The 144179-nt window shown below is 39.4% G+C and overlaps 2 protein-coding genes and 1 long non-coding RNA gene across 3 annotated transcripts; 1 reads left to right on the forward strand and 2 right to left on the reverse strand.

Annotated features, from left to right (window-relative positions):
- The first annotated feature begins 5500 nt into the window (after nucleotides 1–5500).
- On the forward strand, nucleotides 5501–52338 carry LOC124282401 (cys-loop ligand-gated ion channel-like). The gene is given in 10 exon segments (XM_046718381.1): nucleotides 5501–5586; nucleotides 12179–13439; nucleotides 24717–24839; nucleotides 30664–30825; nucleotides 30827–30856; nucleotides 31434–31691; nucleotides 32974–33129; nucleotides 42888–43073; nucleotides 45247–45294; nucleotides 51115–52338. Coding segments are annotated over 9 exon segments (1278 nt in total). The 5' UTR covers nucleotides 5501–5586; nucleotides 12179–13235; the 3' UTR covers nucleotides 51226–52338.
- On the reverse strand, nucleotides 40679–44927 carry LOC124282403. Its single transcript, XR_006900146.1, has 3 exons — nucleotides 44917–44927; nucleotides 43752–43756; nucleotides 40679–40784 (listed from the first exon to the last, which is right to left on the reverse strand). It is a non-coding gene; the product is annotated as an uncharacterized LOC124282403 (long non-coding RNA).
- A 1518-nt stretch (nucleotides 52339–53856) lies between the features above and the next one.
- Nucleotides 53857–64676, reverse strand: LOC124282402 (ceroid-lipofuscinosis neuronal protein 6-like). Its single transcript, XM_046718382.1, has 7 exons — nucleotides 64513–64676; nucleotides 62581–62683; nucleotides 61528–61626; nucleotides 58060–58248; nucleotides 57358–57413; nucleotides 55850–55975; nucleotides 53857–54148 (listed from the first exon to the last, which is right to left on the reverse strand). The coding sequence occupies exons 1-7, from the start codon at nucleotides 64596–64598 to the stop codon at nucleotides 53878–53880; spliced, it is 930 nt and encodes a 309-aa protein (XP_046574338.1). The 5' UTR covers nucleotides 64599–64676; the 3' UTR covers nucleotides 53857–53877.
- Between the last annotated feature and the right edge of the window lie 79503 nt (nucleotides 64677–144179).

Below are 144179 nucleotides of genomic sequence, written 5' to 3' on the forward strand. Positions count from 1 at the left end.
TACGCCAAACTTACAGTGATTAATGAACGCTCATTGGTAGCAATTATATCTAGAACATGCAAGGCACAATGGTGTTTAACGCTCATGACAAGCAATACATCATGTTCATTCTTCTTCTCGACAAGCAAGAGCGTCTGTGTCATTGTCAACCATGGTTACTACAAGGTTAACGGGCAGATCGGAATATGTGTGTGGCGTGTTTACAGATAGATTACTGACCAGAGGTTTGATACGTGGGTTGTCACTGGTACATACAGGGACAAATTAAGCGAAAACAGTTTTATACCCGATGGAAATAATATGCAAGTGTTTAGACATTTACCGGACGATTTATACAGCAGTGGGGTATGAACAAAATGCACAACATACGCTCATGAATATTTTTAATTTACGAGAGAGAAGTTTTTGGTTTAAAGCCGATTTGAACGATATTAACACGTCACAATTAAATTTTCGAAACCATTTGTCCAAAACTCAAGGAAACATGCTATTTCCATGTTTATATACTAAGGATGACAAAATGAATTTTTGTCAAAAACTCAAATTTAATCCACTTCACCCTTGACGACCCTCTTCTCATAACACGGTGTTGCAACTAAATGAAATTTGCCTACAAATATTAGGACACATGCCTAATTCAGCTTACATTTACTTATTGCAGCGAAGATATTTTCAAAACATCTCATTCATATATTTAACGCGAAATTGTTTGCAGTTGACGTGTTTATTCCAGTTATATTGTGGCGTGTCAGTTTCATGCGGGAGAAAGGTATCGTACAGCATGGGTCCTTAGGCCAACATGTTCCCTCTGATGTTGAATAGGGCATTATGAAAACTTAAATAACAGGGGATTATGCATTCTGAAATTTGTATTTTCAGAAGCATATGTTGAGATGAACCTATTTAGATGAGATGAGTAATGTTTTCGTCACGTCAATATTCTACATGGCACGAAAAAGGTACCCACACGTGCAATCGAACTCTGGTCTTTGGCGCGTCGAGCACACACAGAATAACCCGCTGGATATGTTCTGATAAAAAGTACTGTAGTCTTAACGTTTGATACTCATTATGAAATTGGAAGACCATGAAGTCATGGATTTTCATGGATAACAGCTATACTATTGTAAGCACGTTTCAGCGCTACTTTTATTATGCAAAGGAAAAAGCATCCCTGAAAGGTCGTTGCAAAGGAAAGAAGTTGAAATGTTCAACATGTCTAAAATGTTCAAAATGTACCTACATCCCAAAGTGCCTCTTCCATCTTACACAATATACTATTCCGTCGTTGTCTGTCCATGCACTAGAAGGTTTGACACTTATTTTCAGAACGAAGATAAGTGGTGACGGCAACATCCCATGCAAGAACATTCAAGCCTATAAAGATGACCCCCACATAAACATAGTAAGTGAACCATTATTTATCTCAATTGTATTGATTCGGCTTATCATACAATTAAGATGTACGTGATTTCATCGGTTGTTTGTGGATGAACTTGCGATATGTCTTGCGACACAGTCTGTGATTACAAGACCTTGGAATATTACTAGAGCACTGAGATTGGTTCGAACAGTCTCTACCAAACGAGCTCACAGGGCGAATCAGGTTCGGTTGGGTAGCCGAGTGGTTAAAGCGAAGACCCAGGTTCGATACCCCACATGGGTATAATGTGAGAAGCCCATTGCTGGTGTCCCCAAGAGCGGCGTAGATACTCTCTCTCTCTCTCTCTCTCTCTCTCTCTCTCTCTCTCTCTCTCTCTCTCTCTCTCTCTCTCTCTCTCTCTCTCTCTCTCTCTCTCTCTCTCTCTCTCTCTCTCTCTCTCTCTCTCTCCTCCTCTCTCACATCCACCTCTCTCTTTACGTGGCATGTTGTTCCAGAAGACTCGTGGCATTAATTACTCAATTATTGCATGAGCGACTCTTTGTTTTATATCAGCCAAATGTATGTGTGTCAACGCTGAATCAACACTGATAACTCACCATCATCGAAACGGCAAATTCTACGCTTAGTCAGAGGACTTTGTTATTCAGTTCTGTTTTAACCAACAACTCTCCTAGCTGCTCCATAGCTGATATTCAATATCAGTGTATATTACCGGGTTAGCGACATTTGGAATTCAGTCTGGGATTGTTATCAGGAATATAGGTTTAGTGAAGTCCTGAACAGGATTTTATCTGGAAATCTCTTTTGGATATTGATCGGATATTCATTAATGTTTAATTGTAGGTTCACCGTGAGTGCTCTTTGCGAGTGAAGGTAAGCGAACGGGTGTAGTCCATCGGCATGAACTAATGTTTGGGCAAACATTTCGGAGCTAAACATGTCCTACTATCTGCTGTCGTGTGTATGTACGTTGTGTTGACGAACAATATGAAAATATTTTTATTGAACAATTACCCATTTAGACCAAATGAACACGGAGTACTTGCGTTGATTCGATCAATATGGTTAGAGTTCTGTTTGATTGAGCTATATTAAGTTAAGAGTTAAGGTTAATGCATGTTACGTGTTTATGTGAACTAATAGTAACTCGATCGTTTTACGACGGATAAATGGTAGAGAGAATGGACGCACTTTAGTCTTTGCGGCTCCGTTGACGTTGATTGCGGAACTTCAAACACCAGAAGGTGGAAAGGTTGGCTCATGTACATTATCGATGCGTTGCCGTGGTATGATGCAGTGCAAATATACCCAGGGATAACACGTCCAGACAGAGCGTACACATTGCTGCATTAAGTGTATAGAGTATATGAATTCACCACATTGATTCATTACTTTGGTATAATATATATTTTGTCATCGATGCTATACATGCATTACACTGTGACAACACAGAGCTTTCTCATATTGAAAACTGTAAGAGCACAATGGTATACACAGTGACAATACATCAGTGGAGTACGCTCTGACAATACATGGGTGTTGTACACAGTGACAATACATGGGTGGTGTACACATTGACAATACATGGGTGTCGTACACAGTGACAATACATGGGTGTTGTTCACAGTGACAATACACAGGTGGTGTTCACAGTGATAATATGTGGGTGGTGTACACAGTGACAATACATGGGTGTTGTACACAGTGACAATACATGGGTGGTGTACACAGAGACAATACATGGGTGTTGTACACAGTGACAATACATGGGTGTTGTACACAGTGATAATATGTGAGTGGCGTACACAGTGACAATACATGGGTGGTGTACACAGTGATAATATGTGGGTGGTGTATACAGTGACAATACATGGGTACAGTGACAATGATGGGTGGTGTTCACAGTGACACAATATATATGGAGTGGTGTACACGTGATATGGTGACAATACATGGGTGTGTACACAGTGGTGAATATATATATGGTGGGTGTGACAATATATGTACACAGTGACAATACATGGGTGGTGTACACGTGTGACATATGGGTGTGGTGTGTGTGGTGTACACGGTACAATATATGGATGTGTACACAGTGACAATACATGGGTGGTGTACACAGTGACAATATATGTGACAATATATGGGTGGTGTACAATACAATATGTGGTGTACACAGTGACAATATATGGGTGGTGTACACGGTGACAATATATGGGTGGTGTACACAGTGACAATACATGTGGTGTACAATATATGGGTGGTGTACACAGTGACAATATATGGGTGGTGTACACGGTGACAATATATGGGTGGTGTACACAGTGACAATGGATGGTGTACACAGTGACAATACATGGGTGGTGTACACAGTGACAATATATGGGTGATGTACACAGTGACAATACATGGGTGTTGTACACGGTGACAATACGTTACTTGACTACGCTCTAACAGTACATGGTGGCGTACACATTGACAATACATTAGTGGAGTACGCTCTGACAATACATGGGTGTTGTACATGGTGACAATACATTAGTGGAGTACGCTCTGACAATACATGGGTGTTCTGCACAGTGACAATACATTTGTGGAGTACGCTTTGACAATACATGGGTGTTGTACACAGTGACAATACATGGGTGTTGTACACAGTGAAAATACATTAATGGAGTACGCTCCGACAATACATAGTGGTTTACACAGTGACAATATATAGGTGTTCTGCACAGTGACAATTCAAACAAAGTCAAACTTCTTTTCAACGCACATCATGTGGTATGTTGTTATTGTCAAGTTCCTGTTTTCATTTAAACACAACTTCAAAGGTTTGTTTTTATAAAATGTTGTAATCTCACCGATGTGGAGGTATTACAGATACGTTTAAAGGTGACATAGAGACAGAAATATTTATATAATGAAACCCAAATAAGGCATGACCTCTATAAATACATAATGATATTTTAACTGAGGACTGATTGAACAAATTACTACTTATATTAAATAAATATATATTTATAGATATATGAATGTTTCATTTCGAGAAAAGAAAATCCTTGAGGATAATATTTTAATTTAGCCTAGCATCACAGAACTTGCACTGAATTTTTAAGAGAATTGTCCATGTTCATTTGATGTAGGGAAATATGAAACTTTTAATCTTAATAAAGCTTTCGTGGTGTCACACATGGTAAACACTAGCGCCGAACATGAAAACACTGCATTCGTTTGGCAAACTCTGTGGAACCGTAGGAAGGTGCTGCATTGAGTCAGGATACAGTTTCGGCACCAGGAAAGACTACAGTAATGAATGGTGAAGTACTATATTGTGGTAAACTGATAACCATGATCCATTAATGCCTTGATGTAAAATACTGTTGTCCGCACTGATAGGACTGGGTATGTTAATGCATATATGCAACACAAGTTTATAGTTCACTGGTTAAATAATTGAATGCATTCCTCTAGCGCAGTGGCTTGGATCACTGGTACAACGAAGTCCGTTTATGCATTTATGGGATACAGAACTGGTACCAGATTATGCGGTCAAGTAATACTTTGTTGTGATGAACTGACATTGTACTGTCAGTCACTACATCGTTATTCCGCTGATAGAGTAGTAGGAGGTTATGCATTGAAGTAGGCCATTATTGTAGTACATTGATAAAGTATTAGAAATGTCAAAATATAATACCAGATGATAATACCATCACGCATACTATCTCAGAATACAATACCACAAGCTATACAACTTGGTATATTGTTATACAACTATTGTCACACCATAATTCTCCACCATTCAGACCAATGCACTCCTCATGTTTACCACCATCATGCAATTTAGCTTCACGGTTACCCTGGCAAAACTCAATAGTTTAATCAAGCGGTATATGGATTCAGCGCCTCATTCGGCTGATGCCACAGCACGATGAATGCACACAGGTTCCGAGCAATTAGAAAAATGAACCAGTCCGCAGCGCCGGCGCTGGCTAGTACAACAGCAATATATTAAGTAAACCTCCATCGCAATGAAGGACCACCAATTCAAATAATATGATCAATGCTAATTATTGTTGTTCTAACAATGGGGTGTGTTAGATAATGGATTCAGTCAGGACATGCAACCTGTATGTTCAGGTATCAGGGTCCTGAAGTCACAGGGGCCATATCATGGTTACAGGGATGCTGCACCTTTTGATGTGAGTATTGATTCTGCTCGTAATTTTATCTTAAGGTAAACCATATGCACTCACAGTAGAATATATTGATCGAAATGTTACATTGTTGATATGTTAGTTCAGATATGATTGGAATTGTTATATTAGGACAAATCTGGTTGTGGTTTGACGATCGCCCGTGGTAAGTGATAGTCACCTGCCCTGTAGAAATCCAGCCCCTGAGGAACAGTGTGAACTGGATGGTGCCTTCTGTGTGCGGCTGCTGTCTGGAAAACTATACATGTTAGTTCCGTTTTGAAGAACGATTCGTTCTATTTTCATTGCATTTTCCGCACAGATCCTTGTGAATGTACTTTAGAGACACTGAGTATTCGAATGACTATGCTATGCTATCAACATAACTGTATGCAATGTAACGATTCATGGAGACAAGTCATTGCAGTTGTCGCATTCATACTCCAATTATTTGATGACGAAACATATTTTGTCCTGGAATTAATATCTACGTCACATTTTTATCTACAAGTCGAGATTCGTGTACGGTCAGGATTTAAGGTCGGATGACGGGGGATGGGGGGACTAAACTTATTGAAAGGTCATGTCACAAAGAGGACACATAATTTTCTACCTTTCAGGTATTCATGCTATAGTTCTCGTGGATTTCTAAAGAAGAAGTTCTCATGCACAAAAATCAAAGGTTTAATGTATCATTTAGAGTAAAGTAATGCCATGATGTTAAAAACATCACAAAACAAAGGATGATATGAATATTTAAATGTGTTTGACATGAAATGTTTGAACCTTTTAAAGCCCTGGTGTTATAAATCTGAGTTAATATGTTTCTAATGAAGATGTCATGATGGTGGATGCCCAAAGAAGATACAGAACCTGCCCCCGAGTCTCTAGTTAAAACCTTCACTTCAGGATTCAAAACATCTTTGGTAGCAAAGTTGAAGCTTTCCCGCTCATATTCCGTATGAACTTTCATTGTAATGTGTCTATTTTTGGCTTATTCAAATGTGGCTCATGGCATTGGCATATTATTCAATGTGGCATTCGATTAATTCGCGATCTGCCTCTTCTTAATTAATGACCTTCTGTCGCTCTTTTAACATCGGTACAATGAAAGCGCTTATTCATTTTGACGTCATGTATTTCATATAATGATATTCAACGTAGAATATCAATTCTCTTATCACCATACGATCTCACATCTTCTCAGAAATCTCGACATATTGATAAACGATTTCCCATATGGCAGCAATGCTACTGTTTAGATCAATGTTTAGATATTCGAAACATTTGATATAATAATTGAGTAAGGAAGTCTGAAAATATAATATGGAAAATATCGACGAAACAACATAACTTTGACACAGTGTTCGTGAAAGCTGTTTGGACAACCTGAAATGTTTCGATTCATTTTTGAAAATGACCTTGGTGATCGACCAATATGTTATGCAAATACATCTTGGGACAATTAGTCACGGATTTCTTATTTTGGAGGACGGTTTTGCGTTTCACACGGATGTGCTCGATAGCAGAACGAAGGTTCAGATACCTTCTACTGTGAATTTACTATGGGAATCCTTTGAGTGAGTGCAAGATTAGTATTCGCAATAACAACGACACAAGACCAATATGCTATGCAAATACATCACTGGTAAAATTAGTCGCGGATTTCTTTCATGGGAGGACGGCTTCACGCTGGTGTGTTGGATGGCAGAGCGAATGTTTATAGATATTCTACTGTGACTTTACTTTGGGAACTTCCTGGGGTGAGTGATGCTTTAGTTGTGACTGCAATAACAACAACAATATGTGTACGTGTTAGCATTGACATGTTTGATATTTACACTATACTGTTGATAAGAAGCTGAATGTATGCGCACAAAATAATATCATACTAAGCGGAATGTTTATTTATTTGATTCGGGATGAAACAGATGCTAAAAGAAGTGAGTGAATAAGCTGATGTAAAGGATCTCCCATTGTGTCATCGGCAGCAGGAATCTATAATTAATGCAAACAAATTTGTGTCCATCCAGATCGTCAATAAATGATAAAGACGAAGGACATTTCAACCCGTTGCCGTTTTTTTGTCAGTTTATGCACAAAACACATAGTTGTTTCTCTAAATCGAAATATCATTTATGTGGAGTTTTCATGAGGGGGTGACATCTTGCTTTAGCAAGGTGAGGAGTGGTGGCCTGAGGAAGGTGAAGTGAGGTGTGGTGTTATACCACGTTCAAATATGTTTCACATATGAAAGAGACTGTGTCTGCTCTTCTTGAGTCCCAGCGCACTGAGATACAACATGTAAAAAATGGATACCCCACTCAGACGCTAATGAGATATTAATTATAGTAGCAATGCAACATGTATGCTATTGGGATAAAGTATTTGGGGTTTTGTTTAAAACAACAATGTTACAAAAAGAATTATGAAATGGGATAAAAATTTCTAAGTGCTTGCACTGGTACATTTTCGTCATCCTTGAAGCTTGTAAGTCAATGAAACAATAAGGTCATGCGTATGTCCTTACTTTGTGTATACGGCGTGATCTGAATTATGGATATTCGCAATGGATGAGATGTGGTAAAACTCAAATTGAAAATGACGTTCCAGATTGTCCCTGATCGTGACTCTTGGGACGCGGGGTTTCACCAGCGTGATCTGTGAACTTAATACACGAACCCTGGGTTTCACCAGTGTGGTCTGTCATCTTAATACAAGCACCCTGCGTTTCACCAGTGTGGTCTGTCAACTTCATTCATTCAATTTGGGTGTCACCAGTGTGGTCTGTCAACTTCATTCACGCACCGTGGGTTTCACAAATATGATAAATATTTACTACTCGCATCACATTAGTTCCCAGTTCCACAGAGCCAAGATGCATGGTTGTTCTCGTAGTTTCCTTTGTGGACCAGGTCCCAGTCTGTTTTGGTTTGCGAATTACGTTAACACGTCTAAAACCAATAAAATTCAGAATTGGGTTACACCCACAAAAATAACTCTCTCGAGATGGGGAAAATGGCTAATGTGAACAGAAGTGTTTTCAGTTGCCCAAGAAAATATCCTCCTTAGGTGTCAATAAATGTCCTCGGGTTAGAACATGTTTCTACTAACCTGCGTAACGCTGAATATAATTGATTAACGACATATCAACACTTTTCATCATCAGAAGAAGAAACAGCATTCCTTCCAAACAGAACCATAAACTTTGTCATTCCATTCCTATAATAGCTTTCAAGGTAACGAGTTTTGGGATAACTCTTGTTCAAACTGTGTCGTTCTCTGTCACCTGTTTAACTTAACGCGAAAACGATGTGCAGAATATTTGCAACAGTTCATACATGTATAGGACCGTCTCCTATTCTCGCGGGTTTCCTATTCTCGCGGTAAACACTTTTTCTGCCGAAATCGCCGATGCGCGACACTAAGCGGTTGTTTACATCACCGACTGGTAACTAGGAAGTGGACCAAGTCTGTGAGTGATCAAATTCTTGCAGTGTCACGAATATTGGGGAGTTTATACCAACTTGGACATATCATTACTTTTTCCCGCCCTTTCCGGCAGGGTTGCTCTTACATACACTCAATAACGTTAATTCCTGGTAATACCGCGAGAATGGGAGAAGCCTCGTTTCGTCAATGGCGGATGGCATTGTTTATCACCGGGCTCACGAGTGGTAATTCTCCTGATGGATCTGGCAGCTGATAGATGTAGATGTTAGAGGAGAAGGCCTTTCATTTAAAAACAGCAAGCATTAATACGATAAGAATTGTTTGTGTTATTTTTTCAGCCGATATCCGTAAGTACCGCGAGAATAGGAAACGCCTTCCTAAATGCAGATATTTGAAAAGAACGGGTACGATGAAACAGGTCTTTTTGGCAAAGTATTCTATTAACCGGGTAATCAGATATGCCTTTCTACTTAAATTCATACGTTACATATTATAAGAATTAGTTTTGAAAAATGTTGCAATAAAAGAGGATGACAATAGTGCAAAATATATTATGCATGTCCGCAGACCCATATGGATATCTGATCTGTTTCACCAATATCACGTTTCACACATCAATTCTGTTGTTTCGTGTGAAAGTGTGGCAGATGTAAAACATAATATATGCATTATATATTTTAGTATAAACCAACTAGGAGATAATTTGGAAAACAGGTGGTACATATTTGTTGCAGAATGTGTTTACGCAAATGTTAAAAGGACACATTCGTGTAAATGTGGCTGTTCAGCATCATTGTATAGTGATCTTCGTGTAGTGACAATGGCATTAAGATTGGGAGAACATGCTTTTATGCTTATGTAACGCTGATCGGTGGCTATGTATATATTAATAAAACAACAACAACAAAGCTATAAATATAAACAATGGCCACACAAACAAAAGAAAAGTGATATAAGACTGCATTCTTATATATACACGTACAATACATATTAAGTAAGATCGATAAGGATATAAAATGGAACTGGAACTTAGGAAGTTCAAAAGGCGATGTTATGACAGTATATATAAAAGTAAGTATCACTTTACAATTCTTAAGTGATACTTTTTAAATATATATCACATTTTGTGTCAGATGTTATAAACGTCACAAAACAACACACACAAAACAGTTTATTGTGTGAGAATTAATGTATAATAAATTGATAACTTTTATGTCCGAACCTTAAAAATAGAATGATATATACAGATGAAAACGTGACGTTTTCCTTACTATTCAAACTTGAATTGTAGGTTTACAGCAAATATATAAAACGTACCGACGGGAGAGTTTACTTGATTACTGAAACAATCATGGACAGGTTGCACTCCGTAATAAACCATATCAAGTAACTACTCCTTGAAAATGTTTCCAGAAATATACCACGAAGGGGAGTTTGTGCATAGCAGATGAAGTATGCATGTATTATCAAAATACCGATTATTTATAGCGCAACACTGACTATTTACTTCAAGTGCTTTGAAACCTGAGTACAAGCATTAAAAATTCATTGAGGCAGCAGATGAGGGGTTGGCCTATGAAATAATGGTCACTACAAACATTTCTTATTGTATTTAGAAAAAACAAAGGAACAAGCTGCTTCAAATGTACGTTTTTGAAGTAAATGGCTTACATTTTTCATACACCTGTGTCTTCATGTTGAAATTTGTTGGTGTTGTTGACCGAGACTGATCGCCGAGTTTCTGTACAAATTGGTTTTCTGAATTTATATATATAGGATGCGCTCAGCTATATTTAATCGAATGCATATGCAGTCTAAAGGTTTTCATTTGATTCGTGACATTCGGCATGTTCAACGATAACACGTTAAGTGTCTGCTATTCAGTCTGGGAAATGAACCACTATTGCATAATGACACGTCTCTTGACAATAGCGGTATGATAATCATCACGATCAGGTGCATATGATAATTGTGTACTTGGAGGGCATGCAATGCAACATCGGTGTGGATCCGCTGAAGTGTCAAGTGTCAGTTTATAATCGTACAACAGATGGTAAATTTACAATAACCTTAAAAATGAAACTGCAGTGAAAGTTTTACGCACGAACACCAGAAACGTGAGTGAGTATAGTTTTACGCCACACTCAGCAATATTCCAGCTATATGGTAGTGGTCTGTAAATAATCGAGTCTGGACCAGACAATCCAGTGATCAACAGCATGAGCATCGATCTGTCCAATTGGGATTCGGTTTTGCATGTAAGGTTTAAATAAACTGAAGCATACAACATAATCAGCCAGAAACGTGTGTCAGGCATTGTGCTCATAAAGAGAATCTAACCTACCTACCCCCAACGACTTAAAGGTTCAGCTTAGCAATTCTTACTTTTATATTATGTTACCATGCAGGTAGAAATAGTTTCACCCAGATTGTATTGCCACACATGCTTTCGATATTGCCGTAAAGTGACTTGTCATTTTACTGTGAAATATTTTGCAATTTGGAGTTGTACATTTTATTATTGTCAAATCACTAACTACAGAGGAGTGAGTGAATGACGAAGTTTATACGCTGCTTTTATCAGTATTCAAGCGATATCACGCCGGGTGACACCAAAAATGGTCTTCACACATTGTGAGTACGTGGAGAATCAAACCCTGGTATTCTCCATAACAAGCAAATGCTTAACCACTGGGCTACCCCACCGGCCCTACAATGAATGAAAAAGAACGTTAGTATAAATGATAGCTTCTTCAGCGATGCAGTCGTCAGGTAGGAGTGGTTTTGAGTGAGTCGGTGTGTTTAGTTTTACGCCGCTTTTAGCAATATTCCAGCAATATCACAGTGGGGGACACCAGACATCGGTTTCATACTTTGTACCCATAGAGAGAATCCAACCCGGTCTTCGGCGTGACGAGCGAACGCTTTAACCACTAGGCTACCCCACCGTCCCAAAGGTGTTTCTGAGATTTGAAACCCCAGATTAACCAGGAAGACCTAAATTTCCCATATAACTCGGGAACACAATGCAGATAACCCTTTCAAAAACGTGACATCGTCTCTTCTTCAGTATTGTTTAAATTAGCATTGTATAGTGTGAAAAAGTCATGAAATGTTCAACTGTAAATCTTTCTTTAATCAACAGGAATGAACCTCCAGATCGCAAACCATCCATGAAGTCATTCTTTCTGCAGATGCATGAAAGAGATGCCGCTACTCATCGCTACCATTGATACGTTTCTATCAGCTGTTGCAACAGATAATAGATGTACATTTTGAATAACCTCACGGGAAGCCTTGATGTATTGTAGGGTCCATGTGATGCATAACAAAAGCAGGAACTGTGATGGATCATCTCTGTAAAGCGATGCTTTGAAATCACAATGATAAGATATGTTTGCACCGGATTTGGAGAGAACAATTGTGCCTTCAAGACGAAGATATCGTGAAGAAGAAGGTTGGATTTAATTCTGTGAACAATCTGTACAGGTCCTTTCAGTCATGTGTTGTTCTTTGAGATGTACAGTAACGTTGAATTTGCAAGATTCAAACAAAGAAGTGAGACAATAATTTTGCTTTGGAGTCTAAACTATCGCTATTGATGACCAAAGTGTTGACCATGAAGATTCTCAAAAAGAAGAAGAAAAACCAAAATGATAAGAAGAATGTAGACAATGGACCAATAGCTCCAAGGATACCTTATTCAATGGATTCTATCGGTGCGAGGTTCGTTTTACAATAAATAATACATTTTATTCTGATCAGATACAGTAAATCAGATTAAATATTTTGTGGCAACCGAGGGTATTATGCTACAGAGGAATTACTGTACTGAATTAACAACAACGTATATAGTATGTTGTTAGTAACCGTTGCATGAACCTTGAATAGGCAAAGAATTACAGCCACTTGTTCTGGATGCTCCACAAGCAGCCGCCAACTTAACAGTACATTGCCTCTTTTATCAGCCAGGAAACGGACAAAGCAATGACTCCGTGCTCATTTCGACACAAGAACTAACATGATAATACGTTCATATGAATCTGGTAGTAAATAACTGTCTTCATCATGCAAGATAATTGCCAGAAAAGGGCAATAACAGCCACAGCCCGAACAGGATATTCAATCCGTGTCCAGTGTAGCGGGATCTGATATAGAGACTGGGAAGAGTCGAAACCAGCACGTATTCCCCAGCGATCACTATGGAAATACCAGAACATAACGTTTACTATCCATCGCTGGCGAAGTCGCATTGTGACCAAGACGAGGAGGCTTCGCTTCCATATACAGCCTCCAATACCCTTATCGTGGATTCAAGCAAACGCTTTCAGAAGCCGCGAACTCCGGTGATACAGAAGAGAATTCAGTTCACGGAGATGGAGGACGATGAGGGCACAGTTGAGCAGGTGAGTCCTTATCGGTTTCAAATACCATTATACCCTTGCTCCCACAAACCAGTTGTTAATATTCAGAAATTGATAGATAATGCCGTACATGTTTTATTCATGTTATCATATCAACTGAAACCACTGTTGTATGCAATCTCATTACATCCTATAGAGAAAGTATATTTGAATCAGAGTAGCATTAACGAATCTACTTGAGGTAATTGCATGGATGTCGTTGGGTTAGGTGATCAAACTTAGATTTGTTTGTATTACTGACGAAGATGGTTTGGTTGAGATCTTCTCACTGTAGACATATTGCGCAATGCAAGCCACAGTTTAATATATTCTGAATATGGCTTGTGTAGGATGCTCGGGGATGATGGTGGCGATACAGATGTTGACAACGGTATTGATGAAAGTGACATTAAGTGGCAATCCCTTAAGTAAATGAATTAAACAATGAAGATCACTGATCTCTACAGCAATGACTTTTAACGCCGCCGTTTTATTGTTAACAGATCATGCCGTGAAATTCACGCCACGAGTCTATGAGAATTTAGGAAACATATTGATTAACACAAAACAGCGGCGTGTACAAATATTGTTTCGTGTCTAGATCGGAGTATATTTGGTGGCATTCTATGCTCCCTATTTGGTTGCACATTCGACCTACAATTATGTCAATATTGATAGCCACAGGCAGGCATAGGTACGGTGAGTCATGGAGCCAGAGGTCTGGTGTCACAATGTGTCATGCAGGCACATGTCTGGTGTCACAATGGACCATGCAGGGACAGGTTTAGTGACACAATGGGCCATGCAGACACAGGACTCGTGTCAGAAAGTGTCATGTAGTCACAGATCTATAGTCACAACAGGCTATGCAGGCACGGGTCTATAGTCACAATAGGCCGTGCAGAGACAGGTCTAGTGTAACAATAGGCCATGCAGAGACAGGCCTAGTGTCACAATGTGCCATGCAGAGACAGGCCTAGTGCCGCAATAGGCCACGCAGGCATAGGTCTAGTGTCACAATAGGCTATGCAGGCATAGGTCTAGTTTCGCAATAGGCCACACAGGCATAGGTCTAGTGTCACAACAGGCCACGCTGGCATAGGTCTAGTGGCACAATAAGCCACGCAGACATAGGTCTAGTGTCACAATAGGCCACGCAGGCATAGTTCTATTGTCACAATACAGACACAGGTCTAGTGTCGCAATACAGACACAGGTCTAGTGTCACAATAGGCCACGCAGGCATAGGTCTATTGTCACAATACAGACACAGGTCTAGTGTCACAATACAGACATAGGTCTAGTGTCACAACAGGCCACGCAGGCATAGGTCTATTGTCACAATACAGACACAGGTCTAGTGTCGCAATACAGACACAGGTCTAGTGTCGCAAAACAGGCACAGATCTATTGTCACAATGGGCCATGCAGGGACAGGTCTAGTGTCACAATGGGACAAGAAGGCACAGGTCTACTGTCACAATGGGAGAAGCAGGCACAGGTCTAGTGTCACAATGGGTCATGCAGGCACAGGTGTAGTTTTCCAATGTAGCACCCAGGCATAGGTCTAGTGTCACGATGGGTCATGAAGGCATAGGTCTAGTGTCACAATGTGTCATGCAAGCACAGGTCTACTGTCACAATGGGACAAGCAGGCACAGGTCTAGTGTCACAGTGGGTCATGCAGGCACAAGTCTAGTTTTACAATGCGTCATGCAGGCACAGGTCTGCTGTCACGATGGGACAAGCAGGCACAGGTCTAGTGTCATAATGGGTCATGCAGGCACAGGTCTACTGTCACAATGGGACAAGCAGGCACAGGTCTAGTGTCATAATGGGTCATGCAGGCATAGATCTAGTTTCACAATTGGTCATGAAGGCATAGGTCTAATGTCACAATGTGTCATGCAAGCACATGTCTACTGTCACAATGGGTCATGCAGAGACAGGTCTAGTGCCACAGAAGGCTATGCAGGTACAGGTCTATTTTCACAATGGACCATGCAGGCACAGGCCTAGTGTCAATGTGGCCCATGCAGGCACATGTCTAGATCTAGTGTCACAATGGACCACGCAGGCACAGATCTAGTGTCACAATGTGCTATGCAGGCGCAGGTCTATTTTCACAATGGACCATGCAGGCACAGGCCTAGTGTCAAAGTGGCCCATGTAGGCACAGGTCCAATGTCACAATGGACCTCGTAGGCACAGGTCTAGTGTCACAATGTGCCATGCAGGCGCAGGTCTATTTTCACAATGGACCATGTAGGCACAGGCCTAGTGTCACAATGTGCCATGCAGGCACAGGTCTAGTGTCACAATGTGCCATGCAGGCGCAGGTCAAATGTCACAATGGACCACGCAGGCATAGGTGTAGTTTTACAATGTGGCACGCAGGCATAGGTCTAGTGTCACAATGGGCCACGCAGGCACAGGTCTAGTGTCACAATGAGCCATGCAGGCACGGGCCTAGTGTAACAATGGGTTTTCGCAGGCACAGGTCTAGCGTCACAATGGGCCATACAGGAATAGGTCTAGTGTCACAATGTACCATGCAGGTACAGGTGTAGTTTTACAATGTAGCACCCAGGCATAGGTCTCGTGTCACAATGAGCCATGCAGGCACGGGTCTAGTGTAACAATGGGCCATGCAGGCACAGGTCTAGTGTCACAATGGACCACGCAGGCACAGGTCTAGTGTCACAATGTGCCATGCAGGCGCAGGTCTAATGTCACAATGGACCACGCAGGCATAGGTGTAGTTTTACAATGTGGCACCCTGACATAGGTCAAGCGTCACAGTGGGCCACGCAGGCACAGGTCTAGTGTAACAATGGGTTTCGCAGGCACAGGTCTAGTGTCACAATGGGCCATACGGGCACAGGTCTAGTGTCACAATGGGTCATGCAGGCACAGGTGTAGTTTACAATGTAGCACCCAGGCACAGGTGTAGAGTCACACTGGGTCATGCAGGCACAGGTCTAGTATCGCAATACAGGCACTGATCTGGATTCACAATGGGCCATGCAGGCACATGTCTAGTGTCACAATGGGCCATGCAGGCACAGATCTAGTGTCACAATGGGCCATGCAGGCATTGGTCTAGTGTCACAATGGACCATGCAGGCACAAGTCTAGAGTCACAATGAGTGATGCAGGCACAGGTCTCGCATCGCAATACATGCACAGGTCTAGTTTCACAATAAGCCATGCAGGCACAGGTTTAGTGTCACAATGGGCCACGCAGGCACAAGTCTAGTTTTACAATGTGGCACGCAGGCACAGGTCTAGTTTTACAATGTGACACGCAGGCATAGGTCTAGTGTCACAATACAGACACAGGTCTAGTGTCACAGTGGAACAAGCAGGCGCAGGTCTAGTGTCACAATGGGTCATGCAGGCACAGGTATAGTTTTACAATGTGGGACCCAGGCATAGGTGTAGTGTCACGATGGGGCATGCAGGCACAGGGCTATTGCCACAGAAGGCTATGCGGGTACAGGTCCATTTTCACAATGGACCATGCAGGCACAGGTCCAGTTTCACAATGTGCCGTGTAGGCACAGGTCTAGAGTCACAAAGGGACAAGCAGGCGCAGGTCTAGTCTCACAATGGGTCATGCAGGCACAGGTCTAGTGCCACAATGTGTCATGCAGGCATAGGTCTTGTTTCACAATGGGTACATGTAGGCATAGGTCTTGTTTCACAATGGGTGATGCAGGCACAGGCCTAGTGTCACAATGGACAATGCAGGCACAGGTATGGTGTCACAGATCCAATGCCACGATGGGTCATAATGACACATACCTTCTGTCTTGGTGAATCTACCACAGTCATTTTATCACGATGTGCTATGCTGCCGAGGACATATCACTGTGAGACATGCAGGCACATATATAGTGTCAAGGGAGGGCTGTATTTCACCATTTACACCCATACCTCCACGTTCAACTGGAACATGGAAGGGGGGCCACTGTTGTGTGTGTAAGATCACTGTATCCGTAATGCAGGCGGGTCAGATTACATGCAGGGACTCAGGCGGTTTATAGTGCTTCAAGAAAAAACATCAGCTTCTTAAATGAAATATGGTTAACTGAGATAGAGGTGTACAGTCCAAGCTCTCAGTTAATGTCTAACGGTGCTTTTTGCAGTCGTTTAGTTCCATAATGAACCAGGTATGTGCTCCTGACAGGTATGTATATGCCCCTGAGATCTCTGGCTGAAGTTTCGGTAATAAACCAATAAACCAATAAACCAACCATAAAGTTGCTCGGAATCAGTTTTAATAAGGCACAGACGCAGTTATTTACACACCACTATCGTATAGCTGTGAAAATGTTGTGTGTGCAGTTAAACAACACACAAATAACCCCAAGTTAGGATGCCAGGTTAAACAGGCCCTGACAGCGTGCATCGATGAATATGCTCTCATAGGTTTGTCTGAGCAAGACGTGATTTTTCACCATCAAGAATTGTTGGAAGTTGCGCAAAAAAAGTACAATTCCAAACCACTCAGCTGAATTTGGCGTCTTTTGGTTAATGACGATATATACGGCAGCTCGTTCACATCGACATTGCATAAAGAGCCGACATGCTAAATAATATCATTCACAAATGCTCACGATAATCGTCGGGCCGCTATTGTCAAGGGACGTGTTATAATACTAAAGTGGTTATTGAACATCAGATACAAAAAGTAATATCATAAAGCCTGCACTCATGTCACGACACGATATTTCATTTGCATATCATACCTATTATAATAACATTGGATATTCATTATTTGACATGCACCAGGTCATATGCATAATATTTTTAAATGTATAGTTTGCGTGAGTGCGTAATTGATGCCTGCATATGCACATACCCGACTCGAATTACGATCGATTCTTTAATACCGCACCACACGAATGTGTTTTACGCCGTTCAGCCGGCTGCGGCTGTTTCTAACATCGGGTACAATCAAGTTACCGAATATCCATTCATCATCTCACGGTAAATTGACTCCCACCAACCATCTCCTTGTTTCATCCCATCCTGGTGCCAAGCGCCAGTCAGTGTAACTACAACCAGTACCATTTTACCAGAGTATTCTACCTCCTGATGCCAACCATTTTACCAATTCTACCTCCTTGTGTAACTACAAGTACCATTTTACAAAAGCCTTCTACCTCCTTGCCAAGCGCCAGTCAGTGTGCCAAGCGCCAGTCAGTGTAACTACAAGTACCATTTGACCAAAGCCTTTTACCTCCTGGTGCCAAGCGCCAGTCAAGGTAAGTACAAGTATTTTACCAAAGTATTCTACCCCCTGGTGCCAAGCTCCAGTCAATGTAACTACAAGTACCATTTTACCAAAGTATTCTACCTCCTTGTGCCAAGCACCAGTCAAGGAAACTACAAGTATTTTACCAAAGTATTCTACCTCCTAGTGCCAAGGTCCAGTCAATGTAACTACAAGTACCATTTTACGAAAGTATTCTACCTCCTTGTGCCAAGCGCCAGTCAAGGTAAGTACAAGTATTTTACCAAAGTATTCTACCTCCTGGTGCCAAGCTCCAGTCAATGTAACTACAAGTACCATTTTACCAAAGTATTCTACCTCCTGTTGCCAAGCTCCAGTCAATGTAACTACAAGTATTTTACCAAAGTATTCTACCTCCTGGTGCCAAGCTCCAGTCAATGTAACTACAAGTACCATAAGTTTTTAACATTAGTCATTACCTTCCTTATTGCAGGCAGAAACCCTATCAATTAACCAGCGGGGGTTTCCCATATGTATGACAATCTACACAAACTCAGATTTCGTTACATACTGCCATCTAACATGTTCTCTGACTTTTCAAGAAGCGATTCACGTCACAAAACTTGATTATTGTTGCACATGACAGCGTCACGGCAGACGAAAGGATTACCTATCACCACCAATATCGGTAAATGTCAGATGGTGCTGTGTGAAATGACGTGCCAAATGGGAAATCGAAAAGAGAGTCGTATATTTGTTCTATTAATAGCATTCTTCTTGGTAAGATGACATGCAATGAAATGATATCTCATAAAGATCAGCACTAACGATATGTCATCTGTATCTTGCTATGCCATCTGCGATCGCCAGAGCAGCACGTATATATGCAGCTGTCGTTTCTCTGAGATGAACCGTTATCTTTGAGTATATTTAGTACTGTTTGCATTTTTAGCCTTTATGTGATCGGTATGACAAACTCTAAACCCAAGAATCCAAAGTTAGTGAAATTGAATGATCATAGCGCACCTTCCTGTATATAAATAGACAGTGAAATGCGAAGACCAGAAATTATTAACCTTATACGCATCCATTGTTATGATGACAAATCAAAGCAAATACGTTCTCAGAATGAGTTTGGCTTGCAGCCACAACAATTGAATATAATAAAACCCTTCATCAAATCATAGGGCATTCGCAAACAGCAGTGAACGGTGTACATATCCTACTATATCACGAAAATGTGATAACGAGTGACTATTGATGCAAAATATGAGAAGAGCGTATCCTGTCCCATTGGTGCACCCGTCATAAACACGCGCAAAGGCAAGTCAAGAGTTCACCTGAACATATGAGTGAGTGAGTTTAGTTTTACGCCGCTTTTAGTAATATTCCAGCAATATCACAGCGGGGACACCAGAAATGGGCTTCACACATTGTACCCATGTGGGGAATCGAACCCGGACTTTCGGCGTGAGGAGCGAACGCTCTAACCACTAGGCTACACCACCGCTCTACCTGAACACATGACCATATGATGCAAATGTTAAAAGGGAATAATATTCATATCATTTGGTCACTGATGTAACAACTGATGTTTCCTAATGTCCGGCCTTTACCTTTTGTCATTGAATGTTGTCACCCAGATGTTCGTGATTGTATTTTCATAATATTCAATCTAAGGAAGCTGACTTCTTATGTAAATAAGGAAATATCAATTTTACTCTCTTGATATACATACACCTCCAGCCGTGAAGGTTCGGGTTAGAATGTACCTTCAGTAACCCATGCTTGTGGTAAGAGGCGACTAACGGGATCGGGTGGTCAGGCTCGCTGACTTGGTTGACACATGTCATCGGTTCCCAAGTGCGCAGATCGATGCTCATGCTTTTGATCAATGGATTGTGTGGTCCAGACTCGATTATTTACAGACCGCCGCCATATAGCTGGAATATTGCTGAGTGCGGCGTAAAACTAAACTCACTCACTCACTCTCTACATACACCTCCAGTGACATGCGACGAAATATTGTATAACGCCCATACACTTATCAATGCAAAACTGGATCATATGGTATTACGTCCTTGTTTTCTGGACGAGTACACGTGGGAACGTTCATACACAAGTAAAGGAATGTTACGACGTATCAATGCTTAGTTTATCAGTAAATATCAAAGCAGGGCTATTCGGCAGGAAAGAGAACGAACCAAATTAGTGGGGTTCCGGGAATGAACATAAGTGTCCACAAGATCATTGCTATATGCCGGATGTCGGAAGCGTTTACGATCACCCTAGAAAGCACTGTGTGACGTAACCATCATTTTAAATGCACAATCACCGGTTGCATCTTAGAAACCGATCTGTCTTAGTGAACCTGCCGACCCAAACCTCAACGCGCGCGTTACCCGTGACGATCCGCGTTATAGAATTGGGTTTTAGCAACCCATGCTTGTCGTAAGAGGCGACTAACGGGATCGGGTGGTCAGGCTCGCTGACTTGGTTGACACATGTCATTGTATCTCAGTTGCGTAGATCGATGCTCATGTTATTGATCACTGGATAGTCTGGTCCAGACACGATTATTTACAGACAGGTAATTATTAACGGGTGGTGGTTCAGGGTACCTCATCTTATATCATCTTCCGCACTCTCTCGTCCATTATGACAGCAAGGGACACCAGAAATATCCTTGTACACATTCTACCCTCGTGGGGAACCGAACCTGGGCCTTCGTCATGATGCTTTAACCACTAGGCTACACCACCCCTCTTGAACTCACTCACTCACTCACTCACTCACTTGAACTCCACTCCACCTCTTAACAGTGGTATCAGCACGAGCATCAGCCCCTAACGTTGACACCATGCCCGCACGTCTTGACAGCACGGTAGCCTATCCTGGCCACTTTTATCAAGAAAACTTTGTGACTTGATGCCTACAAACATATGGCGCCTGGTTCTGTATTTGGTTCAAATGCAGCCTGTAAGAATAGATACATATGCACTTAATACATGTCAACTTTTAAGGTTGATTGGTTGGTTTGTTGTTTAAATGACACACTCAGTAATATTCCAGCTATATGGCGGTGGTCTGGACCAGACAATCCAGTGATCAACAGCACCAACATCAAACTACGATACGATGACATGTGTCAACAATGTCGGCGAACCTGACCACTCGATCCCGTTAGTCGCCTCTTACGACATGGGACATGGGTTGCTGAAGACCAATTCTAACCAGGATCTTCACGTGTCGTCAACTGTTAAGTGAGGTAGTGTGTGAGGATTGTGTTATGTCGCCTTTAGTAACATTCCCTCAATATCATGGTCTGATAACTCCAGGAATGAGCTTCACACATGCGGAATCAAACCCGGCCTACCGCGTCACGAGTGAACGCTTTACGCAACTGCCATTAAACTGTAAAACGTGTACTATACGTGGCGTCACGGTTGCCTCAGTCGTCTAAGGCACCGTTATTTGCTGTGGTGAGTTGGTCCTTTGGGCGGGAAAGCAATCTATGATGTGGGTACAAATCTAGATTCGCCTCGATAATGCTTATCGGGTAGCCTAGTGGGGTAGCCTAGTGGTTAAAGTGTTCGCTCGTCACGCCGAAGGTCCGGGTTCGATTCCCCATATGGTTACAATGTGTGAAGCCCAATTTCCTGTTCCCCGCCGTGATATTGCTGGAATATTGCTAAAAGTGGCGTAAACCTCTACTCATTCACTCACTCACTCACTTCCCAGATTATGTCGAGTAAAATACATTTTATACGTTAACGGATTTATCGATGCGAAGCGACATGCATTAAAAGTCAGTAATGTGAGTCAGTTTGTTGTCATCGAGTCTTATTATCACTCTTTCGAAAAGAAGATCACACAACAATTCCCATCTGGACCCTGGAATTGATGCTGAACGACAAGAAGTGCGAGATCTGCGTGTGATAATTTGGGCTATTTCACAAAAACTTCCGAAAGAAGACGTTTCTCCTCATCCGATCTCTTTCACAAAAATGTAATATTTATTTCCAAATTCAATAACATTTACAATTCGACCACCAACCAAATGTTTTCAACAAACATGAGCCCAGCTTCCCACGAATCCACTTCAATGGGAAGTTGACATTGAAATCCTCAAATTTTCATTCCCAAATACCCATTTCTGTTTCTTATATTCCCACAGTGCAATGATTAGCAACTCCTCAGTGAACTTTAACCTCTATTTGTACAAATTAGTTCAGTTGATATTGTTCAGTTGCAGTCCAAATAAAGTAAAATCGCCGAGTTTTTAATTAATTTTCTTAATTAACTTTCCAAATAAAGACATTTGTTTCAAGTCAGTATTTCATTCTGTGGGTATTTGGCATAGTGTGGCTATTAAATCACTCTTTTGATAAATGAAACGGTATTGGTTGCATGGGGAATCATACCACCATCTGATTCTGCGGTATGTTCTAATACCCTGAGCACAGACAGTTAATTGCTTTGTGAACGCTCTGAATCTATTTTCTGCATCTGGCCTGTTATATGCAGCTGGTGACATTTAAAACGTGGTTATAGAGTCTTGTTGCAGCAATGGTATCCCTCTGTTGATATCCCTCTGGTGTCTCTCAAACTGATGTTAATATTCTACTGTAAGGACAAACGAACTGAAATTGAATGGGACTGACTGAGTTTGGTTTTTCGCCGCTTTTAGCAATATTGCAGCAATATCACGGCGGGGGGACACCAGAAATGGGCTTCACTCATTGTACTCATGTGGGAATTCGAACCCGGGTCTTCGGCGTGACGAGCCAACGCTTTAACCAATAGACTACCCCACCGCCCTAAAATGAATGGGATATACGCAGCAGGATCTAAGTTCAGCATTTTTTGTTTTGTTTTGTTTTGGGGTTTTAGTTTTGGTGTTGTTGGGGATTTGTTTTTTGTTAATACCGCTCTGTTCCAGCTTTATGACATCGGTCTGTCAATAATTGAGTCACGTGACTGACATCATGAGTATCGATCTACGCAATTGGGATATGATGACTTGCAGCAACTAATTCAGCGAGTCTGTCCACCCGATGCCATCAGCCAGCTCTTACGACAAGCATGGTTTCCTGAAGACAAATTCTTACCGAGATCGTAACGATATAAAACAGACATGGGGTTATTTGATGAAATGATGATGTAAATTTCATGATAATAGAGATAATTCTTTAATTCTTGTAATTCCCTTTTCTTGGTTTTGAAAATTTGAATTAATCCTTTGTGAAAATGTAGATGCTCACAAAATTAACGAAGGTACTAAATAGGTTCCTCTGTAGCTGCAGATGATTCAAACAATCAACTGATTAATACCTATCTATGTAAAGAGCATGCCTATATAGAAACTCTCTTACAAACAGTGAGTGGGTGACTTTAGTTTTACGCCGCACTCAGCAATATCCCAGCTGTATGGCGGCGGTCTGTAAATAATCGAGTCTGGACCACACAATCCAGTGATCAATAACATGAGCATCGATCTGCGCAATTGGGAACCGATGACATGTATCAACCAAGTCAGCGAGCCTGACCACTCGATCCCGTTAGTCGTCTCTTACGATAAGCATGGGTTACTGAAGACCAATATTCTAACCCGGACCTTCACGGATATTACAAATAGTGATGATAAAAGGTGTTCATGAAAATGTATGCGTATCATGCCCTAAATAGCGGCACAGGTCACAAACACATGCACAGGTAAGTCAATTCTTCACCTGAAAAAGTCAAGAAAAAAACTGAAACAACATTGAGGCCATGAATTTTGTAACCTTGATCAAACAACTTGTAAACCACTAGTAAAGTGTAACTGATATTGCCAACCACCAAGACCAGTATGGGTGACAGAGCCTTGTCAGTTGCAGCCCCAATACTATGGAACAGCCTCCCAATCACTTTAAACAATGACCTACATCCCATCTGTTCACAATATCCCTCTCATAGTCTTTCTTCTTCAGCGCCATTGAGCAAATACTTTTTGGAAACAGGCGTTATATAAATTCATTATCATTATCATATTGCAGGTGAGGGTATACATTCGCGTGGTGTTCCTGAAGATCGGCGAGGTGAACACCTTGAAGGAGAAGTATGCCGCTGATGTGTTCCTGCAGGCCCGATGGGAACAGCCCAAACATTACAAACAGCTGGTAAGTCATACTCATATATGCACAGGATACGTCATGGGAGATACAAACTCTGGGGTTCGAATCATTGTTTGGACAGTAATTTTGAAAAATAACAAAATCTAGACTTTTGCAATCGTATATTGTTTTTATATGTTATGATTAACATACAGTTGAACGAAATCGGTGAAGAAATGAATATTTTAGAAAATTATACCGCTACACTCGTTTCATAAAATACACAAGGGGTGACACTCGCGATGCTGAAATCTTGATCAAAAACCGGATAGACCGAAGATTTTAACGTGCGGTTCAGTCAAACCTTACGTTTTTCACACGAAAAAAAGTTGTGTTGAGCTTGTAGGTCATTCTTTTACCTTTCTGCTCATAGTATTCAATTTGTCTAACTGCATTTCATATTTGACCACTGAATCTCGCATTAGCACTACCTCTGCTTTGAACAAACGTCTGGCCTCTCTTCGGTAAACATCGACAGTTTCCGTAAATCTTTTAGTGGCCCGAAACGTTATTTATGCAGCTTCGAGACACGAAAATCGTTATACGTGGGCATAATGTAAACAATAACACAGACCCCATTTTCATCACCGACATGTGCGTTGATATTTCGTGTCAGCTCGCTATTGTCTCGAAATCGTACACATAAAACATGGATCTGAACGACCACATTGATTGATTATAGAACTTAAGCATCTTTATTTTAGCAAATTTGATGACGTACAATTCGATGATTTGGTCCCATTTCTCCTGTTGCATGCTGGAAATAAACTGAACGCCCAGCTTTTTTAACTAGAAAATGGTTGTTTATCACATTATATAATTAATAATAAATAGATCTAATACATTTGAAACATATAACTGATCAATTCAACCATGTACCTTTAACAATATATGTGCTTTAAAAAATGTAATAATAATAATAAAGAATATATTTGGTATTTTTATTAATTTGGCATATATCATTTCAATATAACATCCATATCTATTCTTCCATTTTGCATGGGGTTGATCATGGTGATGCAATATAGGCACTGATCTTAGAAAGTATAACAATAGTCATGGTATGGCAACATCTGCGTGATGCTTCTGGGAGGTTGATTACATTTCGGACCCTCTGCGTGTTATCTACAGGATATGAAAATAATATGACTATGGTATATATAAAACTGAAAGCACCCCATTCCCCACCACACCACACCCCACCCCAGTAAGTTAAAGTAACGTGTTAAAAAGTAAAAAGAGTCCATTGCAGCATTTAATCAAACTTGTTAACTGCTATCTGGCTGAATAATTGCTGATAGCAAATCATATGACAATTGACACGTATCAGATCTCTTCTAATATCACCAGGGTTATCACGCTCAAATTGATCAATATATATCAAATGTATACTCTGATATATATATATATATATGTATATAAGCCAAACTACGGTACTCACGGCGGTTTTCATTAGTAAAAATCACAAATAGTGGAATGTACATCAGGCTAAAAAGTTCATCTTCAAAGAAATGAACTTTTAAGGCAATGTGTATTTTTGGGTACAGATCATTTGATTCACCATGTTTATTGTTATCATAAACATCTTCAAATATATGTACTTTTAAGGCAATGTATGTATTTTTATGGAAATGTATTAGCATACTGATCATACTGTGTACTTTTGTAATTTCACTTTAGATATATAATGTGTCAAATTCACTGCACTGAGCAGTATATTGGTGTGTATTTTTGGGTACAGATCATTTGATTCACCATGTTTATTGTTATCATAAACATTTCTGTATAATATTGGTATAACGTTTTCATGTTGTTTTGCAAACCGATTCAGACACTTAATGTGACAACATTCTGTGAAAAAAAGTATGTTCATGGATGGATCTGTTTAATTTTTTTTACAAATGATATGTGCCAAAGTAACTCAAGATAATGAATATATTTTTCTGTATTATGTCACTGAGAGTGGACAATTTTACAAGCACATCCACTGTAAAAAACATCGGATTGAACTTTATCATTATGCATTAGAAAAAAATAAAAATAATACGTGGCTTTTCATATTAATAACAAAAGTAGATCTACAGAAGCTAAATACGATGACATTAATAACATTCTATACGGATCTAAACGCTTTCCCTATATTTCACCAGGCGATCGAAACATATATCCGCTAAACCTACCCTGTAACGATGGAAGATATGGGGCATAAAAGGCGATATTTTCGTCATCAAATTTGCTAAAATATAGATGCGAACATTCAATCAGTGAGGTCGTTCAGATCCATGCGTCGAAGCGTTAGCGCAGCCGACCCTGGGAACCAGGTTGAGTCGTTTTCTGTATCCAAGTCACTAAAGAATCTATGGAAACTGTCGATGTGTACCAAAGAGAGGCCAGACGTTTGTTCAAAACAGAGGGTAGTGCTAATGCGAGGGTCAGTGGTCACATATGAAATGCAGTTACATAAATTGAATACGATGAGCAGAAAGGTAAAAGAATGACCTACAAGCTCAACACATTTTTTTCGAAAAAACGTAAGGTCTGATTGAACCGCAAGTTAAATTATTCGGTGTGTCCGGTTTTCGATCAAGATTTCAGCATCGCGAGTGTCACCCCTTGGGTATTATATTTAACGAGTGTAGCGGTATAATTTTCTAAAATATTCATTTCTTCACCGATTTCGTTCAAATTTGAAATATATGTTAATCCAGGGATAATCTACAACAGGTATAGGTCACTCGCTTGCTTTCTTTACCATTTGTACTAATAAGCGTGTGCCTCGTCATGCTACAAACGCACACAGTGACTTCGGCTGCGTTTAACAGTACTTCAGCCAGTTTATTGTATCAGTCGTAATTTTACAATCAATGAATGAATGAATGAAGAGCAAGAATTATATGTGAATGAATGAAAGAAATAAAGAAAAAGAACAAAAGAAAGAAATACATATGTGAATGAATGAAAGAATAAATGATCCACCATGGCCATCCCTCCCCAAACATCTTAAAGAACGAAAACTATCGCTATCGCTATCAGCTGTCCTTTTATGAACAAATCTACTTTGAGACATTTTTTACAATAGTAATTAATTCAGATATCTTATTGCATGTGTGGAATGGCATGAACATTGACAGAATGTTAACTGACACTGTCACACACCTCTCAAAAACAGAGAGTTTAGAACTACCACAGAGCGTTGTAAACGCCTTCCAGTTTTGTCAAATACTGAGATCAACAAGAAGTTTTAGAACTTTAACACTCAAGCATCACAAGCATCAATGGCGGATCAGAACAGATCGGCGATATGTCATCTTTCTCACACACCTCAAATACACCCTAACAATTTTTTTAAAATTATAAAACTATCATTATTACTTGCAAACACCTTTCACCTGATGGTATATTCCCCTCATAAAAATTAAAGGTGTATGTGAAAGATGTTTTAGAACAATAACTAGAAACACTCAAACAACGCCCTGTAGTATTTCAATGGCAAATCGGCGATATGTCATATTTTTCACACACCTCAAATACACCCTAACAATTTTTTTAGTTATAAAGCTATCACTATTACTTGCAAACACCTTTCAACTAAAGGTATATTTCCCTTCTAAAAATTAAACGCATATGTGAAAGAAGTTTTTAGCGATATAATTTAGTCTTTCTTCACTGTGTACCGAGAACTGAAGCCAGTGAGCTACAACATGCCGACTTGAAACTTTACTACAAATCTACTATACAAATACTGACACTAATAACAATTATTGGACTTATAATGAAGTGACAGAATAGGTAACTTATCTTCTACATGTAGGTTTTCAGTTGTCACAACTATCAGCGAATGTAATCAGCTGTTGAAAATAAACAGGGCTCTATCTTAAAAACTACGCTGCCGCCATATTGGCTACATTGGTCACGTGACGAGCCGAGGCACACGCTAGGGGCTTTTCGAGGAGTGACCACTCGCCGTTATATATACTCACACGCATAAGAAACGCAAGTTTTTTTTATCCAAACAGGAAACAAACTTGGAACCCTAGATTGATAGAAGTTTTGGGCATATAGTGAAGCCTGTTGGTGTTATCAATATTTTGTGTTGCGTTTTGGAAGGCCCGAGTAAAAACACAACAATAGAAGGAATCACCAAAACGCACAATACCAATGAACATGTGGGTATCATGCACACACTTCTCGTGAAATCGAACATGGACGAATTGTCACCACCATTGGTGCACAAAAGTTGGGTCTATCACTCCTTGTTCAACAATGTCACGTTTAACTCAAATTGAAAGAAACCAGGCTATCGGACGTTTGGAAGCTGGAGTGTCTGTCCAAAATGTTGCCCGTCATTCCAACGTAAACATAACCACGATTTACCGTCTCCAGCATCGATACAACGCTACACAGACAATAGATGACCTTCCTCGGAGCGGTCGTCAAAGGATCACCACCCCTCGACAAGATCGGTTTGAGAGATCGGTTTGTCAACCTCTTTACCTTTCAAAAACTTAATAATGTCATCAGTCTTGTAGCCAATGAAATGTCTTCACTCAATTTTTCGTCTATCAGACCTGTTTGTATTTCTTGTATTTAATATTGAAAATTACATACATGTAGTCTTTATACTTGGCTTGCGTTACTTTTGCGTGTGAGTATAGTCTCCCTGGTTAATCATAACATATAAGAACCATATACGATTGCAAAAGCCTAGATTTTGTTATTTTTAAAATATATTGTCCAAACAATGATTCGAACCCCTGTGGATACAAAACGACTTAAGGGCTCATCATATCGTTCGCCTGCTCAAAGACCACACACACACACACACACACACACACACACACACACACACACACACACACACACACACACACACACACACACACACACACACACACACACACACACACACACTACAGTCAGGTATGTAGCCTCGACGTTGTGATACTGCTAGTCACAATGTACACAGGTCAGCGACGGTCCCATCGCTTAATGCAACTCTATTTGCAATGATCGTGGGTAGAAATCACAGATTCAGAATGATCGTGTTTTTTGGTTTGTCAGCGTCGTATCAGTCCTCACTGGTTTTACTAATAGAGTGAAAGCAAAATATAACTGTGAACATGCTTTGGTTACTAACTTACATAGACGATATTGTATGAGTGCCCATGTCATACTATGTTTACCACACGAGTGCCTAAATGTTGGTATTTCCCGAGCGAGAGTGAGGGATATACCGATATTTAGGCACGAGTGTCGTAAACATAGTATGATATGGGCACGAATATAATATTCTGTTTATTGCCGAAGTCGTCAAATTGAGGAAAATAAACCCAAATCGTCTTTCAAATACAGGCTGGCTACCCGCCGTCGCCGCATGTAGAACGCAACATCACAGACGAAATGTGACGTCATAGCATTGTTCATGACGTAACGTCACCATGACAAAATTATATTTTGCCCTAGGGCATCGTATGAAAAGTATGAACCCCGATACTTTAGCCCTCGTAGGTAATAAAATTTAAACTGGATTGAACCCCTCACTCACGACCAATATTCACTGAGCGTCGAGCAGTTGGACTGGATGAGAACGCTCGTTGTATTGCTGACCAGTATGCCTGTTGCTTTGTGATATATTTTCCAATTTCATAAAAATATTTTTCTCTTAATTAAGCAACTTTTATTGCTTTTCAAATTGTTTTTTCCTTTTTGGCAAGTGACGATGTTTACTGCTCAACTGCTCACGATGACGTACATGGGGTATTCCATGACGTTGCCATACTGCTTTCGGTGGGTTTAAACAAAACCAGTCATATAGTCTCAATGTTGGCAGGACGAGAATGGGAAGGAAGAAGAATGGGACCCCCAGTTGCAGATCGAGAACGTTCTGGGGGATGCTAAGGAAGAGGAATGGCGGTATAAAGAGGCAATAAGTCCAGATCATTTCCGCGTCTTTGAATGTCGCCGTATAAAGGGAGTCTTTGTCGAAAACCTGGGAGCTCCAGCATTTCCCGTTTGACACACAGGTAATCAATTGAATGAAATCAACATTGCGGTTCAAATGTTCTCAGCTACAAGGAATCCGTTTCTATACGACTTTAATCTCTTCTCGGCATGCATATCGTACATTTGACAGTAACCGACGCCATGTCCTATTGCTGTTTTTTTATTAACCAAAGATACTACATGTACTTATTAATACAATATTGTTGGTACACTGCTTAAAATACATTGTCACATCTGATCCCAGAGATCTCATGAAAGTTTTGAAAATAATTTCGAAAACAAAAGACTACGAAAGCCTTTTAGGACCATTTGCTTTTGTTAAAAACGTTGAAGTTTCCAGGTACTATGTTGAAATTTCATTGTTCTTGCTTGTTTTAACCCCTTAATGTCGAACTCCAGGGAAGATAACAACATCTCGTTCAAGACGACTGAACAACTTGCGATAAATCCCTCAGATAATCCTGAAATTCGACTGACACGTTACCATGCTTATGTGACAACTTGGACCTGTACGAAACCATATGAAAAGCACCTGTAGGAAACCCTATAAATATCCCTACCCCTAGTAATCCAGAGTTCCGTGTCCATGTGCTTCAGGACCTTTCCCTGACGATCTCCTCTGAGTTGACCGAGTGTGAGGTGGATCTCCTGGAGGACAAGGAGGAGCTCAGCAGTGTCAACAAGCAAAGCTTTGTGGACGAGCAAGAGTGGGCACTGTTCGAACATGTGGAGATGTTTCCCAAGGTTTCTGTGAAGGAGTACACCAGCTCCAGGGAAAGGCATCCTACAATGATGGTCATGTGCCATGCTGCTAGACGACCTGGTTTCTTTGTGTGGAATATATTTCTGACAATGGTGAGATAGTATTGAACATGCTTCTGACAATGGTGAGATAGTATTGAACATGCTTCTGATAATCATGAGATAGTATAGAATATATTCCTGACAATTATGAGATGGACTACGTACTGTATTTCTAACAATGACGATATAGAATGGAATATGCTTCTAACAACCATGAAATAGTACACAATATATTCCTGACAATAAGGAGATAGTATGATATATATTCCCGTCAATTATTAAATGGTATACAATATATATTTTTTGCAATGATAATATATACATATTGAAACTAATTAAGCAACACCCTTTTTTCTCAGACAGAGCAACTTTAATGAACTGGTTTAATGAAAGGTTTCCATACCATATGAAGTTTGTAGTGAAAAGAAAGGATTAAGGAGAAACATAGCAAAGACTACTATGACATTTTCTGATTTATTTGAAGATTGTACCGATAAAAAAAGACATTTTCAAAAAGCATCACGAATTTCACTTTGTCTGCACAGACCTAACTGTCTGTTCCATACACACATCTGATTCTCCTGGATATTGCGGATGGAAACAGATCATGCTTTACAGCAAAATGCAAAACGTTCATGAATCATTCAGATAAAAATGCTGTTTCTTAATTCGCAGAATTATAGGTTTATGAATTAGGTGTTGCTTAATCAATTGATATGCACATTTCTAAAAATGATAATATGTCAATGACTAACAGATTGCTGTCCAATAAGGAAATATTATGCAGTATATATTTGACAATGATGAAATAGTATGCAATATATTTCGGCAATCGTGAGACAGTATGGACAATATTTCTGACAATGACGAGACAGTGTGGAATCGTGAACTAGTATCGTAAATGTTTCACAATTCATAGATAAAATATATTTCTTTGGATTGGGATGGGTAATCTGACCTTGGTTATTGGTTAGTTAGTCTTCGTCCAAGTTTATGGGCATTTTCACAGGTCCTTTTGGACAGGAACATGTATGCAAGAATTGTTAGATATGTGTTAAAACATGCTGTACGCCCTCCTTCACACGATAGTGAAAGATGAACGTGTTCTATTGTTCAAGTTTAATTTGATCAAACCCATAAAGATTTTAATTCCCTCCATTAAATTCAAAACCTCATTTCGCGTTCATGCATATTTCATGGTTGCCAGTCGTTTCATCATCTTAGGTTAGTGATTGCAATGTTCCTGAAACCAAATTGACACTTGACATGTCAGTGCGAGATGACTTCAGGTGAATACATGGATTACATTCTAACTACAATGGTTGTTTTTTAGATGTTGATAACGCTGTTGGCTTTCACGACATTTGCTATTGGTGTGACCCTGACCCAGAACCGCCTTCAGCTGTCTTTCACCCTGGTGTTGACTGGAGTGGCCTTTAAGTTTGTCGTCAACCAGTCGCTGCCAAGGATATCCTATTTAACATATATGGTAAGGCATGAACATTAGTGTTGATGTTGGCTTCGTTGACAATCTAACCAGAGAGGTTTGTTTTCAACTGTTGTTGTTTTGAGAAACAAATACGATATGTGAATATTGTTTTGCGTCGCCGTTAGCCATATTCTTCTGTATCATTGCACTTGTACCTGAAAAGTGACAGGCAAAACAGCAACGATCCATGCATCAAGATGACACTAAATTTCATTTTTATGTGTCGATAAAACACAGATTGGACACGACTTATAAGAATAAGTGGTATATTAACCTTTTTGTATTCACCAAAAATAAGAAAACGACATATTAACATAACTGAGTTATATCTCACCAGAGGGTAGCCCGGGACAGATGTGAAAACTTTCGCTCATCACGCCGATGTCCCTAGTTCGATTCCCACAATTGTTACTCCGTCTGAAGCCCATATAAAGTGTCCAACGTAATATTGACAAACGCGGAGTGAGATCATTTTGTACGAGGGTGAGAGGCCCAGTTTGATGTGGTTCATTGACATGTTTTGTCTTAGGTCTCTACAAGGGCTATACTCTTGAAGATCAGTGATAAAATGTTAATTCTGTTCAAAGCAGCAATAAACTCACAACTCACTCACTCACTTAACCTAAGTGACCTTTATTCTATTTCTCTAAACCTCAGTAATTATTGGGAACATACTGAGTGCTTTATAGAAGATGAACTGTTTGAGTGACTACTTTGCAACGAATGTTCCAAAGTCAGCGTACATGCATTTCCTGCAGCATGAAGTCAGTGCAAGAGTCTGTGCACATGTGCATGCATTACATTGATGTTTGATCGCGCGGTGCAACCAGTCTCCATACAGATGATCTGTCGTAATCTATTGATCGTAAAGGCCATGGATTCCGGGCACTGTATTTTCTTTATCTTTTCCTCTTTTATTTCTCATTAGATCGAATAACATACTCAGAATGAGAAAGGTTACTCGGATATAATATTTTACAGCCTTTGAAATTGGATACTGTCGCGCGGATACAACGTTTCTCGTTCGCTTTATCATGCGATACATTTCTCTGTGTGATAAGGTAACCCTGACGTTAATCACACCGATGTGCTCGTGAATCAGTTGTAACCCAAGCGAACAATCAGATCGTTTGCAGTGGGATAGCCTAGTGGTTAAAGCGCTCGCTCGTCAACCCGATAAGCCATGTTTGATTCCCCACAACGTGTGAAGCCAATATCTTGCGTCCCGTGTCGTGATATTGCTGGATTATTGTACATAAAAATCGGCGTAAAACCTTACTCAGACAGTCACATGGAAAGAAGCCAAAAGTGAAGCAAGTTGTAGACGTTTACCGTTTGGCAGGAATATGACGTTGACCCAAATGCAGAACCAGGACGTAAAGTATACGAACCACTATAACAGGCGTCTGGTATACCCAAGGGACGTAACTCACACCATTCTCCCTTTTGCTCCTAACTGAACATAAAAATAACAGTTTGTTAAGTGTTTGGGGCCCAAGGTCGCCCTAAAACCTTACCTACCTACCTACCTACCTACCTACCTACCTTCTCCTGTTTATTGTTCTATACAAAAACAATGTTTCATGGAACTCACTCAAATGAAACAATGCTAGGTATCATTTTCGCTTTTCTTTCCCGGAAACCAACTTTTGATTTATTTAGAATCATTGACAGACTATGCACAATGTCGTGGACGTATATTTATGAATTGCAGGTTCTGCCAGCTGATACATGTAGGTATTCTGCCCTACCGACAACTGTAACAAACACACGCAAAGGCTAGTCAATTGTTCATTCGAACAAACAAACACAGGAATATATGGTTCAAAACCAATATAGGGAACTAACATACATTGCATTATAAATGAACTTGTTCAAAGATAATAATGATAATAATGGCCATTTATAAAGGGTGTTTCCATACACTTGCGCACGCTCAAAGCGCTAACACATTATTACCCCGATAACCCAAGCTGCCTGTTACTCGCTTGAAGGTTATAGTCACATGAGTTATCCCACCGGGTACCCATTTTCTGCTGGGTAAACACAGGCAATTTTGAACAAATTCACTTGCATAAGGCGAGACCGCATGTGTCACATGGGCTTCGTTGTGGGGCAGCAGAAGAAGTCTTAGAAACTCTCAGCAGCCAAACACGATCACCCATTCAATACTCTCCACGCCCAATGTTGCTTAACTTCAACTGATTTGTGACCTGAGGACCACACACCACCCAAAGATTCGTTAAGTTGTAATTAATTATAATTAACTCACACTAAGTCACTCATATTTGCACATCTCAATCTATAACAGGGTGGTTAATTACTGCACTTGATGTTTGTATCACATTATCATATCTAGGTTGCGAACATTAAAAAGAATAAGGATTCTGTTTTGGTAAACTTTGACTCACTATGGAACGGTAGGTTAGCTAAGCATTCGCTCGTCATGCTGAGGGGCGGCGGGGTAGCCTAGTACAGTAGTAGTTAAAGTGTTTGCTCGTCACACTGAAGATCCGGGTTCGATTCCCCACATGGGCACAATGTGCCAAGCCCATTTCTGGTATCCCGCGCCATGATATTGCTGGAATATTGCTAAAAGCGGCGTAAAACTAAACCCACTCACTCACTCGTCATGCCGAAGATTAGAGTTCTATTTCCGTGCATGTATGGATTCCATTTCTGGAGTCCACTGCCGTGATATTGCTGAAATATTAGTAAAGACTGCGTAAAACCACACCCACACTGTCACCAGATCGGTATAGGTTGTATCTGAGTTAATCGTTTTCAAATTGGAAACAAAAATACATTAATCTGTCTAAAGCTATATTGAGCTCATTGCTATAAATTGAATGAATCATCAATCACTGTCGCTGTCAATCAAATCAGCCCTGTCTTTGTGACAAGTGACCCTTGTATACAATATGACTGGTAAACGCTTCATGATAAATGTCATACATTTGATATCAATATTGACATTAAAAGTACATGCACGGATTTACCAACGAAAAGTATCGGCAATATAAACAATTCAATTAAAAAAATATTAATGGTGTGTAGGCGAGGTCTCGCTGATGACGACGGTAGTGACAATGATGGCGTTGATGAATGGTCATTTGCGTCATTCATGACAATAGTCGGTCCCTCTTTTGCAGCTCAATATCTTCCAGAAACATATCAGTATTGTTTTCAACAAGCGTAAATCCGATGATCTTTCTTCGTGCGGCAATCTAACAATATATTTGACGTAAACCACCATGTGCGCATTATCTCCTTGTCGTTAATTGTAGGATATATTTGTCAGAAGCCAGAGACACAATGGTACTTATTAAGGGCGATTTCTGCAACACTCAACGCTAACCAATACTTCCTGAATGATCGGAGTTTCATGCTTTACATATGACGTCACGTTGCCAGGCAGCGTTCATAACACATAGGTGCGCAATACCAGCCGAATGATATTCTATTATATATCGTGAAATGTCCGTATGAGGAAATATCACTGAAGGAAATGTCATTTGGGAAAATTGGTTTCTGGAAACAGAAGAGAGTATTAATTATATCTAAGCCAGACTGCTTTCAACATACACTGAATATCCAGAGGGCATGTGGATCGTGATACAGCGAAGCTATAATGATAGTACTGAGATGGGCTTTTTTGTGCGTGTTTCGACATCAACAATCAACATCTATGCGTTGTTAAGAACGATATGTTAAAGTAACGGTTACATTTAAAACATCTTGGTGGGTCGAATATGCAGCATATCAGCCACATCCTGATTAGAAATACATGTATATCTAAGTGTGATATACGTATGAATTTATTATTATTTTAATTCAGTATTTGGTGAAAACGTTGAACTTGAAAAATACGGAAAACTGTGTTAAAAGTACATTGTATACAATACAGGATGCCTTTGTTGCCATCATGTAGACATAAGAATATCAGCTGGATATAACTTAGCTTAGTAAGGCAACCTGGGAACTGGTTGTCTCACAGGGGTTCGAATCACTGTTTTGACGATAATTTTGAACAATAAAATTTTGACTGTTGCAATAGTATATTTTTCTTAAATGTTATGATTTAACATATATTTCAAATTTGAACGAAATCGGTGAAGAAATGAATATTTTAGAAAATTATACCGATACACTCGTTACATAAAATACTCAAGGGGTGACACTCGCGATGCAGCCCGAATATTTTAACGTACGGACAGTCCGAATACTTTACTTTACTTTATAATAACAATAAACATACATAAATTGTACAGGTATTAAGTGAAAGTTAGAAATAGACCATGTCAAGACTTGTTTAAGATATTTGATGCTATGATCATTCCTATAGGGTGTTATGGTGCAGAAGTATAGGGGACCTCATAGTGTATAATTATTGAAGATGTACAGCATAAAATGTGTAAATGGTTCTCAAAACGTGTAAAGCAACAAACAATGTTATGGTTTGGGTATAATGTGCCAGAGCCCCTCTCCAACTTGTCAACACCACAAGGGCTATTAAGTATTAGTGCAGGCTACTGTATTTGGATGAACACAGTATGCCAATGCTACCTAATGGACGCCTCTGGCTGTATCACATGGGCTACTCATATTAAAAATATTATGTTTAGACTTGGATTTGAATATGTGTGGTTAACACAAGATGTTGGAAATGTGAAGATATTTATTCACTTTGTTTATCCAGCAACCTACAACGATCATGGTGTACTTCTATCAACAGTGTATCTGATTCCTTCTATTAATATTTCATTATGTGTCCGTTTTCCTATTACATACTCAACTGTAGCTGAATCTCGGGTTGGAGTGGAGTGGGGAATGGGGTACATTCAGTTTCATGTATATCATAGTCATGTGATTTTCCATATCCCGTAGATAACACGCAGATGGTCCGATGTGTAATCAACTTCTCGGTAGCATCACGCAGATGTTGCCATACCATGACTATTGTTATACTTTTTAAGATCAATGCCTATATTGCATCTAATGTGGTAAACAACCATTTTCTACGTACAATAGCTGGGCGTTCAGTTAATGTCCAGCATGCAACAGGAGAAATGGGACCAAATCATCGAAAAAATAAAGATGCTAACTATATTCAATCAATGTGGTCGCTCAGATCCATGTTTTATGTGTACGATTTCGAGACAATAGCGAGCTGACACGAAATATCAACGCACATGTCGGTGTTGAAAATGGGGTCTGTGTTATTGTGTGCATTACGCCCATGCATAACGATTTTCGTGTCTCGAAACTGCATAAATAACGTTTTCGTCTACTAAAAGATTTACTGAAACTGTCGATGTTTACCGAAGAGAGGCCAGACGTTTGTTAAAAGGAGAGGTAGTGCTAATGCGAGATTCAGTGGTCAAATATGAAATGCAGTTAGATAAATTGAATACCATGAGCCGAACGGTAAAAGAATGACCTACAAGCTCAACACATTTTTTGGGGTGGAAAACGACAGGTATGATTGCACAGCACGTTAAATTATTCGGTCTGTCCGGTTTTCGATCAGGATATCAGCATCGCGAGTGTCACCCCTTGTGTATTTTATGTAACGAGTGTAGCGGTATAATTTTCTAAAATATTCATTTCCTCACCGATTTCGTTCAAATGTGAAATATATGTTAATCACAACATATAAACACAATATACGATTGCAAAAGTCTAGATTTTGTTATTTTAAAAAATTATTGTCCAAACAATGATTCGAGCCCCTGTGGGTTGTATGATACCTTTAACATACTGAATTGTAAGTACGTACATGGGAATAGTTCTCGTTTAAGGAATCCGATATCTTCATAAACGTTTCACAATATATACTCATATGATATTAAATTGTGTATTCGTTTCAAAATATTAAATGGTTTATGAATATGTCGCACTATAATATTTGTTGAGTGGACTGTCAGAGATGAGGAATTGTCACATCTCGTTGGCCTGTGGTAACGAACTGAAGGGAAGTGGTATGAGTGGAACTTTGGACTTGAATATAAATAACAAACTCCAAAATGATGTAGTTAAAAAAGTATGGCACTATAGGTGGTGCGCCAAATAAACATGCGATGCGTTCTAAAATGAATCATACAACGTCTAACGATATAAGCTGTGACGTCATGCATTGTTCCTTAGGTATAGTACAGGGAGACAATAGCTGATAACTGACGTCTCTATGATGATGACATGTGCTGAAATTGGAAAAACGTGATCAAACCTGATCAAAGGTAAAGATGTATTTTATCATCTTCCTATATCAGACCTGTCAATCAATTGTCTGTGTTTATTGCAAAGAAGACGTAATTGAGCTGAATGTCGCCATTGATATCAAATCTCATCAGATTATCTCGCTGTAGCCTGACGTAAGTACCAATGCATAGGAACGCTGGTCAGTTGATGAGGATGTGTGGGGAAGTTTATACGTGTGATGAAAATAACAACCTGTGATCCCCTGCATGAGGTTCAGGCGAAGACAGGTGGGAAAGGAGGTTAAGATGAAGAGGTTAAGGTTAAGAAAGGAGTTAACCAGAGTGAAGAATGGGCTTGTATTTAAAAGGTCACATGCAACGTAAAACACAACTTTGCAGATTCTGATACCTTTCGGTATGGACTTACCGAAACAAATCGTAAAAAATGCAAATTCAACTTATAAAGTTGAAAAATAACGCGATGAAAAAAAACGCGCGAAATCGGAGTTCAAACGTTTCACTAATTTTCCCCCGACTTTTCTGGGGAAAACGGGTTTCAACAGCTGGGCTGCGCTTATAGCACGTGCGCAGTGAAGTAGGTTCGCGCAGCTTGGAAGCGGTTGTCCGGTGAATACTCGGTGAAGGCTTTGGTGTGAGCTATTTTTCTAATGTTTTGTTGATATCTCACAGGCGCGAGCTTTTTATATGTTATGACAGTAAATTAACTGTTTATATAATTTCATTTGTCTATTTCACCACACGTTCTTCTTACCGAGTCACTTTCTCAGTTCGATACTTAAAAGCAATGCCATTATTTAGCGTTGACAGAATTTCCAGCTGTGATATAGATATGTCGTTGTCACAGACTAAACTCAATGTCTTGTTTTATTGACACCTGTGTGTGTGTCTGCCTGCCTGTCTGCTAATGACAATATTCAATACACAGCTGCTATCACTGACCACATGCAATTTGAACTTAACACCAATCAGGCTGTACACCATAAACAAAATGCATTGATTTATGGCCCGAGTTCGGTCTCTGTCACATTATGTAATTACACAGATAGGCAGGTGTGATACTTGAACACATGACATGTTATGATGTCTGTTGATTGCAAAATGTTATACACAAAAAATGAGCATGTATTTACAAAACCCAACATCTCTATATATACACACACAATGACCCGTGAGGGCATCTGCAAATGAACCAGCCGTTACACTTGAGTGCACACCCACCCGCTCTGACTGGGTTCGGTATCCCGGCTGCTTTATTTCTAGGGAAGTAAACCGAAGTACACAATATTGAACTTTTGATTTGCGATTGTACGCTTATAATTTTGTTTATATGTTTTTTCATAACCAGCAATGTATATTATATGTCATGAATAAGTGATAATTGTGTTTTAATTATGTTTGATTTTTTGTTTGCCTGTGACCTTTAAGTTATACCAGCTTAATGGTGACGGAAAGCCAGAAGTGATACCGATCATAGACTTTTATTATTTCTATCATATCCATTTGCACGAGTGTGATGCTGATGAACCTTGAGTGAGTGAGTAAGTGATATCACGGCGGGGGACAGCAGAATTGGGCTTCACACTTTGTACCCATGTGGGGAATCGAACCCGGATCATCGACGTGACGAGCGAACGCGTTAACCGCTATCCTACTCTACCGCCCCTGATGAACCTTGAATATAAACGAGGACGATCATAGGTGTTAAAGGCACTGACCTCTGCACAGCGAATTGAATGTCGGTTTGCATACAGGTATAAAAGAGTAACGAGCGGCGTTCCATAAAATACTGGAAAGCAATTTGTCTAAGGTTTCAAACATAAAATATGCAGAATCAAGAATCTTGAGTTAATCTATGGATACCATGGCTTATGACGTCATGAGATTATTGCTCTCAGTGTGTTTTGTCAGGCCTCGTTGTATGATCAACATGTGAAAGATTCCCGAATCTGGCACGTCAGTAGTAAAAGTCTTATCACACAATTCCCTATTTTAACTGGTGCTATGTGTATCTTTGTTCGTTCAGTGAACAATTGACTGGCCTCTGCATGTGTCTGTGACGGATAGCACTGATTGGGCAGGATGAGCTCACGTTCTCGCCAACACCTTGACCATCACTGTTTGAAGCAATTTATAAACCCATGCTTAATGTGTTATCGAAATTGTACAACTGTACGATGGCCATTGTAAACGATGAGACTAAAGATGAGATTCTCACTGAGTGAAATGTAACTTTTACAAAGTCCGATTGATACTGAGATCATATAATTGTATAGTTGGCATTTATGTATTAATTGAAATAAGATATGACGTTTGGAAAGGGTGTTTGCAAAGCGAGACGTCATTTCACATTTTGTAGTTTATTGCATACAGTAAATTAATACTCTACATATTTCGTTGACTATTACCACGTACGCTAAAGAACAGAATGGCATGATGAGAATGTAGGAATGAAATTACGGGTCCGTGTTTGCAGCGTCACCTGGCTACGCGGTCAGAAAACAAAGGGACCACAATTCGCTGAGCAAAACTGCGTCCACTGGCTTGCCAGAAACCGATAATTATGAATTTACATCATAGCTTCGACCAGATTACTTTGCTATATTTATCCATACCTGCACACGTCGTGATAAACATGCATGACCGGCATTTCTAAGAGATTTCCTCCCTCGCCAAACTGATACTCCGAGATATACTTCGTTCACAGCGGTGATACCCTTTGTGTTGTCATTTCATTTTGTGTCTACATATATGTGTAATGTTGAAAGTGTAGCCATGATTTTTAAATCTTCCATGATTACCAAACATAGTCATAGATGCAAGCTTGAATAACATAATACATTTTTTGAGGGTGACCCGTGAAGAGACGGGTTAGAATTTGTCTTCAACAACCCATGCTTGTCATAAGAGGCGACTGACGGGATCGGGTGGCTGATTGACGCATGTCATTGTATCCCAATACGTAGATCGATGCTCATGCTGTTGATCATTGGATTGTCTGGTCGATTTTTTTACAGACTGGAATATTGCCGAGTGCGGCGTTAAACAAACAAACTAAACAAATCTTTGTGGGTAAAGAGTTCAAATTTATTAAATGACATCAACACGACAAAACAAGTCTTCCCTTGGGATAATGGGTGTGCATAAAACTAATGCAAGCACATTCAGTACTCTTCACAAATACAAATTTTAAACATGGCGGTTATCAACATGTGCCACCTACAACAAACATAAAAATACCCATCCGAAGTTATCTCCCCTTTTTAATGGTTACACTTCAATACCCAAAGTAGATATTAACATGATGCCACCTACAACAAACATAAAATGCCCATCCGAAGTTATCTCCCCTTATAAATGGTTACACTCCAATACCCAAAGTAGCCAGTATCTTCCTTGAAAATGTTTAAAAACCAATAATGGGATTAGTTTACGAAACATGTTTGAATAGTTGGAAAACCAGGTAAGCGAAAGTCGTAAATTGTTCAAGTGGTTTGAGATTCTTCTGTATGATCCATGTAATGCTTTATGTTCATTCAGGACAAATACATCCTCTCTTCCATGGTGTATCTGTGCCTGGTGTGTGTGTGGCACTCGGTGATTGGTCGGCTGCATGAGATTGGGCACGATGATTGGGCAATGGACTATGACTGGAAAGCTCTCCTGTGCTTCGTGTGCACCTACGTCTCATTTCATTTAGGATTCTCAGCATGGATATATAAATACGTAAGTATTAAGACGTGACATATAACTCTTGTGCTTACTTGTTTGAGGGTTTCCTGAGCTCATGGGTATGGGGTTGTTGTTGTTGTTGTTGTTGTTGTTGTTTTGGTACATCTAAGACTTTTGATTGCCACGCTAAGACATATAATTGACACGCAAGAAGGTTGCCAGATTTTGATTTTATTCGCAGTTGGTGAATTATAATGTGACGAAACGTGGAGGACTTTTGGGTGGTTGGCGTTAAGTCTATTTACGCCAAACGCAAATATGATTTATGCAGCAAAATTGAGATTCATGTAGATATGACGGTTCTTCAGTCTTATTCAAGTATTAATTTCTGGTTTAAAACCTTTGAAAACACACCGTAATTTCTGCAGTGACTAATCTTTCCATGGCGAAAGACACATTCCATGAACAATCAGACAAAAAACATAACATAACTACATAACATGTAGTTTAAAAGTCTGTGAATACATGAATGCTGACATCCTAGATGTTAAATGTGCGCGAATCAGACAACAACAAAAGTGTATCCCTTACTCAAGTGTATGCCTTACTCCCTGCTTCAAATATTTAGCCTGTTCACATAGTGGCATGGTAATTCGGTTAAATATTGTTTAAACGGTCGAGAATTGTTCTGGTGTTCCAGTAGCTTCATTTTCGGCAAAACGTAATGCAAACGGAGACTTTATGGATCATTCACTAATACCAAGTTGTCTTAGGAGGTGAGGTGAGGTGATATGGGGTTTAACGTCGTGCTTGAGAATATTTCGCTCATATGACGACGTGCATGCGTGTGTCTGTGTATGTGCAGCTGCTTGTACTAGCCCAGACTTAAGCTGGTTTTATAGTGCTAGCCCACTGAGATACCATGCCGCAGTGAAGCATGAATACCCCACTCAGACACATTATACTGACTCCGAGCCGACCAGTCTTTGTTGTACCCATTAATGCCGAATGCCAGGCAGGGACCAACAAGTACCAAATTTTAACGTCTTTTGGTATGACGCGGTCGGGGATCGAACCCGCGACCTTCCGCTCTCCAGGCGGACGCTCTAACCACTACACCACGGAGGCGGTCTGTCTTAGGAGACATTTAGAAGCTTGAAATACCTGAAGCTAAACTGTCGCCATGTTGCACGACATTGCACTTTAAAATGTTTGATGGATATTTTTCAGAGAAATTATTCTTTATCTGTGTGTGTCATGCTGTTAAAATATCATCCTTCTGTTCTTACTGTTTCACCATGTCACACCAATCCCTTCCATGTTTGATAATTGGCTTTACTGCTAATCCTAACTTACGATATATGATTTTGTACCATGTGAATCATCCAGTCTTGATTGACAACTGTGAGAGGGTCTATACCGAAACATTGTTATTAAAGTAAAGTACGATGAAGAAGTTGTTATCAATAAGCGCTTGTCTACTTTGTCAATGTTTAACTATTGAAACCAGGCATGAAACAAACTAATCGCAAGCTAATGGTAGAAGTGGGAAACAAGTTTGATTTTACGAATCTGTTGGGTTTTTAATATTATCGCTGGAATTGTATTCTGTTCAAGTTAGCATTTTTTCAACAATATTTAAATTCTTTAACCCTACCTAAGCACACATAGTGTTAATCGTATGCTTAAGAGCTGTATCTCCATTGTATTAGTATGATGTGTGATATGATTAGTATAGCACATGTTGGATCTTGTTAAATTGTATTTAAACATAGAACATGGCTTTTTTAAAGACAATGTCGACAAGAAACATCAGAACAATGTATCGATCTCAAATATATTTTTTATCAAATATAATTTCCATAACTGTGTGAATACACTAAACTCTGTCAATAACAAAATGTGTGTACACATTAACTGAGAAATGAAAATTAAAAGTAGTTTGTTTTGTAATATCATCCTTTACCAATCAACTAGTTGACTATTCTACATCATTGTTTGCTTATTGTAATCGTTGTCATTGTAAAGCGAAGAAGTTGATACGGGGAACGTATATTGTTTCTTTAAATTCAATATTTTTCTAAACATCCCACAAACAATATATATAACTAACTACTAAACTCAAATCTTAATAAAATGTTTTCGACCTGGGTATTGAAATTCCTCCATAAAACACGAAATATCCAAAGCAATACCTTACAGTACCAATGTGCCATGTTGATTTCAGGCCTGGCGCCGTCGACGCCTTATGGAGAAAAAGGACGAGGCTTACAGGGTAAGTCTATATCATAGGAGTGGGTAACTTTGTGTATTTCAAGCCGGGTCTGACCCTCAATGTTACGTACAATCTCGGGATAATACATCTAACGTTCAATATGTTTTCGCCTCCATGTATGCCTTTGTAACTGACTGGTACGGAATAGCTTACTTATCTGTATGTAGGCTACTACAATTTGGCGGTGGTACTGGTGTGTAGTATACACCTCAGAGAAAATTCCAAGTGTCGCAAAATGCCACATATGTGTTCCACACAGTTAATAATTATAGCAATCTCACTTGGCTCAATGTCACACCACACTTCTCTAAAAATAATAATAATGCACTCTACCGGCCGAATATTACTTCAATCGAACCCTATAGAGTTATGTCCCATGAAGCGCTCTTTACGAATATCATCTACACAAGTTGTTATTGAAACCAATTCGGCGAACACCAACAACATCGCGTGCGACAGTTTTCGGTGTACGGAGCAATTGTTTACATTCCATATATGGCAAGTGTTATCTGTTTGGAAGGTGTCCGCCTCGAAGTTTCAATTATCGATTTCAGGCAAGTCGTAACGGATAACAAGTCTTTTATTGCATCAATAGGAAGCTAAAGTGAGTGCATATGCCCCAATTTATATAAATTAAGTATAGACCACAATATTGACGACAATATGTGACATTGTGCCTTAAATGACAGTATCCTCCTCTGATTGGTTGAGCTCTAGGGGATATGACTTCTAGTCACAAGACTAGTCCGTTTGCGGGTCTACAAAAATGTATTCTGGTTCTGGATAAAGGAGCTATCTCTGAACTCTCAGTTTCAGACCGAACGTCTAGCTCTGGTAGTTCACAATTACATGTATGTACATGGAGTTAGCTAAACAGACATTCCTGACCCTATCCTAAAAGGATTGTAGCTGCTTGACTTGTGGTACCTCGTCTGCAATCCCTGTGTGTTGCGTAGGTGTTCACCAGGTAATATCCCTTTTCAGTTATGTGTTTATAAGAATATCGTTTTGCTTTCTAAGAATATACCCTGACTTTCCTCATTCCATTTTGGAGAAAGCTGTTTGTATAATTAGCCAGTCCAAAGTTATGTCTACTATCTTGGAATACCCGTTCCATTCCATGAGCGTTGATGTATTTTCAAAACGGAGAACCGTCTAAAATGCACAGAAAAGCTCGAAACCGGCTCTTAATGGCCATTGTAGTTGTTCATTCTTGGAATAGTTTGAACGCTGGGTTATTTACTTGTTACTTACAATGATAGTACCTCGCTTGATTATACAGATAGTTGACAATACTCGCGATATTATCATCAGAAACGTATGTTACAGTTTGTCTGCTGCGCTCCAGGTCATATCATCTGACAATAATCATAATAACATAATTATTTATATTCTCGTGAATAGTGTGCCATTACTGGTATCGCCCCAGCATGCAAATCTAAATCAGTGATATCAGCATCACCTATCTAAGGCGACGCATGGACATGATGCATGATGTCGTCGGAATAGGACATTACAGCGCTTTCGCGGATATTTTTTCTTGCGAGTACGGAAGGGTTGTTTTCGGTATTTACCAACTAAACTCGGGACTTCAGTGACAGGGAGACCAAAGAAAGAAGATCATGCATGACAGAGGCTTTGAACCGATTGTTTGAAAGGATCAAATAATTGCGGTGAGTAATTTTCTTGCAATGAGTAGAATAATTTGATAATGACTGTCATTTAATATCATGGTGGTATCGTTTGATATGTCAGCCTTTCCATATATATCTTTACATGCCGGTAAACTCTACATCGCACTCGTGGCCATATCTAAACCTTTAACTCTGATTTAATGTATCTACTTACTCAAGAATTTGAGGTTATCTCACTGCTTGTCCATAGGCTGTCATTATATCGTGGTACAGGAATACCCTGTATGACATGTTTGCACTCAACTGCTCCGGATATAGTATGCGTGTCTAATTCAGCATGTATAGATTTCATGTTTCAGGGTAGAGAAGCTGGGATGGTGATGAGCAGAAGACTGCCAGCATTCTAACAAGACGTAACAAGACGCAGACTGCTGTCAATATCTGGATACATCGCCCGATCTCAACTGCTGCTGAGGGACGAACCTTGTGAAGTTGTAGACTGTTTTGTCTTGATCTTGCCATCGTCTGAAGATTCGCGTTAGAATTGATCTTCAATAACCCATGCTTGTCATATGAGGCGACTAACGGGATCGGGTGGACGATCTTGCTGGCCCAGGTGACACATGTCATCGTATCCCAATTGCCTGGATCGATGCACATGCTGTTAATCACTGGATTGTCTGGTCCAGACTCGATCATATACACACCGCCGCCATATACCTGGAATATTGATATGTGCTATGTTAACCAACAAACCAGGAACCAACCAACCATCACAAATTCTTGGTCTTGTTTGACATTTCTTTCAAACGATCGTATGTTTCAAAATAAAAACACGTGATTCTCCTGTATCTGTTATATTTGACAATTACAATTAAACCCCCTATGTCGAACACCCCTTTGATGTGTCGAACTAATGGTTGTCTCGAAACATAAACTTGGTCCCCACCCGTGTCAAACACCCCTCTGCGCTCCTTCTAAGTAATCATTTGCGGCTGTGTCGAACATCGGATTACACGAAGTATATGCTTTTTTCGGCCCTTTTGTCTTTCGGCCCGAAGTATATACATAGGTCCCTCCAACTTCGACTCAACGATGTTTGACTCTCTCCCTCTATATGCAGAGAATTCATTTATCAAACTGCGGTTTTGCATTCTTTTGGCAAAAACGTCCTTAACAATAGTAGTGACGTGACCCAGTATGGGTCTAGATCTTCAGGCCATCTGCTCCTATGTGATGGATCTTTTGATATTCCAGGAAGAGGGGCCGGGGTTAAATATAACAACGAATATAGCTATATATTTATAATATAAATTGTTTGCTACACATTTGTGGCTCACAATTTGTAGTTCAGAAGCACATTGTCAATAATATTTATTGATATACGTAAAACATTTTAACATATCTCCAAATGCAATGTTTCTGAGACGTTTCATGGTTTTACTTTATAGAACGTTCGTCAAAATGCACCCGGTGTTTTGAGAGCAGGTCGCGTGAACGTACTACCAAATAAGTTTGATAACACGAGAAACGGGAGGACACGGTGAGAGTCTTACAGTGGCAAACAAGTAGTAGCGAGCACGGTCGTAGAAATAGATTACTAGTTGCACATAGTATTATACTAGTAGTTATTTGTGTCACAGTGTAGAAGTTGTAGTCACAATTTATCAAGTTTGATCATTCTTTTTCTTCTTCTCCTTCTTCTTAAGTGAGTATATTTATATTAAAATCAGGCTTAATCCTTGGAAATAGTCCACAGGTTTATACATTATAAACAGGTTTAGTTTGGTAGGTTTTGCGGTTTCTTGAGACCAACCTTGCAACTTATTAAATCCATTCCGCAACAGTACTATCACAAGCGTATGCGTTTTATGATTCATCATTAGCCTATATGAACTTCAGTTTGGCCGAAGAATGGTACAAAGAGCTCGCGAGGCACAGGAAGAAATAAGCTTAAACAATCCGCATACAAAATCCAAAAACGCCATGATCATGTTTGCCGCTCTTGACATCTGCATGGTGCCCTCTGGATGAAATACCAGTGACCCGTGGAACAGTGTGTCTCTTGTTGAAGAGCCAGAACAGCCTATTCAATGTATGCGGTTGGGTGGGACAAGACCTAATTCAGCGGCTAGCAACACCCCGATTCCTTTAAACGATTCCTCGCTACTTCTTTGATGGGTATTTTAGAAGCTGACGTCTTTATCATGTGAAAAGCGATGTGATAACAACGACATTAGAATCTATGTCGAAACGTCGCCTTTCACAGAATAAAGAAGTTGTATATCCATAAAATGACGTTCATTCTTGATTCCTCATTGTTTGGTCACTGTTTGTAGCAACTCTGAAATCACTGCTTATTTATTATGACAACTTAAATCTGCCTGGCTACGTACTGGATCTGTGCGTCATCACGCTGACTTGTTTAGGGACGTCTGCCCAAACCAGGTCATATCTTTAGGTCTCCGTCTGATGAGGTTCCGAGCTATTTGGAAAATGAAAATCCCTATCGTTACCTTTCCGATTGCTTATAATATCTACCTCATCGTCATCGCCCTTGTATTTGACTGATTTGCATATAACCCTGACGTTTTAGTTTCTGATTCGTTATTTCGGCGCCTGTGCTTTTGTTCCCACAATTCATGATTTGCACATGCTGCAGCTTTTGTAGAAATGTGTGGGCATGCATTCTTGCGTAGTGTCTATTCTGCATTTTCCGCCATTGTATTACAAGAGCTGTTGATGTGATACGACTACATCGAATACTAATACATTTGTGTAGATGATAAAACATCTGAAATATATCCGTGGTTCGATTCCCGATTCAAACGAAAATCATTTCGACATTGATCGTGATGTCACCACTAGATTCAATGTAAACATATTACATTTTGGTTTTGGTTTATATACGTTTTGATAGCATACGCCAGGTAGAATTTGACACCAACAATGGCACAATAAGCATCGTTGGCCTATTATAAGAAGATCTGCTAAATAATCCCTCCAAACGCAGTAGGAAAGCAGTAAGCTCGGTTACCAACATCTGGGCACCATCATTAGCCTCCAGACGCCAGAGGGATTCGAAGCTGATAAAATCTAATCAAGTACACCGGCTAAGAAATGCAGGGAGCAAACTCAGCCATGACGATTAACCGAGTGCCGATTAACGGTCAGATATAAGGTATATACAAGGACCAAAACACGTCTAAGATGCCAAAGCATCCAATCTTGCAATTAGAGGATATTTCAAGTTTGACGGGTTATTTCGTCTCGTAACACCGACACATTGAAAAAGGTCGTTTTATTGCCCTCTGTTGTGAATGGGATACAAGGTTTAACACAATTAGGAATGTTACAGCTACGGTTTGCAGCGTACGCTTAAATATGTAGCTCCGTTGGCTACCAGAGTCCTCCTTTCTAGTGGACATGGAAGTGGAAATCTGACAAATGCTCAAAGTGGAAATCTGACAAATGCTCCAGACAATATTTTGTACATTAAAGTACCCGCTAGCTATGAGTACACGTGGAGGTGGTAAGTGGTCTAGTGGTCCTAGGTGCTTCAAATGCCTCGATTCGATCTGCGTATTATGAATTCAAACATGTCATTTAGATAGTAGTCAGTTGTAACATATGTTATATTTAGGATTAAACATTATCAGTAAAGTGCAGATTTTAGTTATTTAATTTCTAGTTTGAGTCCCATCCGGGATTCGAACCCACACTCTCGGAGTCAAGCACCCAATCGCCATCACAGAAAGTGGGACAGCTGGTTATGATCCTTGTAATTGTTTTTTCCCGCACCATTCCAGTGATCACAGAAGCTAATGAGGTTATAAACGTTTACCAGGTGTGTCGTTTTAGGCTTTCCTCATATTAGGGCTGCCAATACCTCGAGGACATGGATCCCTTCCCATGACAAGCTGCTGTAATACCCTGGCATCCAAAGACATAGGCTATTTATAAACTGTACATATTGATAGGTTGATTCGAATCCAGAATCTTTGGTGCCTGGCATGACTAAAGGGCTCAACTCTTTCATATATCACAAAGACCTCAGGGCCTAAGTGCCATACATTAACATAACCTTACGACTATCTTAGCACTAAAAGAGCTTCGAAAATCTAGGCCCTGGTACTTAGTATGTTAGTATTTACGTAATCATATATCCCTTTTGTGTTTACCCTAGGACAAGGTGAAAATGATTTGCCGAGAGGAGTCAGCAACCCTCCTAAAGCGACGTAGAATGAGCGCCTGGAGCCCGGCCGTTACTATGAAGAACGTCCTACAGCCCACGTGACAAACCGCCATCTTGTATAGAAAGGGAGACAACCCAGGCTACAGTGACTACATTGAGACTAACATTGATGACATTGCCTAGAGTCAAGATGATTAATTATGCCCATTGACAAATGACAACAGCAAACTGTGATCCCTGATTATGCATTCCAGTAGGAACACATCCCGGCATTTTGTGTTGTTTGTAATCACCAACTGATCATTTCAAGCTGGCTTTTGGTGTATATGATGTGTTTGATATAGTACATCGTGAAAAAAACTCTACTTGACCAAATATGCCGCTGACATCATTGAGCAAAATGATATGTTGGAGTTTTTCCAACTCTCATTTGAATACTTCTTTCTTTCATGTTAACGACATATAAGTAGATATTCTTTCTTTCGAGTAGTGTTTAGAAATTAGGATGATACACATTGTGATGTTGTGTCTTGAAACAGGACATGTTCTTTACCAGACTGGGTTCAGGGCCTCGTTTCACAAAGCGATCGAAGTGCTGGGACCATCATAAGTCCTATGCTATAACGGTGACTTTGTAGAGCTACGATCGCTTCGTGAAACGTGCTCCAGGACCAGGTCCCTAGGGAGGTTACAGCTTTTGGTGAACGTTGCTTGGCTGTTTAAAAAAAATCAACGATTTCATTGGTTAAATCATGACTTGGAATGACAGATTATCTTTCCCTCGTTATATTTATCATGCAACAACGTAATTATTATTACTCGGGAAAGATAATCTGTCATTCCCCGTCACACGTTAGTTGTTGCCTAAATCTGCGTTATTCTCAGAACCAAAAATAATAATATGCTGATATCAAGATGAATGTTTATAAAAGAGTATGCCATTTTCAGGTATCAATATGCTAATATGACTTCTACAGTTAGAGAACTACGGTTATAACGAACTCAAATGGACCATTAATTTTAGGTCGTTATATCCTTCAGTTCGTTATCTGTCAGTTCGTTATAAACCTAGTTTACTGTACATATGAAACACATGTTCCAAATCCACCTTTTCTAAACTTAAGCTTTAAGTCATGTTCTTAGCATCATACTTTGTAATATATATGTTAGTCTGTTCTATTCGTGGCTGTTATGTTAAACATGGCTTGTGATACAGCCTTAGGTGTTGTTGTAAATATGTATGTTTGTCCTAAAGTTGAACCTATTACAAATATGAATTCACATCCCTTTGGGGTATAAATCTTGCACAAGATGCTACTGCTGAGCGGTTCATGCGTTTCAAAGTTGAATTTGAATGTGAATAAATGCATGCACGTATTTTTCAGTGTATGGTAATAGTGTATGATCACAGTGTACAAACAAACACTGTTGTATCGAAGATGACCTACGTAAATGCTTCGAGTTATCCGAGGTTCCCCACAACCGAAAAATGATAACAACAGAAGGAATGCGCAGGGACTATGAATTTGACTCGACACAACCGTAATTTCGACACAAGGGTGTTTAACTGAACATGCGCACGACCTTCTGCCTGACATTTGCTGAAGAACAATAGCCGATGCTTTGAGCATGAACCGATTACGTAGGATCGGGCAATGGCACTGACTGGCCGTCTGACGTATAGATGACAACCAGCAAAAGAGACCGCCTCCGTGGTGTAGTGGTTAGAGCGTCCGCCCGGAGAGCGGAAGGTCGCGGGTTCGATCCCCGACCGCGTCATACCAAAAGACGTTAAAATTTGGTACTTGTTGGTCACTGCCTGGCGCTCGGCATTAATGGGTACAACAAGGACTGGTCGGCTCGGAGTCAGTATAATGTGTCTGAGTGGGGTATTCATGCTTCACTGCGGCATGGTATCTCAGTGGGCTAGCACTATAAAACCAGCTTAAGTCTGGGCTAGTACAAGCAGCCGCACATACACAGACACACGCATGCACGTCGTCATATGAACGAAATATTCTCAAGCACGACGTTAAACTCAATTTCACCTCACCTCACCTCCAGCAAAAGAACTTGAAAAAGAAGACTGAAGGTGGTTTTCGTTTTTTCTAGATGTTTCTATCAAGACTGAAATCAGGCAGGGGTTGCAATAATCCATTTTTATATGGGTAAACCTCTGGAATAAATTACGTGTTAAAGTGATCAAGCACACAGCTCGACTACGCCTGTAGTTTGATTGTTTGTTGTTTAACGCCGCACTCAGCAATATTCCAGCTGTATGGCGGCGGTCTGTAAATAATAGAGTCTGGACCAGACATTCCAGTGATCAACACCATGAGCATCGATATACGCAATTATGATACGATGACATGTGTCAACCAAGTTCGAGCCTGACTCCCCGATCCCGTTAGTCGCCTCTTACGACAAGCATTGGTTACTAAAGACCAAGTCTAACCCGGATCTTCACGGGTAGTCATTCCTGTGGACGTGGCATAGAATGGTGACGTCATACTAGTCGACAGACTATCGACAAACGTCATTAAAGGAGACTTCAACATGCGTTGTTGATAGTCAAAGTATCAAGGACGGGGGCTACCGTAGTGGTTAAAGTATTCGCACGTCACAACAAATGCCCGGGTTAGATCCCACATTGCTATAATGTGTGAAGTCCAAGTCTGGTTGTTCCGGCGGGGTAGTGATGGAATACTCCTTAAAAACGGCGTAAAATTCCCCTCACTCACAACGTCTGTTTTATCATAACTTGTTAACAAAGTGCAGCGAGTAATACGACCAGGGCTCAGGAATGTACACTAGCCCCGGGTACTTTTGTCTGAGGACAGGATCGTTCCACAGATACACCACCCACATCACTATGAGTACAAAGGTCACGTTGAACGTGTGAATTAGGAACAAGCCGTTAACGTCAAGTCTCTCTCCTCGCCCAGCTTTGAATCCCCAGATCACCAGCATACAGCCCAGTGTTAAAATATAAACACTGAAGATTTGTCCCTCTGTTACCAAATACCTGAAATAAGATATCCACAATTACAATCTTTTTTTGTATGGGACAGTGAGTGAGTGAGTTAATATTTAACGTCACATCGGCAATAGCTCAGAGACTTGGGATTACATGTGTAAACAATAATTTGAAAAATCCATTTACTCGATAAAGTAAAACCTCGTTAATCCGGGCGATACCATTCGATTGATATGGTCCGATTTACCATGGTTGCTCAAAACAATCACTGATTTTCCTGTCTGTGGTTTGATTAATTGGTTCAATGCTATTTAGATTCATAGCTGTTGGTTAGTGTTCTAAATACACGATCGATCAACCAGAATCGGTCGATAAAACAAGCTAATCCACTGAAAGGCTGCTTGTAAGCAATATGCAATCGTTATTTGGTTCACAGAAATATATTAATCGATATCGATAATTTTTATCGATCATACAATCGATTTCATTTTAAAGAGGTATAACAGTCATAACATTATAAGCCAATGTATTGTACAAATTAATGAGCTATTGTGTCGGTTTATTTGCCACGAGCTGATGCGTGAACTTGCATATTTCAGTTACAGTCTGTTTCAAATATAACACATACACATTATACACATTATTGGGAACATCGTGACACTCAGCTGCGCAGGGATTTAATTTCCAATGCATTTTCATTATATTAACGCACATGAACTAACACGGAAAATTCGGATGAAAACATGTGACATGTGACAGCCTGCATCGTGTTTATTATTTTTAGGTCAATATATCTGAGGTCAGCTTGAGGTTGACCTTAGGAAACACGTGTTCTTCAATCTGCATAACTGCTCTCAATACTGGTATGTCCTATGTAAAACAGAATTCCGGTCTATTTACTCCAATGAATCGTTGTGTTCTTATTGTTATTTTATTATTATTTACATATTAAAATCAATTTGTACAGCAAAGAGGGTTCGGGTTGTTCTGACATAACCAGACTGGTTAAGCTTACATACGAGTATTATTAGCACAGCGCCCTGTGGGAAAAGACACGTTGAGTGTCAGAAGGGCTGTGTTTCAGGCAGTAAATCCAGGCACCCTCCAAATGTCAGGAAAGAGATTGGGAGGTACCACAACAAAGGCACCAAGAGCAGTGGGAGTCGGACAACAGGGAACTTGGGATGCATGCGTGACATTTTGGAAAGGAGGTCCGCAAGTTTTCTCCTGGATCTTGTCCATCTCAAATGGCCAAACGGACAGACTGATATAAATTCATTTTGAAAAAGAGACGAGATCAGGTCTGCTTGCTTACACATGACTGAGGTTGTATACGGGCCTGTTCCAAAACGGTTTTTATCTGTAATTCTAGTACCCCTATATATATTCTGGGTCGTATGATAGATCAACGTCTGAGTCATCATGTCACTTACAGTACTGCGGTCATATCAGCTAACACGCGGTGGAGTCTCATTACATTCATTAATATATAACAAAATTAGAAACGCACCACCCTAAATGCACCGACGATGCTCAGATATCATGGGTACATTTCAGTCTGACGGGGATATTTCGTATTATATGGGTGGTGCGTTTCTAATGCTGTTCAGTATATAATCTACATTTCACATTTTCATTTTGACGGTTACGAGCGTGACATGACTGGTCCCGAGAAACAAATGAAGCCTTCTGTTTCACTGTTCAGGCCAGCCGACTTCATCTATGCCAATGGCGGCAGTTTTTACTTACCAGTAGTATACGGAGCTTACAAACAGCAGCAACCACCATGACAACCCCAACTTTCGATCACTGGGGTTGTTTTTTCGGAAACAGCCAAGAAAGTAGAGGAAAAGCGTAATGAAAAACGGAATATACCTGAAATAAAATCATAGCGTTAACATAATAAAATCACACATAAACAAGTTAAGCCGAATATAATCCCAGTGTGGTAACATCACTGTTAGCATATTGAAATCATATTCAAGAAGCATGTCCACTTTCGTGTCTTATATATTAATCATTTATACAATAAATATAGTGTAAGCATCATGAAATAGCACAGCGTTCGCTCACATACTTAAATCGTTTTTCTTAGAAAAAAATAGAGTCGAAACTTTATAATGTAACAGAGTGAAAGGGAAATGAAATGTTCCTGTATAAGCAATGAAGCCATATTGTTCGAGCACGCCTGACGCCTAAATGTAATTTAGCACGGACATGGCAGAAACGGGTTATTGCCAACTCAGTGGAAGTCTTGCACCCTGCTTGTAGTGTTTGTTGCTTGACGCTGCTCTGGCAATATTCCAGCTATGTGACATGTACATCGGTCGGTAAGTAATCGAACCAGGATCAGACAATCCAGTGATTTACATCAAAGCAGTGTGCGAAATAGCCACTGGTCCGTTAGCCCGTGGCTAGTAAAAATCCAGTCGGGCCAGTAAACCTCCACAATCACTGGCCAGACTGGCTGGTGAAGTTTCATGTTGTCATTTTGTAAATATATCACTCTCTCTTGCTTGTTAAGTTATAATATACTAAAAGTCTTTTAAATCATGCAAGATTGTGGCCTGATAAAAATGTTCATCATATTAGCAGCTTAATGATGAAATCCGTGTATATAGTCAAATTTCGGGCTAGTGAGTTATTTTGTGGGCTAGTAACTTTCGGGCATAGCTAGCCCGACTGGCTAGCAAAATTTGGAAACTATTTACGCTCGCTGCATGATCAAAGGCATCGTTCTAAGAAACTGGGATACAATGACCTGCATTAACCAAGTCAACTTGCATTGATTTCGTATTGTGTTTAACTCCCATTCAGCAATATGACTTATAGGTCTGTTAATATACAAGTGTGAACCAAATAATCCAGTGATGGCATCGATCTATGCAATTGGGATACGATGACATGTGTCAACAAAGTCAGTGAGCCTGACCACCCGATCCCGTTAGTCGCCTCTTTCGACAAGCAATAGTTACTGAAGACCACCTTTTACCCGTGTCTTAACGGATTTGTGGTACTAAGTGACATCATCATTCCCTAAATGTAGAAACAATATCATTGTTTTTTTAAACGAATACAATATTAAAGAGAATCTTACCAGGCTGTTGCCAATTTGAAACACAAAGGCAGTACATCTATATTGTCCTCGATCGAGTTTATTCAATAGATGATATTCTTCCCAGTGTGCAATGAAAACTTTTATATTGCATGATAGTTATATGCGGTCGTACAAACTAAATGTGGGTTATTATTCTTACCACATCAGATGGCCTATTTCTTCATCGTACGTGTAGAGGAGTTCAAACAAGCTAACCTGTGTGAAAGAATAATAAATTAATGGAATATAGGTTTTACATTAGGCGTTATAAGAACGTTCATTACAATGAAGACTACTGCAACAAGGAACGTTAAAATATGTAACCCAAAGTGATTAGATAAGTGACTGTTTAGTTGTCGTTTGAGGCTGATAGCTTTCATATTACAGGTATACCACGATGAAATTTGGTCACACAAAACACCTGTTGATAGTAAAATAGTTTGCTAGTACGAGTAACAGTCGAGAACGAGGCTACAATCATCCAGGGTCGTAACTCTATAGTTTACCATAGGCTTAGGAATGTCGTAGCGCCACGAATGCTTTGTGGTGGATCGGGACCCTGATCAGACATTTATTCCACACGATACACATTCATGCATACTGAGTAACTATTGTGACCCGAAATGAAGGGGATACGGTTTTTACAACTAGAACGGGATGAACGTAAGGCGTTAATAGAAATTGGAAAATTACAATATTTAAAGAAATAGAACAATGTCATGCGTATGGTGAGTACGTGATTACACAAGTGGTATATTTAACAAAATATATTTTAACACACAACACAGATAACACACAATAATTTTCAAGAGAATGTGGGCAGGGTATGTTGACCATAAAAGGTAGGCTTAGCCCTTCTTACAAGTTTCTGTGGTTTGAGCTGTTGCATGATGGGATTGTCTCTGACCGATAGGTGGAGCTCATACCCAACGTGTGGAAGTCTGTGGTTGACGGAGTCTCCGACGAGATGGATGCTGGCCCCCATCACAAAGGTAATGACGGAGATGTAGGATACACTTGGGGAGAGTTTCTGGGGGCTCCGCTCCTGGAGCTGGGGATGAAAAAACATGTACCTTTTACAGGCACTCCAATACATCTTTTGTTTGTTTGTTTGTTTGTTTAACGCCGCACTCATCAATATGCCATCTATATGGCGGCGGTGTGTAAATAACCGAGTCTGGATCAGACAATCTAGTGATCAACAACATGAGCATCGATCTACGCAACTGAGATACATGTTTGTACGATGGCATGTGTCAACCAAGTCAGCGATCCTGACCACCCGATCCCGTTAGTCTCCTATTACGAAAAGCATGGGTTGCTAAAGACCAATTCTAACCCGGATCTTCACGGGTCATTCCAATACAATGTCAAGGTATGGTCTCTATGTTATACACTGAGGGAAATGTATTGGAGAACACATCCTTATATGTTTTCAACATTTTTTCGCAAGCTGTCTTTCACTGTGGGTGAAAATTCGTGAATTCACAAAGGAACACTAAGTTGAAGTGGTGTTCCGTTACTTGTTTCCGTCAGTATATTTATCTATTCTCTGTCAACTTTAACTTCAAGTCGTCAGTAGTGGTAATTTGTTAGCGGTTTGTGTCAATATTAAGCGTGAGCTGGTCTGTCACTCATGATTTCGAAAATAATAAACACAACATTGAATGATATTTTTTAATATAATTAATATAAGAGATTACAATCATAAGTCGGGATATACTAGTACGTGTAATAACCTGATTAAACAAACATTGCGATCACATGATACCCGCCCCTTTCATGTTGGCTCAGGGGTGATGAACTGCAAACAGACGTCGTCACGCGTGGTCGCGGTGGGAGTGGGACACAATACTGTGTATTTCCAATAAGGCGAGACTTTAACAAAACATCTGTCCTGTCCTATGTTGGTAATTGAAATTCACTGTTCGAATTTGGTGACCGTATGTCCGGATAATTGAAGCATTTAATGTAGTACAGGTTTCGTTTCACGATACTATCGTTCAGCAAGCGGGGGCGGTGGGGTAGCCTAGTGGTTAAAGCGTTGGCTCGTCACGCCGAAGACCCGGGTTCGGTTCCCCACATGGGCATAATGTGTGAAGCCCGGTCAGTCGTTCAGCAAGCGAGGTTTCCGGTTAAGCGGGGTGCCACTGTAAGTACCATATTACAGGGCATGACGGGTTAAGTGCGGCGCCATACAGATTTGTTCTCGTAGCAACGCACTATAACGCTATTTGGTCAAAAAAATATACGCCAAATCACCCTATACCCCTGTATCAAACAATGACATAGCTGGAATCCATGCAGCGTATGAAAGAAAGTGGTTAAGCTACTGCTTGTGCAATCACTGTCTGTATGTGGTTGCTCCATCAGTGGATCGTCTTGTTTCCTCCAGTCAGATGAATATAGTGAAGGGCCACTTCGAGAATGTACAGGTCCGCCACTGTGGAGTAGGCTGATACTAATTTAGTTATGTGCTCAGAATGAATGGTGTAATGGTATTTTTGGGTGTGTGCGAGGATGTCTGACAACTGTATATGTGGTCACACGGGCTTTGGGTCATTTGTTGGACCCACTGGAATGTCAAATTGAAAAATTGTGCAAATGTGATATTTTGAATATTTTGAACTACGTTCGGGACGGTGAGTTGGCATGGTTTTAAGACGTTTTCGCCACAATTCAGGAATATCACGGTCACCAAACACGGGCTTCACAAATAATGACCATTATGTGGTACTCAAACCCAACCCTCGACTTCACGACTGAACGCTTTAACCTTATCCACAGCCCCTGGTCACTGCCCACCCCCACAAACATTCAGTATGTTTTCATTTCTATTACGAGGACCTTCATTTGAAACATGACCACGTATGGAAGTATGGCAAGAATTAGTGACAAACTTCTACAGAACACGGAACAGATCTGTGACAAAAGATGTCACTATAGTACGTCTTTTCCTGCATAACGAAATACGTCAGATCAGGTCATAGAATAGACTAACGCTTAGTGCCTGAATATATGTAGGCTAACGCTTAGTGCCTGAATATATGTAGACTAACGCTAAGTCTCTGAATATATATAATTTGAATGTAACAAATAAATCCATTTAAACTGAAAAGGAGCCCCAGGGAGACCAGAGATTCTGACCTTAACCTGGGGAAATCTAGACTTGCTTCATTTAGGGCTTTGCACATTGCAGGGGTTGGCCTTGGCTGTAGGGAAAATAACACAGTTCAGGGACTGTGAGACAGTCTAGAATATATGTAATTTTGATAGTAAAAACAAATAGATGACATTAAGTTGAAAAGGAGCCCCAGGGACTGGCAGATAACTGTTCATATTCAAATAGAAAATGGTTTCCTGACAACCTCTAAAATACACCTCAGTTCATATTTCGGTCGCACCTGGCTATTGCCAACACGTCTCGGGAATGATTATATTTCATTTCTATAAATACGTTACATGAAAACGTTTTCCCAACTCACTTATTTTGTTTTGCTCTTTTAGTAAATGAGGTAGATTTTAATGTACAACATTTTAATCCTTGCACTTTTAGATAGACAATATTCGTCCATAGAGCCATTGTGGGCAATATTAATTATTTCTGAAACAGAAGTTCATATTTCTTTTGATTACAGTTACTGTATTAATTATTCGGACATGGTGTTTCTTGTACACAGATACCTTAGGATACTGTTACTGAAGTCATCATCATTTAGCCTTCTAAGTATCAATCGTAAGACATATAATTCTCATTGCTAACAGTGACAAACGGACAGATATCATCAATATCAAACAAAGGATTCTAAATAAATCAATTTCTAACATAGGCATGTCAAGATGTGTATACACACACACAGAGAGATCATTTATTATATATAATGCCGGCGAACATAGGCATACATAATGTAAATTTCGAACTCGAATTCGAGAATTGCGACATATTAAACCAATAAAGTTCTCGGTTTCGATGCCCCACATGGATACAATGGGTGCACAGGGACAGGTAACGATAAAAACTGCCATCAAGGTATATACTGTCACTGACGGAGTCTTAGTACTATATAAGAGGAGGTCATTTTATATAGTGATAAGACCCCGTTAGTGACACTACATACCTTGATGGCAGGTTTTAGCGTTACAAGCCCCTGTGAATGGGTGAAGCCCATTTCTGGTGTCCCTGTCGTGTTACTGCTGGAATATTGCTAAAATTGGCGTAAAACTTAACTCACTCACTCACTCACTCACTATACACGGGTCTAAACATACCTACTTACATTCAATTATATTGACAAAGGAAGAATATGTGCAGAATTAATATTCATTTTACCTTCAGTAAGCAGAATGGCGTGATGACGTTGTACGCCATGTGGAAGTAGTCGCCGATGCTGGGCCTATTCAGGGGAGACCACTCCAATGGAACATACCACTGAAAAGCAACAACAGTCATACTTATGGGGCTTGCTACACAACCTTGTTCCTACCATTAGTATAGCATTGCTGGCGTTGCCTACTTCTGCTGCATCTGTTCACACCATTGACAAATACCTTTGTACGTATCAACATTCTATTGCTGAGAAACTGATCTTCTGAAACACAATTTCATTCAAATTAAATCATTTATGCCCACGCGATACCATTTTCAAAATGACCATGTGAGACCACCTCCATGGAAGGAAATGTCTCATCAACGTCCAAACGTCTAAACCCTCGGTACATGCATATCTGATTTCTGTATCTCGAAAATAATTTTAACGACATTTCCCGAATGTGCGTAACGAAGTGAAGGAGACGCCATTATAATGTGGTCACACTTTATACACCCTGTCATATTTCAGTTCCTTCCATCTACACGCAGCAGGGATGCCATCGAGGCATATTTGTCCTGTGTCAGTTCCCTGTTAAAATATATATTTTCGAAAAGAGGTGGCACACAGAGAACGCTAATAAAAGCTGATGGGCCAAAGAGCCAACGTTTGTCATCAGATTTGGCGTTCAAAATTCAACTGAGGCCAAACTTGATTTCTGAAACCCCACATATAGCTTGATTTACGAAACTATATTTTTCAAACAATAACCATAAACTGATTTTTGTTTTGTTTGCTGAACCAAACTATTAAATGATTGCAGTCTAGACCAGTGATTGACATTATGAATACCGGGGAAGGATGATCCGGGTAAAGACTATCTCTGTTCAACCCGATCACCGAGTATCTACCATGACAATGGCCTCTTACGACAAGCATGGACTGATGGGGACCTTTTGCCTTACTCACAGATCTACTATGTTTGTTTCACACAGAGAGTGAAAGAACAGTTGGCATCTGTTTTTAAAGGTTTAACGATTGACTGCCACATGTCCATTGGTTTAACGACCACTCACGCCAGCAATCGGTCGCCCGAAGTCGAAGATCCAGTTTACGATCGCCAGAGTCAGCCATATGTCCAGGTGGAAGGTGTCACTGGGCGCCTGTCTCTCCCGGCGTCTGAAACCACATAAATATCCAGTTGACAAGTTTTGTACATATACCTAGAACAAAATGTAATAAATATTCATCTTATTCCATGTCTGGATGAAGGTTTTCAGGTATATGCAATCTGATACTGTGTAAGGTGCAATGTCAATGTTTTAGACGTTTAGTTATATCCCCATTTTAATATTTCAGTCAAGTGACGATATATGCGACAATGAATATCTCCATAATCATAAGCCAATGGACAACAGTTTGAGAAATAACAATAGCCATGCATTTTAATGATCTGTCAAGAAATGATTTATTGAATCTGTTCACAGATTAAGTGCATGAATACAGTTTACATGTATAAGTTCATAGTTCCATAGCAATTGCTCTTTATGGGCAGTTTCTATTATCCATTAAAACAACAAAGCATTACATCAGAAATATCGGAGCCACTTAATCTTAAACATTTTGAAAGAAGTAAATACATATGCCGAATTTCATTTGACTCAAAAATATTTTGAAGCTGATAGAATTTGAGAATAATGCATCACGCACGTCTATTGATTGCATGAGTTTAGTTTTACGCCGCGCTCAGCAATATTCCAGCTATATGGCGGCTCAGGCACCTCTAAGTAAGGCGACGAGGTAACATGCATTTATGTTGAAGAAGATATGATACACACACGACAGTGTGTATGTACAATATATTTTACGTGTGTTTAATGTACAATATATTTTACGTGTGTGTTCACATTTACTTCGATAAAAACATTTTAGATTTCTTTATGAATTCATATACGTGATGAAATATTTGCAGTTATTTTCCATCATATTTCTGTCTTCTTTGAGAGTAGTTTTTACAAAGGTAATTCCTTTTACAAAGATATTTCTACACATCATGCCCAGAATGTTCACTCCACAGTAACATCAGTAGCAATATGACGAACATATCTGCATCTCTCGCTGTGCAACATCCACAAGGTGTGACAGTGAAGTATAATTATGGATCGATGTGCTTTGCTCTGCGGTCACTCACGTTGAGCGCGTCAGCAGAAAATGTAATTATCTAATTTCCACTTGAGAGAATACCTGTATAACCGTAAATAATTGATAACTGTACACCTGTACAATGTTTACTGTTATACGTACCGTTAGCGCAGCAGGTATAAGTTAATAATGCCTGTACAACGACAGGCCGAATAACGCTTAGTCTCTGAATATGCATTGTATAAAATATCGATCGAAACAATAAACTCCATTTCCTGTACCTGTGGTAAATCTAGACTTGCTTCATGTACAGCTATATCATCACAGTGAGTCAGCGCTGACGGGTAAATGATATGGTTCGAGATATGTGTGACAGACTAATTGACAGCTTGAAATGTCCATTGGACACTCTACTCTAGACTTGCACAAATCTCTAGAGTAATAATTAATAGTTTGAATCATAATTTCTACAAATGAAATATCCCTCTAACAGACTGGCGTGCTTGCAGAAGTCTCTAAGGTAATAATTAATAGTTTAAATGATAATTTCTAAAAAAATATAAATAACCCCCCTAACAGACCGGTGTACTGTCCCCTTATCTAGACTTGCCTCTTCAAAGGATAGAATTACTACACATCCATGTGCTTAGCCTTCAGTACAGCCTTGGAGCAAGGCTAACGCTACACATTAGTAACCATCAGCGGGGACAGAACAGAACATTTATTACTTTTAGGCCACTATCCGTGACGATTAGTAATGACACGGACAAGAACACTCTCCTATTCAGTAAACATCAGCCTGGACGAACAGTAACAACACGACATCGACCCGCCATTACATTAAATGCACTTTTAAGTATAACTACCTTTGGCCTTGTTTGTCAACAGAATCCTTTTCATCTCTGTTTGATGTTGCGGTGATTCTATTTCTAACAGTACTCTTTTTCGTCATGGCGGCTGTATTGATTTGTCACGCGCACTACGCTGAGTCACGCGGGGGAGGAGATTACACTTCTCCTTCACACAGCTATCAGAGATAAATAGTAGTTCATTCGGTCAGGTCACACAGAGTTCAAGGTCAACTTAAACCGCCAACAGTGACACACCCAACCAGGCGTTGTTTATGGCGGGAAGGTAGACTAACATCTAGTCACTGAAATGAATATATTTGACTGAAACAGTTGATAAATAATAATTATAAAATGTAAATTATTAAAAGGAGCCCTGAAACTTTCATTTTCAGAAAGCTGTGGAAATCTAGACTTAAGCTTGCCACATATTCTAGACTTGCATGGGCTATATTTGTTTGAAACAATTTCTGTCCCCGACATAAATTTAATTAATAATATCTATATTGGCAATGTATATGAGCGAATTTGATATTTTGAAGTTCTTTCGGCATGTATAGATTTTTGAATGCAGTAATGTATCTCAAAGACGAATAGTCGCCAACAGTGAAGCAGGGATGCAATAAGCATAGCGGGACTTTTACGAGAGCATCTGTTAACCTATACGAAATACCACCAATATCCTTCTTCAACATATCGTAGAGTGATTAAGATGGGGTCAACGTACTTTAACTCTATTATGGTGTGTTAAACCGTTACGACATAATGGCAATTCTTATACCTTAGAAACGTAAGTAAAAGTGACGAGTGAATTATTCGTTTGATCAGACTCGGTGACTTTGATCCCAACTGCGTGGATCAATACTTATGATGTTAATCACTGAACAAGAAATTTCCCAAGTTACCAAGTTATTAACTCGTTGATTGGATTAGTGAGTAATAGTCCGCTTATATGGCACTCATATTCAGGCACATTGCCTGCTCACGGCGCTACGTACATTACTATCCTCGGTCATAGAACACTGTCGTACTTCAACTCCCTGGGGATAATACAGCCATGCTGCCTGTTAGGCGCAATGAACTAAACTCTCACATTGCCAGCACTTCCTCACGGGTACCCATTTTACAGCTGGGTGAACTGCGACAAATGTGCCCACCTCGGACCCGAACCTAGGTGACTCCACCTGGGATCGAACTCGGGCCTTCAGCTTGATAGGCAGACGCCTTACCACTGCACTATTGCGCTCCATAGTGTTTTAGTGGGGCCGGGTTAATTGCGGGCCGTCATTGTAAGGTTGGGGTGTTTTGAATGATGAAACACTTGCTGCTTTAAAGTAAATTGGCATTAATTTGTAAAATGAAATTACGCTGGAAGATGAAATCACCTAGTTCATATAATAATTTTGATAAACATCTTTCGTCACCTTAAAAGTAAAAACAGTTAACACCAAACTAAGAAATAATGCAATCAACACATTTAAGTGAATGAAATACAAATGTAATTGTCATTTTTATTTTATTTTATGGATATATATATTTTTTTTAAATGCGATCAAACACGAAATCCAATCGTGATAGCATTCTGATTATGAATGTCGATGTCTTACAGTATGAAAAATAATTATTGTGTTTATACTTATATATGTCATATATATCAATATCATTACTGTAAATATTGCAGAAAGACATCCATGTACGTGTTCATACTTCTAACTTCATGTTCATACTTCATACCCTAAACATTTTGGACGTGACGTTATTACAACCGGAGTGATTTTGTTTATTTAATTTTACTTCCTTAAAATGTCAAACATTGACTTACGTAGTAGATGTGACACCCATTAAACATTATTCCTGGTACCATTTCTCGCTAGTAAAATAAACCCGCCCCCCGATCATGTTACCTATTTGACACCTATCTGGACACATTAATTTTCTATAACAATTATTGTCTGAAAGATGCAATAAAGTCAGAACAGGTAAATTGTATTTATGTCATGTTGGAATATGGGGATAAGCCATCAAATCAATCATATTGTTTAAATATTTGTCATCATTAATCCTACACAAATATAGTTTCAACTAAACACGCCACACAAGCACATAAACCACAAAGTTAACGGTACTTATTATAACGGCAGTTTTGATATGTGATGTTTCCGGATTTAACCAACTTAACACCCCCCTGGGATTTATTGTGGTCTGACGGTTACAAGAATTTCGACGGTTACGAAGGGGTCCGGTCAAAAGCGCTAGGGTAGGGGATTATGTTGACGTGTGGGTTGTTCCTTGACAGCCCCCTGGGGAATACACCTACATAAGGACCCCGAATGGTAGAACAGGTCAGTACTGTTATCGCCTACCGGAGCGTTAACCCACACGGAAACAAGAAAGATAACTCTTGACAGCTTCCTAGTAACGAGACAAGGTTTTGTTGTGAATTTCCCAGCCACAATGATGTATAAGCTTATATGCATCATCGTCTTCTCTGCCGCCTCCAATGCTATCTACTACGACGATGCTCAAGACGACGTCAGAGATCCCAATGCTACGTTTATCCTCTACGACATCACTGCACATAAAGGCGTCGGAGTGGACCTCAAATCTGCGTTTAATCAACTGAAAAATGTGGAATATGCTTTTAAGGTAATGTAGCCTTAATATAATTATAAGTAATGTATAAATGATAATTATAATTCTTTTTTAAACTTTCCGGCGTCCAAATACTTAATTATGAAACTATATCACAAACATACAAAACTATTAATCTTTACATTTGTATCGATTTTTTTTTTCTGTCTAAAAGGGGAAACGAACGATTTAATTTTTTTATTAAGACGCATCTATCGTGCCAACTGTGTAATTCATCTCTGACTGCAATGCCTGTGACAACGTATTTTTCCAATATGTCTATAAATGTTTGTTGTTTTTACTGACTCATACTTGGTCAAACATTACATTCTTTGTTTCTGCCAGGTTCTAGGAGAAGACAGAGCTTTTTTCGGTAAGTTAAATACAAATTTATCGTATTCCTAAGATGTTTATAACATTTAAATTCCATGTTTAACATTTGTAAACAGCTGCAACCTCCGTACTCACATCCTCGTCAGATATTTGATTTGGTTTGGTAGTTGTTTAAGCTGCCCTGAGCAATATACCAGCTATGTGACCGCGGTCTGTAAATAATCGGGTCTGGACCAGACAATCCCGTGATTGACACCATGGGCATCGATCTACGCAATTTGGATACGATTTCATGTGTCAACCAAGTCTGACCACCCGATCCCGTTAGTCGCCTCTTACGACAAGCATGGGTTGCTGAAGACCTATTCTACCCCGGATGTTCACAGCTGTCAGATAGTTGATGTATTGCCGACTATACATGCAACATGAAGAAAATTACGTTGCTCATCAGAATTGTAATGAAAGAGCTCTTACAATACGTTACGTATGTCGTAATTCCGTGTTTCATTTCTACTAAACGACCGAACACCATTACGCTGTTCCATTAATAAGGTAATATTTTATACGTATAGTACATCAGCCTCGAGACGTACTTTTATAGACCAACGGATTACATCCTATTGTGCACATAATTGATGACTGTACAAATAGTCCGTTCTTTAATTCAAGCTGATATAAGGTATTCAATTAATCGAGATGTCTAGACTGAGCGTAATTACTACCTTCGCGGGGTAGCGTCCTTCTCTGGATCTGATGAGGTGAACCATGTCCTTTAGAAAGATGATTGTGCATATAAGGTACTTTGGTACATTGGGTCTGTTGTTCCTTCATGGGAAGTAGGGTAGCCGAGTAGTTTCACGTCCGCTGGTCACGCTAAAGGTTCAGGTTTGATTCCGCTCATCGGCACAATGTCTAAACCACATTTGTGGTGTGCCCAGCCGTTATAGTGCTGGAAGTTTGCTAAATCCGGTGTTAAACGCAACTCACTCACCATAGGTCTTGTAACGTAGTATCGTATATATACATGAAGGAAATTTATCATAACATAATCATTTGGGACAGTAACTGTGAGGTTCATATCTGTCATATTGTCGTTTTAAGAAGGAGAGCGGAAGGTCGCGGGTTCGATCCTGACCACGTCATACCAAAAGACGTTAGAATTTGGTACTTGTTGGTCCCTGCCTGGCGCTCGGCATTAATGGGTACATCAAGGACTGGTGGGCTCGGAGTCAGTATAATGTGTCTGAGTGGGGTATTCATGCCTCACTGCGGCATGGTATCTCAGTGGGCTAGCACTATAAAACCAGCTTCAGTCTGGGCTAATACTAGCAGCCGCACATACATATACACACGCATGCACGTCGTCATATGAGCGAAAGCACGACGTTAAACCCAATTTCACCTCACCTCGCCTCGTTTTAAGAAACACCACAACTTAAGGTTTTCTGGAACTTGGTAATATACTTAAAGTTCAAAATTTCAATTTTGAATTTTCACCAAACATTTGTTCGGTGATTGTGAAATTGATGGTTATATTGATTTCCCATTTCTGGACAGAGACAGACTTGTCCTTTAAGGCACCAACATTCTGTGCGGAGTACATTTTCGATTTTAACCGACCATCGGCGGATTCTGACACGACAAGGTACGCAACTGTGCATTGCGAATTCCTTGTTCGGAAAAATGTACTGTTAACACATACGTCTGTCATATCCTATCAAAAACCCATCCAACATAAGTTCATCAAATAAACGTAAAACTCACAAGGCTCGATTATCCTCGGAAACATACATCTTATTCAAATTCAATGTTTATTTTATGAAAGGTCAGGTCATGGGCCCATATACATGAAGTGAAAATGGCACAGTGTAGGATTACTCTACAGTTTATACTCCTGAAGGTGCGATGGGTGTAGTTAATGATTGAAGCATTCGCTCGTCACGCCGAAGACCCGGGTTCGATTTCCCAAATGGTACAATGTGTGAAGCCCATTTCTGATGTTCCCTCGCCGTGATATTGCTGGAATATTGCTAAAAGCGGCGTAAAACTAAACTTACTCACTCACTCATACTCCTGACAATGTTCTGTTCCTTCCTTTCAGTGGTTCCCGATGATAACAGATGTGAAACTTTCACCGCTGATTTTTCGGGATTCAAAGTGGATGCCCAGCCAGTCAGAGGACTGAACACCAGTGATGTCCCAGTTTCCTTCAACGACACCGGTCTCTTCATCATCACCATCCAAACGACAGGTTAGTTTATTGAATTGATCACTGAGATGCTCCAGCATCAAAGGTTCCACGGATGGCCAAATCGTATAAAGCGTTCAAATCACTGTTCAGTGTTGCTTCCCTTGGGCGAATCAGAAACCTATGATCTTGGGTTTGTCATCCCCATACCCGTGTAACCAGCTTCTCCTCAAACTCCAACTTGTTGCATTATGGCATTAACAATATTTTAGTGTTCAGGGCCCCGATCAACAAAGCGTTCGTAACATTACGACCTGTCGTAACTCTATAGTTTATCGTAGGCTTACGAATGACGTAGCGCTACGAATGCTTTGTGGATCGGGGCCATGGTATTTAGTAATGGTCTTTATTCATGTGACCCTGTTCCATTAAATTAAAGGCCGTTTGCCATTTGTGTCTTATAAGGGCGTTTTACTGGGAACGGCACAGTCCGGTTTAATTGTATGTGGCAGGACCTGGAAGTTCTCCAAGTAGTTACAGACACTTAATTATAGTCCGCGGTAGTTCTTGAATGTTTCCCGACCTTTCTTAACTGGACCTTTGGTTAGTGTACGGACTCAGGTGGTTTCAACTCAGGTTCTGTGTGACATCATAACGAACACAAAAGGGTTACATACAATGTAAATAGTTTACTGCGTAACATGAAGGCACAAAAGGAACCCCTGAAGGTCCGGATTAGAAGTGAGTAACCCATGCTTGTCATAACAGTCGACTAACGACCTATTTGACACATGTCATCGTATCCCAATTGCGTAGATCGATGCTCATGCTGTTGTTCGCTGGATTGTCAGACCGCCGCCATATGGCTGGACTATTGCTGAGTGCGGCGTAAAACTAAGCTCACTCACTCACTCACAAAGAATCAGTGAGTGAGTTGGGTTTTCCGCCGCACTAGTCTGGACCAGACAATCCAGTAATCAACAGCATGAGCATCGATCTGCGCAATTGGGAACCGATGACATGTGTCAACCAAGTCAGCGAGCCTGACCACCCGATCCTGTTAGTCGTCTCTTACGACAACCATGTGTTACTGAAGGCCAATATTCTAACCCGGACTTTCACGGGTCCACTCCCAAGGAAGGACACTTAGACGTTCTTGAAAACTTTCTTGAAAAAAACTCAATTCAAATTATCTACATAGCAAAGGATTTAAAGGAAAGTAGCGATTTGGGTAAATTACTACGGAAATGTATTAGTTCATACGCACGCATTATCAAATAAGTGATGTTTTTTAAAGATAATCCCAAAATGAGACACATTTCAAACAAATATTTTCTAAATTATTGTTTTCATTTTTAGAGGAGAACAGCAAAAATCTATAATTTTGAGAACACACGTATCTTGTGACATCTTCTTTACTACGTTTGTATATTTAGAATATCTTCGTTAAAAATTGTTTGGAATAATGCGAACTCACGTCAGTTAAGGAGCTCTACATATATGTCTCTCCAAGATATAGATCGCTGTGTGTACAACCTTGTATGTCGTCACGATATATCATGTGTAACATCTTTGGTTGGTTCCAACTCTTATCTTGAAACCAATATATTTGGACGTGTACGTTCTAGTCTCTTCCCAAATATTCAACCGTACAATAGTGTATGATATTCCATCTGTATGTAGCCTTCTACTTGATTCCTTGTGACAGAGCCAATCAGAAAGGAAGTCGAGCTAAATGCCACTGGGTCTGGGATCTGGATGTGTCATTAGTCTGGAGATTCAGTTTGGGAGAAATATCAGTTATCTACGGAACGCTGGGCTATCTGGACTCCCTAAGCCAGACGTTTCAGAACACTATCTGTCATCTCATGCATGTGACCTAACTGATTTATATCTCAGTTGGACAACGTAAGGATAGCTGTCTGTATCACTGACAATGTAAGCAGTCGTTCTCTTTGACGATATTGGGAATTACACAAACGGTGATGAGATGAAATGTCACTGATGGTATCTGATATTATATTCGTCCTAAGGACTGTCATGTCTACGGCATTCCAGTGAGTAGGTGTATGGCATATCGGGGAACATTCCTGGATGCAGACAGAGCAATATAATCGATACATGCTTGTTTAATAAAAAGAATGACTTTGTAATAGAGTTTATTCCAGTCATTCTGTGTTCAGGTTTTCATTAGAGGCAGTTGAATGCTCTTTGTAAAATGTATATATGAAAACATTGGATATATGACTTTTCTCTAGCCATTGTTTATGTTCTTTTACGTGGATATGAAATTACACCAAAACCTATACCGACTGAAACGAATAACAGAACTCACGAATGTACAAATGTTCCGTTAGTTATTTCCAGATTTTTACGCTCAATGCAATACAAAGCATAGGAAGAAGCCTGGAAATGAATGAAGGGGGTTTGTACTTATATGTGCTCCCTTGTATATTCATTCAGTTAACGTAAATAGTGTATTATTGATTTTATGCCAGTTTCGCCAACGCCATGATAATGATGAATGTTGCAAACTTACTTCTTCTGTTACCATTTTCAGGATTCATTTCACACTGTGTTAGATTCTGTATTCTGTGTGAGAAATGTGGCATATGTAAATGGAAACATGGGATATTATACGTAGTTTTGTATTTACGTTTGTGCGTTAACTTGGAACAATTTGTGTATTGATTAGATTCTATTTGTTAGACTAGATACAAAGGGTAAAGTTATTTGTGTAATTTTGTAGAAAAACAAATGAGAAAGTCGAGGTCAGGCTATTTTGTTACCGTTCACTCTCAAGATGTAATATACATTCATGTAGAGATGTCCTTTCCTTATCCAAAGATTGGAAACGTTTGGTCAAGGATAGAAATTACACAAATACCGAACCATATTTATTCTGTTATTTAAGTTTCGAGTGTTACGTTGCGTGGGCCCAATGAGGTCATTGTATTAATGGATATTACTTTATGCGAACATTATCATTTTTGTGTATTGTCAGTCTATGGGCGGTGTTCTTGGTTTTTCAAGCTGATGTCAATGAACTCCTGAGTTCTACCCAGCAAAACTGTAGCAACTGTGTCAGAGCCTTTGAGGTCCTAGGTTCGAAGCCAAAGAAGGTAATACAAGACGATACCCCTGTTAGGTACTTCATAATCAAAACATGGAAAGTCATATTTGTGTGTTATTATTATGTTTTAGTCACATTCATGGCATGGGGAAAACCGATTAGTTAACCTTACACTAATTTAGGAGTTTATATAAATGCATATTGTCTTATGATTTAAATTCGAAGTGTCTGATATAAATTGCATGATATTTTCTTGGCCATTACAGTATTTTGTTTCATATGAATATTGTTTGATGTTGTGTCGTGCAGTACGTCCTCGTCGGTAACATTCCCTTGGACCAACTTGATGACATCGTCACTTCTTTCACACCCGGTCAGGAAGATACTGCGACAACCAAACGTGTCATCGACTTTGACACCTTCGCCAAGGAACATTCCACCGCCTGCATCGACGTCCACAAAGACCATAATGTCCACAAACCTGTACATGTCGATTATAAGCCTGTCCATGTCCACTACAACCCCGTCCACGTCGAGCACAAACCCGTAAAAATCGACTATCAGCCAGTAAATGCAGAGTATAAGCCAGCTCCTGCTCCAGCTCCTGCCAATGGTCCTGCCAAGTCTGACTCTCTTCGTCAGAGCTACGTCCCAAAGACCCCGATTAACTACGTCCCTGAGGCTCCGGAATCCCCAAAGATTCATTTCCCAAAGATCGAACACAACTTCTACGGCCAGACAGAACAAGACAAGATTCAGGACGCTAACTTCAAGAACATGAACTTCCCTAGTCCAAGCAAAGGTCACACCGGTTATGTTCAGCCTAACTTCAGTGGGTTTGGAGTCCAGCCAAAGAGCCATGGATTTGATACAAAACATCCAGGGTTTGGTCTTAGTCTACATGATAATCCAAGCGCTCGCTATGTTTTCTAATCACACAGCGAGACTTGTTATTGTCATACTTCCAGTCATGTGTAATCATTGAGAATTGTGGGCAGGGTTTTGTACTATTTCATGCTATTTATTGTAATCATTATTGGTCAACGATAACACGTGAATAAATTTGTACAACACAAAAATTATTTCTATTATGCTATGATGCTATGATACACAATAGATAACCGAATATATGGCTGATTGGCGCATATTTCCATGCCAAAATTAATTCGGTGTAACTCGCTCTCTTGAACGCTTGTTTATCCAAACTAATGTCTAAATATAACTTTTACAATTATTTTGCCTATTACGCCAAATGGAGTCTTGTTTCTGAGGATAGTCAAGACTAGGTATTGTTTTCCACTGGCTTTTTATGTCAATTTGGAAACTGAAACTGATTAGCAATGTCCTAGTCATTAATATCTAGCCCTGAACGGAAATCATCAGAATAATTCCAGCTTTTTCTTTCCCAAATTGTTACACTATCCTAAATGAGGAAACCGTATGAGGTCAGCGAACGGTGGTTAATTCCCAGACAGAGAACATGGATCTAGGTTAAACAATCCCTGTGGATGTTTTACATAACCAAACCAGGCATCAGTTGCCAATACTCTATTTGATTACAACATCTGGTTCCTGTCTAGTGATGAAGAAGACTCTTAAGTTGATGAGGTACAGAATTTTGGCTCGGAAAACCAATATACCGGCAAAGTGCGCTTCGCTTTGCTAACTTAGATATTTATATAATATTATTATTTACTTCTCTACGTGCGAATATGACCTTTGGAGATGATAATTCGTAACAGTCGCCTGGGTATGCTGTTGGATGTACTCAACCACACAAGTAGGATTTCGTGTTCCAAATCGGCGATACCATTTATCCCAAAAATATTTAAGCCTGGAGACTGTGCAGGCCAGTTAGGGTTGTTTTTATCATTGAGACGGTGGTTACTAGTGGTAGTGCAACAATATACAAGTAAATGATCAACACCAAAGATGTGGAGTACCCATATAGATTTATATCTGTCACAGAAAGGTGGTTTTAAGAGCAGTCACGAATACCTGGTAGGTGGTTGACACAAGTGAGCATATGAGCTGAGGCCACTTTGAGGTACAGCAACAAAGTAGTCTGGAGTTTGAGAAAGAAACGGATCCCATTGGGAGTAAAAGGCAAAGTAGTGATGAAAATTCAAAACAAATGAATTTAACATCAGTATTGACACCATGTGAAGCATAAATACTGGATGAATCTTGGACCATGGAAGGAGACATGGAACCTTGCCAGTTGTTAATATGAATTGAACGACAATCGACAATGTGGCTGCATGATGGGGAATAAGGATCAAGATCGCATTATCACCTTCCCGGTGCATTTCAAAGATGAACCCTCACGTCCGACTGTTACCATATTAATACGTTTAGCCATGGAGATAAGATAGCAGTTCTCACAATGTTGTCCCAGCGGGTATGTTTGTCTAGGTGAGGTCTATCATTCGATATCGTCTGGAGTATGGTATTTGTATTGCCTTCCCGAGCAATTATTCTCACAGTATTCAGGCTTGCATATATTTATACAAGGGCATAGTTGTCTCGCCAGCACGGGATTCGCAAAGTAAAACTTGGCTCTGCCATTCTCTTTTTGGCCACAGTGCTGTCTGAACCATTACTGTGTAAAACGTCTATGACTACTTAAAGCTCACCCCCTGTATATTTTATGTACCGTATACACTTTAAGTACTAAAGAAATAGCGTTTGGGGAGGATTGGCCGATGTGGGTTTGAATGTACGTTTATTTGTACTTATTTCATTCCGGGTATTTACATTCTTCTCAACTGGAATGAATGAATAAAATACGTGTATATTGTTTTTCGTATAGCTATTCACGATTTTGTTTATCATGAACGGATTCAGATGAGATACCTGATCATTATTGTTAAAAAACGGATTCAGATGATTTAGATATTCTGAGTTTGATGAATATGACTTTTCAAAAGTGTCTTTTTGATTTCCCACGGTAACTGACATTAGCGTGTGTTTATTGATTCTTTCTTGTTATCAATTGTACTAGTACATACACGTACAATGTACCGATGTGTGCAAGGTTTTACATATATATATAAGCTCCACAAGTAGCAATATATATCCTGAAGTCAAGTCTCCTTTAAGAATTCAACAATAACAACGTTATCTTAAAACTAATAACAGAACAAATAATTTAATAGAGAACGAAATCGGAATCAAACTAATCCGAGACATCGACCCCATCCATTCTATTGTCATCCAGTCTGAAAACTGTAGTTTGGTAGTAGAATCGGGCAAATATTTTGTTGGCTTTAGGATGCAAGAACTCCACTCAAATGCCATGGGTTCATTTGTAATATATTTATTGTGTGCTATAGGCAGCTTTAACCTTCACTCACTCCCTACAAGGTTCAATTTGTAAAACAGAATATCTTGTTCATGTAAATGTTTTTAGGATAAACTTAAGAGCAAGGATGAATGAGGTTCTTGAGAAGCATATAGAAGTTGGGATTTAAGTATAAGACAAAATATGATTATTATTGATGTCAACTTCTTTTTTATTGTATACACATCGTTTCTGGACCTTTCCTTGCTCATTCGCTAGGATGAATGTTTTGCAGCAGAACCAAAATGGAAAAACAGCATACACGAATACATGTATTCAAATGAGGGAAAATCATTTTTGCATTCTTTTAACAGATGTTTCCTCCAGATCAACCAGTCGTTCAAATCACTGAAATATATGGAACTATTCAACAAGGCATGTGCTGCGAGCTCCAGGGTCTCCAAAGGTGTTCCATCGGTAACCTGTCTTGTCATTGTATGGCTAGGACAATGTTTTTACACCTTGACATCAGAGCTCTGTAAGGGCTTGTATTGCCATAATCAGCCTCAATGGTCTGACCTACCCACTGGAAAATTATAAAAATAAAAGAACGAATATGGTCCACATAACATGACCTGTCATGTTCCCCTGCACAACCATCTGATCCGTCCTGTGATGTTAGCCAAGGCCATGATACTGCCAGCACCCTACCTATCGCGTCTAGGATGGTGCCGGAAACTGTCTCTATCCCTGTCATCCCCACTTGTAAAAGGATAAAGAGAGCATCGATTCATTAGAGAATATGGTGTATTCCAAAGTTGTTGCTGGCCGCCTTCAAACTACAGTGCCCTCTGTTGCCTAAGGTGACTGTGTGCAACTGGCAAACGCAATCCTCTGAAATGACGTCTATTTCAGAACCGCAGATGTCAGAAAGGTAGGATTCCTTTTGTAACTTTGAAGCTGTATATTAAAGCAAAAGAACGCGTGTTCCCCAGGGCAATGGTACGTACATATCAATGAGGCGTAGGAATTGTCTTTCTTGGCCTTCCTCACCCTAATCTTAACCCGTTTTCCCATATTGTCCGAGGAGTCAGGATACTTTTACATTTACCAAAGCGCCTGGCAACTGCATTCCGTGATAGGTCAGTTTTCTGCCATGTACACATTTGGGGCATTTTCCTTCGTTGTTCCCGATCAATAAACAATGTTGCTGTGACGTGTATTCGGGACATATAGTAACCAGGAAGTGTCATCGCAGACGGCCAAAGTGACGCAAAATAGCCAAGATCTAGTAGGTACCTTGCATTCTGGCAGGACTGATATTGCACATAGATCATGAACAAGATCGTGGCAAGAACTTGACTCATGGCAGGATGTCGGGACAAAGTCAGTCACTGAAGTGACAGATTCTGGCCTTGTTGTTAACGTGTTAGTCAAATTGTATGTTAGTTGGCAGTATCTGAAAAAATGAATAACAGAGTGATATTTTGTATTAATGAGTCATTTTCGGACCATTTTCTGTTTCGTTCACAATATTTTTTGTTTTGTACTTGGATGTGGCTGTTCCGTGACACTATTAATGAAAATCAAACTATCGTTAAATTAATTGCCCTCAACAATCTCTCAGTATGTTTGCTATCATTGAAGACTCTTCCATAGGGTGGAATCTTTTCACAAAAAACAAAATAAAGTGTAGCAGAAATTGTTTGAAATGCGCCGATATTTTGTACAAATACATTATTTAGGTTCATACTTGTCATTAATAAATTATCTGCTTTTGAAAAAACTGAAAGCTGAGAAAATTAGCACTTCCCATACAGGTTCCCATTCTTTGCTGAAAATCTGTTCTGAAACAATTTTATTTACTGCATACATATCCATGTATTACGTTCTTAACAGGTTATTAAGACATATGTTGCATAGGTAATGGCGATAAATAAGATTGACTGCATCACATATATGTACATCTACACGTATATACAAATATGTAGCAGCTTTGGTGAAACACATTAAAGTTTCAGATTAGGAACTGTTTTCAAGCGTTGATTCGATCAAAGTTTCGAATCAACAATAGCCGTCAGTTTTGCAGTGAAGGGAGGGTGAAACTATGTGACTATACATGTTGACACAGAACTCTTTTCATACAATTGCACACGTTACCGGACTGTTACTGATGTAGACGGTGATCAAAAGTCTGGATTCGTAACAAAGCAGATGTATACAGAAGTAATCATCATATCTGTAAAACATAAATTACAAACAGTTGGCATCCTTACTGGGAAAGGAACATTTTTAAATGGAATTCTCCTCTGGCCTTATTGGACCTCAGATATTAACAATGTTATTTTTCGAATGACATCGTATGTTCTGGCACCATATACCCTGATTCATCGATAGGAAAAACGTGTCATATTATCCATTACTGTATTCTCTGTTACCTTGGGAGCAGTTACTGAAGTCATCACATTTGACAATGGCAGGATCAACTGGAGCAGTTGTACATGCATCCTCCATAATCTCCAGGGTGTACGTTACGATCACTCTACGCTATACCCTGGATTCATCCACGGCTTTGCCCGATAATTATAGTACCTCCCTTTGCTGGCTTTTTATCCAATCAGGTGTCTACACTGGGAAGTTGAGCGAACCAATCACAACTCACTTTCGCTTCTTAAATTATCTAACCCTTTAAACCTGGCAACACAATTGATGCACAAGTACTCTGAAAGAGGTAGAAGGAGTTATTTCATATATTTTTTCAACTTTCACGTCTGTCAATTTGTCTGTATTATTTCCCAAAAAATCTGAGTGGCACTGCGAACAAACCTTCGCGACTGCGACCGCTATCTTTGTTGACACTGGCAAGCTCGGATGTAACGGCGGCTTTGCTGATTGGCTACTGTGAGAATGCGGAGCCAGCAAAGGAAGGTAATATAACTATCGGGCCAAGCCGTGGATGCATCTAGGGTATAGTGGAGAGTGATCGTAACGTATACCCAGGAGATTATCGAGGATGCTGTACATGAAGACGTGGTATCATCACTCGTGGTTCATAAACACATGCTCATGGCATCGTACTCGTGCTCTTGAGAGATGGTTTTTTGATAAATATGGAAATGTTTTTTACGCTTTTGTAAGACATAATCTCCATAAAATTGCCCGTTTCCTCACGTCGGAACAGCTATAATTGTACCCAAGGATGAAGTAACACGTGTCACCAGAATTATATGTACATGCCTTCCACGTCGCTTCAGTGGAGACAACGGGAACATAAAACGTCAGCGGCAGAGAATAATCTGTCTTGGGATCAATATCTGCCAGAAAAGATTTCATTTGACGACACGACAAAATAGTGGTGACAACTATATGAATGAATCACGGAAAATCAGTGACATAATTGTTCGCGAAAAGGGTAAGCATGTCCGACTCCACCGGTAGAACCCGACACTCACGCAATTTCATAAATAACAAGTGTTTGGTGCCTGATGCCGCACAGGAGTATTCCAGCCGAAGGACCTCATCCCGTAAAGGGTCTTGACAGGATAGTCCAGTAAAGTAACAGCGCTTTTACCGCATTTGTTGAAACGATAAACGACATGACGTTCAGGGGGAAGCATGTATTACCGACAATTAGCGGTTTTGAAACCACGAACGAAATAGCCATTAGACATCATTACATCTGGAAACGTAACGATCCGATCGGCTTGAATGTTGGATTGTTTTGTTGTTTGACGGACAATAGTACAGGTATATTAGGCAGTCTGTAAATAATAATCACCCAATGACCATCAATCTACTCATTTGGGATACGAATTCCGAATCAATCAAGTTTGCGAGTCTAGCTCTTAGAGCACAAGTTGCTGAAGACTAAATCTAACCCGGATGTTCATAGGACTCACTCAAAACGGAGAGTCCAGTTGAACAGGGTTTCACGGAATACAATTTGCCTTGGTGGTTGGTTGGTTAGTTGTTTAACACTGCACTCAGCAATATTCCAGCTATATGGCGGCGGTCTATAAATAATCGAATCTGGACAAGACAATCCAGTGATAAACAGCATGAGCATCGATCTACGCAATTGGGATACGATGACGTGTGTCAACCAAGTCAGCTGGCCTGACCCACCCGATCCCGTTAGTTGCTTCTTACGACAAGCATGGGGTGCTGAAGGCCAATTCTAACCCGGATCTTCACGAGACAAGTATTCTGGGATGCTGGTTTGCAGTAGGTCTGTTTCTTCCAAGAGTCGTGTTCATCAAAACGGATTGAAGGCACAGGAAGTACAACACTTCACATTTGTGACGACGAGCTGGTATCTGCACCAAACACACCAGTTGTCCGGATCCCGCCTAATCCACGATTACCAATTAGTGAGTGAGTTTAGTTTTACTCCGCATTCAGCAATATTTCAGCTATATGGCGGCAGTATGTAAATAATCAAGTCTGGACCAGACAAACCGGTGATCAACAGCATGAGCACCGATCTGTGCATTTGGGAACTGATGACATGTGTCAACCAAGCCAGCGAGCCTGACCACCCGATCCCGTTGGTCGCTTTTCACGACAAGCATGGGTAACTGATGATTCATTCTAACCTGGATCTTCACGGGTCGATCACCAATTAGTATCCACCATTCACAAGGTATTTGTTGTTAAAACCACATAATATGTTATGTTGTTGTTGTTGTTGATTGTTTAACACCACATTCAGCAATATTGTGTAAATTATCGAGTCTGGGCTAGATGATCCAGTGATTGACGTCATGAGTATGGATCTACGCAATTGTTATACGATGACATGTGCCAAGTCAGCAAGCCTGGGTCCCATTCCACAAAGCGTTTGTAACGTTACGACCTGTCAGAGGTGAGGTGAGGTGAGGTGAGGTGAAATTGGGTTTGACGTCGTGCTTGAGAATATTTCGCTCATATGACGACGACCTGTCAGAACCCTATATTTTATCATAGACTTACGAATTGCGTATCGCTACGAACGTTTTGTGGATTGGGACCCTGATCACTTGATTCCGTGAGTAGCCTCTTATGACAAGCATGGTTGGTGAAAATCACGTCTAGCCCGAATATTCACGGTTACGACGATCACTAGGCAGTAGAATGTAACTGTTTTCAGTCTCATGCCTTCATTTTCGAAGGCGTTGTTTATCGACTCATGTTTATTGACCAAGCAATTTGTCTTTGAAGCATCATGGGGGTTCCAATTCGATTATGATTCAGTAATTGGGTAGTCTACATTCGGTTGTAACATAAGATGAATTAACTGACAACTGCAGTTCAGATGTAATACTGCACTCCTACATCACCAAGGTAATTTCCTGTTTTTGTCCAGCACTTGTCAACAGACCTAGTTTCCTGACAAGCACAATCACAGCTCATTGAGTTGCACCAGGAGGTTTTATCGGAGTCTTGAACAGGTCATGTGGTCACAAGGAGCAGTTTACAAACCTGCGGAACCTTGGTTTCAGGACCGCCTCTAAAATGTGGTAGTACTGCCTTTGGAGAATCGATGCTAGGATCACCTTGCAGAAAGTCATGGTATGATCTACCAATATGTCTTTTTTTTCTTTTCCTTTTCGTTTTAACACCAGACTCAGTACTACTATAGTATGACCAGAAAATATTGAGAATTTTAGGAATATGTTTAATTGGATTTCTAGTATAAACAACCTTGACCAGCTATCAAGTGCTTGGTTTCATTCAAGAGAGACAACTCCGTTAATCCTTTTTCATTAGTTTGTGAAGAGTTATCCCCCTTTGTTTACTTGCTAGCAGACGACATTTTCAATGATCATCAGTATGGATGATTTAGAGAAGAGGAAGTTGATTTTAGAGTATTATAACAAGGACGTCAGATCAGCTAAAGTGATTTCAAGTAGAACAGGCATCCCTTTGTCCAATGTTTATCGTGTTTTGAAAAATATTGCAAATGGATATGGCATTGAGCACCAGGGAGGCGCAGGAAGGCCCAGAAAATTGACTGTCGGTGACAGGAGGCGGCTTGGTATTCTTGTTTCTAAAAACAAACGAAGGAGTTTAGAAAACTTAAGGCTGGATATGATTGATAGAGGAACTGTGGCTGTCTGTAAGGAGACAATTAGAACTGAGCTGCATGCAATGGGTTGGCAAAAAAGTCGAGGAATTCTATCACCGATCATGAAACCTGAACAAAAGGAGCGAAGGTTGAACTGGTGCTTACAGCATAGAAAGTTTAACTAGGACAATGTGATTTTCTCAGATGAAAGTTCTGTGTGGCTGTTTCCTAATACACTGAAATTCTGGACCAAACAAACTGAAAAACCTTTGTATCAGCGCCCAAAGTACAGTCCGAATCTTAACGTGTGGGGTGGCATATATGTGTTAGGGGCAACGCCCCTCTGTGTATTTGAAGGGAATATGAACATTGAGCGGTACACAGGTATTCTCAAGGGACATTTACTTCCATCTGCTCACGTGCTCTATGGAAATTGTTGGATTTTCCAGTAGGACAACGACCCAAAACATCGTTCAAAGCATTCACAGGCCTGGTTTTGGACCCAAAATATGACATTATTAGATTGGCCAAGCTATGGCCCTGACCTAAATCCAATAAAAAATGTTTAGGGACTTATGAAGGAAAGTGTCAATAAGAAAAATCTGACAAATATTGCTGACATGAAAGAAGAGTTGGTCCGATATTGGGACAGCATGGACCACAACTTTCTAACTTCTTTGATCAGTAGTATGCCCCGCCACATTGAAGCCTGCATTGCTGCCCATTGTGACTTGACAAAATACTAACTGTTCACCTGTCTTTGAATCTGGAGTTATGTTCTGCTAATATTCACATTTAATACGTGAGTAATGAGTGAACAAAATATAAAAAATTACAATCTTAAAATCTCAATAATGTCTGGTTTTACTGTATGTACAGCTATATGACGGCGGTCTGTAAAAAGTTGAATCTGGACCAAACATTCCAATAATTGACATCATAAGCATCGATCTACGTATTTGGATACGATGACATGCATCAACAAAGTGACAACCTGATTCAGTTAAATCGCCTCTTACGACAAACACGGGTTGCTGAAGACCAATTCTAACCAGGATCTTCTCGGGCACCTTACTGTGACATATCCTCTTTCTCTGCATTGTCTGTATCATGGAGATTCGGGCTACCAATATACTAGTTGGTCCAGAGCAACCTTAGCTTGACGTAAGAGGCGACTAAATGGATAAAGTGGTTAGGAGTGGTGATTTGGTTGATAGTGTTTTAATGTACCCAAACGGAGTTGATTGCTACTCCTAATATCAATCACTGAATGTTCTGGTATTATTTACAGATTGACGTCATAAAGCTGGACTATTGCTGGAGAGGGTTGAAAGGGAAAACAAATGCAATTTCTCAAAACTCACTCACGAGTGTGGCCACATCATACATGTCAGTTCATCAAACGATGAGAGGCAACTGGTCAGAGATCAAGATTGAGGAAAGCAGAAGCTGCATAAGCAACCGTTCTGTTACATCATGTGTCGCACGGGTCATTTCACGTTCACTTGAACAAAACAATTTGGCACTGGTCATTTCACGTTCACTTGAATGAAAATGTTTGATGCAGGCGGACTGTCAAGTGCCTGACTTGTATACCACTCATCAAATGTTTAGACTCACCAGTGCAGATGTAGCCACTAACTTCAGTCAACTGTTGTATACTAGATTTTGCTAAATATTTCATAATGTTTAAAGGTACAGTTTACACATGAACTGATGTATTGTAAAACAAATTCGTAACGTTGAAAACATTATTTTCATGAGTTCAGTAAATCATGAAACTCAGTGACAATTGGCGAATTCTTAACAAAACTTTGCACCAAAACGCAGCTGTACGCATGCTCGATATTTGCACATGCTTTTTCAGAAAATTGATGCATGATCCTCGTGCAATTCATCTGCATAAGGTTTGCAGATGGTTCCCCTAAGTTAGTGGAGAAATTCATCTTCGATGTAACAGTATATATATACATACCATATAGTGAGTGCTTCAAGTGAGTCTTGGGGCGGTGGGGTAGCCTAGTGGTTAAAGCGTTGGCTCGTCACGCCGAAGACCCGGGTTCGAATCCCCACATTGGTACAATGTGTGAAGCCCATTTCTGGTGTCCCCCGCCGTGATGTTGCTGGAATATTGCTAAAAGCGGCGTTAAACCAAACTCAGTCAGTCAGTCAGTCAAGTGAGTCTAAACTTTTGATGGGTAGTATATATGACGCTGATAATCTTTCTGTTAATTTTGGCTTCTTTCCTATTGACAACAAGCGGATCATTATGTTGAAATGCAGCTGTTTTCATTTCACATCCTGTATTCCTACGCCCTAACAACGCTCTTGATCGGACATTGCACATTAAATGATATGTGACTACCCCTCGTTCCAAGCATTATATGAATTTGTTCTTAATTTTCAGTTCGTTGGTATTAAATATTTTTGAGAATTTCTCTTTTCTATAGTAATGGAACTATCCCGTCTCATGTATGCGAGCCATCTCTGGAGTCCCCCGCCGTGATGTTGCTGGAATATTGCGAAAAGCGGCGTAAAACCAAACTCAGTCAGTCAGTCAGTGTATGCGAACGTTGATGGAAATGATTTTGTCGCAACGGTGCTCCGGATACAGAACATTGTCATGAGAAGCAGCATCATACAAACTAATATCATTACTTAGTAATAACTAGAATATGAAACTTTCATTGGGTCACATATAAAGATTGATATTTTCAAATTAGAAGATGAAGAGCTTATTTGTAACCCTGCAAATATTGTCCATTGTACCTCTTCACATTTGAACTAATCTGCATTAAAGCTGAAGGGCTTGTCTCAACTGCCGGTATGATACATTGGCAACTTGCATTCTGGAACATCTTCCGCAGTTGTCAAGCCGCCTTCGCATTGCGGACTACTGATGTGCAGAGTCAGGCAACAAACGAACACTGATTTTTATCGAAATTGTGTGGGTGTCGGGTGCTTAATGTAAGGCTGGACATTTTAAAACTTTTCAAATGCCAGGTGTAATCGATGTTTGTCAGTGATACACTCATGAACTTTTAATCGTGTTTTGACTCTAATTGGCAGAGGAATCTGTTTCAATCTGTTGATAATCAAATCTGGTTGATCTGTGAACTACATTATCTTCATGTACATACAATTTCTCAGGATCTTTATCGTAGTATTAAAAGATTTGAAAGGCAGTCCTGTCTCGATTGCCATTTTGCTGGATAACTGCTGTATGTAACGTAAATCAAACAAAGTGAGTGAGTCAGTTTATTTTACGCCGCACTCAGCAATATTCCAGCTATATGGCGGCGGTTTGTAAATAATCGGATCTGGACCAGACAATCCAGGGATCAACAGCATGAACATCAATCTACGCATTTGGGAACCGATGACATGTTTCAACACAGTCAGCGAGCCTGACCACTCGATCCCGCTAGTCGCCTCTTACGACAAGCATGGGTTACTGAAGATCAAGTCTAACCCGGATCTTCAAGGGTATTAAACTAAGAAACAAAGAAGCTTACCATCATGTCAAGAAGCATCCATATACTGAATACAACCAGCTAGGAATCTTGAATATTGATGAGGATATTTTGTAATGGTGAAGACCGATCACACATTTTTCTTTTCAATTTTTTTTATCAGTTTAGTTTATGACTTCATGGTTGTGCCTTTATGCACACTGTTACACAAACTGGCGACACAGTTCCAGGATTTATTTCAATAAAAATAGTGTTAATTTAAATGCACTTTGAACTCACTTCGCGATCCTTAAATTGGAGGGATCTAGATCTTTGTTTCAATAATCTGCGAATCTTCGTTTGTTTCACAAAAATGTGTCCTTCATGATCAGTTAACACCAGTCAATGCATTTGTATCCACGAGAACATCTCATTTTCAGATCCAATACACATGTGGAGTGTTACATGTAACATATAACGACGCACTGTGATAATGAGATCTTGTTGACATTTAACGTTTTCATACATGTATAGCTGAAAATACTGAATAAGATCCTATCTTAAAACCGAAATCACGCGTATTTTTCTAGAAATATTTCGTGAAAGATGTCAAAGGATTGAGTTCTTCATTTCTTATTCCTAAAAAAAGGAGCTTTCTGGGAATTTAAATTAACAGTTGACACGTGTTTGGGATTTTGCAACTGATTGCAACACATGTTGACACAGTTGTTATCATCGAAATTATTTTGCCCTGCTACAGACAGGGAGCAATTATAAAACTGGAATTTGTTCCTGAAACGTGGATAGAAGGGACTTGTTATCTGGCGTGGATGTTAATGACTTGTGAAACATACCGAAGGAACATATTTTACGCATCGTGGGTAAAGTGTTCGCCACCATATAATCAAACAGCAAGGATAGGTTTTATATTATGACAGTGGTGACTTTGTGGTGAGTGTTGTTCGTTATCTTTCTTGCATCCCAGTAAAACCCACGCAGGGAAACGGTGTATCGGAGGGAGTGAGTTATTATTTAACGTCACATCGGCAATATTTCAACCATATCGTGACGAGAACATATGTGACATTGAAATGGAAGATATGTATATTATAAAAACCTGTCGACGAAGGACAGTAAAACAACTAGAATATCACAATTACAACTAAAACTAGTGTGGAAAATTAAAACTAATAGCGCTATTTGGACCATACAATATAAAAACTGGCTCTAGATCGCCAACAACTGAAGGTAGATCACCAAACTAGGGACCATGGGGACTTGGTACCTGCATGGACCCTAGTTGGATTTATATCACCCTTTCAGCCGCTGGCGATTGAAGTCAAATTTAGCCAAAATTAAAATGACAAGAATACTACATCTAAAACAGCTGGTAATATTTAAATTTCCTTTGAATGTTTCGGGACTTACGTACCACGGAGTATCGGAAGTGCATATGAACAGATAGTTTGCGAGGGGTGTTTGGTACAAAATCCGAGGTGCACAGAAACGTCGTATTCAGTGAGTGAGAGAGTGGGTGAATGTAGTTTCACGCCGATTTTAGCAATATTCCAGCAATATCACGGCTGGGGACACCAGAAATGGGCTTCACACATTGTACTCACGCGTGTTTGTTAATGGCCAATAAAACCATTGGACGTTTAGACTGATGTATTTGCTGATTTTTTTTTGTCAATACGTCATTGATCTTGCGGTGACGTATTTCAGTGTCCGTGACATAGGAGCAAACGATATGGTACTAGAAGACCACAGTCAACAATCTCAGGTGGCTGGAGGAAAGACTTGATTGATTGATGTGCGTAGGAGTGGTGTCAAATCCGACATCATCCAGAAGACCATGGGTGCGTTGCAAACAACCAATCGCTTGCAAGCGATGTACAGCGATTGGCCTGACAATGGTGGGCTAACTTTCAGCCGCTTGCAATCGCACCAATCGCTGGATGAGGTCGCTTCGTTCTCAAACCAAAATGGCGGCATAGGGAAATTTGAATTCGACGGCTGAACGAGAATTGTTTGACTTAATCAGCTGGGAAATTGGCAAAGACAGCTTACATCCCAGCATCCTAAGTTTGTCCCACATCTTCAATGTAGTCATCAACAATAATAAATTCATCACTCGTCATCGAGACTGTTCTAATACGTTCTTCATTAGGGCCAGGCCAGCAAACGCTCCGCCATTTTGGAAGAGTGAGAAGCGCTTCGAGCTGTTGCAAGCCCGGGTTAAGTGATTCATTTGCTTACTCTACGCGATTCCCGGCTTGCAACGCACCCCATTGCTTGCTAAAGATAAATTGAAATGTTACATTAGTTCATTTAGAAAGAAAACAGAGATTTCAAATGAAATATCTTGAGAGTCTCCATCAGCGTTATGGGATCGAACAAATTGATAGACCCAACACGAAACGTGAAGTACTGGTATTTCGACCAGTTTCACGATTGATGATATGCATTTAATAACACATCATTATGGAAAAACGTAGAACACAATCCCTCTATGAAATCTGATCAAACACAAACACAAGCCTATCAGTTGATTTCAAAAGACAACTATTTTACTCTTGGAGGGTCAGCAAGAGTGTAATGGAAAGGTGTCAAGTATTACACTCAACGGGGAGTATAACAATGATTTATTCACGCTTGCGTGATTACACATGTGAGCACATGGTCGCCATGCTGCTAGCTCTCTGCACATGCGTGCTCAGGGAGTCCTCCTTAATACCTTCACAGGGACCATTAATTTTGCTATTCTGCTATTGCTGTCACGATACAGCACGAAAGATAAAATGTCAGCCGAAGTTAAGCAAAGCTTGGAGAAACCACCATGCTCTGCAAACTCAAGCATGATTTTCTCATGATAGGCCCCTATCCAGTACTGAAATGATTGTTGCATAACCCTACTCTCCTCGGGACCGAGAATCCTCTAAAGTGTTGGCCAGAGTACATGTCATGTACTTTGATCAAAGTAAGAAAATGTATTGGAACGCATGTACATGTATTGTTCCCATAGGCGGGTCGCACTCTCGATGATCGCCTCTATTAACTAAACGTCTGTTGACTGTCTGTGATGTTAGGGTCGTCAGTCACCATGACTGTCTGTGATGTTAGGGTCGTCAGTCACCATGACTGTCTGTGATGTTAGGGTCGTCAGTCGCCATGACTGTCTGTGATGTTAGGGTCGTCAGTCGCCATGACTGTCTGTCATGTTAGGGTCGTCAGTCACCATGACTGTCTGTGATGTTAGGGTCGTCAGTCACCATGACTGTCTGTGATGTTAGGGTCGTCCGTCACCATGACTGTCTGTGATGTTAGGGTCGTCAGTCACGATGACTGTCTGTGATGTTAGGGTCGTCAGTCACCATGACTGTCTGTGATGTTAGGGTCGTCAGTCACCATGACTGTCTGTGATGTTAGGGTCGTCAGTCAGTATGACTGTCTGTGATGTTAGGGTCGTCCGTCACCATGACTGTCTGTGATGTTAGGGTCGTCAGTCACCATGACTGTCTGTGATGTTAGGGTCGTCCGTCACCATGACTGTCTGTGATGTTAGGGTCGTCAGTCACCATCCAGCTGGAGAGTGAGTGAATGGGTTAATATTTATCGTCACATCGGCAATATGGCAGCCATATCGTGACAAGATTAATTCATTATTATATTATGGATCAATACAATTAGAAATTAAAAGTCTCTTGTCGAAGAGCAGTAAAACTACTAGTATATTACATGTATTAAAGTAAAACTAGCATGCAATCATAAAACGATATTATTAAATAGAACAATACAGTACAAAAATGGGCTATAGGTTGCCAACAACTGAAGGTAGATCACCATGCTAGAGACCATGGGAACTTGCAGTACTTTTGTTACCTGCATGGACCCTAACGGTACGCTCTTACCACCAGTACGTATTGCGGTACAAGGCCTTCGGTTTGGTATATGAGATATGATAAGAGATAAGATAATGCACCCGTGAAGGCCCGGGTTAGAATGAACCTTCAGTAACCCATGCTTGTCGTAAGAGGCGATCGGGTGGTCAGGCTCGCTGGCTTGGTTGGCACATGTCATCGGTTCCCGGATCTTCTTCACCTGTCTACTTTGAACAGTTCAATAACCACAGACAACTGTTTGGTTGGTACCAACCCTACTGCCCCATCTTGAAGCGCATATGACCGGACGTACAAGTTCTTAACTTGTATAATGTACCGCCTGTATGAAGTGTTTCATATATTTCTTGATGCTTGAAAGGAAATGAAGCTGAATTCCGCTGTGTCTGAGACTCTCATAACATAGGTGATCCAGTTGAGGAGAAATATCGGCCATCTTGATGGAAGTCTTTCCGTTATTAGTTGCGCGAATCAGAATCTGCTTCAGAAACATATTCATTAGTTAGACAGTACAAGCATCCGATTGACATCACTGATACTATAAGTAAACGTGTTTATCTTTGATGGTTTTATGAATTACTCAGTCTCAATTATATGATATGTCACTGACATGAGTTGATGTTAAATTCGTCCTGAGGCCACATATCTTTTAAAACTTTGCCAAGAAAACCACCGACTCCAAATATTCGAAATGTGGAAAGATGAAATAAAAGATGGTTGTTTTTATTCCACCAAACAGAAACCAGTAAAATTAAAAATTAGAAAAACTCATTTTAAGTAACAAACGCTATTAATATACGGAAAATATTTATGATGCTATAATTGGAACGTGCCAAGTTATATTTCACTGCATGTCCTCGCAACACCATCACGGGAGAGATTGGTGACGTTGTAGGATTTTTAGCTCTACGGATATATTCCATATTTTATGTTTTAACCCATAGCTTATATGAGTGACTTCAGATTGTCTTTAGCATTTTCAACATAGCGCTGGTCTTGAGAACCGATTTTACCGTTGTCTTCATCAAATAATATGAGGAAAACTCATCTTTGGAGTTGGTCCATAAGTTCCCTAATTTCAAGCTCCAAAGCTTTCAATTTTCTATACAGAGTTGTAGATATTATTATAAATACTGATAGGTTTGAATATTTAAACTGTGGTTCTTCCCATTATCATACAGGTGTGGGAGGAATCAAACGAAATTATTAACCATTATCTCTTTTGGAGTCACAAATTTAAAATTCAAATCAATTCGTGTAAAATTAGAATGATCTATGTATTGATGTCAGTATTCCCAGGAAAATCTTCAGATCAGCTTCACAACATATTAACGTAGATTCCCCATTTTACTTTGCTCTTGGAAGCATGGCATAATAAGCTTGAGCCTGCGCATAAACCTCTTTCAAGTAATATAACATTCACTAATACCTGATCTGGTAATAAAAATCCTCATGAGTTTGATCCCTTTGAAGTAATATCCGAAGCATCAGAGCATAATATTTTATCGATCCGGTAAGACTTACAACAGAAGAACACTTACTTAGTTTCAGGCTATTCTACGATGGATATGTGTTCAAATTTGGTTATTGAATAGGGTTTTGAAAGAAAATAATCAGTTCCATCATTTTTGCTTACATTGATGTTATAAAAGGCCTTCAACAGAGTGTCATGTATATATGTAAGAACTTCACTTGAATGGGAATAGTAAAGGTGACCCTTCGACATGTGTATGCTAAATGAACATTGTTATAATGTTGGCAATGCCCAACACACTTGGTTCAACAAATCCGTACTGAGTGATCTCCTGCTTTTGAGTCGATACAATAAACATCTATTTATCAGTTATTGTCTCTGAAAAACTACACACGAAAGTGATGGATGAAAAGCCAATCAGAAATCGTTTGTGTTTCTAGAGTGTTGATAGAAGGATCTTGTTGTCTTGCATGGATGCCGCCGATGTTAAAGAAAAGTATTTGACGCCTTGTGTGACAATTGTTCACTCATAAATCATTAAGCAACAGGGGCTTATTGTAAGACGTGACAGTTGTATCCCTAGAGGTTAGATTGGTTGATGTGTGAGCTACACATATCGGATCATTTCACCACTGAGATTCAGCGCGAGAGAGCTACAATATCCTTGTGACTTTGCTGAGCTGAGAATATTTGTCAACGTCCTTTACAACGATTGAAAGCTGGCGTACAGATTGTTTTTAATGTTGGCTCACACCGCACACACCTATAAGCACGTACTTGTTCGCACGCACATACGCACACATACACACAGGCACACACATATAATACACGTTATAAAAGCTGCATATAAAACCTAAACAAACCTGTGTAAAACGTACAGTTTTATCCCATTTTGATACAATCACACGGGAAAGAGAGTTATATCGTTATGATATTAAATAAAAGCAATTTACATCGTTTATTTCAACAATAACTAGGAGGTACATCTTTCCACGAATGCATGACAATTGTGTTCAGCACAGAACTGCAAATGGAAAGCCCAAAGTGGATATATAATCTAAGCTAAATGGTGCATTGTGAAACAGATTTTGTATCGTCTGTACTTAGAGATCAAGAAGAATATTCATGCACTTATGAGATGCATAATTTTTTTTTTTTATGTATTCGGTAATGATTGTTGCAGATCATTGTTTCTCGCCTTACTTTGATGATAACCAAGAATAAGGATGAACTGTCTGCAGATATCTCACAGTGAATCTTGACGTTTATGAAGACGCATTTGTGTGACCTTGACGTAATGTCGGCCGGAGGAAATTCAGAGCGATGCACTTATGATCGGCGATAACAGTGGCGGGTTATTGATGATGTATATACGTGCGTAACTTTGAATGTCTGTGATCATCCTCGACGACGAGTCAGGAAATGACTAATTGAATATTTCTTCTTTGAATCATACAAAAACATCTGTGAGGAAGCATAAACAAAAATTCAGAATGAAATGTCTCCATTTGACCCAGACACATTACTTGTACATTAAGGGACGACAATTCGGGCAAATTGATCGACCAAGACAAATACGTCAGTGAAACAACACTAAAGCTGTAAGATGTATGCCAATTACGCATATGGATCAAAGGTCGTCTATTCAAACACACTCAAGAGGAAGTACAAACCTCAAGTATTCCGTTCACCTGAACGTAAACTGTCGAGCAAAATCAAAACAAAATGTACCCCAAAGTATGATGACGGTCACAAATTACACAAGCAAGAAATAAATAGTACATGGTGGTGTATTTGAAACATATATCTTGGTTGTTATTTAACCGTAGATGTTAAGTACAGTAAACTAAGTTTACAACATATAAAGCTTACGGATAACTAACTATTCTGGGGCAACCGGTCACTAGCTCTATATTTTAGTCGAACTAAAAAGGTTTAGTTCTTCACATCCGTAGTGTGCTGTATTTCGGAGACAGTTTTCAGACAAGTATCAACTTGATAACAGTTGTGAGTGTGAGGTCAGATACAATTTCAGTTTAATTTGAAGCAGATACTTATATGGTCGATATACATGCTTAGAGATGGATTCTTGTGATCAAAATTTGATATATTCAAAGTCGAAGTTCATCTCAACAATTCGATGGCAACATCCAACAATCATGCAAGAATCAGAATGTACTTACCAACAATCATGAAGAATCAAGTATGTGATGAAAATATACATCAGGAAACAGAGCTCTGTATGCTTGACTCAAGCCATTGGCTCCGGTCTGTCCATTGTGAGGTTTGTCTGCTTGGTGTTTGGTCGATACCTACGCAATGTACGCAGTGACTGGTGTCCGTGAGGACAATACTAGGAATGCGTGTATAACATACATGCACATTCGGCTGAAACAAGAATGTTGTCTAAGGGGTTAATACTTACACGTAACCGCAGGATACTGTTACTTCTGATGGAATTGTACATTGACCTTTACTTCCAGAAACAAGATGCGTCATTAAAAAATTATCATCAGAAAATATAAAAAATATAATCGAAACTGAGATTAAGGCATAATTTCAGCCTAGAGCTTCGGCAGTCTTGACTTATCAGATCATTCTGTATTTTAGTTTTCTTACTCTATGATCCTGGCGCCTGACTGTTGAAATAAAATCCACAGTAGGGCTTATTTTTTAAGTTTTTTTAAACATTCTCCAAAATTCATGTGAAAGGAGCCTCGTAATGGGAGCAATCGGATCGCCGAAGACAAACTAATCATAAATTCAGTACATTTCACAAATCAGATCATTTTCAGTTATGAATGATACTGTTGAAAATTGGACATGATGCATATCAATTCATGGGAAGATAATCACTCAATAGAAAATCTTCCGACATATAATTTATTCAAGAAGAAAAGCAATGCTGTTCGTATCTAACGATGACTAAACTTTTCAGTATCAACGTAGCTGTGCAGATCCTTATCATGAAGAGGACTTCCATTACTCAATAGCTTGTCAGCGAAGGTTTCCCATGCAGAAGGCAACAGTGTTCCTTTTGCTAAGTTAACTATGAATGTGTGAATCTGGGCAAGGCACCAATGGTTGATAGGAGCAACAATCCGCCCTGTGATAATAAGACATTATGGCGATTAGTCAGAATATCAGGATTCTCTTTATTCAGATTTGACTTTGACTGCTAACCAAAGACAACTGAATTCATTTAGTGTTCTGCAGATTTTGACCTGAAGCGTGTGAGCTGTCATATGGTAAAAATGGAAGATGCATCTTCACTGACATTAGCAACGTTTGAGAGATCAACTCGCCACAATACCGTCCTACCTTCAAAGTTGACACTGTAACGTGGTTGCTATGGCTACATGGCTACAAGTGACATTTTCGGGACAGACAACCACAAACAAGAATATCATGATGCCCTATGCGTATTACTCTGAAATGGTTAGGTGGCAAATGGACCAATGACAGTTCTTTGAAGATGGCACGCTATTGCGTGAATGCAGATTATTCGTTTAAACAACGGTATTTGTTTAAACATAGATACAATGTGAGACCCTCTCACACATGATTATATATCAATATTTGCAATTTGACGGGAGACACTCAGAAATGGATAAGAATCTGCACAGACTGATAGTTAGTAGGCATTTATGGTAAGACCTCTTGGTGATTAAGATGTAAGTGGCGGCTGTTACGCCACTGATGCTGACCGTTGACCGATTGTTGTTCAGGGGCGATCTGTTTTCACACTAACACAGACATATTCTTTGGAATGTCGATCTCATACGTCTAGTAACCAAACTATACACTCAAAGCAGTTACAGTGCTTTCCTGAAGTAAAGCAGTGGGACCAAACATCGGTAGGCTCTTTCGTCGACATCACTCTTGCCATCCTCATCATCCATCTCAGACAACAGAGTAGAACATTTTTACAAATAACACTGCAAAACTATATATGTAAATATACTTCGAAACTGACCACAGTTAGATCCCCCATAATGATTGTCATAAATTTAAATCTTTAAACAGTGGTGTCAAATATCTAACTGACACTTTCTCTCTAATTAATTCAGACAAATATCCAATGTATCAATTTGAAAGGCGTCTTCATCCTCACCTAGGAATGATCGTTGACATCACTCTTGTCTGCCTCATCATCCATCCCAGAAAACAGAGTAGATCTGAGACCACTGCAGAAGTTTATATGTAAATAAACTTCGTAAATTGTCCACAGTCAGAACCCCTATTAATTGTTGTCATAAAGTTAAGCTGTAAACCCCGGTGTCAAATATCTAATTGACACTTAATGCATAATTAACTCACATATCCGGTCTATCAATCTAAATGGTGTATTTAACCTCTCTGATCTATTTCTTGCTTTGATGCCCTGTGATAAAACTCGTCCACAGTCCGGTAGGTGGTACATAACAGTGTGCAACTGCACTTTACGCTAGTGAAATGAAGTTCATGATGAACGTAGCATCTGATGTGGGTCTTGTAAACAAACATTGTTAGTCTAAACATTGTGTTGAGAGAAAATAGCAACGAAGTGCGTTGTGGAAGTAGACACAATTCACAACAGCACATTGATAACCTATTATTTACGTGTTGAAATCATATTAACCACAAAAAGCACAGGTCACATATAATGTGAAAAAATTATCTGGCAATTTTATATCAAAAGCAATGCATTGGATCTCAACCAACGCCAACGCCAGACACTCATCCACTCTGCCCATCCTTTGAGCGACACACTACTTGGCCGAAAAGGTCAATTGATTGTGAAAACCACATGAAGAAATCGCTGAAAATTAGGATAGTTGCTGTTCGTCTATTAACACCTGTGAAACATGCTTTAAATATTATTCTCCAATCTAGGTTTAATGTAGTGACACCAATGACGTAAATGTATTGAGCTTTAATGCATCATGTTTACGCTTGTAAAGCAAACAGCGTCGGTTACTGATGTTGCCCGTACAATGGAAGGGTGATTTATTCATATAAAAATGATCTTATTGATTGCATATGCATAGAATCATGTATCAACGTGGATAATCTGATTCCGTAGAAATCACTGTTTCTCTGAGAAGGTTGTTCTAATCTGTAATCAGAAACATCCAACGTCACAAGAAAAGCTACTTAGACCCAGCGAAATTCTACAGAATTGTTTAACAAGAGGATATCACGACATCATGCAATCGGATCAGAATCGTGATTAATACGGATTCGGCCTTATTACCATTCAAGCTGATAAACCACAATTTTATATCAACAGGCATATTTGTCCGGCATTTTCTCAAGTGGCCACGATTGTCCGCAAATCATAGATGACTTTCATATTCTACACAGAAACACTGACATAAAAAAGAAAGCAACTAACTGGTGTTTACAGATTATATTTAAAGAAAAAGGTAAAAGTGGTTTGAATTTGTTACATTGTAAATGTTTTGTCAAAAAACAGAGATACAATGCATCGTCCACAATTGCGACTTTGCCAGCGCCTCACCTTCCTCGCCCAATCTGGACGCCTCAGTCGATGTTATAGGATTAATGGCATACCCCGAGATGGTCGACAGGAAACTTATCCCAAGGCACCATGTGTATAGCTTCTTTTGTACATCAGCTTAGTTCCTACTCCACATAACTACAAAAACCCATAATGCTGGCCAGATAAATATCATCTAATGTCCATTTTGTGGTTGGACACATTAAGCAGAACTGCACAGCCATATATCTCCTCTTTTACTGCCAATGAAACTGAACACAAGTTTACAAACTGTATCTGCCCGATTCACATTGCATATTGCATTGACTCTGTTCTCAATGTATATACCTCAATCTTCGACTGTTCATTTAAACAATCTCAAACAACTCTTGTGATCAACTTTTTACATTTTTCATCATTTCTGTTTAGCCAAAAATATTTCTGTGGGTGATTGTAACGTAGTCCGTTTGGGGGTGGTTTACAATCAATAATAAAAGTAACACGCTGGGAGGCCTCCTCCCTTTCAGATGCTAAATAATGATGGCACCAGTACCTACTTGTATCCTGCTTCAGGAACGTAGTCATGTGGATCTTCCTATTACTCTTGTGGCTATCTTTCATGTGTTGGACTGTCCAAAACACTTTATATGGTAGTGATCACATCCCAGCAAATCTAAGGGAACCACTCCCTTCTTAGGTGGAACTGTACCAAAGATAATTGGAACAGTACCAAAGATAGTCACGTTCTCTGGTAATGAAAATGTTATTACTAGGTTCTAGTTTGTACATGACTGCCTTTATGCAATAGCTATCTAGTGAGTTCAATTGCTTCAAAAACTATCCCTACGACCTAGTCAGATCGTTGCGTTCATGAGCCATGCTGAAATGAATGTTTAAAAAAACCAGGACGCAAAAGTAAATGGTTAAACCTTCAAAAGCCAACCACACTCACATTGGAATATCAGATGCAAAAAACTCGACATAAACTTCAAACTTCACATACCTATTCAGGATGGAACATGATCCGCGGTATAAAGAAAAACAGATAGAAGAACTCGATTCACAATATTCATGTCGTGATGGAAATGAGCATCAAATGAGACAAAAGTAATGACTTGCAGACACATTAGCTAAACACTCTTAATGTCCAACGCGCTCTAGACTTATCAGCGTTATGAGAAACATATCAATACGTTTTGATACAAATTAGGACTATAATGATTTTTTATGTGCTTAATGTCATTTTATGACAGATGAGATACAGTTACGGGCCATTCCTGTATTCACTATCAGCTAGTGAAAAATGTCCCAGAACCCTGTCAGCTTGCTGATCTCAACATTTTCTATTCGTGTTCGGAAAGTGTTTGTTTGCCCATACGTTATTGAAATGTCTTTTCTCAAAACCATGTAATTATCGGCCAGTGGCATTAACTGGCTTTGTATGTTAGACCACAGAATGAATGATAAAAAAGTCAGCGTGTGTGGTATGTTGAAACGATAGCAACTTTTACTTAATATTCAACGTTGTTTCACAGTAATGTTACAGATCACATTGTCAGATTGGCATCATTCGTAAAAAAGCTTCATCAAAATACTGTTGTATCGATATTCTTCGACTTGGGGAAGGTTCATGACACAACTTTGAAATATAGATGGATATTTGTAATGTCTACATTGTGCAGTCCTAAAAGGTCGATTACTTTCCTGTCTCAATTATTGCATACGACAGAAGTTTAATGTACCAATGTGGACTATACAGTCGGATGTTTCTAAGCACGAATCTAAGAAAGAAATGGGGGTAACTCAAGGAGGTGTACTATCGGTTACCTTTTTAGCATAAACATGAAAAAGCTAATGACAAACAAGTACTTGACATCTATTATTGTTGATTGTAGGTGCCTGAATAGCACAGGGAAAAGGTCTGTTTGGTTTCTGATCTGTTGTTTCCATTTTCCTAACGAAAGAAAGGTTCGACCTGGTCCTCGTTTGTTTCAAAATGGACTTCCTCTAAATGTGGTAGAGGAAACAAATTTTCCTTGTATCACCATTGAAAATCTATTTCAAGCAGTTGACAATGTAGTGTTGTAAAGGTTGCATCCAATACTGAAAGAGTTGGACCTCAACTTTTCTTGTGGCTGTGGAAAGGCATGTTATTTTCAAATTCTGAAATTGACCAAATTCACCAGTCGTCGTATTGTTTACGACCGGATGCCGATTTAGATACTGCATTTTTATTGACCTACGCATGGACTCGTTAGGCCAGCACAATACGGAAAGGATGGAAACGTCCTTTGTCTCCGCCATACACAAATTGCATGTATGCCATAGTCTCATCGAATGAGAAAAGTTGTTAGATCAAATTGTTCCGATGTCTGCCAGGCATATGGTTAGAGTTGTTTATTGATATAATTTGACCTGGCGACCACATCACGGAGGTTTTTACTAGTATTGATCCAGTCATATGATTGTATCTCTTTTTGGTTGTGACTCAAGGAATTTGTTTTGTCTGATAATCAAGTTTTTGCGGAATTAACGTTTTGCATGTTGATCTTTAATCGTTTGGGAAATTCTTTACTTTTCGCACCACATTTAAGTTCCCGATTAATATTGCTCCGCAACAACCTATGCTGGTCGCATAACGCATGGCCCTCAATAACAAATTAAGCAATCTTTACATTAAAAAACATGTAAACTACTTCATACGTCGCAGAAGAGTAGAGCGCAGTTAGGTATCATCTGACAGAATTCTCTCTCTAATAGGTGCCAGAATGAAAATAATGCAGTTCGCTAGCTTGTATTTGACATGGCAGTCAAGCGCTGTGCCCTTTGCATTCTGGAACGCTAGTCACCATTTATAATTAACTACTTCCATTTTGTGTTTTAAGCATCATTTAGCTTCAAAAGCTTACAATTGTCCGAATTTTGGTATGATACCATCAGTCATTAAATGAGATAATTTAAGAGGTAAATCCCTCTTTCTTCTCCTTTTGCCTTCAGACCTAGTTTCCTGACAAGCACAAGCACAGCTCACTGAGTTTCACCATCAGGATTTATCCGAGTCTTGAATAGGTCATGTGGTCACAAGAGTCAGTTTCCAAATCATCGATTCCATCCTTAGACAACCCATTTGCATCATACTTATAAGAAGCATATAGACTCTGAAGCCCCAGAGGAGTTCTTTATACATCTTACCATACAGAAAACGACAAAAGTATGAAGGCCTCAAGATGGCCGTAGAGCTGTGGTCCGAAGCTCTCACAGTGTTGCATTGACGTACAATAGTCTCACTATTAGTGGTTCTCACAGTGAAGCAAAACTTTGAAATACTAATTTCGTCGTTATCGTTGTTCACTTTTGACAAAACAAAAACCTTTCAATATTATATGACATTTCCGTTGAACGATTCTGAGTGTATCATAAACATGTGTTTGTTAATCACTACAAAAAAGATGTTAACATATGTTCGAGACAGAGGCATGGCCTGCCATAGGGGCCACTCCCGTCACAAACACATGCAATGTAAGTCAGTATACAACCTAAAACAAAACTTCAAATAAGGAATTACTTCAGACATGTTTGTCACTGATGTGTCCATCCTTTTGAAAGCTTTGCTGAGACCTTGAATGCTGTAACTCTGTCCGTGATCAAACAACCTTTAGACAAGAGTCGTATGACGTTGTTGCTTAAAACCTTCGGTAAAAAGCAGGGTTGAGCATTGATTTACTTCTCTAATCATTGTTATGGCATTGTGAGATGTGTGGTGTGTTAGCTGCTTTGTTATGTACTGATTAACTCTGTGCGAAGGAACAAGAAACTGATTGTGAACATTCACCTATTCATGATATCATTCACTGATTGACATTACCTAAATATTATTACACCGAATTCTGTAATTAATTACTGTAAAGGGTATTTCTACTCCTACAATCAAGGTGTATGTAGATAAGTGGTATGAAAAACATTTTTATGAATTATAGTTTCGGATTTTTTAGCAAAACCAAGATGTTGAGATGTTGATCTAATCAGTGAAAATCGAGTGTAAAACTGTTTGCAAATAGTTGATGTGTCTGTTAATGTTGAACATTCATATTAATCATAAATGTAGCACTGGACAAAGATGTTCAAAGTAGAATGAAACTTTAGTACCCCAGATTCCATATTGTGTCCTGTCGAAATTTTTTATGTGTCCCAATGGCTTGGTCCCTACTCTTTCCTTGATTATTCATTACACTTCGGTTGTGTCAAAAGTTGGTCATGTCGAATTATTTACTTAGGTGCCTTAACTTAGATGTTTGACTGTATTCATATCGTGTTCTCCTTGAGGACAACACAATCGGATGTGCATGCCAGTTTTGCGTAGATATTCACAATCGGGTACTATGTAAAAAGCGACAAACCGTTTCCATTTTCATAAAACAGCACTTCTGGGGTCATTGTACCGTAATAAGCAGTTGTTAATGTGTCACCATAGCATTCGAAAACGACATGCCTATCCAGATCCATCAGTAACTGGCAATACAGTATCTGGACACTAGAACTGACCCTTCTAGGACTGTCCATTTGCCTGAACATCACATCCCTTTAAATAATTACATACAATGTACATAATGTCTTTGGATCTTATGGAGTTCTTCTCGTTGTGTCCTTCATATATTTATCATGCATCAATTCAAACTAATTGCATTAATCAACACCTGACAAGGGGTCGAGTAACCACGCTTACACAAATATCACCCATCAATTCCCACCTCTCACTTGTCATTGACTGAGTCTCTCAACTGCCTTTAGTCATCGATCAGTATCATCCGTCCTGGACACAGAAGCTGTTTGTCATCACAAGCTTGAAGATTCGCCAAGAGTAATGAGCAAACAGTTCGTGGTAGTATTAATTTGGAATGATCGCATCATTCTGCAAAGTAATGACTTTCAATTTCTATTAACACAGAGAGACATGTCTCAAAACGCCGTATGACATTACTCCTGTTCTTTAAGCAGGACAAAAAGACAAAATGCACGTTTATTTCAAAATATTCAATGCATTAGCCTTGATGACAATTGTATTAGTTGCTTTGTGTTTTCTTGCATCGGAATTAAACCATCAATGTGTGCTATTACACATAATCAGTGTTACAGAATAAAGTCTCGTGTACATGTACAAGAATTGTCCATCTTTGTGATTTCAATATGCAGAAACATGTTGAGAAAAGAGAATTTTAGTTACCCCTTCGTGTTTGAGTGTTTGGGATAAAACATTATACAACATTATAATTGTCCTTGTTAAATTAATTTCCCTTGAATGTACATTTGCATACTTCTATCTAAATACTGAATTCGCTGTATTAAAACCACTCACTTTGCTGTCTTCTATACAAAATGTCTCACTTCCCTGCAACATGGCCATACACTAATGACTCTACACAGTCAGTAAGGGTGTTATATTCATCTGGGCTCCTTTGCAGAAGACGATGACAATATGGTCGGCTTTCCGAACAGTTCTCATAATTCTTATTTATTCTACAAACAGAGGCGTTAATAAAGAATAATAAAGACAAGACGATAGAGCAATTATAACAGTCTGTATTAAAGGTTTAGAGCTGACAAGAGGACCGTGACAGCTTGCATGTCTGATTGGTATCAGAAGATCAAGTTATCGGAGTACATTTGACATCCCACTTGTCTCTTATATGTTGATAAATCATCAAATAATAGCGAGTTACGGGTTAAGTAGATTTTAAGTGTCAGTGTGTCCTTCATATACCTTGATTATAGTTAAACAAGGGAACTTTAAGGATGGGGAAACGAGGAAACTGTGTATTTACACACCTTATATGTATTCATATTATGTCAATCCTTCTTGGGAACAGTGATGTTTGCTCAGTTTCTGAATGTCCCCATGATTTCTGGTATGGTGGCCAAACCTTGGTTGATGGTCATGTGTTGCTGACCCGTGATTGAAGATCCGGCTTAGAACCCATGTTTGTCGTAAGAGGCGACTAACGGGATCGCATGGTCAGGCTCGCTGAACTAGGTTGACACATATCATCTTATCCCAATTGCGTAGATCGATGCCAATGCTGTTGATCACTGGATTGTCTGGTCCAGACTCGATTATTTACAGACCGCCGCCATATAGCTGCGGTGAAAACCTAAACTCACTCACTCACTCATGTGTAGCTCCATGTTTTCTTGTGTTGTTTATTTTTTATAATAGGTCCTCCTTTGACTGTTGACAAACTGTTAAATCTAAAATGTAACATATTGCCAGTTATCATTCTTCCTTTGCAGAATTGTTATGTTATTATCAGTGTATAATTGGATCTGAACGCGATGTGGCTGCAATACTGACCACATGATTTCAAATCTCCTCATTCACTCACTCACTCACTCACACTCTCATTCGTGTTCTATTATGCTTTAACAGCATAGCGCATGTACTTTACAATGACCAGTATCAGTATGAACAATCCCATATCTATAAGAAGAAACATCATAACGTCATACCTGAAAGGAATTTTCATTTTGAAAAAAAAAACGTGCTCAAGAAATAGCACCCGAGGGCATGGAATACTTCGAATCAAATATGTCTTTTTCATTTTCTTATCAGAGCTACCAACAAATGAGTTCCAAAGTGTCTGTGGTGGAGATGTCTGTGGGCACTCTTTTCTAATCAGTATTCGCTTCAAAGGAATCATTAGTAAGAACAAGCAGGAACTGTGTTTAATTGATTTAATGAATGTCGAAGCCATACAGACGCACTTGATGCTGAAGGAGGTATAGGGTCATCAGAGATTTGATGTCAGAGACATGGGGAAAGCAGGTGAGAGTGGACTGGTGAAAGTAAAATTAAACCATCATTAATATCTTCTGAAGGATATCAAGCAGGGGATAGGAGTAGAAATTAATAGATGCAGCATAACAATGAACATACGATATTGGTGAAGTCTTGTAAGGTGCAACAATCAGGAAAGACAATAGTGGTGTGAAAATTAATGTTTGGGATGGATTGTTCAATAAGAGGTCAAGATTGGTCAAAATATTCATTTACACGGCTTGGCATGATCTGAATCAGTTTCCCAATGATAATTCGAGATTGTTGTCCACACCTCATGCAAGAGATGGACCAGTAAGGCTGACGTAGGGGTTGGCCATTGATGTCGGTGTAAAGGTCTCTTGATGATCCAAATTATGCAGTGGTGTTCTGTCCTCACAGATATACCATTGGCGGCTGGCTAGAATGTGTCTGATATAAAAGTGGAACAGCTCGTGGCTGACGAGCTTGCAGACGACTTGCAATCGTTTCGTTACTGACGTGAACAGTGCGATGATTGGCGCGAATTTTGTTAAACTGATTCTGAACTTGTGTCGCTTTCTAAGGTCATCTTCCTCGGGGCCAGTCATCAGCGTTTTGCGCCTGCTGGAACCTGTTGCAACGTTTGCGATTCAAAGACTGAGACCCACTAAAACAGTTTGGCAACCATCATTTTAGAGCATGTTCATCACGTTCTGGATGACACATTCCCAATCTGCTCACATATACTGCATTAAAGCACGAGTAGAGAGCACACGTGTTATGGATATCAATATAACTTATGAATCAGACGGATCTGTGACGACCATTGACTGAAGTCTCAAATCATCAATGGGGCAGATATTGCATGTTCTACATGAAATGTCCCCACTAGGCTTTAGTTCCGAAAACGTGCTGTCTCTGCCAGTAATTTTTCAAATGAACCTTTTTTGCGACTGATCATACCATCTATATTTCATGATCCCCTAACTCTGTAGATAGCAGAGTGTATGCAAAACTAATTGACATAACGGCAGCGTAAAACTGTATTTCTACTGAGAGACAATCGAGGGAAACATATATATCCGCGAAATGTTTCTGTTGTTCAAACTATAGATAAATCTAATCACACATTCAATGCAAATTAACATCAACTATGGCAAACGCACAAGGGTACATTCTATTCACTTACTAAAATGCCTGCACTAACGTAGGAATTGAGAGCAACTAGAGGAGCAAGCTGAACTCATTTGAGACGACAATGTATGGATTATCATGAGCAAGGAAGGGTATGAGGGACTCGGATGGCAAAAGAGGTTTTGATCAAAGACGGATTGAAGGAGATTATGTGCCTAACGCGAAATTAGATCAAAATATCGGTGAAGTGAAAACTCGTTGATCAATACAGAAGTCCATCTTTCATGAAATTGTCCGAATAACGAAAAAAGAATTTTTCGAATGCCACTTTAAAACGTGACTATGTATTGACACTTCCAGTGTGATTTCAGGTAATCTAAACCCATTTTTACTGACTGACTGACTGAGTTTGGTTTTACGCCGCTTTTAGCAATATTCCAGCAACATCACGGCGGGGGACACCAGAAATGGAAACCCATTTTTATTGGTCTTTTACGACAACGTTATGATGTACGTGTATATCAATCTAGCACTGTCGACTAACATAAATCGGTACGTCGACCAAAACCTTCATCGTCAGAATCTCCCAGAGGGAGTTGTTTCAAATGACAACGCCACAACAGGCACAGTTTGCGTCACTGTTGACGTCCTTCGCCCCTTGATTCCACAGTGACACATATATGTCCCTCCTCTTCAACCCTCACTTTGCCTTCGAATACAACTCAACATACACTCACACAAATACGCTTAACTGTGTTGAATTCCGCAGGAATGTCATTTCGTGTTCATTCACTTTACTACTCAAAGGAACCACCAACGGTGGTACATGAGTTATATAGAAATTACGACAAGATGTCATACACAAGATTCAGAAATCTGGACAGTTTTTTCAGGATTTTATTATTCCCAATAAGTAGCTTATCTTTTGACTGGTTAGGCCATTTATAGAAATAATCACTGATAAGGAAAGAACTTTCACTCGCCAGTGCTTTACTTCTAAATAACTAAAGGAACTCGTCGCCAATTTGTTGAAAATTACACACTGTACAAAATCTCTCTTCGCGAGGAATGTTCGACCAGCGACCCTTTTCTATTGGCAATTTGTGATAACTTGTTCTAAAATACAGTAAAGGTTTATAAATGTTATCTGTGAGAAATATATTCTTTTCAAAACATGGTGAATCTTTAATAATGGAATAGTAGAGACCTATCGGGGAGTCCCGAATATCACCTCTCCAGTACTGCTAAAATTGCTCCGTTTAAGTTAGTTCCTTTTGCAGTTAACCATTCTTTTGAAAAAAAGATGTGGATATTCAAAACAATGCGGGATACCACAAGTTCTTAAAATATCTTTGATGTAATTCAACCAAGCATAAGAATAGCCATGTGTACGTTTACTAATCATGTAATTTAGCATAAATGAGGTAATTTTATTGGTAGGATGAGGACATGATAACTTGCACCAGTATGCTATAGCACGTGTATCTATTTGTATACGTAACGGTTGTCTCCAAAATTCACCGTAAACCATCAAGTTGTCTGTTGACATCCTCAGACCTGCTGCAAGCTTTAGGAATTTCAAGTGTACACGTTCGATTAAATTATGTTCTCAAAACCCCAGATTTCACAACCGTAAAGTAAGACCGGAAGAACAACTTTATCGAAGGAAGAAATAAGATAATCCAGAGGTAAATGTAAATTTCTCGCTCGTTTTAATAAAGACATTGAGGCTTTATTGTCCATATCTGCAGCATGTTTGATAGCGGTAATCATTCTTCCGTTTCTGTGAAATGTTATTCCGAGGTTCTTAAAGGTATCAACAATTTCCAGGTGGCGATGATTATAGAGGAATTTGTTTATGTTTTGGCCCGCTGAACCCGATCAAGATATAAGTATTTTAGTTTTATGTGATGAGAAATCACAATAACGTGAAAACCAATCAAGTGCTGTCTGCAGATGGTAGTTACTTTCGGCTAAAGTACAGTGTCATCAGCATTTAGCAACACTTAAGGTTTTAAGGTAGATGGTCACGTGATCATTGTCGGATTCTAGTTTCAGACCATCACACCAATTACAAATGAGATATTCTTCAAGGTCATTAAAGTATAATGAGAATAGGAGAGGAGATAGACATGGGAAGAAGCTTGCTTTCATCTTATTTATCATAACACATGTTTTAATATCATTATACATATTTCGAATAAGATTAAATATTTTTCCAGCCCGCCACACCCTGTCAAAGGCCTTAGAGAAATCGGTGAACGCACACTATAACTTCTTGTGTCTATTTTGCAACGAATTAATAAGACTTTGTATTATAAGAACATTATCTGCTGTTCAAACTCCTTTGCGAAAACCCGATTGCGAATGGGAAATGATTTCAAAGTTTTCACAGAATTTGGTCAGTCGTCCATTGAGAATGGAAGTAAATAGTTTGCCGAAACAGCTAAGTAGCGAAATTGGACGGTATGAATTTGGATCATCGGCGTTTCCCTTTTTTTTATAAATTGGCTTAATAATACCTGTAAACCATGCCTCGGGTAAAATACCAGTATTTAATATCAAATGATGCAATCAGGTATTCATTTCGTATCAGATCTAAGCCAGGTGGTTTGTTTTGTCTTAAGCTTGTATAAAGCAGACACAACTTCATTCTCTATAATAACTCCATTCAAAATCAAATCATCACATTCTAGGATATCATCAATATCAAATTCACCATTATCATTTCCACTTATTTCTGTTTGATTTATACTACCCATCAAAACTTTAGACTCACCAAAGCACTCACTATATGTTATGTATATATGTATGGTTACATCGAAGATGAGTTTCTTCACAAACTTGGGGGAACCAACTGCAAACCTTATGCGGACGAATATGCACGAGGATCAAGCATCAAACTGCTGAAAGACATGTTCAAATATCGTGCATGTGAACAGCTGCGTTTTCGTGTAAAGTTTTGTTAAGAATTCGCCAATTTTTACTGGGTTTCATCATTTATTGAACTCATGACAATAATCTTTTCAACGTTACGAATTTCTTTTACAATTCATCAGTTCATGTGTACACAGTACCTTTAAACAGCATCGAATATTTTGCAAAATCTAATTTATAACAGTTGACTTAGGTAAGTGGCTACATTTATGAATTGGTCGTAAATTTTCAGTTAGGTGGTATTAATTAGTTTTGAAAATTTCTTTTTTTTTTATCTTGTAATGGAACTATTTCTCTGTTGTATGGACAACATTGATGGAAGTCTTTTTGTCGGGGTTCCAGATACAGAACATTGTCATGTGAAGCAGCAACAAGCAAACCAATATCATAACATTGTAATATTTGGAATTACATGAAACAATAAGAAAATCAAACTTCTTGTTTCATTGGTTTACCATTAAAACTGACATTTTCAGATAAGAGGTGACTAGGGTATTTATAACATACAAGGAAGTATTGTCCATTGTACCTCTTCATATTTGAACTGCACTGCTGATAAGATACATTGGCAACTGGAATTCAAAACTATCAGCCTCTGTTTCGTCAGGCCGCCTTTACATTGCAGGACTAATGATGTGCAGAGTCAGGCAACAAACGATCACAGTGTGGGATTCGTGTGAGAACTGTAAGGCAGGAAGTTACATATTTTTGTTAATGCTCATGAAGGAGAACCGTCTTCATGTACATACAATTTCCCAGTGTCTGTATCGTCTCATTAAAGGATTTGCAAGGCAGTCATGTCTTGATTGTGCACACACGGCCGCCGCCATTTTACTGGATAATTACTGAATGTGAGGTTAAACACATAAAGAAACAAACAAGCTAACTATCACGTCAAAGACCATGTATATACTGAACAAGAGCAAGCGTCCTCGTCATAGATCCGGTGAATATGTGGAAAGTTATATATAACATATAACAGCGCACTGTGATAATGAGATCCTGTTGACATTCACGTTTTCATAAATGTGTAGCTGAAAATAATTAATCAGAACCGAAATCACGCGTATTTTTCAGGAAATGTTTCACGAAAGATGTCAAAGGATCGGGTTCTTTATTTCTTATTAATTCCGAAATGCACCTTTTTTAAGTTTAAATTGAATGTTGACATGTGCTTGGGGTTTTGCAACTGATTGCAACACATGTTGACACAGTTGTTATCATTGAAATTATTTCGGTCTGCTACAGACAGGAGCAATTATAAAAGTGGACTTTGTCCCTGATGTTGATTGTTCGTTATCTTTCGTGCATCCGTGCAAAACATTACGTAGAGAAATGGTGTATAGAAAGTGAATATGAAACGCCATGCTGACTGTGTGAGTGAGTGAGTTTAGTGTTTACGTCCCTTAGCAATATTCTAGCAATATCATGGGAACACCAGATACTCACATTATTCTCACGAGCGTTTGTTAATGGTCAATAACACTACTGCATTGCAGTGATACGGATTTGCTGATCTTTTCAATATATATTCGATCCAGAAGACAAATGATTGCTGTAGATAATTTGAGTGAGTGAGTGAGTTTAGGTTTACACCGCACTCTGGATACTCCAGCTATATGGCGGCGGTCTGTAAATAATCCAGTCTGGACCAGACAATCCAGTGATCAACAGCATGAGCATCGATCTGCGCAATTGGGAACCGATGACATGTGTCAACCAAGCCAGCGAGCCTGACCACCCGATCCCGTTAGTCGCCTCTTACGACAAGCAAGGGTTACTGAAGGTTCATTCTAATCCGGCCCTTCCCGGGTAGATAATTTGAAGTGACACAATGAACCCAAAGATTTCAAATGAAATATCTCGATAGGATCCAACAACAAATATGTTATGATCGATATACATATTTAATGTGACAACGTTAAGACCAAGGCAGTTTATTGTCACATGTAGAAAACAATCCATCATTAGCACCTGATCAAAACACAACATCGAAGACTACAGAAATAATCAGTCTCTTATCTTCAAATGAAAACTACTTAAATTTATTCTTCTAAACCTTAGCGTTACCTGTTGTTCCCCCTTATGTCAACATGGGTGAAATGGAAAGGTTAAATGTCAGGCGAAGTTAAGCAAAGCCGGGAAAACAGATTTCTTGAGGTCTGCCCCTATTCCGTGCTGAAATGTTAATCGCATAACTGTACTCTTCTCAGAACCGAGAATTCTCTAAATTGTTCACCTGAGTACATGTCATGTACTTTGATCAAAATTATCAAATCTATAGCAACTCAAGCTTGAGATGCTGGGAGAGGATGGGACAACTGTTCCGTCACGGATACAACAAAGGTCTTGGTCTAAATTAAGTCATGAATGTACAATCACTATGATTTATTGTGTACAGTTATTGTGACTTAATGAAGTAGGAAATGGAGTGGTGTGCCCAAAACAGAAATTGGCCAGCAGAAGTTGGTGTGTGTTTGGTTTGTTTGGTTTGTACAAGAGGCCATATCACGGAAAAATTAGTTGCATTTTGTGTCATGATACTTATAAACATACACTCATTCATTTGCAATCTCTAAACCATGAAAAAGCATGTATTTTGAGTAAATGTAAATATTCTCGCCCATGGGCCAAAATGTTTTTCGCCCATGTGCGAGACTTTTAATATCGCTCTTAATTAGTCGAATTAAGTCAAAATGGTTGAATTTTGTGTCATGATACTTATAAACATACAGTCATTCACTTGCAACCGCTAAAAACACGAAATCTGAGCGACACTAAACATTTAAAGTTTTCGAAAAAAATATTTTCCATCCTTATATTCATAACAACTGCACGTTTAATTTTGTCGAATCCCTTGTCAGAGAGTGTCCACAGTGCGGAGAGTTTCTGGACTTTTGTGAGTCCAGAATTAAATTGTGACGTGTTAGTTCTGATCTGTCATGACATGAGATAAGTTGTAAAGTGTATGCGTTGTTGTAATTGTCCATATAAGTGCTCTTATAAAAACAATACAATCAACGATACTGAGTCAAACAGATTACTGGCATTGTTCAATTGATACTACACTTCTCATTTCTTACGACTGAACTGAACTGAACTTTTTTAGTTTCTTGTTTCATGTGTACACAATTGGTTTAAAGCCTTAGGCTGTGTTTACGAATAATGCATACATCCACGTGTTACATTTTACACATCGCTGTTGAGTTAATGAGAACTTATGTTTACTTAAATACACCTGTTTGCATAGCGATAACAAGTCACGGGTGTTTGTTTTAAAATGCGAACGGACGCACATTTAGTCAAAGACAACTGATTTCATTTAGTGTTTTGTAGATTTTCGAGCTGTCACGCGGTAGACATGATATATGCATCTCCACTGGCATTGGGCAGCGTTTGAGAGATCTGTCACCATATACCGTCAAAGTAGACACAATAACGTGCTTGCTACGGCTACATGACAATGAATAACATTTTCGGAAACAGACAATCACAAGCAAGAATATCATGATGCCAATGTGGTAAGTATATTACTCTGAAATGGTTATAATACCAATGGCGGCTCTTTGAAGATGGCATACTGTTGTGTGAATACTGATAGTATGCCGGTATTTGTTTAAACATAGATACAATGTGAGACCCACTCAGGAATGATTATACATCAATATTTGCAACTTGATGCGAGACACTCAGAAATGGATTAGGATCTGCATCGACTGATAGTTAATCGGCATGTGTTATCAGACTATTTGATGATTAAGATGTCATCGATGGATGTTTTCACACTAATGCAAGCATATTCTTGGAATGTTGATCTCATACGTCTAGTAATCAAAGTATACACTCAAAGCAATTACAGTGCCCCCTGAAGTCAAACAGTGGGACCGAACATCGCTAGGCTCTTTCATCGACACCACTCTTGTCACCTCATCATCCATCTCAGACAAACAGAGTAGAACATTTTCACAAAATAAACACTGCAAAAGTACATATGTAAATTTCGTACACTGACCACAGTTAGATCCCCCATAATGATTGTCATAAATTTAAACCATTAAACAGTGGTGTCAAATATCTAACTGACACTTTCTCTCTAATTAATTCAGACAAATATCCAATGTATCAATTTGAAAGGCGTCTTCATCCTCAGCTAGGCATGTTCATTGACACCACTCTTGTCTCCCTCATCATCCATCCCAGACAACAGAGTAGAGCATTTTCACAAAAAAAACACTGCAAAAGTATTTATGTAAACTGACCACAGTTGGATCCCCTATTCATTGTTGGCATAAAGTGCACGAAACTCGTCCACAGTCCGGTAGGTGGTACACAAAAATGTGCAACTGCACTTTAGGCTAGTGAAATGAATTTCTTGATGAACGTAGCACCCGATGTAGGTCTTGTAAACAAACATCGTAACACTAAACATTGTGTTGTTTGTAAATAGCAACGATGTGCACAACTGACATAGAGACACAATTCACAACAGCACATTGATAACACATATTATCTATCATAGGTACGTGTTGAAATCACATTAACCACCAAATGGACAAGCCATAGATAATGTGAAAATATTATCTGGCAATATTATATCAAATTCAATGCACCGGATCTCACAGCGCCAAAGGACCAACAAGCGGACCAACAAGCACACCAAACACCCATCCACTCTGATCATCCTTAGAGAGAGACGCTACTTGGCCCAAAAGGCCAATTGGTTGTGAAAAACATATGAACAGGTCACTGAAAATTAGGATAGTTGCTGTTCGTCTCTTTAACACCTGTGTATTTTTGAATCACTATAAAAAGGGATGTTACCAGATGTTCGCGAGATACGCGTAGCTTGCCACAGGGGCAACTCCCCTTACAAACACACGCAAATGCATGTCAGAATGCAAACTTAATCAAAACTCCAAATAAGGAATTACTTCAGACATGTTTGTCACTGATGTGTCCATCCTTTTGAAAACTTTGCTGAGACCTTGAATGCTGTAACTCTGTCCGTGATCAAACAACCTTTGGACAGGAGTCCTATGACGTTGTTGTTTAAAATCTTCGGTAAAAAGCAGGGTTGAGCATTGATTTTCTTCTCCAAACATTGTTATGGCATTGAGACGTGTGTGGTGTGTTAGCTGCTTTATTATGGTCTGATTAACTGTGTGCGAAGGAACAATAAATTGATGGGGAACATTCACCTGTTCATGATATGATTCACTGAGTGACATTACCTAAATGTGATTACACACGAGTTCTGCAATTAATCAACGTAAATGGTATTTCAGGTCCTACAATCAAGATGCATGTAGACAAGTGGTATTAAAAACATTTGATGAATTTATTACTTTTGTTGTTGTGCCAAACAATGGTCACATTTCATCACGGGTACCTATGAAAAAAGCGAGAACCCGTTTCCATTTTCATAAAACAGCTCTTCTGGGTTCTTTGTGCTGTAATAAGCAGTTGTTAATGTATCACCATCACATTCGAAAACGACGGGCCTATCCAGATCCATCAGTAACACCCAACACAGTATCTGGACACTATAGAACTGAACCTTCCAGGACTGTCCATTTGCCTGAACATCAATCCCTTTAAATAATCACATACAATGTACATAATGAGTTTGGACCTTATGGAGTAAAAGCATTCCGAGTTCTTCTCGTTGTGTCCTTCATATATTTATCATGCATCACTTCAAACTAATTGCATTAATCAACACCTGACAAGGCGTCGAGTATCCACGCTTACACAAATATCACCCATCAATTCCCACCTCTCACTTGTCATTGATTGAGTCTCTCAAATGCCTTTAGTCATCGATCAGCATCATCCGCCCTGGACACAGAAGCTGTTTGTCATCACAAGCTTGAAGATTCACCAAGAGTAATGAGCAAACAGTTCGTGGTTAGTATTAATTTGGAATGATCGCATCATTCTGCAAAGTAATGACTTTCAATTGCTAAACGCCGTATGACTTTACTAAAAAGAGAAAATGCACGTTTATTTCAAAATATTCAATGCATCAGCTGTTGATGACAATTATGTGACTGCATTAGGGATTTTTTGTGTTTTCTTGCAACGGAATAAAACCATCAGTATGTGCGGTTACACCTATTCAGTGTCACAGAAGAAAGTCTCATGTACATGTACAAGAATTTTCCACCTTTATGGTTTCTATATGCAGAAACATGTTGAGAACAGGGACTTTTAGTTTCCCCTTCATGTGTGATTGTTTGGGATAAGATTTTATACAGCATTATAATTGTCCGTGTTTACTTATTTTCCCTTGAATGTACATTTGCATACTTCTATCCACATACTGAACTCTCTGTATTAAAGCACAATTAAAGGACTTTAACACATGCCAGTTCTGTTTTTCAGGAAAGCCAATTATTACTCGCGTTTCTTGAAACGTTATTCAATTGATTTCTCATAATTGTGTCGCTTTCCAAACGTCATTCTCAACCCAAGGTCCAAGCGACCCAAACTGCGGTTACACAGATTTTGTACCTCTATGACATGGAGTCCTACTCGGTGGTGTTGCCACACCATTCCCTATAACAATCCTCACATGTCATCAGGGTTTACAACACGTCCTGATTGTTCAATAATTTACGAGTAAATTGACACGTGAAGCTTCATGAAGAGTTCTTTAACGTAGTCCACTGATCCCTCACATCAATGCCAGCTGATAAAATCCTTCCATCATCTGTGGAGTAACACAAACGATTTTATAATTGCCCGTTCATCCATCTTGTTCCAGTGTATTTTTCCTGGGAAAAGAAGGTGATGCTTGAAATATCGATCCTTCCAACTTTTGAGAAAATAATTCTGATATCCCTGGACGAGTGTCTGCACTCATGTTCTTTCACGGTAGCAGTGGAAAATGCGCTTGATAATAGAAAAAATGACATGTGCTTGCGAAGAGCGTGGTTTTCAAGCTCCAATCTCACATGTCATAAATAAGTCAGAACATGGTGATTAAAATACCATTTATAAGACATAAAGGAACCATGTCATAAAATGATGGTAAAATAACGCATTTGCACAAAAGTTTTATTTGTTCTGTTTTGGTGGGATCTTTTATGAATGTAAATACACTTTCGATAATTCCGAAAGAAGTATATTTAGGAACAATTGCTTTTCGGTATATGTTTATTAACTTCACCTTTTTCCTACACACAATCGCAAATCTATTGTTTTGATATTTGTTAGTTTCAAAGCTTATAACACGATATCCATGACATATTCATAACCTCGCATTCAAAACTAGTTTACTATTCATGCATTGTTGTACATGACAGCTATTGCGTCAACTTGAAATGACAAGTGGAGAAACAAAAGATGATGAAACCATTAATGAATTTTACACAAAATGTTCTGATTATAAACTGTCAGGTTCAACAAACACGAAAACAACGAACCTCCTTCGCGAGTTACCATATGGGTTGCTCTTGAAAGGTTAATTTTGTCTCTGTTTCATATCAACGGTATCTATCTCCAGACGGTGGCAAGTGGTTTAAATTTACACTTAAGAGTCGTGGTTTAGAAAACAGGTAGATACATCTACATATGTCACGACATGATGTGCTATATATAACGTCATGATATTCTATTGCAAAACGTTAACAGTCATACGTTGACGTCCTTGAAAGATATTTAGAAGTTGGAAGAACATGAATACATGAAACTTTTCATGGATAACAACTTTTAATTCTTCATCACGATAATTTCCAGGGATAATTCTTGCTCCTTCATCAGGTCATTGACTTGGTGTCATGTATTCAGTCACAAGGGTCATGTTTTCAGTCATAAGTTGTTTTTAACAGCAATTTTGCACATATCGTTGTAAAAAATCAAGGTGAACTCCACCAAAACCAAGCACACTTTGAAGCACATTTATATGGGACCGTAATGAAACTTTTACACGAGTCCATGAAAACATTGGGATTTGGGTTTTGTTTGTTTGTTTGTTTGTTTGTTTGTTTTGTTCTCAAGTTGTTTTTATGCTTCTATTCATACTTTTAATGCTAGTAAGCATGACGCTGAATTTGAACGAAGCACTTCCGAAGAAAAGCAACACTGTACACACTGATGAAGGCAACATGAGCTGAATCATAATGAACTGATTGTCGTTGAACGTCGTATGAAGGTAATTTTCGAGGATAATTACTCTCGCACTGGCGTCGAAAGTAATGTAGAATTCCGTTTAAAAAGGATATTCGCTCCATATATCGGAGAACATGGTAGCAAGTTATCAATAGACCCCTTTCTCTGGGGAGTTCAAATCTAAAACGGGATGTATCAATAAAATCAACTCTTTAGTCACAAACGGTTTGTATGGTCTGTCAAGACAGATTTGTTCTCGGGCTGATTGTTTTAACATGTTCCAGCATATTATTTTGAGCTGTAAACATGGTAAATTAATCATAAAGTGGTCTCACTTCCCTGCAACATTGCCATACACTAATGACTCTACACAGTCAGTAAGTGTGTTATATTTCATCTGAGCTCCTCTGCAGAGGACGATGTTTCCAAACAGTTAAGTTCTTGCAAGTCTTATTTATTCTACAAACAGAGCTGTCAATACGGACAAGACGGGACAGCAATTATAACAGTGTGTATTAAAGTATTAAAGGTTTAGAGCTGACAAGAGGACCGTGTTAGCTTGCATGGCTGATTGGTATCAGAAGAGCAAATCAACGGAGTGCATTTGACATCCCACTTGTCACTTATGTTGATAAATCATAAAAAAATAGCGAGTTACGTATTTAGTAGATTTTAACTGTCAGTATGTCCTTCATATGATATAAGGGACAATCAGGCTAAATATCAGAGCGAAGGCTATATATAATGCTCGATTGTGTAACATGAACGAGTTTGAATACAGGAAAACAAAGAAGAGCTTTAAGGACGGGGAACGAGCGAACAAGGTATTCACAGTGTTAAACAAACAGTAAGTTTGATAACTGTGTATATATATATAATTCATATTATGTCAATCCTTCTTGGGAACAGTGCTTGTTGCTCCCCACGATTTCTGATATAGTGGCCAAACATTAATTGATGATGGTGAGTAGCTCGATATTTTCTTGTGTTGTTATTTATATAATAGTTCCCCCTTTGACTGTGGACAAACTTTTAACCTAAAATGTAAATGTTATATGCAATGATTATATTGCCGGTTATCATTCTCACTTTGCAGATTTTGATATTTTATTATTAGAGTATAACTGTTTCTGGTCGCGATGTGGCTGCACTACTGCCAACATGATTTCAACTCTCCTCGCTTACTCACTCACTCGTGTTCTATTATGCTTTGACAGCACAACGCATGTACCTTACAATGACCATTATAAATATGAACAATCCCATGTCTATAAGAAGAAACATCATAACGTCATACCTGAAAAGAATTTTCTTTTTAAAAAACATAATGTGTTTAAGAAATTGCACCCGAGGGCATGGAATACTTCGAATCAAAAATGTCTTTTTCATTTTCTTATCAGAGACACCAACAAATGAGTTCCAGCGTCTCTGTGGTGGACATGTCTGTGGGCACTCATTTCTACTCAAAGGAATCTTAAGTAAAAACAAGAAGGAACTGTGTTTAATTGATTTAATGAATCTCCAAGCCAATGATGAGCTCGTATACCGATGCTGAAGAAGGTTCAGGGTTATCACCGATTTAGTGTCAGAAAGATGGAGACAGCAGGCGAGAGTGGACTGTGAAAAATAAAATTAAAAAACCATCATTAACGTCTTCTGAAGGACAGCAAGCAGAGGATAGGAATAGAAAAGAATAGATGCAGCATGACAATGAACATACAGTATTGATGAAGTCTTGTAAGGTGCAACAACCCGGAAAGACAATAGTGGTGTGAAAATTAATGCTTGGGATGAATTGTTCAATGGGGGTTCAATATTGGTCAAATATTCATTCATACGGCTTGGCATGATCTGAATCAGTTTCCCAATGATAATTTGAGATTGTTGTCCACTCTTGCAGGAGATGAACTGGTAAGGCTGACATAGAGTGTGGCCATTGATGTCGGTGTAAAGGTTTCTTGATGGTGCAAATTATTCAGTGGTGTTCTGTCCTCAAAGAGACTCCGGCCCACCTCATTTTAGACCTACCTCCAAATCTGCCATGTTGGCCCTTCAATTGCCCATAACAATACACAAAGACCAGAGTGAATATAGAATCATCTATCGATTCTCCCTGTATATTTTCTGTTAGCACCATTCGCGGCTTGCTGGTATGTGTCTAATATAAAGGTGGTACATCTTGTGGCCAGCTTGGAGGCGACTTGTAATCGTTTAGTTACTGATGAACTCCGATCTCCTGGCATATTTGAACAGTGCCTTGATTGTTAATTTTGTTAAATTCTGAACTTGGTCGCTTTCTAAGGTCACCTTCCTCGGGGCCAGTCATCAGCGTTTTGCGCCTGCTGGAACCTGTTGCTAACTTTGCGATTCAAAGACTGAGACCCACTAAAACAGTTTGGCAACCATCATTTTAGAGCATGTTCATCACGTTCTGGATGACACATTCCCAATCTGCTCACATATACTGCATTAAAGCACGAGTAGAGAGCACACGTGTTATGGATATCAATATAACTTATGAATCAGACGGATCTGTGACGACCATTGACTGAAGTCTCAAATCATCAATGGGGCAGATATTGCATGTTCTACATGAAATGTCCCCACTATGTTGAGGCGTTAGGCTTTAGTTCCGAAAACGTGTTATCTCTGCCAGTCATTTGTTGAAAGATGATCCTTCTTAGTACCGATCACAATATCTATATTTCATAATCCCCTACATCTGTAGCAGAGTATATACAGACCTAAATAACATAACGGCAGTTTAAAACTTATTGAGAGACAATCGAGGGAAAATATCCAGTTGCTGAAATATCCGCGAAATGTTGTTCAAACTACCTAAATCTAATCACACAGCCAATGACAATTCACATCAGCTATGGTAAACGCACAAGGGTACATTCTATTCACTTACTGAAATGCACACCGGTCCGTATTAAGAGGAACAAGACCAGCAAGCTGAATTCGTTTGAGACGACAAGGTATGGATTATCATGGACAAGGAAGGTGGGAGGGACTCGGTTGTTAAAAGAGGTTTTGATCATACACGTCTTGAAGGAGATTATGTGCCTAACGCGAAATTAGTAAAACTCGCGGATCAATACACAGGTCCATTTTCCATGAAATCGTCCGAATTACGAAAAAAATCCATTGATATAACACCTTAAAGCGTGAGTCTGTATTGCCTCAGAAAGTTCGATTTAAGATAATCTAAACCCATTTCTATTTGACTTTGAAGACAACGTTATGGTGTACATAGATATTTCTCTAGCACCTGTCGGCTGACAAAGGATACACTGAACCCGGTATACCCGCCAGGCCAAGAGTGAGTGAGTATAGTTTTACGCCGCTTTTCGCAATATGCCAGTGATATCACGGCGGGGGACACCAGAAATGGGCTTCACACATTTTACCCATGTGGGGAATAGAACCCAGCAAGATCGTCCAAGAAGTAGTAGACCAAGAATCACCACCCCTGCACAAGATCGCTACATCCTGGTCTTTCATCTACGTTATCGACCTGCTACTGCCCTCGAGACTATAGTATTAGAGAACGCCGCCATATTGCCGAGTGCGGCGTTTAGAAACAAATACGCAAACAAGCCGAGACTGGGTCTGAGGAGGGTATCAGACTAAACAATCTGAAACCGCTTGATAGAAAAAAGGATTTAGATCCCAAAGACAGGTTTATGACCCTGTAATCGAACGTTTGCGTCACCGGAAACGCATGCGGTGAAGCAACAAAGGCGTCGACTTTGGGAATGTGGCGTGGAGTCTGTATCAAGATTTGATCTCCAACCCCGAGGTCGAAGGTAGCATCGAAATCAACTCTTTGCACCGAACTGCGTTCGACATGTGGACAGGTGGTACCGGACAATCTGACAGCAAATCGGTACGTCGACCAAATACTTCATCGTCACATTCGTATCAACCGCTAGATGGGGTTGTTTCAACATGACAACACTACACCAGACACAGTTCTGTCACTGTTTCCGTCCTTCATAATGTAACCCCTGGATGCCACAATAACATATGTCCCTCCTCTTCAACCCGCACTTGGTCGTCCAATGCAGTTCAACACACATCACGCACACAAAGAAAACTACCAGTTTTGAATTCCTAGGGGAACTTTCCTGTTTCTAGATATCATAGCAAAGCATAAGTAGGTACAACGTGATCTCATCATATTTGACACAACATGATACCACGGCATTATTTGGTATACGTTTTGAATGTGAATATATGTAAACTAAATAGCTCTGGGATCACGCATATCTGTGGTTTTAGAGAAACGTCTCCGTTGACTAGAGAATTAGTTGACATGTTTTGGAAATTACGCAGAAACGAAACTAAAAGAAAGCTTTCTGCCTTAAGGATAGTATTTACAGGATCACGCGAGTCATATTACACGTATATTTCACATTCAAATACATCACTGAATTCCTCATACATTTTTTAATCAAATAATAAGTAGTCTTTGTTTCTATAAAAAAAAATTTAGGTGTGAAAAAGAAATCTGTATTCGAAAGAATGCTTGTTTGACAATTTCAGATTTTACACTATGAAACGTTTTCCTTAAAATTTCGAGAGGTCCAATCGTTGGTTTGTTGTTTTAACGCCGCAGTCAGCAATATATATTCCAGCTATATGGCGGCGGTCTGTAAATACTCATGTCTGGACCAGACAAACCACTGATCAACAGCATGAGCATCCATCTACGCAATTGGGATACAATGATATGTGTCAACCAAGTCAGCTAGTCTGACCACCCGATCCCGTTTGCCGCCTTTTACGACAAGCGTGGGTTGCTGGAGACCAATTCTTGCCCGAATCTCACGGGTCAAGGACAGGATATGTTGGTCACACCAGGTACCGAGCAGATCTAGCCGTCGTGATCAACCGTGTCTGGTGACAGCACAGTCAGTATTATTTCTGCTGAACATGTGACTATCACCTTGCCAGGTTCTGTCTCCTAAACGTGTGACTATCACTTTGCCACGTTATGTCTGCTGAACATGTGACTATCACCTTGCCATGTTATGTCTGCTGAACGTGTGACTATCACTTTGCTGGGTTATGTCTGCTGAACATGTGACTATCACAATCCGAGGTTATGTCTGCTGAACATGTGACTATCACCATGCTAGGTTATGTCTGCTGAACATGTGACTATCACCATGCTAGGTTATGTCTGATGAAAATGTGACTATCACCATGCTAGGTTATGTCTGATGAACATGTGACTATCACCATGCTAGGTTATGTCTGATGAACATGTGATCTATCACAATCCGAGGTTATGTCTGCTGAACATGTGACTATCACCATCCGAGGTTATGTCTGCTGAACATGTGACTATCACCATCCGAGGTTATGACTGCTGAACATGTGACTTTCTACATGCTAGGTTATGTCTGCTTAACATGTGACTATCACCATGGTAGGTTATGTCTGCTGTACATGTGACTGTCACCATGCTAGGTTATGTCTGATGAACATGTGACTATCACCATGCTAGGTTATGTCTGCTCAATATGTGACTATCACCATGCTAGGTTATGTCTACTGTACATGTGACTATCACCATGCTAGGTTATGTCTGCTGAACATGTGACTATCACCATGCTAGGTTATGTCTGCTCAATATGTGACTATCACCATGCTAGGTTATGTCTGCTGTACATGTGACTGTCACCATGCTAGGTTATGTCTGATGAACATGTGACTATCACCATGCTAGGTTATGTTTGCTGATTATGTGACTATCTGTATGCTCGGTTATGTCTGCTGAACACGTAGCAATCGCCATGCTAGGTCATGTCTGCTGAACAAGTGACTATCACCTTCCTAGGTTATGTCTAGGTTCCACCTTTGTAACACTGACATTAAATGAAATATGCACATTTTATTGAACATAACAACGTTTTGCAAAGTACGTTTCCATTTTTGAAGATCATCGTTTTCGTAATGGCGGTTTTGCACTGTTGATACTTCAACACTGTGATATGCAGAACTCAATGTAAAACAACAAAAATAGAAAACTACGACAAAATTAAATTGTCTGTTGACGCAGGACAAGAATATCTATTACATTATTCAGCCAGTATGAATATGCATGTCGATCAATAGTAATATTTATACTTTTTTTTATCTTGCCGTCGCTGCCGTTAAAATCAATAACTATATGATGCATATGGTTCTGGATCACGTTCTGTCAGCGAGTGACGTGACGGAACTATAATTAACACGTTACTGTGATGAGACGCCAGAACACGTCTCCATGCACGACATCTGTGGTAAATGAGTCTTCAACTGATGGTTTACAGATCAGACGTCACCATCTTCAAATGATTAAAATGAACCAAACAGAATTTAAGAATGTTTCATATTGACATACCAAATCATTTAGTACATGTTATTTCTTTGATGTCCATGAAAACTACGTAGCCTTAAGATAGGAAGGATGTGTTTTCAAATTTACCACAGGGGCATTTCAAACAACCGTCATTATTTTACAATAAATGAAAACGAGTCAATATTATAAACAGTCTTATTCAACAGAAAATTTATAAATGACCATTCAAAGTTAGTTCATAGTACAATTTGTCAATACGCAGCTATTTTGATATTAGAAGGAGCAGTTCTGTTCGAGTAGTGTTTTTTACTATTCAATGCCTGCATTCACTACGATCTTAAACAAAAAGCTGTATTTAAGTGGTTCACCTTCTCGATTTCACAACGTTGTCGTTATTCACCCTTCTCACTTGGTCATCTCACCAAGCATTGGTTGTGAACCTGAAATTGATTGGCAGTGGCTAATATATTAGGCCCTGTATTACATAGTCGATAGATGATTGAGTTGCGTGGGTTATTTTTCTTGACACTTGTAGACACTTACGGCATCTGCTTATTACCATCTACAATGTTCTTACAAGAACCTCCACTTGTATAACGTCCGAAAAGATATAATCGTCAAAATGCAAATGCGGTAATTACACAGGCAACCCACTACATAATAGATAATAATGGCCATTCATAAGGCGCCTGTTTCCACACACTTGTGCATGCTCAAAGCGCTAACACATTATTACCCCGTATAACCCAAGCTGCATGTCAGGCGCTGGAAGGTTATAGTCACATGGCCTATCCCACCGGGTACCCATTTTCTGCTGGGTGAACAGAGGCAATCATGAACAAACTCACTTGCCTAAGTGAGACCACATCTATCACATGAAGTCCTAGAAACTCTCAGGAGTCAAGTTGACGCACACGGTCACCCATCCCATTTATGTCCACCATTGGCAGCTATCATAACAATGCGCAAGCACTCGTCTTATCAAGAAATTCAATTCCAGCGTTTTGTTTGTCGTATTAGGATTGCAACGCCTCCTGTGTGAGAGTTGTAGGGTAGTTCCAACAGACACAGACAGATTGTTTGACGTCAATGTAGGCTAACGATGTACTACTAGCCTTTCAAAGTGATAGAAAATGGAAATGCAATTATTTGCCAAGGACAATAAGGCTCTTAACCTGAAAGGGTAAGTGAAACAAAACTCAATCAATCGATGTAGGCATGGTGAAATCTACCAGGAAGTTAATAATCAGCCTTCTCCACAATGACCATTTGCGGACAAGCCAGGTTAAATTTCATCTGTATGCTGTTTTCAATGTTTGGGAAACATTCAAATATGTCTACCCAATGACGTCAATCATAACAGCAATCGTTGCTTAAGCATTGCAAGCAGCTATTTTGAGAAAATGCATTAAATCTGTACAATTGAACCCGTTTCTGGTGCGGTGGGAGAGACTAGATGTTCACTCGTCACTCCGAAGACCCGTGTTTGATACTCAACATGCTGAAATGTTGCTAAACGAGGTGTAAAACCATAGTCACTTACTCAGTAATCCGATCCTTCTATGAACAAGCTGTTTAAACCTCCAGGTGTACCTGACACAACATTGTGCTAATGAATCTGGCGAATCTACTTCGGCATCAATACCATTTTTACTAAGATTGAAAATGGATTAAAATGGACTTGTGATTGTATGGACAGGATGATTAAAACTATGAAAATGGGTCAGAGAAAAAAGTCTCTGATTGAAAACGGATTAAAATGGACTTGTGATTGTATGTACAGGAAAATTAAGACTATGAAAACGGATCAGAGACACAAGTCGTAATCAGTCAGTTTATTCATGGTTAAAACTACAGGAACGAAAAGACGCAGTTGTTGAACAGATTAAATTTTATGCGATTGCAGTTTGTAAACTTGGGGGTAACGTTTAAATATAATATGTAAATGAAGCAATGTATTATAGTTAACGGTATAATAGTTCATGGCGAAAGTGTGCTTTTTACTGTGACTTTACATGGTGGTAGCGCGAACTTTATTTCGTTTCTAAGATGCCAAATTTATACCTACCGAAGGCAGAATTCAAAAAGAAAAGCGACGGTGTCTGTGGCTTAAATTAACAATCCTCGTTCAGGGCTAACTGAAGCGCTGTTCTATTGACGCGTCTACTCCCAAAAGTGAAGCCGCACGTTATCAGAAGAACAAACGATAAACAGTTCGGGTTAAATATCTTCTCTAGATTATTTTAATTACATCTGTGATTTTTGTAAACCATATGGGGCAATATGAACGTCGCATTTCTACTACCTACGTAAGTTTAGATCAGTATATCCAGATGAAGCTGACTAGTCACGTGACATTCCACGGATGGAATGTGGTGAATGTAAACATTGCGAACGTTGTCATGTCGCTGTTTAATAGTGAGTCGAACTGAGACATTATATCCGTCGAAACATATAAACGTAATGTTAGCCGAGTGAAGCAACTGCAAACTATGAAACGGGGTGCTACGGAGTAGTTTACTGTACGAGGCTGTACGAGGCGATGACAACTGACATGCATCGTGACGTCGTTCGATTACGGATACGTTCGATTACGAGGGGGCAGACTAGAATGGCGCAATGACGTCAATAAATTGTGATGTATGCAAAAAGTGTACATTATCTTCTAATAAAGTACTGTCGGCGCCTTTAATCTTTCACCGAAGCATCTTAGAAATAGCTGTAGCATATTCTCTTATGCAACATTTATGAAGAATTGAATTGTACAATTATGTTTTAAACATTGTAACATCTTTCTGTCCTTCATATGTCCTTGTTAGATTGTTTTCCAAAGTTATTCAGCCAAAACAAAGTCATAATTTGTATGTTGTTGGAATAAATGCATCTTAAAAGGTTTCAAGTATTTCTATAAAACATTACTTCCACATCGACTACTACATGAAATGTCATGTTGCCAATCAAAGGTTGATCAGTGCATTAATAACGAGAATTCAAACATGATCAGGTACTACAGACGCTTTAATAAATCTATTTTGAACAACATCCATTGCAAACGCTTGCGCACGATCGAATGTAAGTCCCCATGGTCCCTAGTATGGTGATCTACCTTCAGTCGTTGGCAATCTATAGCCTGTTTTTATATTGTATTGTCACTCACTCACTCTAATATTTTAGATTTAATTACTAGTTTTAAATGGATATCTGTGATACACTAGTAGTTTTACTGTTCTTCGTCAACAGGATTTTAATTTCTAACTTTATTGATCTTTAATATAATTATAAACTGTTCTCTTCACGATATGGCCGACGTATTGCCGATGTGACGATAAATATTAACTCACTCACGATCGAAAAAATAGACATATACTGAACAAAAAAAGAAACTTCACACGTGTTACTTTAGAAAAAGAAGAAGAAGAAAAGCTTTATTCAGTATTATGGACACATGACCAAGAGTACAATTCAATAAACAAAATATAGCACATGGACAGGTGAAAAATTACAATTTCTGCAGGTAAATACAGTTTAAGATAAATTGAAATACTTTTTAGAAGTTTTACATTCTGTGTTGTAAATTTTGATCTGGTTGGATATAGGATATGAAATCGGGAATGTACAAAAATCGCTGTTGTGAATAAAATGGACAAACAAGCAAGAAATGTGAATAAAATGGCCATATGGAACAAAGTGTGTTGCTAGTGGATGAATATATTTATGGGCGTAATGAGGGTACATTAAAACAAGCATTAAGATGCGCTTGGTGCACCGTCCAGCCAACATTAGCATAATGGGGTTACTATTTGATTTCATAGTGGCTAGCCATCTGTATTGGAGCTTGTTCAGTACAGCGTATGCCCCACCACCAACCCCCAACCCCCAACCCACCACCCTCCATCCATCTCGCATTGACGGTCTTACACTGTGACATGTGAACACAGCACTTGGCAACCTGCACCATTGCTGTACCAAAATGACAACCTGTTCATTAACATTCGTGGGTTGACGTCTCACTTCTTCCAAGAGCACTCCATTCGTGTTTGATGGGATTAGGGAAGAGTCATCTGCAGGTGTAATTGTGCCTTGCGTAGACGTTCATTAAGGTTTACCTGTGTCTGAACGACCCAACATAAGTATGTCTTGCGCACGGTGATCTTGCCCTGCAAGATGGGCAGCGAGCAAGCAGCTTCGTATGGTCTCGGAAATTACGTGACCCTTAAACAGTGCGTTACTGGTTGACGTTATGACTACTGCATCTCATACCCGTGCAACAGCCACAGTAGACTGGCCTGCCTGGAGAGTACCATTTGCACGTTCAACATGTGTAAGGCGTGGCATGAGAATTATTCATCTCTCAGGGATTGTTTACGTGTCACCACTACATTCTACACACGTCTACACACGTCTACACACGTCTATGTCGTTAGGCACATGGAATTGTGGTCGCGTGACCATGCACACATGCACGGTCGCGTTTTCACACGTGCTGCATGCGCCCCGCGTGGTTCTACACAGTTGAAATGGGCGGACGCACCTGGATAGACCAGAGGCATGTTCAACAGAACGAATCCTCTTTTAGCGAGTACGCGCGTACTCGCGAACGGCTACTGAACCGGAAATTGGCTGGCTAGTACTTTCCAAGATGGCGTCGAAAGACGACATGTCTTTTTCGCTACCAGAAATATTCAACTTGTTACGATTCATTATAAAATCTGGAGGTTTACTTAAATTAGGCCTACACCAGTCAGTGAATTTCAATTTAATTTGAATTTCAATTACAACTGCGACAAGTCATGTTTAAAGGTTTATGACAGAGGCATAACGGTTTGCTATTAATATGCCTTGACTACAGTCCCTGGACGTAAGTATTCGTGATTCAGATTGGACGTAATTTCCATAGACTTGCATGCTCAGTTGGTGTAGGTAATAAGATTTAAAAACATTCACTTTAGGATGGACCTTTGTCAAATATTGTACCAGTGTGAGGAATCATTTTAGCACGTGGGTAATGTTGAACGGACAAATCTGTGAAAATTGTGTTCATGTGTGCCTGGGATGACTTTCTAATTATCTGTAAAATTTCAAACTCATCCTGCAAAAATGAACTAAATGACTATTATTTCACCAACACCGAATTGACATGCAAGTCTACGGACAATACGTCCAATCACGAATACTTTTGTGTATGGGAAAACACTTCCGCGAGCAAAACTTCTGTCCACCGACTAATATATATCCTAAGCAGTACTGGACGGCAATATTACGAAAACCTTTCACAACTTAAAACCTCACCATTAAGGCATCTCCTGTGGGCGCTGGGTAATGGTGTTCCGATGATCGAGTATAATCGAAAATTGATTGGTTACCCTTTCCAGACGCGACAGTCGATTGCATAATTTCATAATCGATTGTCGGTAATAACTTTTACGAAAACAGTAATGAATACCCAACTCAGACCTCAAGACAACGGGCAGTTACCCATAATTATAACTTCTATCCGCATTATTCACAGAAATCACAATCATATTGCGTCTACTCACGCGTCTACTCACGACAGAAAATGGATACATACATATATTTTGTTTTGCTAAATGTCATATTTATTGGAGCTTGCGATCACAACAAACTTTCATGTGTATTTCACCTCATTCCATGCGAATACAAATTCCGCTTACCATGGTCATGAGGGTACGCTTTTCGCTTCAACCGTGATAGCACCAATTTAAACATTATTCTCAACAATCACAAACTGATTACCGCCTCGTCGTCCATTTTCTATCAACTACACTTCATTTCAAGGCGCATTTTAGTCATGTTGTGTTTTTAGGACATCTGACAAGATCTGTTGTTTGTTGAATGGTTGGTAATTGATGCTGTTGATGGTAAATAATAAACAATAAAAGAACAAAACATTCTTTTCTTTTGTGTACCTCTACATGTTCAACCATCTGTCTCTGAACTGTACTTGCTTACCTTCAGGAGTCTGAGACAATAACAAACACATGACCTTGCGTACGATGCGAAAGTGTCGTATTCTCTCCTAAAATACCATTTGTTAACATAACGCTAAAGGCGGTCGAATTTCTGAACGGATAACCCCGTTTCATTCACACAAAAAATAGCCCGCCAGGTCGACACATCTTGGAATTATCTTCCATTTGCAGCTGGACAGGTTCAAGAGTTACAACACTGGACGCCATCTTGGCTCGCTGGGCGTTACTGCTTTAGCGGGTATCAGCGGGTACGCGAGACCTCGTTTTCGTTCAGCAGAGGATATTCGCGAATACTCGCGGGTATTCGTTCTGTTGAACACGCCTCTGGCCATTATGATATTCTTCCATGTTAACTACTTTGGACAACCCATTTTAGTATAACTAATTCTCCAAGTGTGAAGTTTCCTTGGGTTTGCAAGAAACCTATTATTCGGTTTCTAGGTTTGTCAACACTGTAACCTTGTGGATTTCACCGAAATGGTACTCCAGGTTTTACTCACGTATTGCAGTGACATACGTTATATAACCGTAAACTGTTCAAAGCAGTGTTAAAACCACAGCCGTATGAATGGGTGTCCTCTCATTCTGCCTACACCTCATTCTGTCTACAGCTAAAACAACACAAGCCATGGTCTGTTGGTCACAACTGTGTAGGCAGAATGAGAAAGCGATAGAGAATTCTTGACCCTACATCGCCACAAGAAAAAAAGGATGAGCTTGAATTTTTTGTCTTGTTTTTTGTTGTGTCTTCTGATTTTGTTTGAGTTGTTTTGATAAGCGGACTGCTTGATTCATCCTTGTTATATGGACATTCTTATGTTTTTGTTACTTACTGTTTTCTTATTGTTACCTATCAATTAAAAATATGACTGGTTTCTCTCTAATATCCACCTCTAATCTAAGACCAGTGACGGAAGTCAATTCCTCGCCATAGACGATGGTGTCGACGACAGAATCCTGGTGTTCTCCACAGAAGACATGATGGAGACTATGCAGACTGCTGACACCCTATTCATGGATGGTACATTCTATTCCTGTCCAAGCCTTTGGAACCAGAGGCGTGTTCAGAACCGCGAGCGCCCACGCGATTGCCTCCCGCGAGCGCTCGCATCTGCCCTGAACGGACGCGAGCGCTTGGTTACAATAAACCATTCGTGACCAACTCGTGTTGTTCCGGGACAAGCCGAATAGCTTCTTTATTATATTCTTAAGGGTGAAATACTGTAAATATTGGTGAAAGTAAAAATGGAATTGTCATTTTCACTGAGTAGAATAACACTTTTGCCTGAAACTACGAAACGCGAACTACGAAATCGATGTTTCGATCATTTCTAAACAATGAACAAAATATAATAAATAGAATATTTTGTTAATGTTGTAAATGGTTACGCAACTCGTGAACATATCAACTTTTTCAGACCACTCGTTGACATATACGTTATTTGACAACATTAACAAAATATCCTCCATGTCTTCTTTTTGGAGGTTACGGAAAGGGGCGAGTGGTGACGAATGACATTAAACATGATCGCCATCTTGGTTCGCTTGGCGAGGCAGCTGTGAGAATGGTTCGCGGTTCTGAACACGCCTCAGATGTATGCTGTTCACTGTCTCTCTGGTTCCACCATGTTCCCCTTTGCGTTTGCCCTAATGCCTAATAGACAAAGAGTGACCTACATCAGGCTGTTCCAGCAACTGAAGAATGTTGTCCATACTGTAACAGGTGCCGATCTAGATCCATCTGCCATCCAGACCGACTTTGAGCTTCCTGCCATTCAAGCACTCGAGACTGTCTTCCCCAACTCTCATCTACGAGGATGTCTCTTCCACTACAGTCAGTGTATCCTGCGCAAAATCCAAACCATATATTTGGTTCGACAGCACAGAGAGGACCCTGCTGTCCAAACTGTAGTCCGAAGAGCTGCCTGTTTGCCACTGCTCCCTCTAGATCAGGTTCAGGATGCCTGGATTGAAACCCTCGACGAGAGACCCGACATCCCCCTTGTACACGACTTCTGCGACTAAGTCATGAATTCCCCGGTGGATGATGATGCCTTGTTCCACAAGTCCATGTAGAATCAATTTGATAACGCCGGTCCACGCACCAACAATCACTTAGAGGGCTGGCACTCTAGACTGAACAGGTCCCTTGGCAAGTCCCACCCAAACCTGTTCGAGGTTGTCAGCAAGTTGAAGGACATTGAATCAACAGACAGAAAGAAGAGATCCAGCTGGAGCATGGTGGTAAACCGAATGGCAGAAAACGAGTATATCGGGAACTTGATTCTCGTTTGGAGAGACTTAAGGAAGCCCTTCATCAAGGTCGAAGGACAAAGCTTCAGTTTTTAGATGCCTCTGGTCATCTATTGAAATTGAAATTGTAGATTGATGATGATGATGATGGTGATGGTGATGTTGATGGTGATGGTGATGTGGTGATGGTGATGATGTCATTGCAATTATAATATTGATAATAATGACAGGGAAATATAAACTTTCTGGTATAAAATGTCCATATTTCATATATATCATATTATCTACTATAAATAAAATATTGAATACAATGAAGATTGTGTTATGTTATTACCATGGGCAAGTTCATTTCTAAATTAGGGGTGGCCTGAGTTTTCTCATTCTGCCTACACTTTTATTATGTCTGTAGGCAGAATGAGATGTAGGCAGAATGAGAGTAAACCTATGAATGATGTTTCTATGTAAGCAGTGACTGAACATAGTTATGAATAGGCATAAGGTTCGATCCTAAAACATCACAACTGTTTGAACCGCAAGTGAAGAAGAAAAGTACGAGAGGCCTTGAAAACGCGCTGATGAGGGTTACACACTTCCATTTCGAGAACGCTCAGGTGCAGCCAAGACAACTGCCAGACAAATATATCGATACCACCAGACTCTGGACACAAGGGAAAGACCACAAACCAGCTGACCACGTGTGACACTCAGAAGGAGGACCGCCATCTGCGTACGTTTATACCGCTTCCTGGCGATGACGTCATCGGCGGTCCTGTGACTGGAACGACGCATCTGCAGACATTGTCAAAACAATTAATTCTTCGGGAATTTAGGCCTACAGACACCACATCAGAATGGCGGTGCCCGTCGAGATCGGTGAAACATACGTCAGAGGTCTCAAACTACGCGACATTGGCAAAGACGTGATTAGTCTGGGATACTGTTCAGCCAACATCTCTAACTTGCACTATCCCCATGGGAGGACGCGGTGTATCAGCGCAGAGGAGAACGATTGGTTACTTGATGCATCCACACGGTTCGCCTCTTTAGAGGAGGTGCTTCGTGGTGTGGGCGGTATTTGAAAATAAAACGAGCCGACCTTGTTGTCAAGTTATCATCCTTGGTACTTTTCAACGCGCAATATCACAGTCCTGCCGCACGTTGTCTTCCCTTCTAGCCATAAAGGAATACTCTTCCAACTGGACGACGTCAGGCACCCTACTGCTCACATAATCCTGGACTTACTCACCCTACCCATCACCGATAGAATATCAAGGCTCATATTTGATGACCTGCATACAACAGGGATGGGACTCCATACACATGTGGTCATCCAGAAGCCATGATGTCACCACAAGAAGACGTCAACATGAGATGTGATGTCATTACTATGCTCTGGAAGCATTATTGTCTTCGCCCCACATTCACGCAATTAAATACTGTTTTCAAGTAATTTGAAACCAAACTCACTAAATCTTTCCGCTTTTATCCCCTTCTATATAAGAAGCTTCTTTTTTAAACATGCTATTTACCTATCTACTCCATCATTTATAGGCATGCCTCTGAAATGAGATACAAACGAAGTCACGGGTACTTTGTATAACAGTAAATAGTTTTTAAATAATAACGGTAGGATACCAAAGTAAGAAACGTGTATCGAAGTAATTAATAATTTACATAACCACAATGTGTGCACGTCCTTTGAGTCCAGTGTCCGGTTAGGAGAAAGTGTAACAGAGTAGACAGATAGTATTCACATATGTATTCGTATTCAAAAGCTTAATATATTCTTGTCCAGCAAACATGTAAAAGGTTCAGACTCAGACTGGGGTTCACTGACTGGGTAATGCTGTTGTATTCCAGTTGCTTTGATCGATGTTCAAAATAATATCAATCTTTGGAATGTCTATTCGTGATTGTACTATTTACAGGATGTTGTAATACAGCGGAAATATAGAACAAAAACGTTTCAAGTTGCAAAAAGATGACATTTAAGCTCCGCATCATCTGAATCCCATCCGCACTTTTCCATGACAAAAGTTATACAGGAAAACAAATATCCGATGTCGACAGAGTAGACGTTATTGACGTCACGGACATTCTAGCTTATACAAACCATCCACAGGAACCTACATCCAAGTTGTACATAGCCCACAGCCAATGTCCTCAACATCAATCTGCGTAAAGTAACAGCACAAATAACGCTGGACCTTGTTGGATGACGTATCTGCAGCGAGGTTATTGTTCTTTGGTTCAGCATCAGTGTCTGCGCTCGAACATTGGTGTATTTACCTAGGAGTTCTGATTACTAAAGACCATGTTAACATTGTCCCATTGGTTCCAGTTGGTCTGGCCAACTTGTCTCATCTTTACCTAGCAGGTAAATTGATGTCGGACTATGACCATTCTGCATCTAATCATGTTTTGTCTGGCTGTAGATGTTCTGCACGTACTTGGGAAAAATAACATGGGGGTTTGGGAACGTACCCAGGTGGAATCTCAGTTTGGTGGCTGACCATGGAAGTCAGACTTGGTATAACGTGTTATAGGAAAGTATTAAAGAACAATTCATTAGTGGTGTCACTTGCTTGACAACGACTTTAGAATTTATGTAGAAACGTCGCCTTTCACAGAAAATAAAAACATATCATCATTCTTTCCGTGTAGATAATACCATCTTTGAATTCGAACCCAAGACTCCAACCGATGTGGTGCATCTGGAATGGTTCTGTTGAGTATCGACTTTACACTTTTAATTTTTACGTGTGTAACAGATAATACGCTTTTAAGACCCAGTCAGACTAGAATTTGATACCATAAAAAGTTCCAAAACGCACATAGGTAAAATTTACAAGAAAACACATGTTTAGTGTTCAAGGTCGCCATTTTGTACATATTTGCCATTTGACAAACTGATTCTAAATGTGAATACAACATTGATGTGTCTTTGAACAGAAATAGACTGAAGTGCATTGAATTACTAAATAACATGTCTTGGGTAAATTGAGCGCTTTCCGATTAAATGTATACCGTTTTGTCTACGTCAAACGATGTTCTAAAAATGTATCCTACAATGCCCGTTTACCGTTAGATTATACCAGCGATCCATCATCTTATTACACATTCTGTAATTCCAGTACCATAAAAGAGTAATATTCCAGAGTCTAACTGAGATATAAAAAGAGTATGATATGGCTGTACTGTGAAACAATAGTAACGTTCCAGGACCCCAAGCACAGTGACATTTAGCTCCAATTACATTCTCCTCTTTCCCGGAGATGACATAGTTGATTTAGCAGACTGATGACAATGTTGGATCCATACAGTGGTGTTCGATGTAGATTCAAGAGGAGCGCTGCATGCAGACGCAATATTGTACAGATGAATATGATCCGGGACGTGTGCGTCACAGAATTTCATAATTAAACCTAAGCCATTGTCTGAATTCAGCCCTGGAAGTACAATTGTTGTTCTGATAAAAGGGGACCTCGCTGTCTACTGAAAAGGTGCTTAGTTCTTGATGTCATGAATAAGTCATGATGTTACAGAAGAAAGTCACAATGGACTGTGTTCCATGAGAAAAGTCCGTACTGAAGAACAAGATGAAAAGGCCTTAAGATGTATGATTACAGCGTTGTACCATTATGAGGTGCGAGTAGGAACGTATTACCAAATGGAAGCTGCGTTAAACAACGTTACTCCAGACGATTTCTTCTACAAGTTAAATACCGTGTTTAAAGAAAGTTTTATAAGGACGTTCCAGAACTAAAATGTTTCTGTGCGTGGACTGGTCAGGTTCCTGCTTGAACATCTCATCTTCTCATACCGTGAGGTGTGAAGATACAAGCATAAGGTCGCGGCAGGATTGGATCTGTTTGGGATTAAAACGAAGACATGCCTGATATCGCTTACAGACGCTTCAACAGTCTGTCCTCTCTGGGATACTCTGGCGTAAAGATGTCACTCACACTACTACCTGCATTACAAGATGTCTTCCTTCACTTGGACATTAATTAACCATAACACTCAATAACAGTGTTATGTTAATCTGATCTACCAGGGGAGCTTGTTAAAAATGTGCATTTGACATCGCTCGTGTCAATTAGGTGTTGGTAAAACATCAAATCATAGCCAGTTACGGATTAGGTAGATATTAACTGTCAGCCTTTCTTTCCCATATGACAGGGTGGGGTGGGGGTGTAAGGGGGTGAAGACGCAGGTCATTCGCTGTTTTGAAGAACGTGCATATACTTGTATAGTGTCGGCAAACAATTTTAGATGTCTCCTGCACTTGTCAGATGAATACCTATACAGTAGCCTTGCAAATAAACTGACGAACAAAAGAAAGTACACACCAGGGCCTTTTGGATTACTTTCCAAAAAGCGACGTAAATGTTTTGAAAAGAGATTTTACAGTGATATATATGTCACAGACATTCCTAATATGTTGCCAAAACACCACAGATATCGTGCCCATTTGCGAAGTTACCAGTCAAAATCACAACACTTTTCAAATAATCCCAAAACATCAGGTGTGTACTTTCTTTTGTACGTGAGTTTAGTACAAAGAAGAGGAGACACAAAGGAAACTGATTAAAGAAGATTCAATTCAGAGGAGATTAAATGTAAATAAGTATAACTGTTTAACTATACACCTTTTTTCATTAATATTCATTTGCTAATACTTCTGCTTCGGGGCCGAACAGGAAGCAGATGAATTAGTGTCCACAGTTTCTGAAACCTACGTTGTACCTTTTACTTTTTTGTCGTTGACTGATAATAGCTTTTCTGAATAATGTCAAACCAGTTAAGCTCGTGAAAAATATTGTGACTGTTGATTTTTATAGTGTTGTCGTTTGAAGAGATTACAATATTTTGAAAACATGTCAAAATCAATGACCCCCTTCCCCTTCCAATAATTTCTAAGCATAATTTTAACCATATGTTTATGTACAAAATTGCTGACCCCCTAGTACGTGTGTACAAATTGATGACCCCCCCAGCTCCCCAGAACAAAATGGGTGACCCCCCTTAAACTCATCATCATGGTAAACTGCTGCGAATATGATTTATATTTTAACTGAATCACTCCCTGTCTTTTTTAATGTTTAAAAAGAATAAGTAATTGCGACAAAAACCATTTCATAATTATTCTATGTAATTATACCCATGTAAACTTAGGGTAGTAATACAGGGGTGCAATACGGATGACGTGGTCAAATTGATACGCTCTGATTTGTCTTATTAAGTAACAGATTAATGCAAGATAAGAGGGTACATAATAAATATAGAACTTCATACTAGTGCATTTGGATGTTTTGTACCATGTTTTGGATCATTTCGTTGTTTCTCTGCTCGCATGACATCTCGTTCAATACAAAACATCCAAATGCACTGGTATGACGTATGCGACAAACGCAAGCAAAGGCAAGGCAATTTTCCATCTGCAAAAACACGGGAACACGTACTGCAAGTTAACACAGAGACTTGATGCCTCAAATTTTGAAAGGCCTTGGATGTTGTATCCTTGATCAAGCAACTTTTGATCAAGACGGGTGACGCTTCTGAAATATTCGTGGAAACAGCATGCACATATTATATATGCCATTACGACTTTTTGCCATAATGTATTGCAACTATATTAGGACTGATTGATGGCATTAACATGTGTTAATTAACAATATGTATATGTATAATGGAGATAAATGCTATGAATTATTTGACGTAACGCCTATTCAATACTACATTTTTACACATACATTAAAAGAGTGTATTATTATTATCGTATCGACATAGATTTCTTTGCAAAAAGAAAACATCAAACGTTTGATCACATGTCCACTTCTTACAAAGCCAACATTCAGTTCTCCTACTGAAACCGTCCACGGAGGTCCACAGTAAGAGACACACGGGTTGAATCCACTTGAGACGACATTGATGTTGATTACCATTGAAGAAACACTTTGAAATCAATAGCTGTTCTGAAAATCGTAAACCTATACTCAGCTGAGAGTCAATTTCCATCACATATCCATTGATTGCCCTCTTAGCACTTGGGGCGTAGGCCTACTTTGGAGTGGGGGCATTTAAAGGGACTCCGACATAATGAGGTCATGATCAATAGCTGTAAACGGTTTGTTCCTGTAAAAGAGAAGGTACATGTACATAGGTCACATATAGAGAATACTACACGAGGTCTCATTACATACGAATTATACGAAACGAGTGTCCTTCCTACGGTATCTGACCGAGCGAAAGGGAGGTCATAAACCATAGGAAGGTCACAAGTTGTATGTTATGACCCGAGTCTTACATGCTTTAAATTGATTAAATACGTCTTACATGCTTTAAATTGGTTTCAAAATAGCGCATTTTTGTTATGTTTATGGTTTCAAACCGAAACCGGTTTCATAAAGAGGTTGCGGAAGAATGTTTGTTCTGTAGTACACTTTTTGCATGACGTCACACTGTAACGACGCATGTCACGATGCATGTCAGATGTCATCGCCTCATACAGCCTCCTACATCAAACTACTCCGTAGCAACCCGTTTCTTAGTTTGCAGTTGCTTCATTCGGCTAACATCACTGGTGGAAACATTGCGTTTTGGTTTTTGACGCATATAATGCCTCAGTTCGACTCACAATTAAACAGCGACACGGCAACATTCGCAATGTTTACATTCCCACAATGCATATAAGTTGTAGAATTAATGAATTCACGTGTTTGTTATGAATGAAAAAGTAGTTTCGTCACAACGTGACCTAGTTCAGAGGTCATCGGTTATCCAATTAAATCTCAGGTCAAGTCGTTACGACACAGGTCAACGCGATACGACACTCGTGTGACGTACGAGATTAGTATGCACCTACCCATACGTTGACCACGTGGGTAATAAATCAAGGTACGAGACATATACATATAGTCTACGTCTTGTTTTGTGACATGCCATCAATAAAGTACAATCATACTTCATCACTGGGAATACCTAAAGTAATAGCACTTTCAGCGGATGTTCAGTTACCGTTATGTATTGTCACAGGAAATAGCGCCATGGTTCAAGGTCGATCAACAAAAATACTAGAATGTTCCCAAAAACAACATGACATTTTGACAAGGAACGGAATACGTGGGGAGTTTTTGAAAGGTTGATCATACAAATGTCTTGATGGGAAATATCCTGAATTTCTGAAAGGTGAAAATATTTTGATGATACTAGCAAGACGCCACACGCCTTAAGTGAGTGGGTGAGTTTAGTTTTATGCCGCTTTTAGCAATAGTCCAGCAATATCACACACCTCAAGTAAACTCGTTAATGTCAAGGTTAATTTTATATCCGGAAAAACGCTAATTATCCCAATATGCCTCCCTTGAAGGTAAACTATCCTTGGATCACAAGTACCGGTAAATTGAAATTATAATACATTCAATGCATCCTGGTCGAATTTTGTTGGTCTGCAAATTTGATATCGTGATGCATATCAACCTGGCACGTATCGAGTGTTATACAAAGTATGCGTGACACACAAACGATATCTCACGAGCTCATGAGCATGAAGAACCCTACATCATGGATTTATATAAGAAACATAATAATATCGTTTCCTGGTGAGCGGTCTCTGGATCGTTAAAACACTAGTTTTGCCAAACGCTTTCGATACAAAAAATTACAGGACGTCACGTAATGAACAAAACTGGTGATGGCGTGTGGTCTTGTGCATAGCTCTGCGGTCACTGTCAGTTGAACTTTAAGCAACGTTGGCCACGGAGAGTGAGTGACCGTATTTGGCAGCTTAACTCCTGAGAGTTTCTAGGACTTCAGTCCTGCCCCACAACGAAGCACATGTGGTCTCACCTTAGGCAAGTGAGTTTGTTCAAAATTGCCTCTGTTCACCATGCAGAAAATGGGTACCCGGTGGAATAAATCATTAGACTATTAACCTTCTAGCGCCTAACAGGCAGCTTGGGTTATCCGGGGTAATAAAGATCAGATTGTGCGCTTTGAGCAGGATATCTAGCCTGGAAAATGCGCTTTATAAATATTCTCATTATTATTAAAACTTATAGGTCGTTAGTATGATTTCAAATTCGTTTTGGGTACATGTAGTATTCAAGTACTCATTGTCTGTCGAAGAGTGACGTGATGACAAAACCTGTGATCAACAAGTAGGAACTGTAACTGTCAATCGAAGGCAGAGTATTTCATTGAGAAATAAATGACACCTTTTGGAGGTTTTATTGGACCAAATGTAATCAACCTATACTACAGAGAATGAGCCAAATGAAATTTAAAAAAATAATCTTTGATTAAAATCAAAATGAATGTCATGCTTCTAATGGTCATAAACTTCGCATCCGATATGTTTTACTATTTAGAATGTCCGTGACAATTGTCACTCCAATGCTAACATACGTATATCTGTGGGTGACAACAAGTGTTACCGTTAATATTCCAGCTATATGCCGGCGGTCAGTACATAATCGAGGATGGACCAGACAATCAACAGCATGAGCATCTATATACACAATCTGAATACGATGACATGTATCAACCACGTCAATGAGCCCGTTAGTCGCTTTATACTGCAAGCATGGGTTCCAGGAGATCAATTCTAACCCGGACCTTAACTGTTCTATGACAAAAAGGATAAATATAGTTATATACAATATACCAGAGACTAAATTCAAAGTACACTTTTATACATCAGTGGCCGTATGCACATGTCGGGCGTAGCTAACGTCAGGCGTAACACACTACGTCGGGCTTAGCCCTGCTCTTAGGCGTTACTATTACTATGCCCGACGTAACGGATTTACGTCGAGGCACAGTGTGCTATTTTGATATTTTCGAACGTTAAATTGATGCCAAACAGGTGCGCGTGTTGCTCACAATAAGATACACAGTCAAACCGTCTAATTGTTGACATATTCTATTTAATTGGTAAAATCATTCATTTTATGTTTTGTCTAAAGAGTGTTAAATTCTGACATAGAAGCCGAGACCTGTTATACAATTAATGGAAATAAGGTAAGATATATACTAATCAGCAAACCAATGTCGTCTTTTTCCGACGTCGCAAAATGCATAAAACAAGCCATGACGTCAACTGAAATGTTGTATTTCATTACATTTGAAGATATGGCTAGTACTCCGTTAATAATGATGCAAAATTAGTCAAAATACATCTACACAAACAGGACAATATGGAAATCTAAGAACTAACTTACATATCGGATAGTGCCATCCAAATCGCTATTACCTGCTTTCTAAAGTAGTTCATTGCCATCTGTGATCTGAGTTACATTGACCTAGTGTTAAGCATAACGGAGTTATCCCCCTTATCTTTATACGTGTATGACCTCTCTGTCGTCGTTTGACGTCACAGAAGAAAATCCATTTTGACACTTATTGCGAGTCATTTTTAATGTTGAGCGTATAACGTTATGCATTAGCACATAAACCCATTTAATATACACTTATGTCGTTCAGATATCAGGCTGTATTTTCTACGCTCTCACTTTCTGTAAAGATGTCAAATTAAAAAAATCGTAGCAGAGTGCTTTTATCGGTGCACGACAAAAAGCGGAGAAATTCACAGTTTTTTAACGCGTAACAAAATTTTGGACAACATTTAGCAGTGTCTATTTCTGAAACCGCCGAGGTAGTTGCACTTATATTTATACCAACGGATAGGAAATTGAATATTCTACATTTCTGTGTAATTTTATAGCCGTACGCAGATCCAGGACCACAACAGCGCAATTCACGCACAACGTCTTAAAGATCACATATACTCTAGGGGGTTCCATTTGCCTTTTCGTACAAATACATAAATCACTAATTGGCATCGTTATAAATGAAACCCCGTCATTAAAAATACTCATTTCGATCTTTAATTAACTTAAATCGACCTTTTTGACAACGGTGCACAAATCTCACCCGCGAACGAAATTTCAACCAATCAGAGCGGCGCGTCTCTGTGACGTCATATGAGGAATAGCTATGAGGGCCGATGCAGAATTCATGTACATTTCAGGGGGTAAATTATCTTGTTTACAGGTTTGTATAAACCTGAAATCGTGACAACTGTTGTGAAAAATGAAAGCTATATGTTCTCACAATCTACTGTCATTTATTTTTGTCTCCTGCTTTGCCTAGTTTCGAGTTACAACTTGTTTTCATAGACGATTCTGTCAAAATCGCTTGGTGTCGCTAGGCCTTATTTGTTCGAGCCAGACGCTAGTGATAGCGAAAACGATGATCAGCCTCGCTCATCACGGTTACGGTTAATTTCTTCAACCTAAACAGTGCGACATTAAGAAGGGTGGATGCCCATCAGATGCAGTTATTTGAAAATATCCCCGGTAGTTCTTGTCTGATTGTTATAAAGTTTCAAAGCAGTGTGGGCTTTTTCAGGCTTTCTAATGCCTGGATGGTATAATGACTGATCCAAATTGATCCCATTTCTGTGTTTTTTACCTCGATATGTAATCATGTCATGTAAAAATATGACGTCTATTACGTATGATATTAAAAATTGACATTTGATTTATTTGAATCCGTAAACTAAACAACCCTACTTTGCCATTGCTAGAAGAATCTGAAAATTTACTTAGGTAAATAGGTACGTACAGTTTTAGCACACAGCAAATGCTTATATGTATTTCTTATGCAACAATGAAGTTCTGTTCGGTGTCGGCCCATAAGTTTTCACACGCAATTAAAATTGCATGCAATACAGCAATTAATACTCCCTTGTCGTAGCCCGTGTTAGGTGGTATAAACCTACACATGTTATTTGTCATCATTCACTTGATGGTCAGTTAATGAATTTATAACAGGTATAATTAGTGGTAACACCACTTAGATTACCCGACAAAGGTTCCCATTTGGCATTTCTTGTGTCTGGAGTAAATACTCAACATTATAAACATCGATCAAAGGATTAACCGATAACACGCTGATTGATTAATTACTTTTATCTTGTACAGCGGATTTGTCAAAAGGTAGTGTTTATGTATGTAGATTTACTAATCTATACTGAAAACACTTTGTCGTGTCTGTGTCTGCGTAAAAACAACGTCCTTCTTTCAAAGGATTAACCGCCAATACATTGATTGATTGATCATTATTGGCTAACTAAATTACTTTTTTAAAGAATGGCGGACATTATGCAATTAGTTCATTTTGTTTTTATTCATTTGTCGTAGCATTCAACAGAATCATTGTTTTCGCCGTGAAGTGTAATGAGACAGACAACATACACTAGGGCGTGTGTGCGAATTATGATTCACATTGGCAAACTATAAAATGTCTCGATATTACAGTCCTGTTAAGTATCAGCAGATAGTCTGCTTTTTATTTAGTTTCAAAATGCATACAAGTATGATAATAAACTAATTAGGATTATAAGACCAAATATAAGACGTACATTGACTAGTATCTACATACTGGTGAGTGGACGTTAACCACGTGAATGTAGCAAGAAATTTATCGCGGTATTGTCACTTCGACCCCCACCTCGCTTCCGTGGAAGAAATCGTTATGTTACAAGTTGTGTCATGCAAAATCCTTTTGGTCATGATTCAAACACATATTTAACTACGAGTAGAAAGTAGTTTTGATTTCTAACTTGATGAAAACAAACCATAATCTCATTAATTCTAACAGACTTTAGCCCGTGACTTTACGATTTTCAAAAATGGCGGCGCCCTGTCGCGAACACCCGCCAGTATTAGGATAAATGCTATTTACAGTGGCGGATCCGTGGGGTGGGGTGGGTGGGTGGCTGTTGGTGGTGGATCAGGGGTTCGAACCCCCCCTTTTGAAAATGACTTAAGACCACATACCCATGTATGTAGGTTTGTTTTCACCGAGTTACAAAATCAAAACTACTTTCTACTGGTAGTAAATTATGTATTGGATTGATGGCTATGTGCATGGTGACACCATCGCCCGACCCCTAGGAGCAATTGACGAAAACGCAACGATTCGGCATGTCTTCGTTGATGTCGACAAATCATCAAAATTACGAGCTTTGCTACACACTTTATATACAACTAACTGAAAATCGTTCCTCATATGACGTCACTGCAGTGCTCTGGCGACAAAGAGTTACGTAACCTGTCTATGGTTTCGTTGGCGGGCGAGAGTGAAGCAGGCGACTTTTGGCAACTTTTAATCGCTCGGTATTAATTAACCACAAGTTTTTAAAGAACGAATTTGGTGTTCCGCATAAGACTAACCACAAATCTTTCATATGTAATAGTTAAAAGAGTACAAAAAAAACCAAAGTTTATTTGTTCTTTAAGTTTTCGTTGTCCAGCCTTCGAAATTTCCAGAGTAGTCATGTTTGCAGTTATTGATCTTTATATATTTTTTTCAACTTTTGAATTCAGGCATTGTGTACAAGGTATAACCCGGTTATGAAATTAACGAGTCTTTTGACGAAACAGAGCCACTTACATTTGAAAGAAATATTAAATGAGCCATATCAATACAATTTGTATCTTCAAACTTTAAAGTATCGGAACGTACGTTAACATTTGGGCAATCATTGCGGCAAATAAAAAACATACAGTTAGGAGGCAAGTTAATATGTCATGACTCGTTTTATGAAACACGGGTTTTGTGCCGTTTTTCTCTAACTTTTTGCATTGCTTTTGTGAATACCCACACAGATTAACCGGTCAGGATTTTCTGTCATTGATCAGAAAAGTGGATTTAAGAACAAATTACATATTGAACATAACATCTCTCACGAGACATCGTTCATGTATATTGAGCAGAGTACAGGTGACGAATGAAGTTGTCCATTATTCTATGGTTAGGCTTATTTTACCTCGGCCTTAAGAGGCAGTAGGGTAGCCGAATGGTTAAAGCGTTTGAAGCGCTGAAGACACGGTTTCGATTCCCCTCATGGGTACAATGTATGAAGCCCATTTCTGGTGTCAACCGCCGTGATATTGCTGTAATATTACTAAAAGCGACGTAAAACCATACTGACTCACTTAAATTTGTATCGAACAGCACGACATTAACTCATGATGTGTTACAAATACGTGTGTTTAACACACATTTATGACACGTGACACATTTTGGTTAAAGAGACACGATACTAAAATACGTTCTTAATCCCGGGTTGGACATTTCGCTAAAATTCAAACATTTTTCGTTCATTCCGTTGCCCCAAAGAGCTATGTTGAAGGCTAGTAGGCGTGGAATGTTATGTGTTCTTTACCTTATTATCAGAGACAGGAACTAATTCAAACCAAGTTCAAGCGTCTGTGGACACTCTCTTCTAATGATCAATCGTTTCAAACTAGAACCGAGTAATAATGGGACGAATTGATTAAATGAATCACCAAGACAATGATGATAATGGTCCACACATTCTGGCGCAGATGATTCTGAAGAATTCCCAGGGCTATTAACGACCATGCACACAGATGTTTATAGGTTGCTAGTTGGGCCTACGGAAATTCTAAGAAAAACTGAATTATCACCGACATCTTCCGACTGATAGCTACATGTGTCAGCAGAGAAATATTTGATATAAATCATATAAAGTAAAATGAACATTTTACATAGATGTGTTGCAACTGTATAATGGTTGATTGACAGAACACCTGACGATGTGAAAAAACATAAACGCCACATAAATGTATATGAATACTCTATGTAAATGTTATGATGATCATTCATCTGATCACACAAATCAGGAATGTTTAACATTTGATCAACTGTCAACTACACACAAAGCCAATATTCAGTTATCTGGGTGATAGAGGTCCGTTGTAAGAGACTCTTGGTGCACGTTGAATCCACCTGAGACGACATTGATGTAGATTACCATAGAAGAAACACTTTGAAATCAATAGCTGTTCCGAAAATCGCAAACGTATATTCAGCTGAGAGTCAATGTCCATTACATATCCATTGATTGCCCTCTTAGCACTTGGAAGATGGTACGGACTGGGGACATTTAAAGAGACTCATACAAAAGGAGGTCAATAGCTGTGAACAAATAGGTCCTGATGAAATAGGAAGACACATGGATTTACAAATCCAGATAAGAATAATGTTATTAAACTAACGCAAAGCAATTATGTATGCATGCATTCAGTATGCGTGAATTCAGTTATATATGCTGGACAATCGATGGTTTATATTTTTATGCGGAGGTTTAACATTTAGGTGTAAAACAATCAACCATGTCACGATCGATAAAGTTGCCTTTATGTTATACAATTCCTG

The sequence above is a fragment of the Haliotis rubra genome, unplaced genomic scaffold (assembly GCF_003918875.1).
Source record: "Haliotis rubra isolate DU_JTF1 unplaced genomic scaffold, ASM391887v1 Scf3, whole genome shotgun sequence".
NCBI classification, from domain to species: domain Eukaryota; kingdom Metazoa; phylum Mollusca; class Gastropoda; order Lepetellida; family Haliotidae; genus Haliotis; species Haliotis rubra.

Coding starts and splice junctions, on each gene's coding strand:
- LOC124282402 (XM_046718382.1), bottom strand. CDS start 64,598: ATGACGAAAAAGAGTACTGTTAGAAATAGAATCACCGCAACATCAAAC. Junction 62,684..64,512: donor GTTGACAAACAAGGCCAAAG/GTAGTTATACTT, acceptor ATGTGGTTTCAG/ACGCCGGGAGAGACAGGCGC. Junction 58,249..61,527: donor CGCCATTCTGCTTACTGAAG/GTAAAATGAATA, acceptor TTTCATCCCCAG/CTCCAGGAGCGGAGCCCCCA.